Below are 144,179 nucleotides of genomic sequence, written 5' to 3' on the forward strand. Positions count from 1 at the left end.
TTCTATTAATTTGACGACATTGGAAGTAAGAGAAATTGGTCTTGTTGTCTAAGTCCAGCTGATTTTTTCTTTAATAGTGGAATAACTTTAGCTATTCTCCACTCTCTTGGAACCCATGCATTCTTGATGGTATGGTATGGTAAAGCTTTAATAAAGTCCTGCAGATCGTGAGTCTTCACGAAGCGGGCCGCTCCCACGTGGGAACCGGAAGGCCGAGCCTCTCGGCCGCATCGTGGGCCTGCTGGACAGCCCAGAGTTGGTCAGAAATTTATTATGTTTAGGAGGTCCTGAGGCGCATAATCAAATAAAACTTTTAGCATTCCTGTTGTAATTCCATCTGGACCGGGGGCTGACGCCGGTAACGAACTAATAATGCCTTCAATCTCTGTCGCTGTTATTGATTCAAAGTCGTCTCCAAAGGGAGGTTTCTTTAGGCCTAACGGCAATTTATGTTTGAAACGTCGCGCAAGACCTTAAGCAATTGTGTCAAGTGATTGCGATACTTATTTTGTTGACAGAACGACAGAATCGACATTCACGGGCGCCGGTATAACTTTACGAGATCGAAGAAATTTAAACAGGGCCTTTTTATTGCAAGATTTCCAAAGGTATGTGTAGTGCTTGGAATAATAATCCTCCTTAGCTTTTGAGACTGTTCGTTTAAATGTAGTAGCTTTATATGTATAATCAGCGAAATTAACAGGACTTTGGTTGTATAAAAGCTCTTTCCACGCAGCTTTTCTGCGTCTAAAATCTCGCTCGCAGTCGGAATTCCACCAGGGACAATATGATCCACCCTTAGTAGATTGCACAACAAACTGAGCTTTTTTTGATGATTGTTCTAGAATTGAACATAGGCTCATTGCTTTAATATCCCTCTCCTTGCCCTCCTGTGCGTGTAAAGCTGATTTTAACGCATTTTTAAAGTTTTCGTAATTAAAAAAAGTGCGCACATTACTATCTAAACTAGTTAACGGGGTAAGCAGTTCAAAAATTATAGGGAGGTGGTCACTGTTAGTTCCGGAGTCTACAGTCTTCCAGGAGGTGACAGACATGCTCGAGGTAGCAAACGTGATCTAGGACAGATCGCGACTGACCCCGTACGAAAGTATGTGCTCTCGGGTTTAAGCAAGAGAAGTGATTCGATAGGACCCGATCCCACAAGCTTTTGCCACAAGTGTCCGTTCGGAAACCCCACGATACACGATGAGAATTAAAATCTCCCACCAGTATGATGTTCTTCTGACTGCGAGCAATAGAGGTATCCAGATAGCGGGCATCTTGAACTCCAGCGGGGAAGTACGTGTTAATTATAAAAAAAAGATGTGCAACCAGGAAGTATTATATTCAGGGCTAAGATTTCACAGTCTGGGGACATTATCTGGTATGCTATAGTAGCTCTATGACAGATTTTTGATGAGACAAACAAAACTAAACCACCGCCTCGGGATAGGCGATCCAATCGAAAACATCGGAAATTTTTGAGATGGCAAGTCTGACCAGCAACAAGCCAAGTTTCCTTTAAAATAATAATATCTGGAGAATATTTAGAAGTAAGATATAATAAATATGTTGCAGCGAAAAGTATGGAACGACAGTTCCACTGAATTACTGTTAAAGTTCCTATGGTGAATAAATCCGAGCAGCAGAGACTGCTTGGTATAAAACGCTCTCTTCTAAGAAGTCCTCCTTAGTCGGAATCTCTCTAACGTACTTTTTTGCCTTGGAGTTGGTGGGAGAGCTAGGTTTTTTCTGTGTCGGTGACGTTGTTCGTTTAAGAGATCGGGGGTCCATATGTACATCTTGATTTTCCAACCCATCTGTGTCGGAGAGACAGATTTGGTCGACTTTTTTAGAAGTTGATGGCTTTGTCGAATCGTTATTTGTTAATGTCTGCGCGGTCGATATTTCAATTGGTGGAGTTCGCGGTATACCCGACACCGGATCCTCAATATTGGCTTTATTAGTTAGTTGAAGCCACGGAGCTAGTTGTGAAGACAGCGCCTAAACAAGGGAGTCGGTGAGATTTGTCATAATGCGCTCCATTGCTTTCTCCAGCGCCTTTTCTACAGAAGCTGCCACAGCCTCAGAGATTGAGTTTTCCATACACAGCGTTTGACGGGCCGTTATACCAGCATACCCCTCCCTGAGTCCTTCTCTGAATTTCTTCAATGGCCTCACGACGAGAGCATCGACGTCTATCAATTATTTCAAGGATTTGTACTTCTTTTGACCTTGCAGGGCAATTAGGCTCATCTGCGGGGGGGCACTGCAAAGGCAGCAGGACTCATTTCGGGAAGAGCAGTCATTTGAATGATGGCCTTCTCTACAAATTCGGCATCGTGTGTTAGACCTGCAGCCTTTTTTGGAGTACCCGAACCGCCAGCACTTTAGACACTGAAGGACACGAGGTGATAGAGGCTCAACTCGGTATATAAGTGGCCATACCTTGATTTCCGATGGGCGGTTGATTCCAGGAAAAGTAGCAATAAATGTTTCTGTGAGTATGTGCTTATTATCAACGACACGGCTGCAACGATACACAGAAATAACGCCTACCGCTGAAAACATTTCCAATATTTCTGCCGGACATAGACTTATGTTGACACCGCGGACTAGGCCTTTGGTACATGCAATGTGATGAGGAATGGAACTGCTCACCGGATGTGTCGCGAAAACATCGCACTTCAGTAAATCTTGAACACAAGCCTGGTCTGACGAGCAGCAAAGAATGCCCCCTCGGCCAGACTGTCGAACCTCGGTGATTTGTTGAAAATTGGCCGAGGCCATCCGGAGTTAGGTTTGAATTGCTTTGGGATTCTTCATGCGAATCGCTCCGCCATCACTCGGAACCAAAGCCACAGGTACGCTGCTCGTCCCACTGCGTAAGAAAAGCTCCACCGGCAAATCAGAGTTAGGAACAGAAGCCGACCAGGAGGAAGCCTCCTGGTCGGCTTCTGAAAAGGTCAAAACAATTACGTAAACAAAAGGTCAAAAGAATTACGTAAAAGAAACAGATTAAAAGAAAACCGCCAGCTACTTGACCAGAACCAGTGTTCGGGAGCTCAGGCACCAGGCCACGTCAGCGACCAGGTCAGCGTGTAGGCTGTTGGGTTGCTGTTTCCAAAGCATTTCTCTTTTACTTTTTCGATTAACTCCGTGTCTGTTCCTTTGTATTGGTGAACTAGTCGGTATATGGCTTTGCTGCTTTCGGATTTTGTTTTGATTGCGTCTATGAGGACTTTGAGTATGCACCATGTCTTTGCCTTGCCCAGGGTGCCGTTTAGGGAGTCACTGAATTGTTGCCAATTCTGTTCAGCTAGCTGCATCGCGTATTCCTCTGCCTTCATCGTGATTTCTGCGATTTTAGCTTGAGCTTTCTGTTGTATTTTTGCTTACTCCACCTTTTCGTGAGCCCTCTTCTCGCTTCCCACAGTTTCCCAATAACCGCTTCCCAATAACCGCTGCCTCGGTTATTGCTCGACCTTTCTTGTCTGTGGTTTTGTATCCCCAGCTGGTTTCTCGCGCGATAAGTCCCCTAGGATGACTAGTGCGTTCCCTTTGGCTAGTTTGTTCGCCATTCTAAAGAGCGTGTCAAATTTTACTTTTCGTTGGCCTGGGGGGCTGTATACTTTAACTACGAATGTACTTCCTCCCCTTCTTTTCTTTTTTGGGATTATCTCTACTATGGTGTGTTGTATCTCGGTGTCGCCTATCCTATCATGTGCTATGGCTATTAGTGCCTTGTTTACTAGGATTGCTGTCCTATTCCCTTCCCCTGGATTTTCATAACACGTATATCCCTGCAAGACGGGGGTTTTACCCGTCTCCTGTAGGGCGATCGCGTCAGGTGGAGTTAATTGCTTAATAACGTATTGCTGTAGTAACCCCTGTTTTCTCTTGTATCCTCTGAAGTTCCACTGCCATATTTCTAATTTTTCTTATTTCTTTCCTTGTGTTGTTCTGTCCATGGGTAATTCTCGGAGTCGTCTCTTGCGCTGTAGTTTTCTAGCGGACGTCTTTGATTGAATTTGTCTTTGATTGCTTCCGTAATTTTCTGTTTGCGCATGGTGCGGATCTCGTCACCTTGCAGTAGTACTTACTGCCGTACTTGCATCATTTTCTGCATTTCTGCCACAACTTGAGTCAGGTTGATTTCTGTTGGTTGGTTATTAGGCGGGGGAGATGGCGGCGTCTGCGGCCTGGAAAGGCTACCTGACCTCATTTCCTGTATCTCCTGCATTAGTCTGTTAATTTTCGCGTCCTGTTACTCTAACTTGAGCTTGAGGGCTTTGTTTTCTTAGTTTTTCATGTTCGCTATCCTTAGTGTCTACACCCGAGTGCGGAGACAAAGATTTGGGAGGGCCTGCTTCCCAGCTTACCATCGTGCCGCCGTTGAGTGTCTTCTTCTGTTGGTTCCCTCCTCCCTTGATGGCCGGGGGAGGCAGGGGTGGGTAGGACCGGCATTGGCTCCTTGATCGGCTCTGTGAACAGTCTCGGGATCGGCTCCTTGATCTGCTCCGTGATCGGCTCCGTGATCCGCCCTGTGATCGGCTCCGTGATCGGCTCCGTTCTCCCTCCGAGCTGAACCATCTCGGCTGGCGTCCGCGCTCCTTTCCTCTGCTGTTGTGTTGTTGCCGCACGTGCTGCTTGCCCCATACCTCGCTGCCTTTCTTCAGTCTGTCTTTGCAGTCTCTGGTTCCTGTAGCGTGATCGCCTCCGCAGACCAGGCACTTGGTTTGGCATTGGTGGTTCTCCGGTGGGCTCTGTGCTTCGCAGTGCCTGTATGCCTTGATATTTGGCGTGGGGCAGACATCCGAGCGGTAGCCTTGTTGGCAGCAGATGTAGCACACTTGCCTCGTTGGTCGATACGGGTAGCAATTGAATTCCCCTCCGGCAAAAAGCGCGTTCTTGGGGATGGTGGGGCCGTCGAAGGTGATTGCCATTTCTGACTCAAGGAGTTACCGTACTTACGGCGAGAATGTGGGAGTTCATCATTTTTTTTTACCTAGGTAGGCAAGAGCTTGGTGGCGCAACCCACCGCCCCGTTCCAAAGGGGATGCTGATAACAACCATCCATTTATCCGTCCGTCCATCCATCCATCCATCCATCCATCCATCCATCCATCCATCCATCCATCCATCCATCCATCCATCCATCCATCCATCCATCCATCCATTCATCCGTCCATCCATCCATCCATCCATCCATCCATCCATCCATCCATCCATCCATCCATCCATGCAATGCACATTCGACGCAGTGGGGCGAAAACGAGTTTCTCCCGCCGCCTTTCCTCTCTTACTCGCGCCTGTCTACACGATGTGAACCACCGCCCGACGTGGTGTGCGCGACAGCAGCAGCCCACAGCAGCATCAGAAGCAGCAGCAACAGTGGGAAAGTCGAAAGAAGAGGCAAAGAAAGCTTCCCTTTAAAAGCTCAACCTTTACTTTTTGTGCAGATCTAATGGCACTCAAAATATAACAGTTACGTTTATAAATATCAAAGCGTTTTGAAACACAGTCAGCAACAAAAGTACTAAGTGGAGTCTTCCCAGAGCGTCTATGAGTGACCTCAGTGAGCGCCCGCTGTCACGCGTTCTGTGGACGCAAAGCACCATTCCTCGCGAAGCGCGGCAGACGCCAGGCGCGTAGACGCCAACTTGCGCGCGTCCGCAAGCGCATTCGTGTAGTTTGGGCTATAGATCTACAGCACGAAGTCACTTCGCTCTTGCTGCTGCCACGCCATGCCGCGCTTGCTCACGTCAGCGGTTTTACAGAGTGTGTCCGTGGTCATTGAGTGCGATGTGTTCATGTTGGCCTGTGCGCGCTGACACCATGCTTAATTCAGTACGCAAATTTCTACAACTTTGCACGGCCGATAGAACTACTATCCTTACTTCGTATAACTGTCTACTAATTTGTTCTCGCAATCGATGTTTCGCCTTTCTGGAGAAATTGCGACTTTTGATGTACACCAGTACAGAGTCTTTCTAGCTTCTACTGGGCACCATGATGAATGTTTTGACTTCTTGGTGCCAGTCTGACAATTGAGCGCCTCTTGTGGAAGTGGCAGTCAGCAGGCAATAACTCCGCCGCTAGTTTCCAACACCAGATACCGAAGGCTTGCAGGAGTGCATTCTGCCTTGAAATGTCTTGCGCGCCAAGGACACAATGCTATTGCCATGAACTTTCGAGCACAGCACCGGCGTCGACAATCTATGTGCAATTTTTTTGCTCCCTGATTTTCGATAAATTTGGCCATGGAGGCATCCTCAGAGTAACAAAGGAATTCAGTCAATAAATGTTTCCCGCTTGCTCACCAATACCCCATAGAGTTATGTTGCCACTGTTAGTGAACAGCTGTTGCTGATAGCAGTGCAGACGAGGAAGACGAAGTCTCGGTAAGCGTTCTGTTCACATCACTGCACTTTCAACGGCGGCCCAAGAATGACTTCAGGCACGCCGTGAGTCAATCCTTTGCTAATGTTGCTATGCTCGCTTCTACCTTTCAATCCTTACTTTTAGACGCAGTGAGAACGCACTCGTACTTTTCTGTTAAAAAGTTCAATCTTGGTTCCCTATCGCTTAGCGTCGAGAACGTGTTAAACGCACTCGAGTGGAACCGTCCTTAATGATGGCAAGTACGAGAACATCATTCAAGCTAACTGAAAATATATTCTTAGTTTGAGTGGATCCCCGGAATTCCTGTGTATTAGGCAAAACGCAAGGATAGCGGTAGTAAACACAAGTCTAGGCTTGGTAAAACATGCTCGGTATTTATTTCCTTAAGTAGCAAGGGAACATGTCGTGTGTTCCCTTGTTAAAGTCCTCGCCATGCCGATGAGGACGCCGCAACTTGGAACGTTCCAGACGCTGCGAACCACAAGGAACCGCATTCACAGTCTTACCCTATAATTGTTCGTAAGAGAAAATTTCAGCCAATTTTGATGTTTGACATATCACTGGAGAAGCCGGCAGAACAACGAAATAGAGCACTTACAAACAAAAGCTGCTGTAAATTCGGCCCCAGAATTTCTAGGCTATACGTGCGTTTGGACTTCACAATCTCTTGCTGCCGCATAACATAAAGAGCTCTTCTACAAGGGCGCTAGTGGTTTGCTAACAATACACGTTGAACTGCATTGAACACGTTGAACTGAAATACATTGAAAGAAACAAATGTGTTGCTCCTTTTGAGGGTGCTTGGCCTGTCCACTGGGAAGTGGGTAGCCTAAGCTCTCTCTATCTCCGCCGCCTTCACGTTGAAGAACGGCTCCCGAAGTTCGCTGAATTTAAAAGCTGGCTGTAATATCCTGTTTCCGTATCCAGTTTCGGTTTCGAATGGGTACGACCGCTGGTGCCACTCCGCGCCTAACGTTGTAAGTGTGCCCTGATGCATTTCCTCTCCTCTCTCCGGAATAAACCGATTCTTTGTGTGGTCCTCGACTCGAGCAGTCCGGCTCATCTTTTGCGGCGCTTCACGCCAGGCTGTAGGTCCTGCGTCCGGCCGCCCCGTCGAAGTTGTTGTTTGCACGTCGCTATTCATATTTTTTGCCCTTAAAAGGCTGCGGTGAATTGGCTTGGGTAGTGGCGGGAGTGAGAAGGTAAGGGAAACAATGTGGGACTTAATTATCTACATCATGGGGTCTGATGCTTTCGCTGGTACGCTCAAGATGAAGAAGCCTGGTCCCAGTGGCTGGAGCCTCAGGATCATCCAAGAATTCGCACAGTGACCGCCAGAGCTCGTTGGCGGTCGCAGCACTGCAGTGTCTCGCTAGCGCCCAGGTCTGTAGGGAGGTTGGTCGCCATTACGTTGGGAGCGAAGCAAGGGCCCTTTGCCTGGGGCCAGAATACAGCGGGCAGTCCCAAATTAAGTGTTCGAGGTCCGCCCCGGTGTTGCAGGGGCTGCAGGTACCCGCACGCGAACATTCCAGGCCACGAGGGTCCTCCTTTCTGCGAAAACGCTGCACGAGGAAGGGAGTAAGGAGGGTGCCAGTCTGTACCTGCCGGAGCAGAACCTGCTGCCGACGAGTAGCAGCCTGGGAGGGAAGGGGAGGAATATCCATGGGATTGGACGTATTGAAGAGGTAGCTGCTCCGGTGCCGCTTGGCTTCGGCTATTGCTTCCATGGGATCGTACCACTGATTGTATTTCCGTGTCTTCAGGTACGTTGTTCAGTAATTGTTCGGGCGGTTTCGACTGCGCGGATAGTAGCGTGGCGCGCGCTAGTCGATGGGCACGTTCATTTCCTGGTATACCCCTGTGCCTCGGGATCCAGTGTAACTGAAAATCATGACCTTGGTCACGCAGGCGACGCACGTGGAGGCGGAGTTGTTGGACCACAGCAGTGGTTGTATGAGTGTCCTGGCAAGCTGTAAAGGCATTTTGAGAGTCCGTAAACACTCTGTAGTGATGCTTAGCCTCTCTTGGAAATTTGTTGGCAGTGTGTTCAGCATGCTTGGCAAAATCTAGGATGGCATACAGTTCTGCCGTAGAGCTTTGAACGACATGTCTTGTGAGGGGGAGTTTACTGCCCCGTACGGTTGCTTCCATATTTGTCCACGCCGTAGCTCCTCCTCTGGTCCTCCGATAGAAGCATCCACATAGACTATATGGCACCTGCCAGAGTTGTCGCTGCCCCCCTCACGTAGTTGGTGCGTATATTTCTTATGGCGTTTGGCGTGGGCCTTTCTTCTTGCCAATTGATCTTTTCCCATGTTCTTCGGCAGTGGCTTGGGATCCGCAATTGGTACGTGCTCCGAAGGGGGAGATATCCGTGGAAGCGCCGGAAGGTTAGAGATGTCGTGCCCAATTTTAACCAATGTGGCCCTTCCTGCGTTTGTGGACTTGAGGCGTGTCACATGAGTATGCTCGTGCGTTGAAATAAGATCAGCGATGTCACCCAGCTCTTGAGTGCAGGGACTGGCGTGTACTTTGGCAATCCTGTCATTACTCTCCTTGCCTCGTTGTTGAGGCGTTCCAGAGTATGTAGCTGTGTTCGAGTGATGGAGCGAAAAGGGGCGCCTACAGGATGCGACAATGCAGGAAAGCCTGCACAAAATGTCTCATTTCTTTTTCTTTAACGCCCCTTGTACGCTTGGAAATCCTGCGGAGGATTTGAGTGACCTGCTTGGTGACCTTTACTGTTTTATTGTACCACGTTATGGATATACACTGCTCGTCTGAAAACATTCCGAGTATGCGGATGACCCTCTTCCTTAGAATGGGTATCTGTCCAATCGAGAGGTGGACGCCGGCTTTCTCCTCGTCCTTCGGCTTTGACCTTTTCCCACCATGGATAACGACAAACTCGGTTTTCTCCGGTGCTAGCGTAAGCCCTATCTCCCTCGTGAAGCTCTCGATGGTATTCAACGCCGTCTGCAAGGCTGTCTCTTGTTCTCCTAGGGAACCTCGCGTAGTCCACAGCGTCACATATTTTGCGTAGATAGCGTGCTCAGTGCTTGTGATTGTCTCTGGTTTTGCAGGAAGAGCAGCTAAGACGATGTTAAATAATGTTGGAGAGCAGCAGAACTGATAGTTGGGCGAATCGGTACTAATTCATAGTAAAATATTTAGCGCGCACAATTGACAAGGACACAGTTTCCTTGTCCTCTTGTAAAAAGCGCTCGTGTGTCCCCCTTCACTGTGTCCTTGTCAATTGTGCGCGCTAAATATTTTACTATGAATGTTGGAGAGATTACGGCTCCCTGTGGGACTCAAACCCCGTTATGATGATAGGAGCTGAGGTCGCTGCCTACTTGAACTTGAAACGTTCTGTCTTGCAGGAACGCAGCAATAAAGTTGTGTTGCCTTTGATGCCCACTTCTTGTATCGCCTGCATGATAGAGGCGTGGAGAAGGCTATCGAAAGCTTTCCTGATGTCGACCCCAACAACTATGTGAGGACACGAGTACGAGACATCGAGCACGTCCTCTTTTAGGCGGAGCATAATATCCTGAGTAGAAAGACGAGGCCGGAAACCGTACCGAGTGTGAGGCAGAAGACAATTTACCTCCAACCACCATATTAACCTTGCGTTCACCGTGCTTTCCAAAAGTTTGCACAGACATTACGTGAGCGAAACTGGTCTTAAGTTTCCTAGGCGGTTCGGTGGTTTGTTCGGTTTCGGAATAGGCTTGACAATAGAGTGGCACCATTCTCGTGGGAGAGTTCCTTCTTTCAATATACGGTTAAACTCCGGCAGAAGAGTAATTTTGCATCCTTCGGTAAAATTTTGGATGTGCGCTGCCGTGATTCCATCAACCTCTGGTGCGCCACGGGTGTTCATTCTGCGTATGGAGTCTTCAAGCTCGCTGGCCGTGAAGGGCTGGTTTAGATCATCGTGTCCGTCTTGATCACCGTCCCTCGCATAGGTTCTATTTATGGTACTATTTGACAGGGGAAAAATATATCTGCCGCTTTCTCTGCGAGTTCGGCATTGGTGATGCCTTCTTTTAAGGCAACACGGGCTGCGGCGTCTGAGGTTTTACGGTGCCCATGATGAGATCTCAATATAGCCCACGCCCTGCTTGAACTAGTCGATCCGTTGAGTTGCTCGCACACCTGCATCCAATGCTCGGAAGCTAGCTCTACCGTATACTTCTCGATTTCCTCTTGTAAAAAGCGTAGTTTAGTTCGTAGTGTCCGGGGGCAACCCTTCGCTGGATAAGAAGACAGAAGTCTGAGCCGGCGGTTCCATAGATGCAGGAGGTGCCTATCCGGGTCAGGTTGGTCCGGAGAAACCCGCAGCGTCTTAGTTGCTGTGCGCTTGGCACGCGTCATAGCTTGCGTTAAGGAGTCAAGATTGTTAACTGGGCCGTTTTCTTCTAGCAGCATCCGATATTTGTCCCTGTGCGTAATCGTACAACCCCGTTTGTAAGATGACGGGTGGCACGAGTAACCATTTGTTCTCACTGTGATGGCAATTGGAAGATGGTCACTGCCAAGAGGGTCCTCTAGAAGTTTTCATTGGCGGGTTCTGGGTCTCGAGGACCATGTTAGGTCTGGCGTCGTGTCTGCTTGCCTTGTGTCCTGTCCGAGCCTCGTATGGGATTGCGGCAGATTAAGGAGCGATAGTCCATAATGGTCAAACTCTTCCATGATACGACGACCGCGTGGGCTGCACTTATTATATTTCCAGGCTACGTGTTGAGCATTGAAGTCTCCACAGATTGGAATTGTATCCTTGGGATAGATCTTCCGAAAATGTTGTATGTAGCTAAAGTCTACCGAGGCGCGCTTAGTCTTCCTTCGTGCGTTTTCTGGACGTATGTACAAGGAAAAAACAATGATTATTCTTTCGGGCGTGAGTTGAATCCGGCATCCAGTAACGTTAGCAATAGATACTTTTAGCCTGTCCGCTATTCCGGTAAACGGGAGCGGTTTGGGCGAATTGCCGGATTTACGGGGGCGTAGCCAGATCGCTGCAGCCGCCTGGTAGCGTAGAGTTCAACCAGACAAACACAGAGCTAAAACTGCAGTAACCCACTATATCCTGCTTCGCTAGTGGTGCAAATTTTTGGCAGCGGCGTAATTGTGAACACGATTACGTCACTGTCGAATATTTACACCAGCAGGTAAGCAGAATATAGTAATTAGCTCTGTGTTTGTGTGGTAGAGCTTTGCACCACCAGCTGGCGCCACCAGTCTGGCCGCTAACGTTTACGCCCCCGCTAAACCGGCAAACCGCCCGTACTTGCCGGAATACCGGACACGCTAAAAGTCTCTAATATTCGAACACCAAGGTTCAGTGTCGAGCTTTGTGTGGGTGAGTTTTCGATCCACATACACAGCTGTGCACACAGGTGTGTCGGTGTTTTCGGGGAAGCCATAGCCCTCGTAGTATGGTAAGCGTGGCATGAAGCAGTTCACCTCTTGCAATGCCAGAACGGCGGGTCTGACTCTGTTATGAGACAGGCCCCAGCGTAAAATCATGTCTGCTTTTTTCTTCTCGAGGGAGCGGCAGTTCCACTGAATCACGGTCGGGATGGCTCCCCGCACATCCCGACCGTGACCGCGAACATTAACTTGAGTGATTAGCTGAGCCATGTTGTGTGTGAGCCATCTGCGTCGGAGCTGTCTGTACAGGCAGCAAAGGCGCCGTATTAACTGATGCAGCCGTGGTAAGACCTCCGAAGGAGAGCGTTCCATTGAGCATTAGGAGAGGCCGACGGAGCGACGGTGACGGTGCGAACGCATGTTTCGATAGCTCTTTCTATCATCGTTTGTACCCTTGACATGATGTTGTGTTCCATTTGTGCCAGACGTGCAGAGAAGATGGCTTCGTAGTCAGGCTGAATTTCTGGTTTTGGCTGCGTTTCTAGCAGCTTATTCTGGCTCTGCTCTGGTGCCCCGACAGTGAGGGCTCGAGAGGTAGTTTCGTGGACTTGTCCGTGAACACGTGCACCTTCATATGCTGAGAGTGACGCGGGGACAGACTGACCTGTAATTTTGTCGTGACTCGCTTTCGCGTGTTCTAACGCTTCGCTGTTAGCCATCTTGACCGACATTAGCAAAGGTATGTTTGCTGTGGTCGAAAAGTGGTTTATTTACCGGCGGTATCGCAGGAGTTGATGTTGATGGAGCGCGGGGAGGCCCAGTGTATAAGTCGTGTCTCATGGTCACTGTCTTTTCAGGGCGCTCATGAGCTTGCGGTTGTGACCCCATGGAGTTCTGGCATTGCTTCTGAGGGCGTTTTGACTTCACGCGCAGCTGTTTGTTGATCTTTATGCGCTGGGTGCAGTCTCGAGCAGTTGCAAGGTGTTTACCCCCGCAATTGCGGCATTTCGGCCCCTGGTTGGGACAGACCTCGTAACTGCGATGCTGCTTTCCGCCACATGTGGCACAACGCGGGCTGTTAAAATTCGGACAATGCTGTTTTCCGTGTCCTCATTTGTGGCACGTCTCACAATCGTAGACCTGCGACTTAAACGGGTAGACTCCTATTGTGAAAAACATGAGCCCGATTTTGTATGGAAGGCTAGTCCCTTTAAAAGTGACTACAGCTGTGCGTTTCTCCCCAATGGGGCGAGCGCTGATAATGTCGCACTTCCGACAGTTCAGGTTCATCATAAGCTCATAAGGTTCATCATAAGGTTCATCATAAGCAGTCATTCCTCCTGCGTTCCGGATAATGCCCCTGATTTGATCCTTTTGTATGGCCTCGTATGCTTGAAATGCAGTTGGCTTGTCATTTATTGGAAGCTGTATTAAAGTCAGAAGGGCATTTCGCGTGTCGCGATCGTCGGTGTCAACCGCTATTTTATTACTCCTGTCCAAATATCTGATCTCAACGATCGGGTCAGGTTCCCTTTCATGCGTTGAGGGAGCGTTGTGAATGTGATTCTAGATTGCCTCATCAAGAACAATGAAATTTTCATCCATGATTCTGCATTGCTCTTGAGGTTTTAGGATCACAGTGTCAGCGTATGAACGGCGTTGAGCGCGCGCGTTCGCTTGTTTCTTCCCTGGATCGCGGCGTTTATATGTGTCGGTCTTCCATGCTCCTTGTTCGCTGTCATCTTCGTGAGTAGACGCCGAGTCCGAGTCATACGCGTTAAACTCTGGCGTCCCGTTGCTGTTGTAGCGAGAGACGCCATGACGAAACGCAGCCTTGGGTTTAGCGTCTGCAGCTGCAGCTATCGCGGACAGTGTTCCGCGTGCGCGTTTCTGCCCATGCTTGGCGGTGGGTACAATGAGTAGGCTTGAGACGAGTAAATCATCGCACTTGCCTTTTCTTCCCCTTGGCGGCTCAGGCTCATCAAGTGGAGCGAATGGATTCACGTCTGGACGTAGCGGCGTCGTGCTCGAAGCGGTGGTGTCTACCATGGCGTCGGTCGAGGTGCTCGTTACGGTTGGCGCATCCTCTGGCGTGAGGGTGTCTTCAAACTGCTGTAACTCCAAGTCCTCGGGTAATGGAACGTTCAAAGCTGCCCCTGGGTCATCCATGGCCACGGTCGATGCGGCTTTTGGGCCCTAAGGACCAAAGTAACAGAAGGAAGACAGTGACTGTCGGAGACGGAAAGGCACACGTCCGTTCAGCTCGGCCACCTGGTGGCGAGTCCGCCCCGTCGAAGCTACTACAAACTGGCGACGAGGATGAACCTATTTTGTACTACTACGAGTGCCCTATCCTGCCCGGACGCCGCTAGCGCTGTACCACTTTGCTGTACCTGTGCCACGTCCGGTTGCCACAACGCGTTCCGTCGCCGTTCACCTAGTACAAAAGGGCGACGAGGATCAACGCTCCCATGCCGTTTTGCTGCCGCGCACGCCGGTTCTTGCCTGCACACTGCTCGCATTCCCCTTGTGCCAGCTGTACAGCGCGTTCCGTGGCCATTCACATGGGCGTCTCGCGCTGGAGCTTGAGGTATAGTAGCGGCGCCTGGTGGCGGCGCGGGAAACGACATCTGGGTCGTACCAGCTTGGGTCGTATTGAGCCCTAGCTGTGGCGAAGCACGTTTCTAGGCCGAGTTTTGCGTCGATCGCACTTTTTTCTGCCCTGTTGCGAGTGCGTAAAGGCTCGTCACTTCTCACAGACCACGTCGACCACGCTGCGAGCTGGTCGCAGCCTATAGTTTAACGAAAACGGACTCTCCGTGTGCCGTCGGACTTAATGCTGGAAGCAGAAGGAATCGGCGACGCCGATCCGGAGGGACCTAGCTCAGCATCGAAAAACCGTTACCGTCGATACTGCTGCGTCGTGGGCTGCCATGAACAAGAAGGCCTGAATCCCAACATCCGATTCTATCGTTTCCCTTCAAGGCCTCACGAAGCGGAGCGTCGGGCGCGCTGTATAACTGCAGTTCGTCGCGCTGGGTAAGCGAAACTTCGCGCCATGCTGACTGCTTCACTTGTCTTGAAGCTTGCTTGATTATAGATCTGCGTTCTGAAATTCGGTCTTTTGCGCCTACAGTCCCGACGGCAGACCGACATAGCAGCAGGCATGGCTGGTGATTCACGATTCGAAACCCGGCCACAGCGACAATTAATAATTCGACCGGTGCGAAGTGTTGAAGTGCCCAGGTGTGTGCAAACGACCACAAATGGCCGGGCTGATTCGGTGACAATTCACTACCCCACTACGAGCAGCACAGGTTAGAGAGTTAAACGTGCTCATACTTGACCTCAAGCCAGCATGTTGAGGCAGCGCAGCAAGATAGTATTGATTACAGCAGATCGATTTTCGAGCGTTGTCATTAAAGGCTACATCAAGCGAGCAGCGCACGAGCTCGCGCTGCAGCGCGATTCGCACGTACGTGCGAGCTCATATGCATTGCATCAGTTATTACCAGCCACTAAAAGGGACAGATGGCCGCTACTACAACGCAGTCATAACTACTTGTTTAGCGGCATGCAGTCAACAAAGATTGCAGGAGACCCGCCGTTTCGCGGCATGTCGAAAGACCGCTGCCGTCGCGGCGCGTACGATCGTGCGCTCGAGCAGTTCGTACATCGCGGCATGCTGAAAGACCGCTGCCGTCGCGGCGCGTACCGTCGTGTGCTCGAGCAGTTCCGTACACATGATGTCTGCTTATCGCTGCTGTGGATTCATTTATAGCAAGCATTTCCTCGCGTTTGTGCGCCTGAATCTAGCAGCGTGCAAACCTTACCTGAAGTTCCACTTCGTACGCGACTCGCTTCACTTGCGATTGACACCGCGCTGAAACTTCGCCGCTTAATTCTTGAACGGCATACACGTATTCGGCACTGCATAATTTCTTGCCTTTACGCAGCGTGCCACTCCTGAAAAAATCTTCGGCGCCCGATATTCGCTGCAGGCCGTGATACAACACAACCGAAAGTGGCGGGTCCATATTGTAAACGTGCTTTCCGAAGCAGACGACCGAGCTTGGTACGACCCATTTTAGGACAGAGGGCGCTTTTTAGCACCTTTTTCGCAGCGCCCCCTGGGCAATGCAAGAGCCCCATACTACAAACTGGCGACGAGGTAAACCGTTTCTCCTGCTAGCTCCTTGCGACTTGCCTACGTCCCATTTCTGCGCCTCTACTGTTTCCGGCATGCAAGACGCCTCTTCCACCTCAACTTCCCCTCCTTTGTTCTTGGTGCCCTGCAAGGCGTTCGCACCCCCATGCCGCCTTTCCTTGCCCTACCCGGTACTCCTGCGGTACTGTTGCTCACGTGTACACGTTCGTTTTGCACGTTTCTCGAGGCGACCGGTGGCGAGGCACTACAAGACGACAGGAAGAAAGCCATTTTACTAACTGAGGCTTTGAGGGACAGCGTCTCTACTACGACCTCGCGTCGCAAACGGACCTGACAACTACAACGTTCAAAGACACTCTTCGCATCTTCGACCTGCATTATGAAGAATGCACCAATCCCCTAGTCCACCGTAATGTCTTCAAGGACAGAAATCAGCTACCCGGGGAAACCTTTCAGGACTTTGTCGCCGCCTTAAATGGCTAGCGCCTGCTTGTGCGTCCAGCGCTTGGCACGACGAGTCCCTTCGCGACGAAATCATAGACGAAATCTTGCAAGACGTCTCATCAGCAAGAATACGAGAAAGATTTCTCTACGAAGGATCATCCCTCAAGCACAAGAAAGCCGAGGAAATCGGACGAAGCGTGGAGCAAGTTGACAGGGAACTTCAAGTTTTCAACAGCTCGTCTGTCCAGCGCCTCTCGACGCAACGCCAAGATGGCGTCCCCCTCGACCCGGCGGGTTCAAGATGGCGCTCAACGGCATGGCGGAGAGTCGCGACCTGTATTCAGTATCCTGATCCCAGGCAAAAGATTGTCCTTGCTTTAGAACTTTTCTAAGATGCTCTACCAATTCAGCGTACCGGGGCATCAGTTTAGCGCAGTATCACATGAGACCAAGAAATGAATGCAGCGACTCCTTGTCAGTTGGCTGCGTTTGTTTTCCAGCGGCTACACGACAATCCACGACAGCCACAGAGCTGTCTCGACTCAGGCTCAGAGCGAATGAGCCACACATCAGTGTTGTCCAAGGGGGCACACGGATGTTTGCATTGCTTGCTGTACTTAGTGAACTCTTGTCATGTATGATATGTATGTGCAAGTATGCATTTCATCATTTTCCTCCCAAGAAGTGCACTCTTCAGAACTGCAGTGCAATTGTGTTCATGAACTTGTGTTCATTTTCGGTCTTTATGTTGTATGCTTGTTTCTTTAAAAATTGGGAAGCCAAAGATGCCTGCTTAAAAAAAGTCTGTGATAGGTACACGTACCTGAATTTTCTATTGTATAAATATGTCATCACCAAGCACTTGTGTTAAGGTGAGCACATGTGGTCTCTAGTCCCAACTCACTTAAAAGTTAATAACCCATAGCATGTAGTGTGGCGCATTTCCATTGCATTTATTTATCCATTTGGACAACGCCAACAAAAATGTATATATGTTACATGGTCAGAAATCACACCTTAGTCATTGTATAAGTGCTTACACTTCTGTATTCGTCTGTAAGCCGTGACTCTTGCTTCTTAGGCGAGGAGAGAGTGGCGCATTTTTCTTTCATGGGAGAGGTGATATAACATCCTGTTCGGTATCCAGTTTCGGCTTCGAATGGTTATGACCGCTGGCGCCACTCCACGCCTAAAGCTGTAAGTGTGCCCTGATGCATTTCCTCTCCCCTCTCCGGAATAAACTGTCTGGCCCTCGACTCGCGCAGTCCGGCTCTTCTGTCGCGGCGCTTCGCGCCAGGCCGTCGGGCCTCATGCCGCAGGTCCCGCGTGCGCCCAACACCCTCTCAATATTCTTCAAGGCCTCTCCACCGGTCGCATGACGTCACGCCAAGTGACTGTGCCGGTGCTGCGCTTCGCTATTTCAAAGCGTTGCACCCGTTTGCACTGCAGTTAGGGTACTGCCGCACTTAGCTGCCAAGAAGTTCCAAACTGTCTGATACAGTAATTTGTTCATTTTCTTTCGTAGTTACCACAAAAAAATGAAATGGTGTAGTTTGTGCATACCTAATACTGTTTTTTATCTGCTTTATAATTTGTTTCTGTATTACAGGACATCTTATATACTGAAAAATATTCCCACTTTGAGCTCGTAATCCAGCTTCTTCACTTATTTAAACATTTTCACATGCTCTGCGACGATACTATGTTGCGCATTATGGAAGTTTGTAAAAAGTCTTCTGCTTCGCTGTGAACATTTTTACATTCAGGCATAATGGCGTGCACTCACAGTAACGTTGAGCTGTCAGAGTTCAACCAGATGTGTTATTGGGGGCAAAATGCTATTACGGCACGCCATATATGTCGCCTTTGCGTGCACAAGTGAAGCATTGTGAAGCTAGTCCAAGCAGTGTAATAAGAAACCATGAGACGCCAGCAGTGAAGCGTCCACAAAAGCATTTTTATTGAGTTAGAAGGAACTTGCATCCACTTTTATTGCGTTCACTTTTTCTTCAGCGTTGCTGCTTTGCGGGCTGCCGCCTTCTGCTGCGCATTGTCTTGTATAGTGTCATTTCTTACTTTGCAGAAGTTGCTTAAAACTACATTGGTTTTAAACTACTAAACGCAAGAGAGTTTGCGCAGTGTGAACATTCTCGCATGTCTCAATGTCTGGTTCTTCCAGGAGAGAAATCGTCTGCGAACTCACAACACCACGCTGATTACCACACGAGAGGAAATCTTTCGCGTTGGCTCCGAAAGACAATTTCTCTGCAACTAATTTAGTCATCCGTACCGTAAGCACTGTGCGTGGCTGCGGAAGTTTCAGCCCTCCTCTTGATAGGTTAACTATAATGGCTGTGTTTCCCGCTTCAATCTCATGGTTATCAATAACCAGTGTGCTGAAGCAAATGGAACATGGAAGCTTCTTTAAAGCAGCATGAGCAGCGTATCCTGCAATGTAAACAATGACATCCATATCGGAGTAGGCGCGTGCAATATCGTCGTCACTGACAGCCACAGAAAAGTTGCATCCCACAAGTTCTTCACTGACCCCTTCACACTGTTCCGTCACGTGGAAATGTCAAAAGTTTTTGAAGACGGAGCTTTTTCTCACATTAGTAGATTTGACGCACCGAAATGTGGTTCTGTGTTCCTGCTAGTTGGCGGTAACGGCCAAACCGGTTTTCTAGCGCGTCCGTCTAAAACTTTCCCAGCAAGACGTACTTAAAGTGAAGTTCCTCCAAACAGTACCGCGAGAGTTCAACCAGGCAATATCACGTTAGTCGCAAAGCACTGTGCGTCTCTTTCGTCAGCGAGCCACTGCTGGCGCCAATTCGTGTCCAAGCGTCCAGCCAGTCGACAACTGCACTCAGGAAAGCTAACTGTGTGTCGTCAACAGACCTTACAGGATATTACATGCTGTCCCTAAGCCTCTGGCCTTTGCAAGTGTTTTTAACAATGATTATTCGCCACCATGTGAGGATAATGTCAATGAAAAGAGCGGTCGACTCAGCTTGAGCAATCTTGAACGCGGAACCATGTGTTCTAAGTGCACTTGACACGAACTCATTCATGACATCCAGGACGAGTTTCACATTTTGCCGCTCCAAAGAGGTTGGATTCACGGCTTTTGCGTTCAATCTGTAGCTAGCCTTCACAAGCGATGATTTCTCTGCAGAATAAAGCTGCCACACAGCTGCAAAAGCAGCAGCTTTCATACGAGGAGGCCCTTCAGGCATGGATGGTTCCACTCAAGTCCATTTCAGGGAAATAGAGACATGTTCCGTGGTTTGTCTGGTTGATCTAACTGTTCCGGGCGCACTTCAACAGATGCACAGGATCTACAACGTGGAAAAGAGGACGAGCGTTGTCTGGTGGATGGGGATAGACAATGCTCACTTGAGGGCTTGCAGCAAATAAGGACATCATCTTACGGTTCAGAGCATTGCTTGTTACTACAGCGATAACTTTACGGCCCATTTTCTCAACATTTAGGACTACGTTCTTGGCATGCTCGTGCAAAATTTCTGCGCTCATTTTGCTCACAGGCAGTATATGATTGACGTCCTTATTTGCAGAAAGGAGCGACTGTACAACGAACGCATGATCTGTTGTGGCGGGTTTTGTGGAATGAACCGATGATCCTGCTATTGTGCCCCCTTTGTAGTCGAAGTATGGTTTTATGTGGATCTCACAAATCATCAGGGTGACGGTGTTTTCATGGTCTTGCATTGACTTCACTCGTTCTCGGATGTAGGGAAGGCAGTGCGTTTGGTTTTGGTCTACAAGAGGGTCAGCTTTGTAATTTGAGCAAACACGCCGGAGTGTGGAAGCATGGGGCAAGCTCTTGATGCAGCTCTTGTGAAGTGATAGGCATGAGGAGAAATTGAATTCATAATACTTGCGAATACCAATAGTTCTGGACCATACACACGCTGCTTCGCAAGAAATTTTATCTGCTCACCCAAATATTTCAACAAAGAAGTGTGTTCTTTCGGCGTATCACTGTCCTCAATGACGTCTGCAAGAAGTGAACAAAGTGCAATACTTTAGTTTCCTTCGACTCTTTTGTCACTCCAGGTACATCATGGAAGTTTTTCTCGATCTCCTCTAGCAACAAGGACAGACTGGAGGTGTTACATACTTGAATTGACACAGTGCTACCCCAAGGAAGCGACTGAAGCTTCACTCCGTTAAGAAAAACGGAAAGTGATAGACCTGGGAGAACAATCTAGGCGCATTTCACTTTAGGTGAAGGATCGTTCTCAATGAGAGGAAACCTAATGCACTGTTCATCGACAGAAACAGTCCAAAATGTGTTGCAAATTCCAGACAGCTTAGCTTTCAGTTCCACGTATGATGAAACCTTGTTTCTTTTCTGTTCGAGTTCATTAGATTCAAGGGATATTCTCATAGCCTGCTGCAACGCAGCGTTCTCCCTTCTTGCTTTTTGGTGTCTGGCGAATCACTGCGTGCTGGCGTTGAAGCAAAGTATTTTGGACAGTTTGGGAACAGTGAAGGCACAACGTCCTTCGTCAACTGCAGTCTATCACGCTTCACCTCTGTTGTTCTTCCTATCTGTTAATCTTGATGAGACAACATCATGATGAAGTCATCTGCATGGAAGTGCAGTTCACATACCTGCGTGAGTAAATGAAATGAGGCAAGGCCACTCGTCAGAACTGTCTATTGCCTAAAACGCTAAGTAAAAAGCATCTTAAGAGTGTGGGCATTTTCCACATTTGCCACGCAAACAGACAAAAATGTAGCACGCAGAAGAGGCGCAATTTATACTAAGGACGATAATCAAGGTATACGAGCTAACATGTGAGAATGAAGTTCGTTCGAGCGTCCGTAAAGATGTTATTCGTATGCAGATGTACGCACAGTCTAGTGCTCATCCGCGGAAATAAATGCCTGCTGTCCAATCCGTACTTTATTTAAAATGCTCTCACTGCCTACGAAGGGTACTTTCCATTCTTGGAGTCACAGCCCATAACAATAGCAACAGCTCATGACTAAAGAAATTCCCTGAAGGAAAGTTTCAGTGCCTTACCCTCGAATGCGCTGTAGGTGTGAAATCCTTCCCTGGAATGGCTCGCAACCATGCTTTCTTTAGTGCTTGACGGAAAGCAGTAAACACGCACTTTTGGGCCACTGTCATAGTTTCCACGGCACCCGGAACACAGCACCGGCCCATATTTCACGAAGTTACACTCGCCGCAACAAGGCAGGCATTCAGCGATGAACTGGCCGGTTAACTTCCCATTCCTTCGATAGTACACGTATGCACGCCACAAAAGGAATACCCACACTGAAAAGATAGTGTACACGTTGCAGAGGTTGTCCAAGTAAACACAAGCAAACACAGTAAAACGCTGGTCTACAAAGACAGGAACTTGCATTGCATTAGGACCGTTGCACGGCGAAGAGGTAGCAGACGCCGCTGACGCTGCTAGCGAGGCAACTGAACCAGACGCCGGATGAGACGCCGGCTGCGCTCAAGTTCACGTGCGCGCGCTCCACGCGCGTTCGTCGCGAACGCGGGAACAAGGACTTTGGGAACAGGGAATTTGGCGTCGGCATTGGCGTTTGTGCTGTCTCTTGCGGGAATGGTCGTGCCGGTCGAGCAGCCGGACACATGGTGTGACGTAGCGTGTGTGGAAAGGAGGGTCAGGAGAGGCCTGAAGAATATTGAGAGGGTGTTGGTCCGGCCCGCCCGTCGAAGCTACAACACTGGCCTCCACCGTGACGTCACGGAAATGAGCAAACGTAATTGGCTGCTGAATTTGTACAGATTCTGTTTCTGCAGGAGTGTGTTGAACTGGGCTAGTTGGTGCACTTTTGACTCCTCGTCCCATATTTTTTAACTGTTCTTTCGCTCTCAAATTCTGTTGTATATATATTTGGAATTTGTCACAGCGTTCTTTAGTTGCAACGGGCAATGATTTTGGAAGCGACTGAATGTTGCATAATTCTATCATCGTATGTGTTGTATACTTCGGAAATTTTTTTCGAGCGTGAAAATAAACGATAAAAAATGTGCTTCATGATTGCATTCGTTAATTGGGTGCAATACATTCTCTAGACACAGCGCTCAACCGGCGCGCTGCCAAGCAAAACTGCTGAAGCTCTGCCATTTCAGATAGTTTTGTTTTGTGACAGGCCGTATTTTGTGTCAATTTGGCGACATTTCTTGCATGCTAATGTCTTTAACAACTAAAACCAAGAGGAACCTGTCACTTCCTTAAATCCGTAGCGCACTACTGAGGCGCTACGGAAGAGCACGTTGAGATTCAAACGGCTACTCATGTTAGCTAAATCTCTTGTAGTTTCATAGGTTGTAGTACCTTGGTTTCTTTTCGTTGTAGTCAAAGCCTGATCAAGATTGTGCACATAAATAGTGAATATCTACAATATACGCTGAGCCTACTTTATTGTTCTCGTAAAAACTTAGATTCGGTTGACTAATTCAATATTTATGCTACTTGAAAGATTAACATAGTAAAATGCAATGAAAACAGCAAGGCCACAGCTAACTCGAATCTCGCGCCCTAGGCACATAATTGTGCATGTAAGTGATGATGGTAGGTTTAATCGCTCAAGAAGCGAAGCAGTAAGATCACTAGGAGGACTTGTCACTTGGCATATCGCAAGGAACAATTCATAAAAGTGAAGCTCTCCAGCATCATAGAAATAACGTTCACTGACGAATGCGTTTTACCTAGTAAACTAAAAATTATTTTAAGAAGATGGGGCTTCAGCGCGGCCCCAACTCCAACGTCGCCTATTGAAATACATGTAAAACGCAGAAATGCTTTTCTGAGATAACTCGACGGCAGATTTTATTGAAATTTGGTGTATTTAAGAAAAAAATAATTATAGTGACTCTTGAAAGTGAAATCGTGAATTATTCTCTTGATTCTTTTGCAGAAATAGCCGAAAATTGGCACTTTCAAAAAAGGATAGAAGCACGAAGTTTAAGAATCAGTAACTATGCTCAGTAATACATATTGCAGTTTTTTTAATTACATCCGTCAGAACATCCAAAGCGGACAAATCTGATACATTAAGTTATATCTTACGCGAAATCGTTACCTCTACAAATATGTTGCCATAATGCTACTCACATGCTATTGGTATATTTGAGAGCCATGTATAATACATCAAATTTGTCCGCTTTAGGTGTACTATTACATGCATGTACAGAATTACGATATAATTTTTGATTGCTGAGTTGCGGAGTTGTAAACATGATTGTTTCGTTTTATGAAAGTTAGAGATCTTGAAGAATCTTTATAAAAATATTGACAGCCTAAATAAAAAATGTGCTTCCAATAGCTCCTAGACTTACCTTTTTTCTTTTGAATAAAAACGATTTTTCCTGTCCCAAGTGTTTGGATGGGAGTCCCACAAGCTAACGCTGCCTTTTAACTGCTGTCGTTTAGTATGGGTAAATACCTACACCAAACGCAAAGCTAAATACTGAACACGTAACCCCGGCCGCGGCTTTCCTGTCGCTTCCCAAGGCGATGCAACGTCCCATATCGTGTCAAAATGCAAATTCCCATAAGAAAAGAATGAGGAAAGCTGGCGCACTCTCACATTTATAATTGCTGCTAGGCGACTCAAAGCACACGCCAAGTGCCTCAAAGCGGCAGCTTTCACAAGGGAATGAGTGGTGTAAGGTTGTCGTTCGGCCGTTCTACGCATGCATCTGTGGTCTAAAGCCTCGGTTGGCCACCCTGAAAGACGAGTTGAAATTTAAGTATCCCCCGCGACATTTAATTAGGCGACAGCTTGTGCTATGTTCGTTCTGTCTTAATTTGTGACATATAGACCTCATTTACTTCACTCAAAATAACAGACAAAACCTTGCACCGCGCCTCTTGCCCCAAGAGCCGCCGTGTGGCGTCCGCAGAGTCCGGCGCGTTACAATACGGGTGGAGTTCGGAAACGCCGCTGCTCTTGATTTAGTTGCACTTTAAAAGACATCAGATGACCGAGAAGAACCTTGGTTTGAGCTAGTTGGTGGGGCTAGCTAGCGCCCGTCCTGTCGCTGGGTCCTTTGTCCTCGTTTAGAGTGCGCATTGAATTTCTTCGAAAGTAGAAGCAGATGATCGAAAGGAATCCCGATTCCCGCACAACCGCATCGCTCATAACCGACTGTACTCTTTGAAGACCTTAAACCCCACATAATATGCGAACACACTTGAGTAAAAGGCTGCATCCCAGTTAGCCCCTTTACGATTGTGGCATTCTGCACATGAATCTTTATAGCAAAATCTGATCAGCTCGCAGCATTTCGTGTTCAAAAATGAAGAATCACGCAAATAATTTAGTGGCGATTTAGCGGTAAATGCGATAGCAATGCGGGAGCATTACGTTCTACCTCTTCGAGGTCTCAGGTCCATGGCTTGAACCACGTTCACCATATGGCTAAGCGTGGTTCAGGAGCTCACTCGACATACGTGCTGCCTCTTCGGGGAGCGAATTGTCACTGAAAATGATTTCGAGGAGACCATCGTCGGTTGCAAAGTACAGGGTGTACCAAGCATCATGAACCACTATTTAAAAATAGGAAAATGTCATGCAGCTGGACAGAACCAAGGTAATTTTGTTTGCCGTCGCTTGGAGATACTCAGATTATTTTTTTCATTACGCCTAATTGAACAATTAGCCTTAATTAATTAACCAATTTATCAAATATTATAAGTGTATGAGAAGTGTCGAGAAAATTATAGAGCAACATGGAAACTCCCGATACAGCTTTCGTTTGCTCAATGCTTGCTACATAGAAGTGTTTTTCCCAGCTTGAAAGAAGCCGGCGAGCACACGAAAAATTGCCGCGCGACTGGCCACTCGAGGCTCAGCGTTCATCGTAAACAAATCCAGCGCAATCGATACATTCACGAGTGATTACGTAGAAAATAAATAACGGAACAAAAAGCACGACAACCCCTGGCTTCTGATTCATTTGCAGTCAATGAGGAAAAAAATATGAAGAGCGAATAACAAATAATCCTGATTTACTACCTGATCCTGCGGCGTAGAACTGTGTCCTTTAAGACAATTTTCAGCCCTGCCTTTCAGTACGCGCACCGCACAGCTGTAATCGTAGCACTTAGACAGTGCGTAAAGCTCTCGTAAAGATGGCTACACGTCATTTAGATGTCTTCTGAAACTTTGGCCAAACTTTCGTATCGTTCACGTAATCAGTGTCAGTGACAAAAGCCGAAAAGCAGCTTGCTGCACCGCACAACCTCGTGTGCTGTCGTTGTAAACAGAGGGAACGGAGACCGGCGGACGCAAGCAATGGGCTCGCCGCCACGTAATTCAAGGCGGCGTCCACGGGTGTATGGTGAAAATGGTCTACAAAGCCGGCGCACCAAATTGTAAACGGTTACGCCTTTTCACATCGCTGAGACTATTTGCGTCACCCAGTCACACAGCCATGGCAGTGCAAAAAACTTGCGAGCCCTCTTCCTTTTTGTATACGCACGGCTGTGCACCCAACCAAAGCAGCAGTAATATCGCGCCTTGGTTGACAGGGATTCGTCCGACCCGGAGCGCTTGATCCCTCCGCGGATCATGTGGTTGCACCAGAACCTGCCCTGGAGCCAGTTCATCTTCGCCGAGACGGTGGTGGTGGCCGCCATCACGGTGCTCGTGGTCGTGGGCACGCTGGTGGCACAGGCCGTGCTAGGCTTCTACGCGCCTCCCTGCAGCACGTCGGCCTGCGACCAGGCCATGAACTTGGCACGCAGCTCCAAGCACATGGAAGCGCCCCCCTGCGACGGCTTCTACGCACACCTGTGCGGCGGTACCTCGAGCGACTACTTCCGGCGTCACCCGCTCGTGCACGCCGTGTCCGCCGCGCTGCTCGATAGAGGCGCCGCAGTCGGCAGCGACTCCAAGAACAGGGACGCGTTGGACAAAGCGGCAGTCTTTTATGTCAGCTGCCACAAGCACTTCCTGACTTCCGCGGAACAGTCTGGCCTGCACCAGGATGTCACCAACATACTAATAATCATCAAGGTACTCAAAAGCGAAAAAATGCTTAACCCTTTCTGGCGCAATGATTCTTCGCGAATAGCAATGCCCTGCTAGGGACATCTGACGCCCTGACAAAATCCCGAGTAAAGACTAAAGCGAGAAATCACAATTACAAGAACTCGGAATGTATACCTTGTGTACACTTAGTGCCACTCAGGCTATTGGCTGTAGCTGAAATTTTGGAGAGCACGTTTATAGCACGTTTAGGCACAGTGCTATAAGGGCTGTCTGCCGCATACCTCTCGAGCATACCGGCTAAACTCGGCGAAGTGTAAAGAGCCTTCAGATAATTTGGGACCATAATTCACACATTGAGAACCTCGATTGTATGGTTTGGAGATATAACACATTGAGGAGAATTACACCGTCACGGCTAGATTGAATACATAAATACTCTTTCTGCACCCTTAATTTATTCAAAAAATTGCAAATTCGATGCACTCGTTATCAGAACAGACTTAGTGCAGCCTTTGATTGTTTTCGGGGTGTTAAAATGGTGTTATGTGTGAAATATACATGTTACGAATCTTAAGGGTGCTCCGTGCGGTTCAACTTTTCAAGAAAGTACCCGTACGCGCTTCTTCGCGAGTGGCTTGTGCAAGTCATTGACAACTGCAGTAGGCTGCGGTTGTGATCCTGGTACTTCTGTAGTATGGAGAACTTTGGTGATAAAGCAGAGAGACGGGCATTTTTCTTTGATTTCCTAACAGGCCTTTCGCTTTTCAGCGCTGGCTTTCTTTAAAATTTTCCAGTTTGTTGTTGCATAGATCAGCTGCCAAGTGGCAGCGAATCGTAGCACATCAGCCAGTGATACTGCTTCAGACACCTTATAAAGTAAAACTATTCGAATGTTTTTATTCCGATCTCCTGACGTCAAACTTACGTAACCGCAGACGCAAGCGTCGCACTGTGATCCGCCGCGTCACTTAAGCCGCCCAATAAAACGCTCTCCTATTTTATAGGAGGTCACTTTTGTCTGCTTTCAAAGCTATTAGGGTTGCCTACATTGACAGATTTTCCTTATCTAATTGGCTGACAATACCTGAGGAGCACACAGAAGTGGAGAGGGTTTCGTTGGTGCCGAGCTAGGGCAGGGAAAGCAGACAAACGGATGAGGAGGCTAGTTTCGGCGTCTGGGATTGGCCCACTCACCCTTGCTTAGCTTGCGGTCGCTCGATCGAAAATCGCGGCGGCGTTCAGCGGAAGGTTAAATATGCCGCTAAAACAAATCCTCAGGGAAGAAAAGTTGGCAGAGCGTTGTCTTATACATACTGAAAGGGCTCGGCAACGTTATACTGGAACCAAAACATTGTGAATGTACGTAAATAAATCCTTTCTGCCAGACAGCTGCAAGTAGCCAGTGCCAGAGCTATCATTGGAAAGAGGTCTAGTTCTTTTCAAACGGGCCAGTATCCAGGTGTTCCGAAAAAAAAAATACCTAGACGTCACTTTTAGGTGTGAGTTTTCGCGGTTTTGCGAGGTCGCGCGGCATAAAAGCGAAGTGGACGGAGCCATAAAGCTTTTGACCATTAGCAGAGGGTAATATAGGGAAAGGTGTGGATTTATAAATAATTATTTATCGTTTATTCGGTGTAATTACGCATAATCAGTGCGAAAACGTAATATCATATAGGGGGGTCTCGCGGTTTTCGTGAGGTCACGTGACATACAGACGAAGTGTAGGTAGCCCGACAAATGTTTGCCCAGTCGTGGAGGGCTGATTGCAGAAACAGAAGAGAAAAAGTTCGGAACGGCTTTACGTTATAGCACCCCAGTCTTATGTTGTTTCCGGTTTAGCGCCAGAGAATAGCGGCGCAGTATTATGCGCAGCAGGTCTTGCACTGTTTTATGCAGTATCGATTAAGATAAACATTCGCAGGTGTGCACCGAGCAATCTCCGGCCGATAATATCACGTCATTTAATATGGAGGTTATGAGCCATGGCTGTAAAATGGGGAGACATCGCTTTGGTTCTCTCTCTGATGCTGCCCTCCTGATCTTACTGCTAGCTGCGCCGAAATTATTTCATCTTAGTGCTGGTTTATATATAAGTTTGAGAACGCGGCGTCCGCTCACATATGAGCTAGCGTGAAAATAGGCTTACTCTGTCTTAACATAAATTAAAACAAAAGGGTATAGACATATACGTGGCATCTTCACAAATCAGGCGTGGTTCAGTCTACTCATCCCACGCGTCCTTGTAAACGTCCGGCAGGGGGCCACGGTTAGTGTTGCACGCCGATTCGACACGATGGATGAACCACGATTGACGGAGTTTTCTTTTCCTCCCACTTTCGCTCTCGGGTCAGCATCGTCGCATTGTCAAGGCTGTGGGGATGCGCGACTCTCACGCGTCCCCTGATATGTTGTTTTCCCGCATAGCTCCTGTCTCGTGTAATCCGGCTGCGCCGCGTGGCCTGATGCCCGCGGCAGTCGTCTGGTTGAAGTGCAGTACGAGAAAGGGCGCGAGTGTTGCGCTGCTAACGCTACCTGACGGTGGGGTTACTTGGGCGCAGAAAGGAGAACGCGCTTCCTCTTCGACTCGAGTCGGCAAGCAGCGGGGACGTTCCGCGCGTGTGCCGATTCATGCTTCTGCGAGACCGTCTCGCGAGGGCTCGTTCGAACGCGCCACCGTTCACGCGACCATACGCGCGGACGACCAGGCGTTGGGATCCAGAATGGGGCGAACATATTCGCTTGCTATCCGGTCGCGGTGAGTCGGACTAATAGATTTGTCGCGCGCCCATCGGCATGTTTTGTGCATAGAAAGTTGGCTAGCAGGCATTAAAGGTGCAATAAATGCCTTTGTTATCGTTTGCACTACTGTGTTGTCGTTCCTTTGTCCCAAGAGCACGAGTGAGAACCCCACATCTGGCTGCCCAACGTGGACTTCTTGGGGCAACGGAAGATAGCTCTAACAGTTTTCCTTCGTTCGAGACCTTTGTTTGAACCGAAGCGTAGGGCTAGCGTGGATTTTGATCGCTAGCGTCGGCGGCGTGCTTTCTTGAGTGAGGCGACGGTGGCTGTAGTGTTTGAACTTTTCAACATGCTAAGCCTTTTCGCAAGTGCTTTTTTAATGACATTCGCCGGTACGAGAGCCACGTGGTGTACATCCTGGGAGAGCGAGGCTTAGCGCCCGCGGAGCATTGGCAAGCCTGGAGCGAGTGAGTACGGAAGCCTCGTGGGTGGTCCGAATTTCTTATGTAAATAGCTTCTTCTATCCCTTTGACTCTGATGAAGTCGCGGCTCTGGGAGCCGGGTGGCCGTGGGCCACGGGTGCCGCTACGGGCTGACTGGTACTGCGGCCTGGCACTGGGCGCTCCGACCCCGTCTGGGATGGTGGGCGCCGTCAACTCGGATGCTGTGTGCACCGAGAGGGGTAGGACCATCTAACAGAGCGGACGTCTCCTCGCGGCTGCTTGTTGTAAGCCCATTTTGGGTGTTGTTTTTGGATGGCGGTTGTTGTCAGGGTAGCGACGCTTTAAGCCTAAAGCTTTACGAAGCTGCCTGTCGCACGTGGAGGGACACAACCTGGTGGACAGTGGCATTGAGGTGTTGCACTTTGCTTACCTCATTCTAGTTAGTCTCGCACGAATTGAAATTACTCGTTCGACTCAAGGAAGCAAGCTTCGTTCACGTGAACTTAGCATCTGAGTAGCTGCCCGATCTTTTGCTAGCCGAGTTGAACATCATACCACGTGGGCGATGCGCATGCAGAGTTCCCATCCCTTGCACTACTTTAGTGTTTGCCGAGTGCGCTGAGAGCACGCAGCGTGAGCGGAGTCACCCCTGCTTTGCTGTCATCTGCACATCGCCTGCGCTTCTGCCCCGGACTACGATCGAGCCACCCCGGCCAATGGTGATGCTGTGGCCAGTTCGGCGCAGCGACTTCGTCGGCCACCTGTATCCAGCTCGCAGCCCTCGGCGGCGGAGAAAAGAGCCGGCAGTCACCAACAGCTACGGCGGCTCTCGCCAGCAGGGCGCGTCGGCGCGGGTGACGCTTGCTCGTACCGACTACTGCGTCGCCATTTCCGGTGTCCTGGCCTGGAATCGTGCGGTCGAGTCCGCAGAGTTGCTTCTGTGACCAGTGGACGCCAGCGGTGTATCCCAAGGACAATGTCGGCTCGCATGTTATGGACAGCGTGTGGACATTTCCTCGGCGCGGCCACTGTTGCATGTACAACCTTGTTCGCGAAGCACGCGTTGATGTTAGACCGTGTGACATGTTTCGCCGGAATATGTAGTGATTTAAGGTTGGGGGATGTGGGAATGCGCGACTCTCACGCGACCCCTGATATGTTATTTTCCCGCATAGCTCCCTTCTCCTGTAATCCGGCTTCGCCGCGTGGCCTGATGCCCGCGGCAGTCGTCTGGTTGAAGCGCAGTACGAGAGATGACGCGAGTGTTGCGCTGCTAACGCCACCTAACGGCGGGGTTACTTGGGCGCAGAAAGGAGAAGGCGCTTCCTCTTTGACTCGAGATCGGCAAGCAGCGCGGACGTTCCGCGCGTGCGCCGATCCATGCTTCTGCGAGACCGTCTCGCGAGGGCTCGTTCGAACGCGCCACCGTTCGCGTGACCATACGCGCGAACGACCAGGCGTTGGGATCCAGAATGGGGCGAACATATTCGTTCGCTGTCCGGTCGCGGTGAGTCGGACTAATAGATGTGTCGGGCGCCCATCGGCATGTTTTGTGGATAGCAGTTGGCTAGCAGGCAATCAGAAGGGCAATAAATGCCCTTCTGATTGTTTGCACTACTGTGTTGTCGTTCGTTTGTCCCAAGAGCATAGGAGAGAATCCCACAAGGTCGAAGCTATGCCGCGTCGTCCAGCAGTGTTTCTCAAGTTCGGTCTAAGAACGCGTTGCATGGGTGGCCTTGGCAACGTCTCCTTGGTGTTCTTTCAATCTCGTTAACCTTCTGCCCGTTTCGCCATTGTAAGTCGCGTCACAATCCCAGCATCGGACATTGTAGATGACCCCGCTCTGACCTTCCGCAGGGGTGTGGTCTTTCGGTTTCGTGAAAGCATTGCCCAAGGTATAATGGGGTTTGAAAACGGTTGGTATGCCCAGCGGACGCAAAGCTCTCCCAACGGTATCTGACATAACCTGAACATAGGGAATAGCTACAATAGATGCTGCCCTCACTCGTGACTCACTTTCCCTTCTTCTTCGCATTGGCTTCTGGGTATGGTTAACAAACGTCCTAGGATAACTGCGCCGTTTTAATGCATCAAATACCTTTTTTTTATTTCTTGTAATCGTAACCGCTTGCTGGAGCACACCGTATAACGCGATAAAAAGTTCTTACAACGGAGCGTTTGTGTTCAGTTCGGGTGATACGAGTCAAAAGATAAAATATTTTCACTGTCACACCGCTTACTGTACAGTTTCGTTTTCGCACTTCCATTACCGGCCCGGCGTAGAAGCACATCCAGCAAAAGCAAGACATTATCTCTCTCTGTTTTGTACGTGAACTGAATGGCATGGTGTACGCTGTCAGCGCCGCGTGGAAAGCAACCAGGTTTTCCTTTTTAAATAATACAAAAGTGTATTCCACGTACCTACAATACATTTTCACCCGAAAGGGTTTTGAGTTCAACAACTGTGTTTCGACGGGCTCCATAGCTAGGTTTGCCATGGTAGCCGAAACAGGACTTCCCATAGGGCACCCTTCAATTTGATGATAAATCGCGTTAGCGAAGCTGAAGTAGGTTTGGCTCAAGCAAAACCGCAACAAAATAACGATCTCCTCCACCCACAAGGACGCACAACTTTCTAAATTTCAGTCTTCTCTCAAACGCGCCTCTACCGCATCAGTGGCCAGGCCAACAGCGACGTTTCTACACATGGAAATAGCATCAAAGACACCATCACATTGTCATCATCAAGCTGCTGTGTAGAGACGTCAATTGCAATATCGTGAGTTTCTAACTGACCTGGAGTTGCCCTCAGTGTAGGACTTCAGCATTGCAACTAAGGACTTCGACAGGCTGTAAGTTGGTGACCCAACAAAAGATACGATAGGCCGGAGAGGGCGACCCTCTTTATGCACCTTGGGCATCCCACAGGTCGTTGGAGTAGCCCCGTGCGAAAACAGTCAGCGGTACAACGTTTGATCCAGGCGTCTTTTTTTCGTAGTCCCCGTAATTGTTGAACCAGTTGTCCCCTCACTTGCGTCAGTGTATACTGAAGATGCCATCTGCGTAGGTGGTGAAACGTCTAAGCCTTTTGTTTTAACTTGTTATATTAAGTCGGAGTGAACCTATTTTCAATCCTGCATTCATCTGGCTTTTGGAACCGTTTTACATTTGTTCGAGTTCTCTACAGAAGTATTCTTAGCACGGTGAGAGTGCACATCAACCGGTCTACTAATATTGGGCCGCTAGAATGCCACCTGCGGTTCAACTGCGAGGGCCTGAACAACAACATGGTGCCAAGAAGTCTCTACTGCAAGACCCTCGTGGATAACCCCCTACGGCCGCAAGCTCGTGCGGGATATTAGCCACAACTGCTTGAAGAGCCCTAGTCGAGGGTAACAAGCAACAAATACAGCAAGGAAGACTTCGCGTGTATGAGGCGAAAGCCTGTCTCCACGCAACGCTGGGTTCCAATGACTTCCACGATATCATCCGGGTGCGCAGACAAGCTGAAGATTTGGAAAGGGACAAGTGCACCGAAGTTCGTCGCCAGAAGCTTACCCGGTTGGTACGTCGCCGTCGCCCAGAACGTGGCATTTCAAAAGCGGTGCATGACCTTTCCTCGAAATATCTATCGGACAACCACATGAGCCTATCGTCAAAGGGCACGAACTTCGGAATTGCCCCACGGAAAGTCCCGAAACCTGATATCATCGTGGAGGTTGAGGAGAAGTTGCGGCACATCCACGCTCGAGCTGGGGTAAACTTGTCTCGTAACCAAATTTTAAGTGTCCTGACGAATTCCAAAAGCACTCGGACGAACGTCACCAATGAGGAACGTGTGGGGCTGAAGGGTCTCAAATCAAATAATTCTATCGTCATCCTATCTGCTCACAAGGGCAAAGGCACGATGTTGCTAGTCAGAAAGTATTATGAGGAGAATATGTACAACACATTGAACGATCCATTGCAATTTGTGCAGCTGAACCGTGACCCGACAGCTAGTTGACCAATTATGGGAACTGCGAAACAAAGGACGCCTGGATCAAACTTTGTGCCGCCGGCTGTTTTCTTCGGACGGTGCTACTCTAACGATATATGGGCTGCCCACGGTACATAAAAGAGCTGCCCTATCCGTCCGATCCTGTCTTTCTTTACGTCACCAGCTTACAACCTGTCTAAGTTCTTGGTTGGAATGCTGAAGCCCTTAACTGAGGGCAACTCCAGGTCAGTTAAAAACTCTCACGATTTTGCAACTGACGTCTGTACACAGCAACTTGATGATGACGATGTGATGGTGTCTTTTGATGCTATTTCCTTGTTTACAAACGTCCCTGTTGGCCTGGCCATTGACATAGAGGCGCGTTTGAGAAAAGATTGCAATTCAGAAAGTTGTACGTCCTTGTCGGTAGGGAGATCATAATTTTCTTGGGGTTTTTCTTCAACCAAACTTACTTCAGCTTCGCTAACGCGATTTATCCTCAAATTGAAGGGTGTCCTATGGCAAGTCCTGTTTCGGTTACCGTGGCAAACCTAGCGATGGAGCACGTCGAAACGTGCTATAAGGGCTGAACTCACTACCCTTTCGGGTGAAAATGTATTGTAGGTACGTGGATGACTTTTGTAAATTTAAAAAGGGCAAACCTGGTCGCTCTCCACGCCGCGCTGAACAGTTCACGTACGAACCAGAGAGATACTGTCTTGCCTTCTCTGGATGTGCTTGCCCGCCAGGGCGGTAATGGCAGTGTGGAGACGACAGTGTACCGTAAGCATTGTGACACTGAACATTTGTACCCTTTGACTGGCGTTACCCGACCGAACACAAATGCTACGTTGTGCGAACTTCGTTATCACGTTGTGAAGCAGTGTGCTTCTTGTAGTAATTACGCTTTCAAGAAGTAGAAAATGTATTTGATGCATGAAAACGGCGCAGTTATCCCACGACGTTTGTTAACCATACCCAGAAGCGAATGTGGAGGAGAAGGGAAAGTGAATCACGAGTGAGGGCAGTCGCTATTGTATCTATTCCCTAAGTTCAGGTTTTGTCAGATACTGTTGGGAGAGCTGTGCGTCCGCTGGGCATACAAACCGTTTTCAAACCCCATTATACCTTGGGCAATGCTTTCACGAAATCGAAAGACCACACCCCTGCGGAAGATCAGAGCGGGGTCAACTACAAAGTGCGATGCTGGGATTGTGACGCTACTTTCATTGGCGAAACGGGCTGGAAAAGGTTAATGAGATTGAAAGAACACAAAGGAGACGTTGCCATGCAACGCGTACTGAGACCGAACTTGTCGAACATTGCTGGACGACTGGGCATAGCTGCGACATTGACGATGCTGGCCCGAGATCGAAAGTGGGTGGAAACGAAAACTCCTGGAATCTTGGTTGATCCGTCGCGCCGAATCGGCGTGTAACACTAACCGTGGCCCCCTGCTGGACGTTTACAAGGACGTGTGGGACGAGTAGACTGGACCACGCCTGATTTGTGAAGACGCCAGCTGCATAGGTGGCGAAACGTCTATACCCTTTTGTATTAATTTGTTATGCTAAGTCGAAGTAAACCTATTTTGAATCATGAATTCACCCGGCTTTTGGAACATTTTTGTATATGAGCTAAAGGCCCAAGCGCGCTTTTCAGACGCTGAAGTATTCTATAAAGTGACATCGGCGGAGTGATTGAGAGTGATATATTGTTTCTGGTAGTATTCCTTTCGCTACATTATTTTGTCAATCGGGGGCACGCCAAACTCCGTACCCAGGCTTACTCGCACAGCTAGCTTGCCCTAAGATGACCGCATTCCAGCTAGTGGAAATAGTAAACTCGGGACACGTGTTTTCAAAGTTTGATGGTGCGAAGGAGGGAAGAGAGCGGGAATGCGGTCAGCAGCCCACATATTTAGATCTTAATTACAATTTTAACCGGAGGTCCACCATTCCGGTTGCGTCAAAGTAGCCGTGTGGAAAGCCTGCTTAAGAAACTCGCCATGGGTGCTATGCAGGATGCGCCGAGTTTTGTGAAACTCGGGATCTTCACGAGCTGTGGAAACACCCCAAGATGAAAGCACAAATGGTACCGAGACACAGTTTATCTTTCGAGAAGCCTCCAGTTTCATTGGTTCATCTAGATTCACTCTGGGTGGCTATAATTCATTGGGCGTTGCCTTCTGCGCGGTCGACAAACCGGGGCCCACGTGATCATACCGTCGGTACATGGTCGTGCCTTCTTTCACTTGTTTGTCGTTCCACCGAGTGCATTACATGCACAAGCAAGTTATAAAACAAATGCATTTAGTGCAATATTATTAGTTACTTTAACGTGGTTTACAAGCATTTTAAAGCTGACAAGATGTACACTGAATGTGTATTAGACTAATTTGTAATTTAGTACGCTTCGCATTGTACCACGAGGGAACGCTGTGTTGGCGTCATCACATCCATTCACCGGGCGAGCATGGCAGCTAAACATCGAAGAGGCCCAATGTAAACAAACTTGTACAACGAGCTTGCAGTGCGCGTCGTAGTGATCAGGCTCGACGATGACCACTATTTCTTGGATAGTTCTGTTCCTCCGTGAGCAATCTTTCCGTGCACCCCGTAAGACTGCCAATAGCTTCGGCGATCTTACAGATCGCAACGCGCACCTACTGTTCACGGCGCAATGCTGAAGAAACAACTTGTCCGGTAACGCTTCTGCGAGTGCGCTGGGTTCCTCCACTCTGCGTGACTGCGAGCGTCACGAATGTTACATAGTGTGTGCAAAAGGAAGCCTATATAGCTACGATGCGCCAAGGAGGTGTTGCCGACGATGGATCTCGCTACCAACACAGTGAAGGAGACAACAAAATGCAGATAAGTATATTTGTGCTGTTTCATATTTAGCATAAAAATAGTGCACGGATTAAGTCACCTTCGTAGTAACGAACTGAATGTCCAGCAGTTTAAAAAAGGCATTGAGAACCAATGAGTGTTTGTGCTCTTACATGCACGTGGGCCCGCAAAAATATGGAAAAGATGAAGGCAACTTTCACTAACTTGGTGAGATAACGAAAATTCATGAATGACATTAAGCCCGCAGAATCTAAGGAAGAGTATCTTTATCGAGGTGAAATATCAATAGCACGTACCAAGTTGATATAAAGCAGGAAACATACAAAAATTTCATGGGTTGAACAGCACATAGAAGGCATTACCGAATCGTGATCTCCGCGTTGCCGATATCCTTGAAAAAAGTTTAGAATCATTGCGTTCTACCGTTATGCAATATGGGACATAAACCTGGAGGTTAATAAAGAAACTTTAGAAGTCGAGGACTGTGCAGAAAGCGAAGTAACAAAAATTGTTGGAGATAGCATTAAGGCAGGAAGATAATGGCGTAGTAAACCGTGGCAACTGATATGCTAGTTGAGATTAAGAATAATAAATGGGAGTCGGTGGGCAGGCCATGCACGTCTTCAATCACTTGTTTCCAATTCATAACAGGTGATTACATAAGCGTGACAGAATGGATGTCAAGGAGAGAGAAGAGCAGCCGAGAATGGTAGAAAATTGCGTAATGGGACAAAAATATGATGTTTGTAGGCATAAGATGCAATCAGCTCGCATAAGACGGGATTGTAGGGAGCGGCATTGGTTTTGCATTGAACAAAATAGGTTTGTCGTGCTGACAGTAGAGACTCGAGAAGGTGCGAGGACACCTCAGCTGCTGGCACACTAATCAACATGACAATTGGCTCTGAAAAAGACAACCGCAGTTATGAAAAATAAAGCAAAGTTGTCCCAACACATTGTTTTATTATGCATACTACACTAAAGGCTTCCACAGTCAAGGGCACTTAGTACGAATAGTGCAACAAGCATTTTTCTTTGTAAATAATGTTTTATATGCGGTTGATTCATTCCAATAATCCACTTTTTTTTTGCAGCAAAACATTTTGCTGCTGGAGGCACTCAACCGCCTGGTGGCAGTAGGCGAGCGCTAGGCACGTGCTCTTGAGTGCGGCAAGGTCCAGAGGGATGCTCTGCAACAGTAGTATCGGTGCCCTCACTGCTTTCCAGTCGAGCCCGCAGAAGACACCTTACAAAAGAGCTTTCAGTTTATTATTTTGTTTATTATTCAAGAACATGAATAAAATTATTGCAGTAAACATTGTGCTGTGCATATTAGGACACTTGTAACACGCACTTGGTGTCTCTTCAAAATAGGCAAAAACGTAAGACAACCTGTGCCACTCTTGGACCATGTAAATGAAAAATACACTAATGCAGCTTACACGTCATTGTGCTGTTTGTTCTTTCTATGGGCAAGAATACAGTGCGTGTTGACTAGCCACGAGATGAACGGTGTGTGTAATTCACAATGAAAAGACAGGAAACAGCAGGAGCTGAATAATGCTATCACCTACAGACTGTGCATATGACTGCAACACTCCCCGATTCAAACATGCCATTACATGCATGTTTGATACCACATATTCTTTAACAATGTCATATATTTGCATGTACCTACTAATTTTCCCACAGCTTAAGCCCTTGCATAGCTCCCTTCTGATGTATCCATTTCATAGGCCAAATAATTGTACACTTTGTCTTTTTGTTTTGTATGAAAAGCGGCATCCTGTACAGTTGGATACAACTTCAGAAGACAGAGAGGCCCCGCCCAGATGACCAAAGCGCAGCAGCCGATTGCTTCCACGTTTAGAGGAATAGTCCCTCTCCAACGAGCGGGTACTAGTGCGTCGGGCGGCACGACGTCAGTTTAGAGTGCGGGCCCATTGGTGCAGGCTTGTGTTCACCTGCCTTTAAAGTGCAGATTCCGCGGCCTCCTAAAGTTGTATCCAACTATACAATCACGTAATGCCTTGAACTAGTTGCATAGACTTTAGCAACTTGATAGCACACAGTGATCAGGAACAGAAATCTATAAAGGCATCCAAGCAAAGCTGGCTGGCCACACTTCCATTATGAGGGGCTGTAAAAAGGTCTCGCCAAATATTCCCATGACGTCCTTGAAAAAGAGGTGGTGTTTGGCACTTCTTTAGGATCAAAAACAGATTACAGTGAACGTTGTCTACCACGTCAGAACAAACTGAGCTTGGTTATCTGCACAGCATGTAATGGAAGCTTGTGTTTCACATAGGAAACAAACTGCTCTGTCCAGTACAATTTCGAGGCCGGTATGGCACCTATTGTGTCAACAGTGTCAATATACAAATTACACTTTTCACAGGCCATTGATTTCACCATTATTTTTGTATGACAGTTCTTTCAATCAGTGCTTGTATTACATAGCAGGTGGATTTGAACTTTGTTTGCAAACCTTCATACTTCCATAATTGTGTGGCAAGGCACTGGCATGTTGTTAAATGCTCATACTTCCTCGGTCCTGCACCAAAGAAGCCCAATGCTCTATTTGAAGTTGGATCGCACAACAATTCGACGGCACACAAAGAAGAGTAACACACACAGCAGAGCATTCCGCTGTGTGTATTTCTCTTCTTTGTGTCCCGTCGAATTGTTGTGCAATTCAACTTCAAGCTTCTATACCAATACACGCAGTCATCAACCTCACCAATGCTCTAGTTATTAGGCCACAATGGCACATATCTTTGGAATGTCCCAACACAAATTAGCTCTCCAAAAAATCACAAATGGTAAATTTTGCAGCACAGGTGTATGCACGTGCCATATTCTTACCACTAAACTCACAGGAATCAAAGGGGCAAGCAATAACCAGCCTTACTGCTGCCGTTACCATCATCATCATGACACCAATGGAAAGACAGTGCCACGTTTCAGTAAAGGGAGTGCCGGAGGGAAAGGTGTGACAGCGAGGGCTTACAATAAAAATAGCGGTTACAAGACATGTTCAATGCCAAAATATGCTTCATGTCGCTCATCCTACTTTGGCATTGTGGCAAGCTTTTACTCGTTTGAGCATATCAAGTTTTGTGTCAGCATTGCTCTAAAGCTGTAAAAAAGTCTATTTGCTCTGCAATCGTTATTTTTATCATTGTGGGTTAAAGACCCACTTGTCATTGGCATCTGCACCACATTTCTCCCGATATATAATTTTGCCTTGGTGGTTCATGACATCTTCACGCACACCGAGTTCTGCAGAGCATTGGATCTGCATTGTTCTACTGCTTAACAATTAAAGTCCTATTATGAGACGAAAATATATGCTTTATCCATCTGGAATAATGCTGCCCCCCCTCCCCCCCCAAAAAAAGGTACACTGAACCTCTGGCACATGTATCAACAGTGAACAGAGCAAACAATCTGAGGTATTTTCTTCATGCAAGCAAGCACACTAAGATTCTCAATGCATTTTCATTTCGCCACAAATGCATAGGCACCACCGGCTTGGCGCAACATCCACATCTCGCCCTGCAACAAATTGTGCAATGCCTCGTTTCATAGTGCGGCCGATATATGACGCATGACCAAAATTCAGCATTATGCATACTAAGTAAATTCACCAATGAAGAACCCAAAGTTCTTTATGAGATTAGCATTCATAGGTTACTTCACACAATTTGTGATATCCATTTATCTACTTAAACTTGATCTCTTTCCCAAAAAAGTGAGCCATTTGGAAGGCACCCTGACAGACAAGTAGAACAATCGGCAAAAAGTCAGCAACCAGCGAAAATGTCAGTATCATAGGCAGCCGCATGTGAGATGTCGGTAACAAAAAATTTAAGTCGGCTACACAGGAGTGACAAATTTGGCAATATGGCGTGTCTAGGCATTGCTTCAATGTTACTCACAGTAACGCTGACATTGAAGGCGCCTTAATTCCTACGTACTTTCCGTCGACGTACACACCCGACTACGTTCGTAATGTTCCCGCGAAGTAGGAATCAGTGCAAAGTAGTAGAAGTAACGCTGACCTTGAAGGCGCCTTAATTCCTACGTACTTTCCGTCGACACACCCGACTACGTTTGTAATGTTCCCGCGAAGTAGGAAGCATTATTTTATATATGCCCGCTCAGCCGCAGTCTTCGGGAAAGCTAGCCACCGCTTACGCGCTGCCGCATCCATAAGTGCGTCAGATAGATCTCTGACACAGCGGCTAACAGTAGTCTGATGACGTCCAATGTAACACTCGGCGCCGACGCTTCCCAGAAAACTCCCAGTCCCGTAGAAACGGAGGGCGCAGAGGACTTGCTCTACGACGGTGAGCGAATGAAACCCGCCACGCTGTCTCCGCAGACGAGAGTCTTCGCCTAGCTCGTCACACAGCCAGCGCACTGATGTCTTCGACAGGTGAAAATGACGCTTAAACTCCACGTCGGTCATGTAGGTGAACGGGTCCAGACGGTCATACTGCCGCTTGCTGCACCTGGATGCAATGACACAGGCTGCTGCTGCCGCCGCCATGTTCTCGAGTTGAACTAGGAAGAAGTTTCGCGACGTACTAGTTTAGCACGAGTTCGCCTGTCAATCAAAACCAGAGGTCACGCCCCGCGCTAGGCATGTAACTCTTGTGCGCGCACCCGCCACAGTTGGGCCACTCCCAACTTATCTTTCGGCAACAGCGACGCGGTGTCAAGCTGAGAGGCATCAACAATCTTGACCGCCGGCATAAAACACGCACAATACACTGTTATCGGTGATGTACTGAGCGAGCACCACTATCAAAAACAAAGCGTTGACTGTCGCTGGCTTATGCATACATCATCTCGGGCTGAGATGGCCCCACAACACGGTTTCATTGTCTGCATTGTGGCGACATAGCGCACAGTAAATAATTATCGGCACGTGACTGTAGCTGCTTGCAAGGCATAGATGCGCCGAGGGGGACGACGATGATGAGTGCGTATCGCAGCACTCGTTTGAGATGGCCGCTCTGTCATTGGTGATGTATCGGAGCCACAACGTCGTAAACACGATCAGCGTCCTAGAATCGCTCGCTCTTCTAGACCCAGTGCAATGGCATTTCTTCATCACAAGCACTGCGCACTCAACAGTTCCAACACCTTTCTCCGTTCGAAGTCTCATTTCATAACTGCACACAAGAGCCCTCACCTGCCAAAATGCGATTGCTGCAGTGTCGTTACGATATCCATCTGCGATCGCTGCTGGCTCCAGCAGAGGTAATCCGCAAGCACATTGGACTGCACAACACACTCAAATACTGCGTACATGCGTTAAGAGGCACCTTCACTTCGCAAGCGATGACAAGCGATGAATTGTGTCGCTGGGAAGCACGCACTTCTTCGCAATGTATCGCACAGGCTTCGCGCACAAAGATAAGCTCGTACATTTTCACTGCACTGTGTCACTACGGACCTTAAAATAAGGTACCGCCACTTTGCAGCGACAGCCGTTGCTACCGTGTCAATGGCTAATGTGTAATTTTTAGTGGGTTAAGCGGGGGCCCTAATAGCCTGGTGAAACGCCTGCGATGAACAGCCGTACCGCGTCGCTGCGTTTCTATTCCCCTAATAGAGAAAGAGTGATCATGATCCTCCATGGGTAATGAGCATGAAGTGGTCATGAGTGATTTTATTGAGAATGGGCGTCTTGAGCTGGAGTTACAATATACAATACAATATGCCTTTATTTCCGTAAACGTACAACTTATGGGGGATTTAAGGAAAAAGTTGCTCGCAGCAACTTGACGGGCCTTAAACCCGGTTTGAGGGCAGCAGCAGAAGGCACATGCACTGATTTAGAATCGACAAAAACAATACATAAGCAAAAAAACAATGACAAGTTGGCTTAGACAGTATGCGGGCAAACAGAAATGCCATAAAAAAAAAAAAAACATTACAAACCATAAAAAAGTACGCAATCCACAGTGTACACTAGAACAACAAAAGCCGTGATAGAATCATTAACAAAGTAATCAGTGCAGGAAAGAAGACATGATTGAGCCGTCCACAGAGGCTAATATCAAACTGAGATGCGTGACGACAGTCTACTTCAGAAAACAGTCACAAACAACAAATTAATTCGTCTTCAAATATCACTGAAATGCTCATATAAATGCGATAAAGGACAAGAAGTGACATCTATGTTATTACATTTAAGCGTGTTTAATAGGCGTCCACGCATTTGGTAGGCGTCCAGGCGTCCAGTTAGATATAGTAGCGGCGCCTGGTGGCGGCGCGCGAAACGTTATCTGGGTAGTACCGGATAGGGTAGTATTGAGCTATGGCTGTGGCGAAGCACGTTTCTAGCCTGAGTTTTGCGTCGATTCGCACTTTTTTTCTGCCCTGTTTCGAGTGTGAAAAGGCTCGTCACTTCTCACAGACCGCGCCGGCCACGCTGCGAGCTAGCCGCAGCCTATAGTTAACGAAAACGGACTCTCCGTGAGACGTAATGGGGTTCTTGCATTGCCCAGGGGGCGCTGCGAAAATGGGGCTAAAAAGCGCCCTCTGTCCTTAACTGGGTCGTACCAAGCTCGGTCGTCTGCTTCGGAAAGCACGTTTACAATATGGACCCGCCACTTTCGGTTGTGTTGTACCACGGCTTGCAGCGAATATCGGGCGCCGAAGATATTTTCAGGAGTGGCACGCTGCGTAAAGGCAATAAATTATGCAACGCCGAATACGTGCACGCCGTTCAAGAAATAAGCGGCGAAGTTTTAAAAGCGCGGTGTCAATCGCAAGTGAAGCGAGTCGCGTACGAAGTTGAACTTCAGGTAAGGTTTGCACGCTGATAGATTCAGGCACACACACGCGAGGAAATGCTTGCTATGAATGAATTCACAGCAGCGATAAGCAGACATCATGTGTACGAAACTGCTCGAGCGCACAACGGTACGCGCCACAACGGCAGCTGTGTTTCGACATGCCGCGAAACGGCGGGCCTCCTGCAATCTTTGTTGAATGCATGCCGCTAGACAAGTAGTTACGCCTGCACTGTAGTAGCGGCCATCTGTCCCTTTAGCAACTGATAAATAACTGATTCAATGCATATGAGCTCGCAGTAACGTAACTGCGAATCACGCTGCAGCAGGAGCTCGTGCGCTGCTCGCTTGATGTAGCTTTTAATGAAGCGCTCGAACATCGATGTGCTGCAATCAATACTACCTTGCTGCGCTGCCTCAACGTGCTGGCTTGGGGTCAAGGATGAGCTCATTTAGCTCTCTAACCTGTGCTGCTCGTAGTGGGGTAGTGAACTGTCACAGAATCAACCCGGCCATTTGTGCTCATTTGCACACACCTGGTCACTTCACCACAAATGTTGGGATTCAGGCCTTCTTGTTCATGGCAGCCCACGACCCAGAAGTAACGACGGTGACGCCTTTTCGAGGTTGAGCTAGGTCTCTCCGGATCGGCGTCGCCTATTCCTTCTGCTTCCCGCATGGGCGTCTTGCGCTGGACTTTGAGGCATAGTAGCGGCTGCTGGTGGCGGCGCGCGAAACGTTATCTGGGTAGTACCGGCTTGGGTAGTATTGAGCCCTGGCTGTGGCGAAGCACGCTTAGAGCGAGAGCTTTCCGTCAATTCGCGCTTTTTCCAGCCCTGTTGCGAGTGCGAAAAAGCTCGTCACTTCTCACAGACCACGCCGACCATGCTGCAAGCTAGCCGCAGCCAATAGTTTAACGAAAACGGACTCTCCGTGAGACGTAATGCGTGAAGCAGAAGGAATAGGCGACGCCGATCCGGAGAGACCTAGCTCAGCCTCGAAAAAGCGTCACCGTCATTACTTCTGCGTCGTGGGCTGCCATGAACAAGAAGGCCTGAATTCCAACATCAGATTCTACCGTTTTCCGTCAAGGCCTCAGGAAGCGGAGCGTCGGGCGCGCTGAATAGCTGCAGTTCGTCGCGCTGGGCAAGCGACACTTCGCGCCATGCTGACTGCTTCGCCTGTCTTGAAGCTTGCTTGATTATCTGCGTTCTAAAATTCGGTCTTTTGGAACTACAGTCCCGACGGCAGACCGACATAGCAGCAGGCATGGCTGGCGATTCACGATTTGAGACCCGGCCACAGCGACAATTAACAATTCGACAGTTGCGAAGTGGTGAAGGGACCAGGGGCCCTATAACGTAAAACTATTCCAATATTCCAATAGGAGGCACTGCGGAATCAGAGTGTAGACGAGCCGTACGTAAAAATACTGAAAGGTATCTATAGCGGCTCCACAGCCACTGTAGTCCTCCATAAAGAAAGCAACAAAATCCCTATAAAGAAAGGCGTCAGGCAGGGAGATACGATCTCTCCAATGCTATTCACAGCATGTTTACAGGAGGTATTCAGAGACCTGGATTGGGAAGAATTGGGGATAAGAGTAAATGGAGAACACCTTAGTAACTTGCGCTTCGCTGATGATATTGGCTTGCTTAGTAACTCAGGGGACCAACTGCAATGCATGCTCACTGACCTGGAGAGGCAGAGCAGAAGGGTGGGACTAAAAATTAATCTGCAAAAAACTAAAGTAATGTTTAACAGTCTCGGAAGGGAACAGCAGTTTACGATAGGTAGCGAGGCACTGGAAGTGGTAAGGGAATACATCTACTTAGGACAGGTAGTGACTGCTGATCCGGATCATGAGAGTGAAATAATCAGAAGAATAAAAATGAGCTGGGGTGCGTTTGGCAGGCATTCTGAGATCATGAACAGCAGGTTGCCATTATCCCTCAAAAGAAAAGTTTATAACAGCTATGTCTTACCAGTAGTCACGTACGGGGCACAAACCTGGAGGCTTACGAAAAGGGTTCTACTTAAATTGAGGACGACGCAACGAGCTATGGAAAGAAGAATGATAGGTGTAACATTAAGGGATAAGAAAAGAGCAGATAGGGTGAGGGAACAAACGCGCGTTAATGACGTCTTAGTTGAAATCAAGAAAAAGAAATGGGCATGGGCAGGACATGTAATGAGGAGGGAAGATAACCGATGGTCATTAAGGATTACGGACTGGATTCCGAGGGAAGGGAAGCGTAGCAGGGGGCGACAGAAAGTTAGGTGGGGAGATGAGATTAGGAAGTTTGGAGGGTCAACATGGCCATAATTAGTACATGACCGGGGCAGTTGGAGAAGTATGGGAGAGGCCTTTGCCCTGCAGTGGGCGTAACCAGGCTGAAGATGATGATGATGATGATGATGTTTCCAATATGTTTCTATTCCAATTTCCTGACGTCAAATTTGCGTAACCGCCGACGCAAGCACCGGGCGGTCACCCGCAGGGTTGTCTGAACAGACCAGTCAAACGCTCTCCTCGTTCATGGGAGGTCACTTTTGTTTGCTTGAAAAGCGAATAACATTGCCTACACTGAGCGGCTTGTCGTATCTAATTGGCTGACAAAAGGCGAGGAGAACGCTCAAGTGGAGAGGGATTCACTGGGGCAGAGCCAGTGCACTGAAAATCGATAACCGGATGAAGAGGGTGGTGACGGCGTCTGCAATTGGTCGGCTTTCCCTTACTTAGCTTGTGGTGGCTGGTCGAAAATCGCGGCGGCATGCAATGGAAGCTTAAAAATGACGCTAAAACTGACCCTCAGCAAAGAAGAGTTGGCAGACTGAGGTAGTAAACGTGCCGAAAGTGCTTGAAAACGTTATACGGTCACGCAAGAAGTTTTATTATACGCAGATACACCCATGCTCTCCGGCAGGTGCGAGTAGCCAGCGTCTCAGCGATCGGCGGCAGCCATATTTTATTCCTTTCGGAACGGGGCAGCCTGCGGCTATTCCGACAAAAATTCAGTTTTGTTCGGCATATTAATGCATCTTTATCGCGTACACGTCACTTTGACGTGGTGAGTTTGTGCGGTTTTGTGACGTCGCGTGACAGGCAGGTGAAGTGGGCGCAGCCCGAAAACTTGTTACCAATAGCCGAGGGCTAATGGCGAAAAAGGGTTGAATCAGAAATAACCGTTTTTCGTTTTTATGTCAAATCTTGCATTATCAGTGTGTACACATCATATCAGATGGGGTGGTATTGCGGTTTTCCTGACGTCGCGTGACAGACAGGTGAAGGGGAGGGTGGTCGAAAAAAGTTTTTGACCAATCGCGGAGGGCTGCTGGCAGAATTGGAATAGAAAAGTTTGGAATAGCTTTACGTTATAGCGCCCCAGGTGTGTGCAAATGACCACAAATGGTCGGGCTTATTTGGTGAGAATTCACTACCCTACTACGAGAAGCACTGGTTAGAGAGTTAAATGGGCTCATCCTTGACCTCAAGCCAGCACGTTCAGGTAGCGCAGCAAGGTAGTATTGATTGCAGCACATCGATGTTCGAGCGCTGTCATTAAAAGCTACATCAAGCGAGCAGCGCACGAGCTAGCGCTGCAGCGCGATTCGCACGTACTTTACTGCGAGCTCATATGCATTGAATCAGTTATTTATCAGTTGCTAAAGGGGAAGATAGCCGCTACTACAGTGCAGGTGTAACTACTTGTCTAGCGGCATTCAGTCAACAAAGGTTGCAGGAGGCCCGCCGTTTCGCGGCATGCTGAAAGACCGCTGCTGTCGCGGCGCGTACCGTCGTGCGCTCGAGCAGTTTCGTACACATGATGTCTGCTTATCGCTGCTGTGAATTCATTTATAGCAACCATTTTCTCGTGTTCGTGCGCCTGAATCTAGTAGCGTGCAAACATTGCCTGAAGTTCAACGTCGTACGCGACTCGCTTCACCTGCGATTGACAGAGCGCTAAAACTTCGCCGCTTATTTCTTGAACGGCGTGCACGTATTCGGCCTTGCATAATTTATTGCCTTTACGCATCGTGCCACCCCTGAAATAGTCTTCGGCGCCCGATATTCGATGCAAACCGTGGTACAACAAAACCTACAGTGGCGGGTCCATATTGTAAACGTGCTTTCCGAAGCAGACGACCGAGCTTGGTACTACCCAGTTAAGGACAGAGGGCGCTTTTTAGCCCCATTTTCCTGTTCGTTTGGATTTTGTGGCGGATGGACGTGCTTTTCGGGGCTGCGTGGCGACGACGAAATCATAAGTTTTTGTGCATGCTTTGAGCTTGCTTCTGTTTTTTATTTGCTGGTTTTTTGCATTTAAACAGTAATTGGGGGGTTTTCCTTTTCTTTCCCTTTTTTTGTTTCTCGTATTTCGGGTGCGCGGGTGTGCTTCGTGTAAATTTGTTTTGCAGGATGATTAGAGCGTCCTTTCGTGCCACGTGTTCCAACACGTGCAGCCGGGTGGGACGTTGAGTGTTTGTAGTCTTTAACTAGTAGCCTGGAAGTGGCAAGACAAATAGCTATTAGCGGTTTTACTGTGCGTGTTTGGTAGAAAAGTGAGAGCGTGGCCGCGTGGTTGAGCGCGTGCGAGACCGTGTCATACCTTCGGTCTCCGCGACATTGTTTATTTTTGAAACAGTGGTGACAGTTGATTTGCGGCATTTTGAGGATTTGGATCCTGTGCGTATCGTTTTTTTCTAAAAGGCACGTGCTCTGCATTGATATAGTATTATAGTATTTGCAAAAAGCCGTGCAATACATGGCGAGAAAGCCGGTAAAGCAGGCAGTACGGGGGGGGGGGGGGGTCCCTCAAGGCAGATGAGGAAGCAGGTGAGAATGGAGAGCGCGTCGAAACAACCGGCACACAATGTGATGTCGATACTAGGCTGCAGAAAATGGAGGCTTTCCAGGAAGAGCTTCTCAAACAGGTGCAAGAGCTCAAAAATAAGCTATACAGTGAGCGTGAGGCACGGAAGGTAGTTGAAAAAAGGCTTGAAGCAGCCGAGGAAAAGCTGAACAGGGCCTCCATTGTGAACGACAATGTGCGTGACAATGGAACGCAGACCCCCGACGCGACACGCGAGGCAGGGTCAGAGAAATACGTCGAACGCAGGCAGGGTGATGAAGGGTTAGCTGGAAAGAGCAGCACCTACCTTGAGGCCGCTACGCGGAAAAAGCAGGAGCCCAGGGGACAATACCCCTTGTCAAGTCCGAATCACGCGGAAAATGACAAAGGGAAGCAGGGAGAGGTAGGAGAAAGTGAAATGGTCATTATCGCTGGCGATTCAAACCTGGCTGGGTGCTCAAAAGCAATTGTGGAGAGGGCGAAAGGCGACAGAAGAGTGGCGGTAGGAACATTTCCAGGGCGCACACTTGGTTCTATCGTGGAGCGAGCAAAAGAAAAGCTCGCGGAAAATGCCCACGTGTGCAACCTCGTCATAGTAGCAGGTGGGCTAAATGACGTCCTAAACAGGAAAGGGCCAGGACTAGCCCAGCGCTTGGCGAAGGGGGTGGACGACTTGCGTGAGCTATCCCCTCAGGTGCAGATCGTGGTGTGCACGGTACCGGAGGTGCCTGTGCGTGACAGTCACGTACAAAGAGCCGTAGTGGCTGCTAATGAGGCAATCTGGAAAATGAGCCGAGAGAAAGGCTTCGAGGTTGTCGAAGTAAACAGGGAAGTGAGAAGTTGTGCTGGTTTTAAACGAGACGGGATCCACTTCAATTACAGGTTAGCACGAGAAGTGGGCTGGCGACTTGGTGGTCGCGCAATTGCTTTTTTAGGGGGCCCGCAGGCGCTCAGGAGGTCAGAGTAGATAGTAATGAAGAAGGTCCCCTAGGGGAACATCAGAAGAGCATCGCCGTCGATAATAGAAAAAGGGGGAATACAAGAAAAAGAGCTCGCCATGCAATAGGCTACATAAACATGCAGGGCGGCAGAAGAAAGGAAAAGTGGGCAGAGATTGAGGAGCAGTTACACAGAGAACAAATAGTGTTGTATGCGGTTACAGAAACGCACCTTAGAGACTCAGAAGAGCCGCCAGTTATTGAGAATTATGTTTGGGAAGGGTGCAACAGAACTAAGTCGGAAAGAAAGGGAGGGGGAGTCGGAACGCTCATCCATCAGGGAGCCAAATGGAAAAGAGTAAATTCACAATGTCAAGAGCATCTTTGGTAATCAGGTACAATGAGTGGGAAAGAAACTTAGCTGGGTGTTACGTATTTGTGGACCGGAAAAAATTGCACAGAGAAGAATAAAGAGTTAGTGGAATGCATAAGCGCTGATATTAAGGGTTTCGGGAGTGGTGCTGAAATTGTCCTATTAGGTGACATGAATGCCCACATACAGGATTTAGATGGCTATACCGACAATAACGGGAAGTCAATGCTGGACCTTTGTGAGCAACATAACCTCGTGATCGTGAATACAGGGCCTAAGTGTGAAGGACAGGTCACGTGGGCAGTGGAAAACCGGCAATCAACCATTGATTACTGTCTGATGACAGAAGGACTTCATGATAAGTTGAGAGAAATGGTCATCGATGAGGAAGGGTTTAACAGCATAGGGAGTGACCATAAACGCATCATATTCAAAATGGGATACGTAGTTGGGAAAGAGAGCAAGGAGAGCAAAATGGCCAGTCCAAATTTGAACGCTGAACAAATAGCAGATACAATCACTAGAGTTGAGGGAGAACTTGGCAAATGGCCAAGTAAAGAGTGGGAATATGGTGAGCCTCTAAGTGTAATAACGACAGAAATACGGAAAGAGAAACAACATGTTCGTTGGAAGGGAAAAAAGAAACCAAAAAGCTGGTGGAACAAGGAGATACGAGAAGCGATCGCCGAACGACAGAAAGCATCTCGAGAGCACAGGCAGGCAAAGAAGGCGCAGTTGTCACAGGATGAAGTAACTAGTAAATGGGAAATATACCGGGAGAAAAAGTCTATGGTTTAAATACTGGTGCAAGCAAAATTAAAAGGTGAAAGTGAACGTTGGTTGCCAGAAATACGTGAGAAAAAGAAGGCCGCACCTAGAATATTTTGGAACCACATACAATTATTAGGCAGGAAGTCAACAACAATACAACAACATATCCTAGACGAAGATGAAAGCAGACTGGAAGGAGAAGCGGCGATAAATTACATCCGAAAAATAACAGCCGAATCTTTCCAAGGCAATGACGAGGTTGTATTTGAGGAAAAAAAGAGCATGAGAGAGACCCAGAAAAAGGAGCTGGTTCTGAGAAATTTAAACTGGAAGAAAGCGGAAGAGAAAATTCCTAAGCGCACAGCCACAAGGCTAGACGAGGTTCCCGTTAAGCTGATAAATGAACTAGGACCAAAAAGTAAGCAAGCTCTGGTGAAAGCAGTGGAAAAAACTTTAAAACATAGACGAATACCAGACAGTTGGCGACAAAGTAGAATGAATTTAATTTATAAAGGTAAGGGGGAGAAAGACAGAATTCACTCGTATAGGCCGTTGACCATTACATCGGTAATATACATGCTAGAAATGCAGGCAATCAAATTAAACCTCCAAGCATGGACAGAGAATAATGGCATTTTGGGAGAGCTTCAGAATGGCTTCAGAATAGGTAGGCGTTTGGACGATAACTTGTTTGTTCTTACTCAGTGTATTGAAATATCAAAAGCAGAAAGCAGACCGGTGTATGTGGCCTTTTTAGACATTACAGGAGCCTACGACAACGTAGACCGCAACATTTTGTGGGATATTCTGGAAAGGGAAGGCTTAGGTAACGATTGTATACAGCTTTTGAGAGAGATTTACCTAGAAAATACCGTTTGCGTTGAATGGGAAGGGATGAGGAGCGCGGAGAAAGTTCATATCAACAAGGGACTGAGGCAAGGGTGCCCTTTATCCCCGCTGCTGTTTATGATGTACATGGTGAAGATGGAGAGGGCGCTGGAAGGAAGTAATATCGGGTTTAATCTCCCATACAAACAGGCAGGTACAGTAATAGAGCAGCGACTCCCAGGTTTATTTTATGCGGACGACATTGTGTTGCTCGCTAACAAGCAAAGCGATTTGCAACGTCTGGCTAATATCTGTGGACAGGAAGGCAACAATTTAGGTTTGAAATTTAGTGTTAGAAAATCAGGTGTTATGGTATTCAATGGAAACAGTGAACAGACAGTGGAGATACTGGGCCCAGAAATACCTCGGGTAACAGAATATAAATACCTTGGTATATGGATAAACGAAGACAAAGGATATATGGAAACGCAGGAAAAAACCATAACAGTCAAGGGGAAGAGAAATGCAGCCATAATGAAGCACACAGCGCTATGGGGATACAACAGGTACGAGGTCCTCCGAGGTATGTGGAAAGGGGTAATGGTTCCAGGACTTACTTTTGGAAATGCGGTTGTTTGCTTTAAATCAGGGGTACAATCAGGACTCGACGGGAACCAAAGGTCAGTGGGTCGCCTCGCATTGGGAGCTCACGGGAAGACTACAAATGAAGCTGTGCAGGGGGATATGGGCTGGACTAGTTTTGAAGTGAGGGAAGCTCGCAGTAAAACTGAGTATGAAGAACGGCTGAGGAATATGGAAGAAAGTGAATGGGCTGGGAGAGTGTTCAGGTATCTGTACAGGCAAAACATTGATTCACAGTGGAGGAAAAGAACTAGGAAGCTTACCAGCAAGTATGCGGCCTGTGGGGTGGGCAACACAGCAACAAGGAAGGTAAAGCGGAAAGTCAGAGAGGCTGAATTAATCTCATGGGTGGCGGCAATGGAAAAGAAACCTGCCATGAGTAACTATTTAAGAGGAAAAAACGAAATCAGGAAAGAAACCATTTATGTTAACTCAAAGGGAAGCTCATTACTTTTCGAAGCGAGATCGGGATGCCTTAGAACACGCACCTATAAAGCGAGATATAAGAAGGAGGAAGAAGCATGTGCTTGCTGCGGCAAAGCTAGGGAAACGACGGAGCATATTTTATTAGAATGTGAAGACGTCTACCCAGCGGTCGATTTAGGCACCACTGGCCTCCTTGAAGCCCTTGGGTTCAGCGGGAGCAGTGGTAAAGCAAACAGGTCCGCAATAGACATTAGTAAGAGGCGATTGGAGGATTGGTGGAAGAAAAGTAGGGAAACGACAAAAGACGGAGACGTACAAAAGCACAATTCGCAATAGGGGATCAGAAAGTTTGGACGCGGTAGTTCATAGTGTTTTTTTTTTCTTTTTTCATTGGTTAACCTAGGTAGGATATTAGGCAGCATAGTAGCAAGAGCTTGGTGGCGCAACCCACCGCCCCGTTCCAAAGGGGACGCTCATAACATCCATCCATCCATCCATTCGCAGCGCCCCCTGGGCAATGCCAGAGCCCCATGGCACTGCAGCCCCCTTAGGCGACTTCTCATCGTATGAACTCCCTCGTGCGTGCGACGCTTTTCAATGTATCCGCTTCTAAGCTTTCGCCTCACTGTCGGCACTGGCGGCAAGAAGTGCAAATTTTAACAATTTGCTCGATCTCCATTTGTCATCAGAAATTTCTAGCATTCAAAACGGAAAACAGATACTCAAAGAAATAAAAATGTTCTTTATTTTATTTGTTGTATTTTAACGTATTCGTTTGAATGAAAGTGTAGGTGCAATAATGCGCCGCATGTACCCTGTTTTCATTCGATGGAGGATAGAAAGATAGTGCCCGAAAGAGGAGGCACGCCCTTGACGCGCCCAGGAAAGGCGTGGCAAGCGGCTCACGGCAAGTGTGCAGACAGACAGCGGGACAGTCACGGTATTGCTAAGCTGCGATAATCCGTTGATAACAATACGCGGCGCTGGCGCGTTTCGTTGTGCAGCCTTCTGCGCTTGAAACGTGGAAGCAGCGTGCCGCGAGCGCAGGGTGCGCTCATGTTGTCATACACGGCTTTTTGTCTACATATTTTTTTTGCCTGTAGCTTTCGCGCGTTCCGCGCTATCTCCGTTCACTGACTTCCGTCGAGCAAACTCGATAAAACTCGGGTGAACGAGAAACTCGGCACATCCTGCATAGCACCCCATTTCCCCTATTGTATAGATGCAATATTGTTTTGGGACGTTTAACTAAAGTTTCATTTGAATCTGCATGCCGTTCGATATTCGAATGTGCGCGATGTAGGGATGTGCGCCTTGTTATGTTTTTACTAATCGGTACACACAGTTTATGGAAGACAGGATTATTGTACCACATTGCTGAGCCCGTTCTTACTTCGTCAGTACAGTTCCAATGATTGATTGTTCGCCTAAAAGACATCTATGATGAAAGGGAATTTCAACCAGACCGGTACCTTCGATTTATTACTTGTTTTTCATTGTCTTCCTTTTAGGAGCATATATATGCTCGTTTTCTTACTAGTCAGTTACTAGTCATACGATTGGCACTTGTCTCGTTATTTATAATGTGACATGCATTGCCATTTTCCTGTGTAACTACTGCATGCGATGTTAACTCGCGGCAGTAACTGCCGTCTACGAAAAAAAAAAAAAAACTGGCTGAGATGTAAAACTTCGTACTGACACTCTGTAGGTGCGCAGTTTCAGTACAGGTTGTATCGTGCAGACTACGCATGCGTCGCACGTATCAGCCTGAACTGACTGACACCACGAAGATTACGGCAACACGTGCCTGTGAATGCCGACGACTATATATACCCTGGGTGTTCCCTGAATAGACGTTCTTGTCATTCTTGGATTCTGTCCAAACGATAAACAGGTGATGTATACTGCGCGGCTCTATCTGTGTTCTTAATTTAGTCTCGCAAAGGACCTCGGCGTTCCTTCAACGGACACCACTGCCACTGGCAAACATGCAGTCTACTAGAAGAAAAAGGATAGCAGATATTGCAGTAAAAAGGGAAACTTATTGTACGATTCCGGCAATATAGCTATTGTAGAAAAGGGTCTAATTTTCAATAAAAATCTTTCATATGTGTGCATTCCTTCAAACATCCTTTCTCTGGGTGTTAGGGGTGTGAGGAGTTGTAGACATTAAAAAGCGCCCTTAAGAGGAAGATTTAGCTCGGGTGCTCCTATCTAAATTCATGTAAAAGGAGAATTCGTTTTCTCTCGGCAACCACTACACCAAACATGACGAGACTTGTTGTATTTAAAAGAAGAACTTAAAATATAGTGACTGCTGGTTTCAAATTTTTTATTTAGCTCGTAAATTTTGTACTGTAAATTGGAAAAAGTCGCAAATCTTTCTAAAACGAAGCTATCAAGTTTACAGCTCCGTAACTCGGGAATGAGGAATGATATCGAAATTTTGTGAATTGCATCTCATAGTATATCTAAAGCGGACAAAATTCGCATGTTACACATGAATGTCAAAAATTTGGTAATGTGTAAATTCAGATTTTGCAGAACCCTTGTAAACAATGTAAAAAATTCACGTGATATATAAATTGACATATCGAATTTGTCCGCTTTGGATGATCTAATAGATGCCGTTTACAGAACCGCGATATCTGCCCTTGCTGGAGAGCTGTTAATTTGTAAATTTCATGATTCTATTTTTTCGAACTTCACAATTAAAAAGAAAATTCTAACAAAATTCAGGCCCTAAATCGAATTTGCGCTTCCAGCAGTCACTAGAATTTACCTTTCTCTTTCAAATGCAACACATTTCATTAAATTCAGTCCAGGGGCTATCTCAGAAAAGCGTTCTTGCATTTTACATGTATTTGAATTGGCCGCGTCAGAGTTGGGCCCGAGATAAAGCTTCGATCCTCTTGAATGCGGTGATTTATTTGTGTTCAAGGAATCGCTACAGTATAAAGAGATCACGATAAAACGCTTCGATATACTACCAAAAACAATGACATTTGCTTGTGTTTTTTATCGTTCTGGTACACAGAAGTACCCATTTGTAACGCTACCTTCAGACAAGGAAGGATATTAGCGACTCTAGCTCAGCGAGAAAACGCCACGAGTACTTACACCATCAGCGCTCATCAAGAACGGCCTCTTAGCTGTTCTTTAAGTAGAGTTTCTTGAAAAAAGAAACAACTAGAGGGAAGTATGACGCTTATGTGTGCTGGGCATCTGAACTCCTTTTTTTCTAGAAATAGCTCAAAACATTAAGCAATATATTGTGTTATGAATGCGACCGTTTGGATTGTGTGTTCATGTGCGTAGAGACTTTTCGTTTTCGTACGTTTAGCAATTTATGAGTGCTTCGAAATTTTAGAAAATCAAGTGGAATAGATGACCCTTCGCGGATGCCTGAAGCCGCAAACAGGAACAATAGGCAAATTGGTGCGCCACCGATCAGTTCCGTGGTGGCTGAACGATTGGAGCGCCAGAATTCCGTCTAGTGACTTTTGCAGGAAACCTATGCCAGACATATACAGAAACATATGCCGCGACAACGACCTCCAAGCTATGCTGGTTACCTGTTGTGAACAACAAGTATAAGAAAATTAGCGCTGTTAGCTCGATTTCTTTCTTTTTTTTCTTTTTTATGTGCTGTTTGCATTACCCTGGCATATCTCAGCATTGCCAACTCGCAAAATATGTAAGGCTAAATCTTGAAACAATCGTCTTTCATTGCTTTTTGTAAAAAAATTATTGGAGACGTTTCCCCACGGATTGCAAAATATTTGCAGGCCCTCGAGCAATATGAAGGGAATCGTCAGAATTGCTTTCAGAAAGTTGCAATGGTTAGACACACACATGCTTCTCGTGAAAGAGTTCGATTAGACTAAATGTTAGGCGGGGAAGCCGCTCATTACACATACCTTCAAAGAGTAATTGTCAGAACATTTCTAATCTTCTAGCAATTGCCAATTTGCTCTACATAGTTCTAACTTATACATCACGCTCAGAGGGACACTAACGGACACTGGCCACCGGACCAGCTGTTCCTGCAGATCTACCCTCCAGAACTGTATCATTGTCTTCTGTGTGACGGTATATGAATTGAACAAAGTGTGATACAGCCTCTTATATTCTTCTTAACTCTTACTTCGTTCCACAAAAATTGCCACCAAAGGTCATGCTGCTGGTCCTCAATTTGAATCGAGCGCGCAAAAACGGACGAGTTGAAGCAATTCCCGCTTAAATTGTCTCTCCAGCACTCTCTGTGAATCAGCCAGTGCTGACGTCACATGAGAGGTACCATTGTCCAAAATTGGTGCCGCTACTCTGATTTTCCATTCTAATTATATTCTTGCTTTTATAAGCTCCGTTCTCACCACGAACTACGAACTTGATATTAAAGAAGCCTTATTTTAGAATCTTGCTCGACCTAATATTTTCGCTTAGTGTTCCCTAAAGATTCCCTACGTACCACCTTCAAATTAATGCAACTACTTGTTAATTTCCACCCGAATAACTTCCGCCTATTTTTCAGCTGTCTTTTGAGAGCGGATGTGCTTCGACAGCTGTTATCTTAATTACAGCTTCACTGTGAAACTTCTCGTGGGAGCACATGTACTAAAATACTGCTCCCGGCCTTTACCATTCTCTCTTCCTCAGACACGCTGGGAAGACATCGCGCAGCATTCGGTCAGCAGCACGTCAACGCTGAAGTTCATGCTCCGCTTAGTCCTCAAGTACCGTATTGAGCTGGCCATAAAGGTACGTCTCTACGAAGGCAACATGCACCTCAGGTCTGGCGACTCGCTGCGCAACTATCTCGGCCTGCCTGCGCGACAGCTGGAAGCGATGCTCAGCACAGCGGCAAACGCCAGCGGTGCCACATTGACATCGGCGCAGCTGACGCAGTTGCTGATCGTCGACGAGTCTCTCACGAACAACCTGAGCGGTGAAGAAGACGTGAGCATGTGGCCGCCGGACCAGCTGTTCTTGCAGATCTACCCGAGGACTCGCGAAGCGTGGATCGAAGCCCTGGCCGATGCTCCGCACGTGCTGCAGTCCCTCGAGCCTACCAAGCTGGTGTACGTGAAGGGCATGTCCTTCCTGCACACCTTCACCCACCTCGTCCTCGAGACGTCCAGCCGCATCACGCGCTCTGTGTGGCTTCTGGTGCACGCGCTCCTCCCTGCCCTCGAGGCGGAGGTCGTGCGGCGAACAGTGCCCTCGGAGCAGCTGGCGGACGCCGTCGTGTCCTTCTGCTACCGCCAGAGCCGCGAGTCCCAGTACGGCGTCGCCATGGAGTCCTTCCAGTGGACTCTGGCGATTGGCTCGCAGAGTGCAGTATCGGCGGTGAGCACCACGCAGGATTTGGTGCGTTCGCAGGCTGCGCTATCGGCGGCGAGGTTGTTCCGCGGTGGCCTGCTGCACGAGGTCATGGAGGTAAGCGCTGGAAATTCTCCGGAACAGGCAATATGTTCCGTTATTAGGTTAGGATTTGCTAGTGTGATCTTCCTCCTAAGTCTAGGTCATTATGAAGACAAAAAGAAAGTGAGGGTTTGTTTATTCGTCTCCTCAACGTAGCGATACATTCCGCTTAGTCCTGTTCATGGAAATGTGGAAACAAGCAGGTAAACTAAGGATACGTGCGTCAAATATGCGTGGGTGAAAGAAAGCGGTTAATGCTGGATAAAGCCGATTCTTTAGCGCTCGTTCGGAGCGCCTGTCTCTCCTAAGAAGCGTAATAAAACGTATTGGGCACCTATAGCCATGCGCGTAGGCAAGTAATCGTCTGCCTTTTTTCTTTTTCTCTCGTGTATGAACGCATAAATACACGTAATTGCTTCGTTTTGTCTATAACAACTTATACGGAAAAGCGTATAATGAAATATTGGCGTTGTGATATGTCCCGCGCTGATCGTTTGGTGGATAGCGTGAAACTCCATCGTTCACGGTGGCTTTGGACTATTTTCCATATACCTGATGTCGCGTGGACGTCTTGGGGGCTCGGTTTATCGGAGGCGAGGAAAATACGTTTTGACAGCGTGAGAACGGAGCGTCGACTGGCTTTATTCAAAAGTAAAAGCAGCTTTGCCGAGTGGCAGTGGTGGTGCCCCAGTAGGGCAGCTGCTTCGGTTCGAGCAGATAGAAATGTCCCCCACGGTGGGGGGCAACGAAGTGGCAGACGTTCGCTACAAGGGCTGCCCCGCTAGAATTCTAGAGGCTTAGGTGTCAATGGCGGAATGAGAAACTAAATACAGGCTGCCGACGGGCGATACGAGAAGAAGTAGGTCGAAGCTGGTCGAGCCAGCAATGTAGCGTCTGTAAGGGCTGCGTGGCTGCTGGCGGAGTGCCTTGCTGGCCTGGAATATGGATTGATGACCCATAGAGCATCTCGGCTGCGCTGACTGCGAGGTCAGCCTTGGTTGCTGTTCGCAGCGCCAGTAGTGGGTATCCTTTCCACCCAATGCTGTCTGTCGAGCGTGGCGGTCAATGACGCCTTCATTTGTCGGTAGAGACGCTTGACCATGTCGTTGCTCTGTGGGTGCTATGTCGTGGTGCTAGGAAGCCGCGTGCCGAACAGTCTCGCCGGGGCAGAAAAAAGCGAGCATTGCAATTGCCGGCCACGGTCAGCAAAGGGCAGCCGTACCGCGACACCCAGGTAGCAACAAATGGTTCCGCCACTGTTTCAGTAGAGCAGTCTTGTAGAGGCGTCGCCACCATGAGTACCGGTCGACGCACCTGATGAGGTACCTGAAACCTTGGCAGGGTGGAAGAGCCCCACCAAGTCTAAATACAAGTGATCGAAACGGCTCTCTGGTGGTCGAAACTGCTACACCGCTGAATGCGAGTGCCGGGTCACTTTCACGGCTTGACAGGCTTGGCAGCTTCTTGCCCAGCTTCGAGCATCTTTGTTGATCCCTGGCCAGGTGAAGCGGTCTGTGATAAGCCGCTGTGTCGCTCTGATGCGGGGATGGTTTAGTCCGTGTAGTGAATCGAATATTGGCCACCGATATTGATGGGGCACGAACGGGCGAGGAGCTGCCTGCTATGTGCCGCACGTGATTACTGTTATGTAGGGAAGCGGCGCGGCACATCCGCAAGTCGGAGCGACGAGCCCATTTCACGTGATTGGCGCAGCTCTGGGTCGTTTTGCTGGGAGGAGAATAGAGCTTGAAATTCCAGATCCAGCAGGCATAGCATCGATCCGCGACAGTGCGTCAGCTGCCCGATTTGCGGTCCCAGAGATATGACGGATGCCCCTAGAAAATTGAGAGATAAAGTAAAGTTGCCGAAGCTCACGTTCAGAGTACGAGGAACTGTTGTTCTTGAAAACGAAGGTCAACGGCTTGTGGTCGGTCAGAATGTCAAAGCTACAGCGTTCAAGAAAAAAAAAACGGAATTGTTTGACAGCGCAAAAGATGATCAACATTTCTCTCCTGAAGGTACTGTAGCGAGCTTCTGTAGGTTTGAGGTGCTTTGAGAAGAAGCCCAGCGTCCTCCAGTCTGTGCCATCGTGCTGCTGCAGTACTGCACCCACTGCCGTGGTCGACGCGTCTACCATAAGGCGAGTTGGCGCGTCGGGCAATGGATGAATCAGCAACACTGCGGTCGCCAAGCGCGTTTTGGCTTCGTGGAAGTGGGGTTGATGTTCGAGGACCAGTGGAAGGTAGGCGTTTTTATTGCGATAGCAATTGAACTATATGGACACTCCAGGCGCATTTCTGCTGTCGGCGTCGCCGTCGCCTTGAGGTTCTGTACAAAGTCCAAGGGCAATAAAACCACACCGCCGCGCGGCGTATGGTGTATGTGCGAGTGAAAGCATGTGAGGCTGAACCGGCGAACGCGGTTCAATCTCACGTGTGCGAGCGAAGAACGCGGGCAGGAAGCGTGCCCACTCCTGTGGCGCGTGAGGCACGGGGATCAGGCGAAGGAGGGGAACGTTCTTCTCCGGCGGCTGCTAGGGTGCCTCGATGTCCTCCTCGCCCGCCACTTCGTACAAAGTGGAAGCATTCGCGGCGTCTACAGCGTTGGGCACGCTAATGGCGGACACCGTAGTTGACTCCTTCGGTTGACGTCGTAGGGACGCGTTGCCGGCACTCATGTGTCTTGAAAGCGATCTGCCACGTGGTGAAAGCGCACCCGCGCGGGCCTTATGTTCAAAGCGATCTGCGATGTTTGCAGAGTGCGCCTAGTACCGGTAGCTCCATACGCACTGTGGTTTCGACGTTTCGTTCGCGTTGAAGCGAGAGATGCATGAAGGCCAGTTCGCTTGCTGCTGCCGGGATTCCTCACTCCAGCATTTTGACAGCGAGTTTCCAGGCTCATCGAGTGAGATGTGTTCATGTTCTTTGGAGTCGTGACGCAAGTCGGCGAGCGGCTGAAGAACTTGCACACACGACGGTTTGAAGCGCCTGTGAAAATTTGAGCTCCAGAAACTCCCGCAACTTCCCGAAGGAGGATGGAGAGGAGAAGTCCTGGATTGCCCGCAGCCGTGATTCCAGTGGCTTGATGCCCTGGGGTGAAATGCGATGGCCGCGAAAATCCAGGGCTTCAACTCTGAAAATGCATTTGTGAGTCTTTAGGACAAGGCTGTGTTCATCTAGTCGCTCAAACAGAAGGCGAAGGTGCTCTTTGTGCTTTTCGTTTGTGCGACTTGCGACAAGAATGTCGTCAAGCTAGACGAACATGAGCAGGAGTCCGCCCGTAAACTCGTCCATGATCCTTTAAAATGTTTGCGCCGAATTCTTCAAACCACAAGGCACACGGACAAACTCAAATAGGCCAACTGGAGTAGTGATTACTGTCTTCAGAGGGTCGCTGGGTTCTACAGGAATTTGATGGTACGCGTTCATCGAATCGATCTCGCTGTGTATTTTGGTTTCTGCGAGATGGGCGCCGAAGTCATGTATGTGGGGACGAGGATATTGATCCGTAGTGGTGACGGAATTGTAAGCTCGGTAATCGCCACAAAGCAGCCAGTCACCCCTGTCCTGCTTTGGAAACAGATGCAGAAGTGAAGACCGATTGCTGGAGGAAGGACGAATAAGGCCGAGCTGGAGCATGTGTTCAAACTCACGGTGGGCGACTTCCAACCTCTGTCCAGCGAGCCTTCGTGGCCGGGCGGCGACAGGTGGGTCAGCGGTGGCGGTATATTGGGCCATCTTTATGTTTCACAGGAAGCGCATCGTTTCGGGGCTTCGTGAACTGCGGGTACTCGGCAAGTATCTTGCATACGTTGAGACCGGCCGAAACGTGTGGATGCCAGATGAGGTGAGGCTGGACTGCAGGCCTAGTACATCGAGAGATGTGACGTTATCCTTTAGGCGCATTTCGCGGACACTCACATCTATGATGAAATGGCTGAGGAAGTCCGCTCTCAGTATGGCAAAGCTGACGTCGGCGATCACAGACACCCATCTGTGCAAGCGTAGGAGTCCGATGTCTTGCGTTATTGACCGGACCCCGTACGACACGATGGCAGTGTTGTTCACTGCGTCGAGCGTGGGTGTGGACTTGCCACGTTGGTGATCTGTGGCTGTGGCGGGAACGATAGACAGCTCGGCTCCGGGGTCGACGAGGAGGCGGGTGCCGTTGTTGCGGTAGACTACCAAGAATAGGCGACTTGCTCGAGGGCCGATGCCGCATGCCGCTGTTAGCAACTGGCATGTGCGTTTTCCGTCCACGAACAAGGCTGAGTGCAGTGACGTGCTTGTTGGCGAAAGCGACGATGGTACCAGCACAACTGCCGCGGCGAGTCTTTAGGTGCGTTGCGAGACTGTGAAGCCTAATGGCTGCGCCGCAGTTGGCGGTCAGAGTTGCCGCCAGTCGTCGTGAGCTTCTCCAGTACACTTGTAAGGTGGTAGACTGTTTCCTCCAGGCAGGAGAGTCGGTCTCCTGGCTCTGACGCTCTCGCAGCCGCGATAGGTAGCTGTGCCGAAGACGAGCAGTCGCATATGTGTTAGCGAGCGCAGCTGGCCGATGGAGACTTATAATGTCCGACCCCTCCAGTACCATGCGCGTCGGATGTGGGATGCGTTGCAAGAACAGCTCGCTCAAAATTGGAAGCTAGCTCTCGTTCGCGGAGGGCTCACCCACTAACTGACGCAACCGGTGCAGCAGTTGTGACGGTCGTTGGTCGCCGAGTTCTTTGGAGAGGAGCTGTTCGAGCCTACCCTGTTGCGATGGCTCGAGGCGCTGCTGGACCGTGCGTTTCAGGTCGTCGTATTGGGTAGCAGAAGGCGTACCCGCTAGCAAGTCGTCCATGACACAGGCGATGTAGGAGGCTGGCACGGCGACGATATGCAGGTACTTTGCTGTCTGTGAAGTGATGCACTGGAGTTGAAAATAGGCCTCTACTTGCATAAACCAAACCCTGGGATTCTTGGGTCAAAGGCTGGGAAGCTGAAGCTTTGCGGCGATGACAGGAGTCATAATCGTGGCGTCGTCTCTGTCAGCAGGAGTAGGAGCAGCGTTGTCCATGGCTGATGTTTGAAAAAAAAAGGAAAGCGTAAATGTCCTGTGTCACCAATTTTTGGTAGCTCGGTTTAGCGGAGGCAAGGAATACATGTTTTGACGGCCTTTATTCAAAAGTATAAGCAGGTTTGCCGAGTGGCAGTGGTGCGTCCCAGTCGGGTAGCCGCTTCGAATCGAGTAGGGCGCAATTACCCCCATGGCGAGGCAAACTGGGTTTTCGGAGCAAGGGGCAATGACCCCCACAGCGGGGACAGTGACGTGGTTGGTCGTCGCTACAGGCGTTATAGAGCGCGATGGTGATTAACTGGTGGGAAGAAAGGGAATATTGCGGCTGAGTGTGAAACTCTCTCTCAAGTCGGATACGCAGGGACGAATTCAAGAAACTCCTCGCTTGTAAGAGCTGTTCGCCGTTTGTCAGTCGCCTTTTCTAATACCTTAAGAACTGGATCGGCACTACTCTCCCGAGCATTTTGTAACAATTCAAAGTTATAACAAATTCTTCAAACCACTAGCTGATAATTTCTAACATTTTGTCTCGTGGGATCTTTTTGCACATTACAATTACTTTTAGCTGACATCTTATAAGAAGCATACTTTTGCCTTTTGGGCACTTACTTATATTACGGTCTATTTCGCAATTCCTTTCTGTTGTGTTGGGTGGCCCTGGCGGCATCAAAATAAACAGACAAATACGTAAATAATGGAAGAGATAAGTAATGTCGACAGCGCGACATGCTGACAATTGCGCCTACGAGCACTTATAGCACAAGAACCTTTTTATATTTATTTATTTATTTATTTATTATTTATATATATATATATATATATATAGTGCCGCCAGCATTGCGGAAAGATAAAGACGACCGACATATCCCAACTGCGTAGCCGCCACACCGCGAGCGTCAAGCAAAGCACCGCAGGGCAACGCTCGGCCGGTGCTGACAGGCCGGCGGCTCGTGCGCGAGTATTGAACGATTGGCACGCGACAGGAGGCGACAAAGAGGAGAACGACGTTCGAAGGAGCGAAGCTCGAGGGACGTTTCTTGTTGTTGTTGAGTGTTCGGTCGGTTTTCGTTGACGGGCACAGGTTTGCCCAGCATAAATCAATTTTTGTAGAAACGGCTGTTGTAACTGTTGGTCACTATATATATATATATATATATATATATATATATATTTATGTGTATTACAAGGCATCATGTAAAGTGACCTTGAACTCGTGGTCATCAGTTATGCTGCCGATTGTGGAGGGAAGGTGGTTCCACGCGACATTTGTTCTAGGAACAAAAGAGTCATTACACAATTTTGTGCGACAAGACGGTAGGCCCACCTTGAAGTGATGATTGGTCCTTAAAGATATGTAATGAAGTGGATGAAACGGAACGTCCTTCAAATCGTTGTTACAATAATAAATTTTCTGAAAAAGGTTAAGGCGAGATGACTTTCGACGCAAGGAAAGGCCAAGCAAATTTAGGGTTTTTTTAATAGATGTGACAATGGAATGACGTGGATAATTCGATAAGAGGAAACGTGCTGCGCGGTTCTGAATGGCTTCAAGAGTTTGAATGAGTGTAGTCTCAGTAGGATCCCATATGGCACATGCGTACTCTAATTTAGAAAGTACCGAAGTTTCGTAAAGTGTTAACTTCAGGGACGATGGAGCATTAAAAAAGTTTTGATGCAGATGCCCAAGCATGTGATTCGCGTTGTTAGTTACATATTCGACACGCGTAAAAGAGTAGAAGAAATGTGAACATCCAGGTATTTATAACTGTCAACCGATGGTAATGAAGCATAATGGAGGGAGTGAGTACGCGGTCAATGATTAGTGCTGTGGCTAGAAACTTGCATACTTTTACATTTAGTTGTATTAAGTGTCATGAGCCATTTACTGCACCATTCAAATACCCTATCTAGATCATGTTGCAGGTTGAGACAATTGGCATGGTTAGTAATTTTCTGCTAAACTACAGTCATCTGAAAGCAGTGGGACAGTTGAGGAAAAAAGGCAAGAAGGAAGATCATTAATATAAATCAAGAAAAGCAGAGGGCCCAGAACGGACCCTTGCAGGACACTAGGTGTTACGGCAGAATTAGGTGAACAAAAGTCATTAGCCGTCACATACTGACTACGGTTAGAGAGAAATTCCTTAATCCATGTAAGTACATTGGGGTCTATGTTAAGTTGATTAAGCTTGAACATAAATAGATCGTGTGAGACGGAGTCAAATACTTTAGCACAATCTAAATAAATGCAATGAGTATCAAAGTCATGATTCGCGTTAACAATTAAGTCGTTGGTAAAACATAGCAACTGCGTTTCGCACGAAACTACTTTACGGAAACCATGCTCATAAATAATGAAGAGGAAATTGGGCTCAAGGAATTCAGTGAGGTGTGAGTATTTTATATTGCCACATGTAGTACCTAGCACGTAGAGGAAGAAGAAGTTCTCGCGCATTGCGGAAGAGAAGAGGTCCCTTCGCGATTGTTTTTCAGTTGGCCTGCAATTAAAGTGTCCTGCCCTTTTTTTATCTGGTCCTGCTGCTTGCGAATCGTGACACTGGTAGAGGAGGCTCGGGGTGAATGTTTGGGACGCCTGTCAACAGCCTCACATCAAGCCCAGGAAGTTTTCCGCGTGTCGAAACGCCCGTTCACCGCGCCAGCCGTCGCCTACTAGGCCTAAGCCCAGAATTTGGATGCCTACCAGGAAGTCTGCCTGTTAACACGAGTGCCCAAGCCATGGCAGACCCAGGCCGTACACAGGTAACTCCTTTGACTCCTCGATCTTCCGTCAGCTTCCACGACAATGCCTACGAGGATGTAGAAAACTGGCTCGAGGAATATACGTGCGCGTAGCCAAGTATAATGAGTGGCATGCTGGACAGAAGCTATCCCATGTGTATTTCTCTCTGGAGGACGGAGCTCGCACGTGGTTCGTAAATCGCGAGGGAATCTGGCCAAATTGGGATGAGTTCCGCCGCCAGTTCCTCCATACGTTCGGGAGCACCGAAAGGCGAGACCACGCGCAGCGTCTTCTCGATTCACGGATTCAAAAGCAGAGTGAAACTGTTGCTATGTTCGCTGAGGAAGTGGCTCGTCTTTGTCGTCGTGCAGACCCCGATATGTCCGAGGCAAAATAACTCAGCCACCTCATGCGCGGCGTAAAGGAGCAGCTGTTTGCCGGTCTTGTGCGGAACCCGCCGACGAGCGTGGATGAATTTATTAATAGACGGCCATAGAGCGCGCGTTACACCTACGCATCCGCCAGTACGATCACCTGACCAGCACTGGACCGGCAAGCGCCGCAGCAGTGATGGTCACAGACGAGGGTTCTTTGTGGCGGCTGATACGCGAAATTGTTCAAGAAGAAATTAAGAAGCTCACTGCCATGCCAAATTAATGCACTGCTGCGTCGATGGCTGAAGTTGTGCGCCAAGAAATAAAGCAAGCGTTTGCAGCTCCCGAGCCAAATTCCCAGACGTGGCAGCCCAGCTACGCAGATGTTGACCATCGACCGCCACCTCCGATGCCGACGCCGCAGTATCACCAGCAGTCAGCACCGGCATCACATTGGTACCATAGGGAACAACCGACGCGACCACCGCTTCGCAGAACCGACATATGGCGCACAGCTGACTACAGGCCCATGTACTTCCACTGTGGGGAAGCAGGCCACGTCTGCCGTCATTGCCCTTATCGCGTCGAAGGGTACCAAGCGTTTACATCCACTGCTTCTCGTCCTGCTTTTGACGGCAGCCGAGCGAACATCGACGTGAATTCCACGAGCTCGCAATGCGATTGTTCCGGTTACCGGTCGCGCTCCCCTTCTCCGGGACATCGTTTTCCAGCTGCAAGACGCAGTTCCACCGACGTGGCCCGCAGGTGATCTCCCAGCCCACGCAGGGGAAACTGAAGGCCGCGACGTCAGGGGGGAAGGCTGATACACGTCGAAGTGCCGAAAATCCCCCATTGCCGTCGAACGAGAAGCCGATACAGCCGGATGATTTGACGACAGACGAGATTGTTTTCGCCGATGTTACTGTATCCATTGACGGCCGGGACGTGACGGCGCTAGTAGACACTGGCGCGGACTTTTCGATCGTAACTGAAAAACTGGCGGACAGACTTCGCAAAGGGAAAATGGAATGGTCAGGGCCGCACATTAGAGGTGATGGAGGCCAGCTGCTGACACCGACTGGCAAGTGTACTGCAGGGGTGAACATAGGAGATTCGTCATTCGTCACAAATTTTGTTATTCTCCCCGACCGCTGCAAATTTATATTCTTAGGTATGGACTTCTTACGCTAGTACGGCATCGTCATCAACATACCAGAAGGTATACTAACCTTTTCTGGGGACGAAAGTGCAGAACCACAACGCATCATAGACGACGTGACCGTACCACCGTTATCTTGCCGTCTTGTTTCCGTCAGGTGCGACACAGAGTACGATGGGGAAGGTATCGCCGAGCAGATAATTACGCTTTTGCTCACTCAAGGTATTGCCACGTCCAGAAGTCTCGTCAAAGTAATGCATGGGGAAACAGAACTACTGCTGACAAACTTCAGCAAGCAACGACGACACATTGCAAAAGGCGCAGCAGTTGCTTACCTGACGAGATTGCGGAATTCGGCGAATGCTTTGCATTGCGACAAGGAGAGCAAGACGCCTCGGCACCGTTACCTGTTCTTGACGTGAGTGCGAGCTTATCACCAGCGGAAAGGCCTTGTGGACCTGCTATACCAGTTTCGGGATTGCTACTCGTCGACATCCAGAGTTGGTCTGACGCCACTGACGAAACACTGGGTTATCACGGAGGAGACAGCGAGACCAATCCGACAAAACCCGTACTGTGTAGCACCAAAAGAACGCGAAGCGATCCGAGAGCAAGTGAAGAAAATGCTCGACGACGACGTTATCCAACCATCAAAAAGCCCGTGGGCATCGCCGGTAGTGACGGTCAAAAAGAAAGACGGCAGCCTACCTATTTGTGTCGACTACCGTAAGCTGAACCGGGTGACAAAGAAAGACGTATACACATTACCGCGTATCAACGATTCTCTCGACAGGCTGAGGCACGCACGCTACTTCTCGTCGATGGACCTCGAAAGTGGCTATTGGGGAATCGAGGTTGACGAGAGAGACAGAGAAAAGACTGCTTTCGTAACGCCTGATGGGCTTTACAAATTTAAGGTCCTGCCTTTCGGCTTATGCTCAACTCCAGCACCTTTTCAGTGACTCATGGATATGGTTCTCTCAGGCCTGAAGTGGTATACATACCTAGTATACTTCGATGACGTCACAGTTTTGTCGTAAATGTTCGAGGAACACCTGAGACGGCTGCTGGCGGTTCTACAAACGGCCCGGCTTAACACTGAAAGCAGAAAAGTGTCATCTTGGTTTCGAGGAACTCCAGTTAGGTCATGTTGTGAGTCATCAAGGCGTCCGCTCTGACCTCGACAAGTTCAGGGCTGTCGCAATGTTTCCAACGCCAACGAATAGGACAGCAGTGAGGTGTTTCCTAGGTCTCTGCTCGTATTACCGAAGATTTATTGCCAATTTTTCACATATAGCTTCACCGTTAACGCGCCTTACACGAGAAGACGTTGCCCTCGTATGGGGCGAAGAAGAACAAGCAGCGTTTAATAATCTGCGACAGCGCCTGCAAACACCTCATGTACTGGCTCACTTTGACGAGGACGCTCCTACCATGATTCATACGCACGCTAGTCTAGGCCTAGGAGCTGTGCTCGTGCAGTGGCAAGACTCAGCCGAGAGAGACATTGCACATGCAAGCAGGACGCTGTCACGTGCCTAGTCTAATTGCTCAACAACAGAAAAGGAATGCCTTGCTGTGGTATGGGCAGTTATGAAGCTTCGCCCGTATCTCTATAGCCGTTCCTTCAGTGTTGTCAGCGATCATCACTCACTTTGCTGGCTGACGAAATTGAAGGATCTGTCCGGTCGACTAGCGCGTTGGAGCGTAAGGCTTCGAGAATTCGATATGACAGTGGTGTACATGTCCGGACGGAAGCACTCCGACGCCGACTGCCTTTCAAGGTAACCGATTGAGCAGGAAGTCAGAGCAGATGACGAAGACATGAATTTTATAGGTGTTCTAGACACGGTCACGATTGCTCGTCAGCAGCGGGACGACAGCGAACTGATTCCGCTTATTGAATTTTTAGAAGGCCGGATTACAAGCGCGCCCAAAACATTTGCAAGAAGCTTGCCATCATTCTGCTTCCGTAATGATGTCCTTTACAAGAAGAACTTCTCCGCAAGCGGAAGCAGCCGCCTGCTTTTCGTCCCAACGTGCCTCCGTCATGAGGTCTTGCAAGCCTGCCACGATGAACCGACATCTGGCCACTTCGGCTACACGCGAACACTGGCCCGAGTCAAAGAGAAATATTACTAGCCAAGGATTGCCACTTTTGTGAAACATTACGTGCGAACTTGCCTCGATTGTCAGCGATGCAAACCACCATATATGAAACCAGCTGGGCTACTACAATCAGTCCCAGTGCCCACGACCCCATTTGCCCAAATCGGGATGGACCTTCTCGGACCATTCCCGACTTCCAATACTGGCAATAAGTGAGTAATAGTTGCCACCGATTACCTGACACGCTATGCACAAACCAAGGCCCTTCCAAGTGGCACCGCAGTCGTAGCAGCGAGATTATTTATAGGAAACGTGGTTCTGAGGCGAGGTGCACCAGCGGTGATAATAACGGACATGTAGCCTAGAAGTGTAGCTCTTACGGCTACACTTCTAAAGACAGTGCTTAGCCTCAGCGGCACGGCCCACCGAAAGACCACAGCCTATCACCCGCAAACGAACGGCCTAACAGAACGCTTGAACAAGATTATCGCCGACGTGCTGAGTATGTACGTAAACGTGGAGCAGAAAAATTGGGATGACATTCTGACGTACATCACGTTCGCGTACAACACTGCTCAACAGGAAACAACGCGAAAAACGCCATTTAGCCTTCTTGATGGCCGTGAAGTGACGACGATGCTCGATGCGATGTTGCCACATGACTGCGGTGATACAGGCACGGGCGCTGAAGCTTTCGCTCAACGTGCTTAAGAAGCGAGACAACTCACCCGCGTCAGGATGGCCCGACGCTCGACGCTAGAATGTACGGCGCCGCTACATCACATATCAGCCAGGCGACAAAGTGTGGGTTTGGATTCCCATTTGCTGGCGAGGGCTTTCAGAAAATCTACTTAGTCGGTACTTTGGTCCGTGCAAGGTTTTGCGGCGCCTCAGCGACCTTAACTATGAGGTTATCCCTGACAGTCCTGCTTCCTCCAGGGAAGCAGGAAGGGTGCCTGTTCGTGGAGCGGAAAAAAGAAAAGCGTGCCTAGGCAGAGCCAGGAGGCAGCCCTTCTATTTGTCCATGGACGATGGTCCACGGTCGAGCTGAGCCTGGTGGATGGAGCCGACTGGCTGGTCAGTTGAGAGGAACCGGGCCTGTCGCACAACGCGGGCCCCGCTGACCGTTGCTGAGCGCTGCTCCTGCGCCCCTGCTCGACCGACGCTTACCGAAGACCGCGGCTACGACCCGTGCACCAACTGTTCCTATGTGCTGGTCCACCACCCGGCCTTACTAATGTCTCCCAGAGAACGCAGCCGGGAGCCGTTCATCGACCGTGCTGGTCGCGACTACCAAGCGTCGCGTTGAGGCCAGCGTTGACAAGGGACCCTGCAGTTCATCCACGGCAGCATCCTCAGCAACGACCCCGACATCTGGGCCGACGCAATTTTTCTCGGTGAACCCGCGTTTGTACGATAATTCTGATTCTGACTTATCGTGTCGTTAATTTGCGAAGTAGTGAAGCGTGCAGAGCAACTCTATAGCTGTGATCAGGCCCTGCTTGTTGATTCTTGCCAGCTATAACGACGTTTTATTCTGAGTGCTCCTGCATGTGCTGTAAATATAGCTTATTCAATCTTATGAGAGTGCGGTGAGAAAAGGTTGCATTTCGTCTGCGAACGGCTCTGTCTAATATTCGCACCAAAGTTGCCCCTGCGTGCACGATATGCTCCCAATAACCTGTCATTACAGTTGGCTCCGCCATTAAAAGCCATCTGCAATGAGACGTACGCTTCTTCCCTTCCTTCCCGTAACATCATTCGTGGAGCTGCGGGGTAATGCAAGACGCAGCTCAGCAGCGGACGTAACCTGGCCGCCATGTCATCTCAAAGAGAGTCTTCAACCACGGCCCCGTCGTCGCCACCGACGGTCATCCTTGCCCAGCCTCGCGAACATGGCATGTTTTCCGGGATTGACAACTGACGTCGATGACTGGTTGCAGAATTACGAACGGCTCAGCGCACAAAATAAGTGGGATAACATGCTTATGCTGGCCAATATAATATTACAATTCTCAAATTAGCGGCTTTACCCAACACCTGAACCGCACGTTGTCACATGCTAGGGATGTATGTTTCCTCCGATCATCGCGACTGGGACAGTGCTCTACCATTTGTAACGTTCACTTACAATACCTCGAGCCACGCCACAGCTGGCTACTCACCCTTCAATCTCTTCCTCGGCTGTGATCCGACTTTGCCTTTCGAGACTTCCTTTCGACCACACTCCACTCGCCGATAGAGTACACTCAGGATGTCCTAGCCACAGCGACCCAAGCACGCCAGATTGCCCGCATTCGCCTTTCTGCTGCACGGACACGCCAGAAGTGCCGTTACGACCAGCGCCATCCCGACGTGGAATACGAACCAGCTGCTCTTGTGCTAGTTTGGTCTCTGACAGAGTACACTCGGGATGTCATAGCCACAGCGACCCAAGCACGCCAGATTGCCCGCATTCGTCTTTCTGCTTCACAGACACGCCAGAAGTGCCGTTACGACCAGCGCCATCATGACGTGGAATACGAACCAGCTGCTCTTGTGCTAGCTTGGTCTCTGACAGAGTACACTCAGGATGTCCTAGCCACAGCGACCCAAGCACGCCAGATTGCCCGCATTCGCCTTTCTGCTGCACGGACACGCCAGAAGTGCCGTTACGACCAGCGCCATCCCGACGTGGAATACGAACCAGCTGCTCTTGTGCTAGTTTGGTCTCTGACAGAGTACACTCGGGATGTCATAGCCACAGCGACCCAAGCACGCCAGATTGCCCGCATTCGTCTTTCTGCTTCACAGACACGCCAGAAGTGCCGTTACGACCAGCGCCATCACGACGTGGAATACGAACCAGCTGCTCTTGTGCTAGTTTGGTCTCTGACAGAGTACACTCGGGATGTCATAGCCACAGCGACCCAAGCACGCCAGATTTCCCGCATTCGTCTTTCTGCTTCACAGACACGCCAGAAGTGCCGTTACGACCAGCGCCATCCCGACGTGGAATACGAACCAGCTGCTCTTGTGCTAGTTTGGTCTCTGACAGAGTACACTCGGGATGTCATAGCCACAGCGACCCAAGCACGCCAGATTGCCCGCATTCGTCTTTCTGCTTCACAGACACGCCAGAAGTGCCGTTACGACCAGCGCCATCACAGCGTGGAATACGAACCAGGTGCTCTTGTGCTAGTTTGGTCTCCAACTTGGCGTGTTGGTCTTTCGGAAAAACTCCTCTCGCGATACTACAGCCCTTACCGCATCCTCCGCCAGGTGAACTTGTTACATATGAAGTGTCTCCACTGGATGCCACCGTGCCTTCACCTCTCTGTGAATCCACGTCAGCCGTCTCAAACCGTACCTTCCTGGGACCAACGAGCCGCACCAACAAGGTGCTTTTTCCGACGGGGGTTATGTCACAATCTTTCATGTGAAAGAAGAAGATGAAGTGGAGACGACAAAGAAGAGTTTAGGTTTTTTTTTCGCTGCTCTACGCATGTTGGCTCAGCCATTAAAAGCCATCTGTATATAGACGCACGCTTCTTCCCTTCCTACCCGTAAGAATATGAATATAGGCTCTGAACGGGAGAGTAGCCACGAGAAAATCGTGGTGCCATGTGCGTCCTCTCGAGGGCTGGCCGAGGTCAACATAGTTGAGCTTCCTTTGAGGATTCGCGTATTCAGCATACCTTGGATCTGAGGTTCCGCGCACTTCTTGTCATTCTCATGATCACCAGCAGAGTACGAAGAGATAGATTGCATTGTACTCTTGTTTTACGGTGAAGCTCCATATGGCTACTCCGGCAAATTTTCTTAGTCCGTGGGTGTACACCATCGCGTTTACAAAGAAAAAATTGTCTCCGGAGCTAGTGTACAAGAGACTCTAGTGTTGTAGGTTCATTAATTAGCATAAGTGTCAAAATATAAGATGGCCCACTGTTCATCCTAGTGCGCTCGTCGCAAGTGCGAAGTACAGTGATTGGTGACCCATTGTTCTCGGCGCGGCGCTCGTTCGCCGCCGCTAGGGGGCGCGCTGCTGTAGCAACCATGTCCGTGTGAAGACCTTACTAAAGGTACACGTATGTCCAATATGTGTCCTATAGAGTGACGTCAGTATCGCCTACCGACCTTATCGGCAATGTTCTTGAGCGAATCTATGGATCGGAGGCGTATCGGCACACGGAAGAGCATCAACGTGACCTTCTAAAACCACAACGGGAACGACTGCGAGAATGGGTGAACCGGCAGCGGTAAGACGCTAAGGCCGATCGTGTGTCCGTCGATGTGTGCCGGCCGATGAAGACCCGCAGCGTGCCCGTCAAGAACGTCCAGCTTCACTGGTCGGTCTTCTTCACAGAGTGGAAACGCCGATGAATTTTTTTAAATTTGACAATACGTCTGACGATGGTAGTGTTCTTTGAGTGAGCAAAGATAGCCTGAGCCTAAAGCCATATCTTATTCTTCCTGAAGTTCTTATACTAGGTCTCACTGAACAATAACCGACGCGGTGTGGTGTCTAAAACACAGGTATGCATTAAGGAAGAACAATGCGGCCACAAATCCTAGTCGTACCGTGCATATTTCTAGCGCTTTTTGGTGGGCTGACCCTGGAGATAATGGAGCCAAAAATTGCGGGACGATATGTGCCCGGGGAGCTGTTCTCCTAATGTTCCATATGTATGTATGTATGTATGTATGTATGTATGTATGTATGTATGTATGTATGTATGTATGTATGTATGTATGTATGTATGTATGTATGTATGTATGTATTCATTAAATATATTATATATTTGAATACATCTTCATAAGAGGTTTTCATTCACCCATATTGCATCTTCCAATGAAGTTAACTTCCCTACAGTGCATAACCAAACGAAGAAAAGCAGGAACAGACGACAAACTGTTCCAAAGTGAGCGTGAATCTTGTCGTCTGTCCTCCAGCCTTAGCGACGCACCGATACTCTTTGCGTTTTCAACGTGTCCTGGCTCTCCGAGAACAATGCCAATCCGAAAGCACAATATACCGGCATTCCCATGCATACTGTTGAAGCTCATGGGAGCGGACAAGATGAGGAAGAAGAAGACGGCGGGCTCCAAAGGCGTGCGCGCTACAAAAAGCAAAAAAGAAAAAGAATGTTGATCCCGTTCGCATCGAACGCAGCTGTCTGGTCTCGTTTCTGCGACATGGTGCCGTGACCAGGATTGCGGCTACTCCTCTTCCGACTGGCCACGGACTACCAGAACGACGGACTGGCCACAGAAGACCGACGAAGAGGAGGCCCGAAGGCGAACCAGCGGCCGCGAGGCGGGACATAGACAGCAAGGAGCGGCACGGACACAGTGGGCGACCAAGACTCAGATGACGGCTCGCCGCTAGAATCTGTAAGCGACCAGCAGTTTACTCAGTCATTCAAGATGAACAGAGAAGTGATTTTGAAAAAGCGAAATACGCTGAGAACACAAATAACCAACTTAGTGAGCGATGCTGAAAAGAAAGTGGACGAAAATCAGGATCCTACAGCGATGTCGCTGATAGCCAGCCAGATCAAAGGTATTGCAGACTCGCTAAAGAAAGCAGGTGAGCAGATGGAGCAATTCATAACACCCGAAACAGCTGACTCTGAGTTGGCGAAAACCAACTGAGTACGAGTTAAAGATAACAAGTGCTCTGCACAGCATCAACGCGTACCTTTCTCGACAAGAAATACGGGAAACAGTGAGGGAGCAACCAAACTTTAATGACGAAGCTAGACAATCGCAGCAAGCAACAATAGTGAAGCTACCAAAGCTAGAAATACTGAAGTTTGAGAGCGCTAAAATGAAATGGCAGAGATTTTGGCGCCAATTTGAAACAGCTGTACATGAAAGAAGCGACTTGAACGAAAATAAGAAATTTACGTACCTTCTGTCCTCATTAAGCGGAGAAGCGGCAGCTGACGTGGAGGGACTGCAGTTTTCGGACAGTAACTATGGGAATGCCATTGATCTACTCAAGCAGAAGTACGGAAAAAATGACGGGCTGGTAGAAATGCACATGAAAGAATTAACTAACTTGAATACAGTAGCAAGCTGCAACGACCATGACGGTTTAAGAAAGCTGTCACAAAAGGTGCAAGTGCACATACGTGGATTGGAATCCTTAGGATTGAAAAGCGAGTCCTATGCATCGATGTTGCTTCCGATCCTGAAAAGAGCTTTGCCAGCGGATCTGTACATTGGATTCCAGTTAAAACAAAGAGAAATGATCAGTAGATCTTCAGCGCAAGATCAGAACGTGGCTTTACGTCAAGAAGATATTCTTAGGCGCTTGATGAAATACATAGATCAGGAAGAGTGCAGAGAGGAATCGTCAACAGAAAGTAGAGAAAGCTACAGCAACAGAACGGAGAGTAAGCAGCAGATAAGAACTGTTAATTTTCAAAGTACAGCTGGAAAGTTTTGCATATTTTGCGAGAACACTACTCATTATACTGATGATTGCGGGAAAAGGATGCCGTATGAAGACAAGAAAATGAAGCTCAAAGAGGCAAACAGATGTTTCCGCTGTACCAGGCCTCGCCATACTGCTAAAATATGTAGAGCAAACATTAGGTGCAAGATATGTCAAAAATTGCATGCGACGTCTATGTGCCGAAGCAAACAAATGACAGCACAGTGTACAGCATCTACTCCTCATGAAATTGAAAATCAGGAAGAGAAAACACCTACTTGCTAGTTTATGAACCTCTCATCAAGTGTTTTTCTGCAGACTGCAGTTGCATTAGCAGAAGGTAGAAGACAGTCATGTTACTGTCGTGTTCTGCTGGATACTGGCAACCAAAGATAATTCATACTGAAAAGCCCATCATTCATGCAGTTGAAGGTACAGAAGAAGCTGAAGTATCCAACGTCACATTGATCATCAATCCGGCACCATCAAACATTACTCAAGTAATCCAGCAACCTTAAATAGAACAGCCGAAAAGCGAAGTCTTGAATCTCCTTGCGAATGCGCTCGGTATCGATGCTGACGACTCCCATCAGGATGACGTCACGGAACAGGAGGCATCGTTGACGAACTCTCTGTGATTTGGCGAAGTGGACACGATGTACGAGGACACGTCCAGCACGCCCGCACCATCTAAGTACACCGAATCACCAGGGCCCCAAACAGTAGTTGAAATAGTCGAGGACTGTTTCCAAGTCATGGATGACGTAATTAAAACTGAAGTGTGCTTGACACAGCCTAGATACACCGAGGTACAAGGAGCTGAAACTGTAGCGAGAATGGTCCACGACTGCTTTCAAGTAATGAACGATGTAACTCAAAGCGAGCCATGCAGGTCCCTTACGATAACTGTAATGCGTGAGAGATTGGCGTCATCCGGGCTCTCTACAGCCGATGCAAACTCGAGATTGTTTGCAAATTCTGACCGTCACAGATGGTACGCGATAATAAGAAGTCTCGAAGAGCCAGGAGGCCATTGGGATCTCTAAAGTCCACATCCGCTGGTTCTGTGCGTTCAGGGAAGTGTCGAATGCCAAATTTCGATTCCTCAGAAGCATGGGTAAAGAGGGGATCGCAACTGTCCGAAGACTCTGACTCACGGCGCCTTCCTTCATTTCCAGGCCTCAACGCAAGAGTTGAAGCAGATGTCAACAGGCCTGATGTTGTCGGCTTAGTCAACAGGCCGGACGTCGTTCGTCTGCGTTCTACCTGTCTCTTACTAGAGCAAGTAACAGGACTTGTTCAAGACACTGTGAACAAAGATTTCGCCAGTGCGAAAGCTAACATTCTAAGCGCAGGCAACCCGCTCAGGACAACTTGCTGCGTATGTAGTGGAAGATGACGACGCAAAGAAAAAGAAAAGGCGTAAAAAAAAGAAACGCTCCCCCCAAAAAAACACGAAAAAAGAAAAAGAAGTATAAGAAGAAAAGGTCATTGAAGTATATTCTGGTGTCAAAGCAAAGCCACATTCCTGTCTCTTCAAAACGAAAGGAAGACTCGTTCGGAGACCTGCACAACATCTTCACACACTTGAAGGTTGCTTCCACTGATGAGAAGAAAACTTTTCGCGTCCGGAAGCTGTTGAAACTCATGGAAGCGGACAAGATGAGAAAGAAGAAGACGGCGGGCTCCAAAGGCGCGCGCGCTGCAAAAAGCAAAAAAGAAAAAGAAGAATGTTGATCCCGTTCCCATCGAACGCAGCTGTCTCGTCTCATTTCTGCGACACATACCACAGTACAGCAGCGGCATATTTACCTCTAGGTAATATAGTGACAAACTATGCTGCAGCCTATTTGAGAGCACGGCACAGCGTCGGAACAGTGAGGGCACATGCTGTGGTATCCTTATCTTCGGTTTGTTATGAAGGAGAGTGATTCACCCCCCTCCACGCCTACGCTCGAAGCCAGCGCGCACCAAGGCGGATGTGCGATGGCAGCGCCGCGCCTCAACCGGGCGGGGCGGCCTGGGAACTTTCACCACCCCTGTACTCGAGCCAAGTAATGAGATGAGAATTTATATTTAATTTGCCTAGCTTGAAGGGTAGTAGTTTGTGACGGAGTTGATCAAACGCTTTCAAGCAACCGAGAAAAATGCAGTCAGCCATTGAAGAACGGTATAAAATTTGGTGAATTTCGTGAGTGAAGGAAAAGAGTTTCACAAGAAGGCGATTTACGAAAACCTTGCTGTGCCAGTGAAAAGAACGAGATGGAGTAAAAAAAGTTAAACGCGATGACAGTATATGTTCGAACATATTACAGGGGATGCTAGTTAGCGAAATGAGGCGGTAGTTGATAGGTAAACGCTCGTTGCAGGACTTGGGGAGTGGAATGGCCTTCCCGCTCTTCCAGTCTGTAGAAAGACAGTTACTGTCGAGTGAATGCCGGACATTTTTTTGGAAGAATGAGGGTTAAGTACAGAGCAGCACTTTTTAAAAACTTTGCATTAATGAGGTCCGTACCAGGGCTAGCTAATATCTTAACAACGTCGATTATTTTAGTTAGGCCAAGTGATTAATAGTTACTCGGTCCTCAGCACACAGGTGATGGGAACATTGGAAGGGGGGATTAGTAGTGGTAACAAAATTATTTCAAAATGTGTTGATAAGAATGGACGGACAGTCGTCGCCCGGTATAAGGTACAAGGCTGATAGTGTCCTAAGCAGAAGGATTGATTACTTACCAAAAATTTTGGGGTCATTGATCAGCATCGAGGTCAGCGTTACGTTTAGGAAGCTATTTTTCGCTAGCTTTAAAGGGACACTAAAGGTTACTATGAAGTCAAGTTAAAGTGATAAAGCAATGCTCTAGAACGTCTAAGGCGTCAATATAATCGCAAACACAGCTTTAGTAACCGAGAAATTGAGGTAAATGTATGACACGATTTGAGACCCCCCAGCGACATTCCGGTACTAGCCCGATGACGAAGGCAATCCTCATCATAATTTATGTCACTAGTACTCAACTACTATTAAAAAGATAAATTCATTAGGTTATAAGACGCAATAAAATGCTACTTGTGTACTTCTGTTCGATTCTAAGAAAAAATAACATTTTGACGTTACCCTTGGTATGGGTGGTCGAAAGGTTTCGTTTTCGCTCGACTCTGCGCGCTCGACTCTGCGCCGCGCGCGCTTTGGAGTTTCAGTTGTTTCGTTATCGCGTCGTGCTGCGCTGGTTCTGCTGGCTCGTGAAACTTGCATTTGGAACAAGCAGCGAGAATGCCACGTCCTTGTGATATCGTAGGATGGGCGAACGGTCCGCGGAACTTGGCCAAGGGCGGTTGCAGCGGCGAATCCAACGTTGCTTATCACTGTGTGCCAACGAGTGAACCTCTCCATTCGAAGTGGTTAAGTCCCGTACCTCTGCCACAGCGCGTTGGCAAAGAGCCGAAAAATCGCATAGTGTGCTCGCTGCACTTTCGTCCAGAGGATTACGAGTTCAACGCCGACTTACTGAAGTCGTGTGGAGTGCCTTTCAAAGCAACGCTTTCCTGTAGCGCTGTTCCGTCGGTCTTGCTGCTTTCTCCGAAGCGCAAGAACAACTGCCCGTCGAAGACGGGGCAGTGGGTGCGGCATTTGGCTTTTCACGAAGGAAAAGCTAGAAATATGCGAATATGTACAGCCATGACATACAGTTGCCGTTTTAGTAGTACGCAACGACTCTGGCAGTTACTAGGGTGGTTGCTTGAGCTAGTTGGTAATTCATGATCAAAAATAACGTACAGCGCTGACTTCCAACAATATTTAATTGCGTTGCCACATCGTGTGTATACATACAAGAAAGGGCATGCGCAGAAAATGAAAGGCAGTCACATGTGGTGTTCTAACAGCAAGTCACTGAACTAAGAGCATGGTCACCAGAAAAATAAAAATAAAATAAAAAACATTACGATTTCTATCTGTTCAGATACGTGACTTCACCAGGGGTCAGCGCGATAAAGGGGGCACTAACGCAAATACTACCAAGTTTTCTGGTGAAATCAGCTTCCACAATTTCCCTGGTGAGCTGTGAGCTGTGTATCGCTAAAACTTCAGTATCTTCAAAGAGGGGCACGCAGTCGCAGTCCCGGCAATGGATGCCCAAGTGGCCTTGTACAGTGCTGTGGACGTTGTTACAGTGCTCTCTTAGTCGATCGTTTAAGCACCTGCCTGTCTGTCCAACATATTTACTGCCGCAAGACAGGGGAATTCGGTAGACTACATTTGTTGCGCACGTCACAAAACGTTTTCTGTGCCCGACAGAGCAACAACTCTGATGCGATTTAGGCGCGTTTACACGCTTACAGAGCCTTGCCAATTTTTCCGGGGCTGAGGACACGACTGTTATTCCTGCACGCTGCCCAATTTTCTTTAGCCTATGGGAGACATCATGCACATATGGTAGCACTGCAAACCTGCGTCTTCCAGCCAGCTGGTTCCCTGATTGAGCGGGCTCATCACGTTTTGTGCGCCTCAGAAGCTGTTCACGTCCTCTGAAGCAGGTCACGTCCATCAGTGCTTAAATTGCTGAAGTCGAGCCCAGCATCGCGAGCCAATGTGTCGTTTTCAGGGTCGTCCATTGCAACAGGCGTCAAAGTTGGCGTCATAAAATAAACCAGCTTATCGTCGCGCGCTTTCCCTTCCGCTAGCCACCATAGTTCGGCTTTCGCGATGCTGTCGGCTCTGCCTTGGCTCTGTTTCTGGCCGCGCGTTTGCGTTTTGCGCAGAAAAGTCGTAGCGCCGTCTGCGCGCGCCGTTTCACTCACCGACGGCTCAACGTCACTATGAGACCATGACGTCACCGCTCCTCGATCGCAGGGCGAGCGATTTGAACTGCGCTAGACGTACGCGTATGCTTCAGAACGCATTTTCTCTTAAAATAAGGCTCTTCTTCGCATGAAACAAGCGTTTCGAGGTTTCTGGGATGGTATTTCAACAGTCCACGCCGACTTAATATTAACCTTTAGTGTCCCTTTAAAGCATCTACCTATGCCTGACTGGCACTGTTGTACACGTTTCAGTGAAATTCTGATGTGGAATACTTGGCGGTGCCAAATGCACGTTTCCTTCTATTAACTAGTCGTTTTAAATTGGCGTTGTACCAGGGTTTTTTTGTATTATAAAATACATTGCACAGGGCCACATATTTGTTACTTCATGCAGATTATTTTTAAATAATTGCCAGTTGTCACCAGCGGAGTGTCCGTCGAAGTTGTCAGGGATCATATAAAGAAATCGGGATAACTCGCGGTTAAAGTTGTCGAAATGAGCTTTATTGTAGTTTGGTATTGTTTTTGTGAGTGCACGAGGCTTTTGAAATAAAACATTCATAATGAATTCTGATGACAAATGATCACTTAGGCGTGGCATTTACAAAATATCAGGCACCAGCTTGGGCCATCATGTCAGTAATAAATCTAAAGTGTCAGCGCGCTATTCGGAAGTTGCGCTCACTTGGTAGACCAATTGTGTTAGGTAGAACAATGAACAAAGCTTAAAAAAATTACTGGTTGCAGCCGAGGGTGAACTACAAGCGGGAGGCACAGATGACCACCATATATAGGTAAAACTCAAATCACCAATCAGAAAAACGGCAGCATTCGGAAAGTTGGTACTAATAAGGCTAAGGACATCATGTAGTTCATTAATAAACTCTAAGAGAATAAGAAGGCGGGCGGTTGCACGCACCAAAATTGAGCCTATAATGGCTCAGTTCGACGCGTTCCCAAACATTCAAGCTGGGAATCAGCATCAATAAGGCGAGATGTTAAAGCCTTCTTTAAAGGCCTAGAGTACACCGCCCTCAATGCGTGTGGCTCGATCACAACGAGGAATTGTGAAGCGCGAAGCATCATTAAAGCTTTCGTGTTCATGGATAATAGGGCGTAAGCAATTTTCGGTCAGGACAATAACGTCTGCTTCTCAACAGTCGATTAAAGAGTCGTAAATATCCCGTTTGTTCAGTACACTGCGCGCATTACAGAGAAATAAATTCGCGTGTGTGAATGATAGAGAGGCACCACGTCCCCCGCGCAGTCCCTTTCAGATGCATTCAGCGATTGTGTACGTTCGCGTGTGTGGCTAGATTTGTAAGTGCGCGTACGCGTACGCAAGGGTTCTCGTCTTCTCGTCTTCTCGTCTCGAAATCCAACGCTGAGTCAAACATGAAGCATTAGCCGTTCATTAGGAGCTTCTTGTACTTTAGCTGCAATGAGCATGGCTGTGGTTGTACTTTGGCGAAATCAAGAAGCGTTTTCCTTATTTGCCACGTCGCATTGCGAAAATCATCAGACATGCAAATGTTCAGTGGTTTCTGTTTGAATCACGATGAGGATACCATTTCCTTTGTTTTAAAATCTTTGAATTTCATGATGACTGGGCGACACTTCAAATCCGTGAACACATCCAAGCGATGAGTGCGTTATACGGCACTGGAAGGCAAATCATCTTCAATGACGGAAGAAATCGCTGCAACTGTGTATTGCTCGGTTTGTTGCTGAGATTCGCGGCTATCAGGAATGTCATGGAAAATGAATTTGTTGCTCCTTGAGTGACCATTATAATCGTTCAGGCGAGACTTAAGTCTATCTTGTCGCAATTTCAGGTGATCAGTAGTACCACAAACATTGGTCAAGTCACTCCTAAATAAGGTTTTGCCTGGTGTTCGTGCAAATGGAGACGTTAGAAAATGTTTGATAATTAGAATTGAATTGCTTCCTGGCTAGACTAATAACATTGACATTAAACTTCAGGTTTGTCTGACCTCGGGCAAGCTTTGTGTTCAACTCTTTAATGTATTTTACCAACTGGAACAGTTGCGCCGTTTGCTCGGCTGTACCTGCGTTATCGATTGACACAGGGGCATTAGATCGAGGGTGAGGGTTTGTCTCGACGTCACCTGATTGAAGCACCAAGAGCGCGGCATCAACCCATCCCGACATAGTCGAAAGAACACTCGGGCATGGGAGCAGCAATAGAAAACGATAGTAAGATCGCTTAGCGTAAAGAGTAGACTGGTTACGCACCTGCGCAGCATAGAATTTGGAACTTTAGCATAGAACTTTAGGCATGATGGCACAATGACAGATTCCATGCCCAACTAATAGGACGGACGAAGCGCCGGAAGTTTAAAGGCCGTATGTCTAAGAGTCTATGACGATCGGATGCCACTTGCAGTTACGAACGACTCTAGCGTAAGAACAATTCTGCAAATACAGACCATGGCCAAAAAAACACAAAAACTTTCTCAATTGACGGCGTTGTACCGGATGCTCTCGTCATCGCGCGCGCTCGCAATCGGCGCCGGCACAAACGTATTTGAAGTGGTGGCCAACGGAGTTGTGTTTCTGCAGGAGATCGAGGACATCCACGTGGGGCTCTTTCTCGATCCTACTTCTGCGGATGAGGCCAGGCAACTCGAGAAGCTGTACAGGGACCTCCCGATGCCAAGTCGTTCCGGCTACTACGTGAACCGTCTGCTGCCCATTGGAATGGCGCCGGGCTCGTCGCATCTGTTGGAATGGCACTCGCGCTGCCTCGAAGACGACTTGCTGGGCGCAGCCAAGGACGCGTACACTAGTCGTCGCCTGTGCGTGTCGCCTGCGCTGGTGTCACAGCCGCTGTTCTACACCGGCACCGAGAGCTTCGTAAATTTCCCGACACTGGGATTCCTGTTGGCCGAGCCGTACGCAGACGTCCTGTTCCGGGCGTTGCGAAAGGCGCCCTCTGGCACAGAGACGGCGCGCCGGTTTGCGGCAACCATGGCTTGCCTCCGGCGCCAGCTGGAGTCCCTGAGCAACACGAGCATGTCGGGCGACGCCAAGTCAGCAGCGCTGTTCCGCCATGCCGGGGCGCTGCAGTTGGCGCACGACGCGGTCGAAAACTCGGGCGGGTTCTCCGGCGGCGACGTGGAGCGACGCGCGTTTTTCGAGCGCCACTGCTGGCTCTGGTGCTCCGAGCTGCTGAGTGGCGCGCGGTCGCCGTCCACCTACCAGCTGGACGCCAAGGGCGTGTGCAACATTGCCGTGCGAAATGTGCTCGCCTTCTACCGCGCCTTCCGCTGTTACCCGGAGGACTACATGGGTAGCGTCGAGGTGTGCGCCGTCTTCGGAGTCCCGCCGTACAAGGAGTGACCTGCGCGGTGAAGAACTTTCTTTCGCTCACGAGTTCACGTGCTCAGACACGTGAACAGTGAGAACTCGATGACCATGTGCGCTTACACGAAGTGCTCGGTTCACATACCAAGCCAGTTTCGCTTAGAGTACGAAACAAGGAGCCCTAAGACACTGTCTCGTTGTTTGACAGTGGATATATTAAAATGATATATGCCCACGTTTAAACATAGTGAGAAAATTTATCCGCTCTTCAGCCTATAAGCAAGGTTGTTTCTTATTTAGAACTACTAGCTGCAGGAGTAGTGAAATCGAGGGCTGCGCATTAGTTGTCAGCCGAAAGCAACGAGACCTCGTCAGTTACGCACGTTATTGAGTGTTGCCTACTCAGTCATATGTGAACGAGGCGTGCAGTGCCGGTGAACGTAGGGTGCTTGTCTTTGAGCCCCTTTCAGCCATTCTCTTCTATGATGGCCAATGAGGGCGTGGAACACCCACTTCGACCGGCGGTGCATTCCCAACATCAACTGCATGTAGGGTTAGCGGTCTCCACGATTTAATTTATGTTGCACGCGAAAGAAAACGCACGGTATTGAAACACATGTAGGCAGATGTAGGCACGGCATAACAGACTTGTGCAAGTTACAGAAAAAAGAAGTAACCGATTACAATTGCTAATACTTCGTCCAAAAATGCTATTGATTAGGGTTATGAAGTACTGCTCCACTAATGCAATTCAGGAATTACTCAATAGTAATCGACCACTTCTGTGCTACTTTCCTACGAACGTTAACCTTACATACGTAGATACAGTAAACAGAACGAGCTGGCATGATACTTTCAGTGCGTCCATCTGCAGCCTTTCATGCAGTTTATGAGAGCTAGCAACTAGACTACGAAAATTCCTCGGTCATCGTTCCTTGTTTTTCTTGTGGAGACATAAGCAGAATGAAACAGACAACGGGAAACGTGCAGGTTAGCGAGTTCTCTCAATGTGCGCGCTGGGCGGTATGACGTGTCGTAACGTGCATAGACCTTCGCCACACGATTTCTGCTACTCAGCATCACTGTCCTCTATGAAGCGCAGCCCTTGATTGTTGCTGGGACTTGGAAAAGACGGTTCCAGGTGGGCTAACGAAAAGCTGAGAAACTCACTCGTGTGTGATCTCCTGGCATTAATGCCCTAAGTGGCCTTTCCTACTGAGACATGCCAGCACCGTTTCAATTCATCGGCCAGCATCTGATGGAGGGTTAAGGTGAGCAAACGACTCATGAGCGCCGGGCTTACCTGGCTGCACGTACACATTTGCGAGGCGAGGATGCTGCGCGGCAGGATCTCGGGCGTTACGCTGTATTTTTCGCCAAGTTCAGGTTCTCAAAGTTGCGTCGCTTGTTACAGCTCGTGTCATCAATAAAGTAACTGGTTTCATGCGATTGGTTACTGAAAAGAATGATTGAATTAAAATGATCATTACCTAGCAAACAAAGAAATCGTTACATTACAAGATTACCAAGAAATGTTATTGATTACAAGTAAGTGATTACATGTAATTCCTTACGTAAAAATTGCTGCGGAAAAATGTTACCTTTGGACCTATTGCTCGAACTACTGCTGTCATCCTGCATAGTTTAAATTACAGCGTAGACGTGCATCTTGCGTATGGTGCTCGCTACTGCGACGACGGGAGTGACAACTCTCAAGGTGGAGTGAAAGGCTGCGGTAAAGACACCTTATGCGGAAGTTGGGACAAGAAAGACAGCTTACGCATCACCGAGTCAATGACAGCGCTGAGCAGCTTCACTGCGATTTACCCCTTCAGTGACTTTGCCACAACATTCAGGAGTGCGTACGTAAATCCAAAGAGGTTTTTAACCTCACTGTGTAAATCGAACGTTCATTGTTTTGTCTGCACTGCTGTTGTTGGCTGGCGACGATTGATTAAACACGAGGAAGAAGAAACACACAAGCGTACTCTTGCGTTACAAGCACGAACAAGTGTTCGCCGCGTCAGGCGTGTGCAAGCGCCTGTGCCGCTAACAAGCGCACTTCACCGTTGTCGTCTTTTGGGACAACACGTCAGTCCTACCTCCCTAAGACAGTCTCCATAGATAGCTGCTTAACCTCTGGTGGCCGCAGTAGTCGGGTGGTTGCAGCTTTGGACGTCGAGATCGGTGGTTGAGAGGAGATCGTGCCTTGCGTATGACGTAAGCCTGGAACCAGCGGAACTCGACGGCGTATGGTGTGTCAGAGAAGTCGTCTGCTATGCTTCAGTCTGTCGACAGTTGTGTTGCTGGCCTGGTCTGGCCTGCTAATGTGGTTCAAGTGACGGCGAACATGTCTGTGGGCGCATTTGGCAAGTAATCTATAGCTTGGCTTTGCAAAAAACCGCCGGATAATCACTATCTATCCTATTGAGAAGTGACGGGATGGCTGTAGTGTTTCATGACGTTCCTTGACTTGAGAAGATCAAAAGGACACAAAAGTTCTCGCCAAAACATGAGCCTCGCAGGTGTCATTCCTGTAGCTGTGTGAACGGTGCTGCCGATACAGGAATCTCGCAAGTCGGCACTCTACAGCCCAAGTGGTGTCCGTCGGGAGTGCTCTTTTCAGTTCTGCCATAAAGCGCTCTGCCTAGCCCTTTGTTGCAGTATGGTCTCGCCGCCTAAGCATAGTGATAAACTTTCTCGGCTCTTCAGCCTCTAAGCAAGGTTGTTTCTGATTTCGAACGAATAGCTGTAAGGGTAGTGAAATCAAGGGCTGTCTTTTAGGTGTCAGCCGAAGGCGATGTGCGCCGAGCTGCGTCGATACGTACAAATTATGCATTGCAGTTCAGTTACATTAGTCTGGGTGACCCGACATGTAGCAGCTGCATCTAGCAGTTTCATGCTGGATGTAGCTGGATCTGGTTAATTCAAGCAGATTAGGTGACTATTTTTCACGAGCGCGTTTCAAGGGGATGCCAATAAACCATCATTATCATCATCAGCAGCAACGCAACGTACCACTGGGATGTGACGTGCTCCACGTAGTCTGAATACCCGTGTGTACTCTTTGGTCCGCGTTATGACGCCTCCTAGCAAAGTGCGAACCGCTGCTGAAGAAGCGTAGAGCTACGCGCACGGCTGCAACCAGGCAACATCGGGCTCGGCAGACTGCTGTGCAGAGAGCACGACGAGTCGCAGCACAAGCCATAGCTCGCCGTCGACGCCAGGCGGACAGTTCATATCGTTCTCGTAAAAATGATGCGAAGATACTTCACTCACCGCGAAAACGCTGTAGTGCGTGGTGCCTATGGAACCGCTCTTCCAGATTACGCTGTGACTGTGCGGCGTGTGTCGCGCAGGCCTTTGACTTTTTTTACGGAGTGGGCCGCTCGCTTGCTCGTATTCTCTTCCCAGCGGCGCCCCGCACGCAGAGGACCAGCGTTTTTGCGAAACCAACATGGCCACCACCCGCACGAACACCGGCATATCGTCGGTGCATTGTTCTCAACGGCGCCGGCCGCTGTCGCAAGACCGAAAATCCGTCGATTTGTTCCTTGTGGTTGGTCCTTTATAATGACTGTCAACGGTAATGTGTTTACCACTCATAGAGTATAGCGACCCAACGTATCACACCGTGAAATTGAGTTATACATGAGGCGCGTACTCCAACGAGACTACTTTTTCCTGCTTCCTTAAGAATACTCGGCGCCACCTGGCACCGACGCCGTGAAGCCCGGGCATTGCCTTCGAAATGCACAGTGCGCCTGTGTGTGCGAACTCTTAGAAATGCATCGCGCGACAACCGTGTTCCTCACTCGCGCTTCTTCTGAACACGCAGCGTCATCCAGTAGCGCTGCTCTCGGCGGCGGCTTTTAGAGTGGGGTGAAATGCAAAAACACCCGTTTGTCGCGTATTAGCTGCACGTTAAAGAACCCCAGGTGGTAGATATTATCCGGAAGTTCTCCACTACGGTGTACCTCCTAAGTATGCCGCGGTTCTCGCACGTAAAACCACACAATGTAATTTGTGGTGCGTAAGCATTCTTTCGCAAGCTCCCCAGCCTTGTCACACAGAAAGATTAATGCGTCGTGCCTGCACAAAAATGCGTAGTATACTAAATTAAGATATTTATTCGTTAGAATATTGTAAATATTGATAACCGGTACCTTTATAAGAGACAAATAACAATTGTAAACAATACACACAATAAAAATTGCGCATAGACAGAAATCTTCATGGAAAATGTGTGGGAAAGCTTATAGTTGAGGCGGACCAACAGAAAATTTGAAGTGGGAAAACTCTAAATTTGGGGGTGCGTAAACTTGATATTGATACATGCATATCGAGTGTTTCTTGTGGTCGATGCACGAGGGCACCCAGACAAAGACGACGAACGCTGTTTGGCACTCGAGCTGTCGCCTGAACTGACAGGCCTGCATTATATTTTGTAATTGTACTTTGTAAATAGTCTCCAGTCTTAATCCTTCGTTCCCGTAACATTTTGGTGGAGGTGCGGTGTAGTGCTGCATTACCTTCGTCGTGTAGAAATCCAGCATTGAAGCTCCCAACGAACCAGAACTTTCTTGATATTCACGTTGACGGTGTCCTTTTGACGGCGTTAATAGATACTGGAGCCTAGGTTTCCATAATGAGTTGTAACCTCCGTCGTCGACTGAGGAAGGTTCTCACACCTACTAATCGAGCCGAATGAGTGGCCGATGGTAGCACTGTTGAAGTCATTGGAATATGTACGTCCAGTATCAGTACCGCCGACCGCCACATTCCTGTTCTTTTTACAGTGCTGACCAATTGTCCCCATGACCTAATCCTCGGACTCTACTTTCTTGCGGCGCATTCAGCTTTGATTGGCTGTTCTGCCAGTACTCTTAGCCTCGAATTTCCTCTACTCGCGCATATTCGTGCCGAACTGCCGAACAACTTTAGTACCACCGCCTTCGTCCACCTGCCGCCCAAAAGCCTTGACTTTCATCGATTCGGTATCACCTTTTCCTGTGCCCGATGGTGATTACATCGCCACACGTGTTCCTGATGTCCTTTTGATTCGCAGTATCACTGTGCCCCACTCCGTCGTCACCGTCGCCGATAACCGGACAAGCCTCCCTGTCGTAAATTTCGGCCTGACGGTGAAGGTGAAGTGAACAAGATGCTTTCCAAAGGCATTATTAAACCTTCGTCGAGCCCTTTGGCGTCGCCCGTGGTGCTTGTTAAAAAGAAAGATGGCACATGGCGTTTCTGCTTAGATTATCGCAATTTAAACCGCATTACCAAGAAAGACGTCTACCCTTGCCTCGCATTGACGACGCCCTCGGTTGTCTCCACGGTGCCAAATGCTTTTCATGAATAGACCTGCGGTCTGTTTATTGGCAGATTTCTGTGGATGAAAAAGTCCAAGAGAAGACCGCGTTCGTCACTCCTGATGGTCTATATCAATTCAAAATTGTGCCATTGGGTCTATGCAACGCCCCAGCAACGTTCGAACGCATGATGGACTCTTTGCTTCAAGGGTTCATATGGTCAACATGCCTCTGCTACCAAGACGGCGTTCTCGTATTTTCCCCTATTTTTGAAACACACTTTGAGCACTTATCAGCGGTTGTTCAAGTCTTCCGCGAGGCGGGGCTGCAACTAAATTCCTCGAAGTGTCACTTCGGTCGTTGGCAGATTACGGTGTTGGGCCACCTCGTCAAGGCTTCCGGTATACAGCCAGACTCGGAGAAAATTCGTGCTGTCACGTCTTTTCCTGTACTTCAATCTGTCAAAGACGTCCGAGGTTTTCTAGGATTCGGCTCCTACTTCCAACGCTTCGTTAAAGCCTTCGCAGCGATTGCCCGACCTCTTACTAATCTTCTGAAGGAGGACGTGCCGTTTATGTGGGGCCCCCCTCAAACTGCTGCTACATTCTCACCACGCCACCTATACTAGCCCACTTGGGTCCGCCCTCTCCAACAGAGGTGCGTACCGATGCAAGGGGTCACGGTAGCGGAGCCGCTTAGCCCACCGCCAACAGGGTAAAGATCGCGTTATCGCGTATGCTAGCCGCCTCCTCAGAGCAGCGGAGCGCAACTATTCGATTACCGATTGTAAATGGCTGGCTCTCATCTGGGCGTTTCCAAATTCCGCCCGTACTTGCATAGCATGCACTTCTCTGTAATCACGGACCACCACGCGCTCTACTGGCTTTCTTCACTCAAGGATCCTACCGGGCAGCTGGGTCGCTGGGCTCTGCATCTGCAAGAATATTTCTATGCAGTATTGTACATGTCGGGCCGATTACATCAAGACGCAGACTGTTTATCACGCTATCCAGTAGGCGAACCACCCGCTGACCCTAAGCCGGATACCGATGCTTGCGTTTTCTCCGTTTCTCAGTTGCTGCACGTGGCCGACGACAACGCCGTGATGCCACTTTGCGCGCCATCATTGATGGCTTGAAATCTTCGCCTTCTGATTCCTCCCTTCACCTGTTTGTTCTCCGGGATGGTGTACTATACCGCCACAATGTACGCCCCAACGGTCCTGCCCTACTCCTCGTCATTCCTAGGCACCTCAAATCAGCTGTTCTCCACCAACTTCATGATTTACCAACGGCAGGTCACCATGGCGTCTCCCGCACCTACGACCGGATTCGCCAACGCTTCTTATGGCCCGGCGTTGCCCGCTTCATCCGGAAATACGTTGCGGCGTGTGAAAAATGCCAGCGCCGAAAGACATCATCGACGCTACCTTCCGCGTGCCTTGCACCTCTCGACATTCCTTCAGAGCCGTTCTTTCGCGTTGGCTTGAACCCACTTGGCCCTTTTCGTCTATCCACGTCTGGCAACAAGTTGGTGGCTGTGGCGACAGATTACGCCACGCGCTACGCCATCACTAGAGCGCTTCCAACAAGCTGCGTCGCAGATGTCGCCGATTTTCTTGTACGCGACGTGATTCTGGAGCATGGTGCTCCACACCAACTGCTCACACACCGTGGTCGGACATTTCTTTCTCAAGTTATCGCCGACATGCTGCAGTCCTGCTCCACCAATTCAAGCTGACTACAATCCACAGACAAATGGTCTCACTGAGCGTCTGAGTCGCACTCTAACAGATATGCTTGCAAAGTACATCTCGTTCGACTATACTGATTGGGACCTTGCCCCACCCTATGTCACTTTTGCTTATAATTCTTCACGTCACGACACTGCCGGTTATTCCCCATTCTTTTTGCTGTTCGGACGGGAACCCACATTGCCACTGGACGCATCCCACCAATCCGCTGCAGCAGAGACCAGCGAGTATACACTTGACGCCATCACCACGGCAGCCCAAGCACGCGAAATTGCCCGCGCTCGCCTCCTGATCTCCCAGGAAAAGCAATGGTGCTTGTACCATCGCCAACACAGAGGCGTCCACTTTTCGCCTGGATCTCTGGTACTCCTATGTTCCCCGTCTCGTCACATTGGCCTGTCCGAAAAACTCATATTTCGGTACACAGGCCCATATCGAGTGCTGCGTGCCGTGACTCCAGTTACCTACGAAATCACCCCAATTAATACCAGTGCCTTATCTGTCCCAAACTCCACTGACGTTGTGCATGCCGCACGCCTACAGCCATATTACTCACCGTTTATCACCGATATTTAGACGCCCCGTGACCGTGCTTCTTCCGCCGGGGCTAATGATACATGCATATTGCGTGTTTCTTGTGGCCGATGCACGCGGGCGCCTCGACAAAGACGACTAACCCTCTCTTGCTCTGGAGCTGTTGCCTGAACTGGCCAGCGTTGCATTATCTTTTGCAAATATACTTTGTAAATAGTCTCCAGTCTTAATCCTTCGTTCACGTAACAATATTATCAGGTGGGTCAGCCGAAATTTTGGTGCAGGCTTGAAATTTCGGTGCATCTTGAAATTTGGGGTGGGCCAACTATAATTTGCGGTTGGACCTACTTGGAATTTGTGCGCGGGCCAACTCAAATTTTGTGGTGGGGCAACTGAAAGTTTGGTGGTGAGACGACTTATCACAATTATCATTATTGTCATTATGGGCCATTATCACAATTGATAAACACCGATTCTATTGAACGCACGTGTCTTTAATTCTAGGGGTATTGCCATGCCGGCAAGCCTTGTTACTGTTTTCTTTTTCTTTTTTTTAACACATGAATTTTGTTTGATACTTTCCTGATCTTCCTTGTTCTATTATTTTCAGTATTTTGCAATGGTCGCTCGTTCAACTTCTGGTATATGTTTTTTTTTTCCTCTCTAGATAGTGGTTGCAAGTGCTTATATTGTCACCCAGCTATTACAACTAAAACAGTTTACCACCGACAGATTGGCCAAACACGTCTGCTTTTTGCGATGGCTGGTCCTCGGAGAGCGCGCGCACAACCACGAACTTCGTCGTTCTCGCCTTAAGGGTCCCGTGTCATCACGTGCAAACTTATTTTGCGTCATTGCTCCCCTCTCAAAAGCGACCAGCCCGGTCGCTTCAAGGGCAGCGGGCGCGCCATGGGCAAGAGTGCTAACATGAAAAGACAAGAAAAAACACACAGGAATGTACGCAATGCTGAAGTGGTTTGTGAGGTTTGCTTATCCGTCGCGTGCGTAGTATGGCTTCATCCGTACTACGTGGACGACTTCAGCCCGGGAACGGCGTCGGTTCGAACCAGGATCAGAGCTTTGAGGCACAACCTCGTAGTTCACATCACTGAGGCGGCGTACAACTTCATAGGTGCCGAAATAGCGGCGCAACAATTTCTCTGAGAGCCCACGGTGTCGGATAAGTGTCCACACCCACACGCGGTCGCCTGGTATGTACTGGACATTCCGTCGGATCCAGTTGTGACGGTAGGCGTCGGTATTCTGCTGGGTGCGGATGCGATTCCGAGCAAGCTGGCGAGCTTCCTCGGCTTTCTCGACAAAATCTTCAGTGGAGAGAGAAAGATTTCTTTACAGAAAGCCAGAGAGGTCGGCCTGTGGTGTCATTCCTTGTGGCTCCGTGGTCTACCGGGAGCATGGCGTCTAAGGGGGTTGTAACGCGACATCCGTAAACAAGCTCGAATGGTGTAAACTCAGTGGTCTCCTGCACAGCGGTATTGTAAGCAAACGTGACGTATGAAAAAATTTCATCCCATGTTTTGTGTTCCACATCAATGTACATGGGGAGCATGTCGGCTAATGTTCTGTTTAGGCGCTCTGTTAAGCCGTTAGTTTGGGGATGATAGACTGTGGTCTTTCGGTGGTCGGTGGGCGTCAGTGTGACGACTTGTTGCAATAACTCCGCTGTAAACGCTGCACCGCGGTCAGTAATGAGTACAGCGGGTGCACCGTGACGAAGCACGATATTGTGTGGACAAAGAAGCTGGCGACTTCAGCAGCAGTTCCCCGTGGCACAGCTGTCGTCTCCGCATAGCGAGTTAAATAGTCAGTTGCCATGATTATCCACTTATTTTGCAAGGATGACGTAGGGAACGGCCCAAGGTCCATTCCCACTTGCTGGAACGGCGCCGGAGGCTGATCCAAAGGTTGAAGGAGGCCGACAGGCTTGACGGGTGGAACGTTACGCCTCTGACAGTCACGGCACGTTCGCACATAGCGCTGAACCGACGAAAATAGGTGTGGCCAATAGTATTTTTGCCGTATGCGCGCTAATGTCCTCGCGAAGCCTAAGTGGCCGGCACAGGGATCGTCGTGACACGCCTGTAAATCTTTCTTGCGCAGTGCCGTCGGGACGACGAGAAGGAACGCTTCCTGGCTGTTCTCGAAATTTTTCTTGTACAGAACATCGTTTCGCAGGCAGTACGACGTCAGTCCTTGTGAAAGTGGGCGTGGGACAACAACCTTAGCTCCCTCGAGATATCGGATGACTGGAAGCAGCTCAGAGTCTGCACGTTGATAGTCAGCCATGCGTACCACGTCGACAACACCAAGAAACGGCAAATCTAGCTCCGAGTTGGAGGATGTCAAGGGAGTAGGAGAACGTGACAAGCAGTCAGCGTCGCTATGCTTATGGCCGGATCTGTAGACAACAGTTATGTCGTATTCCTGGAGGCGGAGGCTCCAGCGAGCGAGGCGACCTGACGGGTCTCGTAGATTGGCAAGCTAGCAGAGCGAGTGGTGATCACTGATCGCTCGAAATGGCCGGCCGTATAAGTAGGGTCGGAACTTGCTGATGGCCCTTACGACTGCTAAGCATCCTTTTTCGGTCGTTGAATAATTAGCTTCTGCTTTTGTCAGACTACGACTCGCATACGCAGTTACACGTTCTGCGCCATCTTGCCATTGAACCAGAATGACCCCGGGTCCTACGTTGCTGGCGTCGGTGTGTATATCAGTTGCCGCGGTGTCATCAAAATGCGCCAGTACTGGAGCGTATTGAAGGCGTTTACGCAATTCGATGAAGGCCTGCTCCTGGTCTTCCGTCCACGCAAAGGGCACATTTTGTCGCGTCAGTCTCGTGAGCGGTTCAGCAATCCTTGAGAAGCCTTCAACGAAACGACGGTAGTAAGCGCAGATGCCGAGGAACCGCAGAACAGCCTTTTTGTCTTTAGGACGAGGAAACCTGGCAGCGGCAGCGAGTTTTTCTGTGCCTGGCCGTACTCCTTGGGAGCTGCCCACGTGGCCTAGAAACTTGAGTTCCTGGAAGCCAAAGTAACATTTTTCAGGCTTGATGGTGAGGTTGGCCTTGCGTATTGCGGTAAGGACACTTCGTAGCCGGGTGAAATGTTCATAGAACGTGCTCGAAAACACAACAACGTCGTCTAGGTACACTAGACACGTCTGCCACTTTAGTCCAACGAGCACAGTGTCCATCATTCGTTGAAACGTAACAGGAGCGGAACAGAGACCGAAAGGCAGCACTTTAAATTCGTACAGCCCATCGGGAGTCTCGAAGGCGGTTTTTTCACGGTTACGCTCTTCCACTTCGATTTGCCAGCGGCCTGACTTTACGTCTAACGAAGTAAAGAACTGAGCATGACGCAGACGGTCAAAGCGTCATCGATCCGTGGCAGGGGATAAACGTCGCGTTTGGTGACTCGGTTAAGCCGTGTGCAGTCAACGCAGAAGCGGAGTGTGTTGTCTTTCTTTTTTACTAGTACGACAGGCGATGCCCACGGACATGTCGACAGCTGGATGACGTCATCATTTAGCATTTCTTGAACTTGACGCTTAATCGCCTTCCGCTCCATAGGTGACACGCGATGCGGATGCTGACGAACAGGCCGCGCCGACTCCTCTGTAACGATCCGGTGTTGCGTAACGGAAGTGCGCTGGACTTTGGATACCGTGGAAAAACAGTCGGAGAATTCTGTCAGTAGGCCCAGCAGCTGATCCTTCTGTACATCTGCTAAGTCAGCATTAATGTGGACGCGGGTATTCAGGCTGGCGTGAGTTGTTGCATCCGGTGAAGTCACTTGTAATGTGCGGATGTCTGAGAAGTCAGCAATGTCGTTCAGGAATGTCACAGCTGTACCTTGAGGGACGTGCTGATACTCATGGCTGAAGTTTGTCAACAAAACTTGCGAGCACTTATGCTGTATTCGAACAAGGCCCTGGGCGATGCAGATGTGTCTTTCGAGCAGCAGCGCGATATTTGCCTCGGAAATACCCTCATAGCCGTCGAATGCGTCACAGGTGACGAGGGTCACTACGCTGCTCCTTGGCGGCACCGTGATGTTTTCGTCAACAATCCTCAAGGCGTTGACATACGTGCCGTCAGTGCTGCTCCCTGCTAAGGCCTGCGCCGTCGAAAACCTTACCCGCGACTTTTGTAAGTTAATCACAGCCCCATTAGCCTGCAGAAAGTCCATTCCCAGAATTAGGTCCCTCGAACAGCTTGGGAGGATGACGAAATCTCCGAGGTGCGTAAACCCACGAATGCTCACTCGCGATGTGCATCCTCCTACCGGGGTTAGCAGATGGCCTCCTGTAGTGCGAATCTGCGACCCAGTCCACTCGGTAGAAACTTTCTTCAGCTTGCAGGCAAAGTCCATGCTCGTAACTGAGGTGTCCGCTCCAGTGTCGATTAACGCCGTTATTTCTTCGTCGTCTATGGTGACGGGAATGCTCGACGTTACTTCCTCTCGTAAGATTTTTGACTCCGTCTGTACGTCTGCGTCGTTCTGTTTTCGTCGTTGTCGTCGTAGTGGAGGATCTTGTGTACGGTCGTCGTCTGCGGCGTCACCTCCGGAGGTCGCTGAACTCAGTTTTCCCGACCCACCGGGCTAGGCGAGCGGCGTCTCAGAGCGCCGCGAGTGAAGGCTTGGCTTAGTGATGGTGACCTGTAACGAGCAGGTTGCGACGATTGCGACGATTCGCGACGAAACTCTATATTTCCGGTGGCCGCTCACCAGGTCGTGGACGAGGTGCATTCGGCGAGAATCCACGGAGCCCTACATGACGATAAGGAGACATTCTGTAGGTGTGTCCGGCTTCGCCACAATGAAAGCAAAGGGGCTTGTAGTCTGTGGTGCGCCAGACGTCACTCTTCCTAGTCCTTGCTTCGGCGACGTGCGGTGGGCTGCGAGGCGGCCTGAAGCTTACGTCCATTTGTTGAGTGGGGTGTACCATGCTGCACGCACTTGAGGGTGGCGGACGGCGTACTCCTTCAGCGTAACTGATTTCGGCATGCGGTCCCTGCTGTGGTGCCTCGTACTGTCCAGGAATATGGACGGTCTGTCGGACCTCGGCGCGCACCATTTGCGCGATGGAAAGTTGTCCCACAGGGGCAGTGGTCGTCTGCATCTTCTGAAGTTCCTCCTTGAAGATACCCCTGATGAGTTCTCGCAAGGCGCCAACGTCGTTACCGAGGGTAACGGCAGAGAGCTCCCTTGAAATCATGGCGTCGCGGCTGTTTTGCCTGGCCCGCTGTTGAAGGGCCTTTTCCATAGTAGTGGCTTCGTCACGGAACTCTGCAAGTGTCGTCGGCGGATTTCGAATGAGGCCAGCAAAGATTTCCTCTTTGACGCCGGGCATGAGATGGCGCACCTTCTTTATTTCAGTCATAGAAGTGTCTGCACGTCTGAAAAGCCGATTCATGTCTTCTACGTACGCCGTCACTCGCTCATTCGGGCCTTGAATTCTTGCCTCCAACGCTAACTCCGCCCTCGCCTTCCTGTCCGCCCTGGCGAAGGCATTGAGGAACTGTCTACGAAATTCTTCCCATGACGTAGGTGTCGCCTCGTGGTTCTCAAACCATGTTTTCGCGGAATCCTCAAGAGTGAAGTACACGTAGCTTAGCTTACGCTCGTGGCTCCAGTCGTTGAGGTTGGCAACCCGGTCAAAATGGTCAAGGCAGTCGTCGGCGTCCTCTGGAGCACTTCCGTGGAACAGATTCGGCGTCCGGATGTGATTGACGACAGCGTGCGATGCTGCAGGAGTGGCAGGAGGTGGTTGTTGCGTCATTCTAGTTCGCTCGGGTAGCAGACCGTGCTGTGGCTGGAGTCCCTGGAGACGTCGGCTGGTGCGTAAGTGCACAGGGGTAAGCTCGGCTGAACTACTCGCCGGGTTTAGGTCTGGGGTATGCTCCGGAGATCTTAACATCGACCGTACCCCGCGTCTCCACCGGAAATGTCACCCAGCTTTTGCAACTAAAACAGTTTACTGTAGTATAGTGTCGCCCCCTGCCAGATCTCTGTGTTATCATACATTTATGTTTCAAGTAATTTAGCTAGATGGCGCACCCTCCTTCTGTCATGTGACGAGCTGGGACCAATCAGGAGGTGTCATCTGGCATGTGAAGTTCTTTTTAGTAATAAACAGCCGCAAGCCGGCTCAGTCTCTTTCCGGTTTTCATCAGGAGCAGTTAGCTCCGTGTCATCCTTCTCTGCGTCCGCGCTCGCCGCGCGTTCGCTGGTCGGGGCCCCCGTTTGCCTGCCGCTGCCGACACAACATCTTTTGGCGACGAGGATGGGATTCCCGCTGCGGTTCCGACCGAAGCCCCGGGAAGCCAACGAGCTTCGTAAGTGAAGCGACCCTTCCTGTGTCTGCACGGCAAGCAAACGCCGCCGACGCACTTGGCGTCGCAAGGCTTCCGAGCCTAGGCCTTCTCGCCCCCCTTTGTTCTTCCTTGCCCCTGCGAGCTCCGGCTTGTTTTCTGCACTGTCTCCTGCACGCTACCGGGCATGGCGTCTTTTACGGCGAACTTTCCCGTTTTTCTGGAATTGCCCGGGCCACCGTTAATTCCATGGTATCGATGGAAAAAATTTTTTCAGGCCCACCTCGAAGCGGCCGGCGGTGGCGACTGGACGGACGCGCGACGAGCGTCCGCGCTCGTCAGCGCTCTCGAGCGTGAGGGGCAACGGAAGTACTTTGCAGACGAGGAGCAGGAAGCAGCAAGGCAGTTAACCGGCACAGCGTCAGCGTCAAGCGAGGCAGCAAGGCAGTCGACCGGCGCAGCGTCAACGTCAAGTGAAGCGGTCCCGCCAGCGTCAGAGTTCCAGAAACTCTTGCAGCGGCTTGACCGGCTGTTCGCCGCGTGAACAAATGTTCTGGCGGAGAGGTACGAATTCACCAGTCGAAGGCAGTTCGAGGGAGAAGGATTCCTGGAATTCGTGACCGCACTGAAAGAGAAGGCGGTACAGTGCAACTTCGGCACAACCTACAACGAGCGCGTCCGAGACCAAATCATACATGGGGTAGCGAACGTCAGCGTTCGCGAAACGTTATTAGCGCATGGCGAAACCTTGTCCGTGGACAAGGCAGAAGAAATTGGACGCGCCCTAGAAGCCTTGCATCGAGCGAACCGCGCGTTCGACTCCGAAAAAAATCAAAGAATCGAGGCAGCTCAACTTGGCGCTCCGTCGACGAGCCACGATAGCCGACTTCTTCCGGGGAGCCGCCAAGATGGCCGACGTAGTCCGGGAGGCCATGAAGATGGCCGACTTTTTTCGAGGAGCCGCCAAGATGGCCGACGTCTTCCGGGAGGCCGCCCAGATGTTCGACATTTTCCGCGAGGCTCCTCCGGGACCCGCAATGAAGCACAGGATGCGAAGAAGGACCCTAATTTCGACCGTAGTTCATGCGACCGGTGTGGCAGCACGAAACATATTGCAACGTACGGGAATTGTCCTGCAAGGAACCGGTGATGCAACGCCTCCCACACGTTGGGCCATTTTGCATCAGTATGCCGAAAAACCCGTACTGTTCAGCACGTCTCTTCCGCAGAGACGCTGTCTTCAACTTCCCCAGGACAGCCGTCCGCGTCTGTCTTGACGGTGAGCACTTTGGAAGCTAAAAGGGATTTACAAGTCCCGGTCGTGGTTAACGACGTCGCCATGCGGCTGTTCATGGACACAGGAGCGTCTGTCTCATTGATGACGGCCGAAGATTTTAGAAAGCACTTTGGTCGACAGCAGAGACTGTCAAAAACAGCAGTGGGCTTGAGGAATTTCTCCAATCAACGCATCGACATTCAAGGCCTTTTCCAAACCACTGTCCAGTTTCTTCAAAGGTCGTGCTCAGTCACGTTCCACGTAACGTCTACAGGAACATCACTGCTGGGTCTTGACGCCATCCAGCGCTTGGGGATACAAATCGACGGTACGTCGCTGACATGCTGCCTGGCTTCGCTTTCTCCAGTACAGAGCCCCACAGGTGTGCCTCCGGGTTTTGATCACCTCTTCAGTGGCGAGTTGGGACTCGTCGAAAACTTCGTGCACCGAATACATCGGCGGCAAGGTATGAAACCAGTATCTTCAAAGTTGCGCAGACTACCCCTGGCTCTCCGTGACCAGGTTACAAATGAACTGCGACGTCGCGAGGACCGCGACGTCATCGAGCGCGTCGAGGCTTCTGAGTGGGTGTCTCCACTCGTTGTGGTGCGCAATAAGGATGGAGCCATCCGGCTCTGTGTAGACATACGGGAACCAAATAAGGCAATTGTCATTGATGGGTATCCTTTGCCGCACGTAGAAGAGTTATTACAAATGTTACATGGTGCCACATATTTTTCTAAGCTGGATCTAGCATCTGCTTATCATCAGCTGTTACTGGATGAAGATAGTAGAGATCTCACTACATTCGTAACCCATGAAGGCTTATTCAGGTTCAAGAGTGTCTGCTTTGGCTTGGCATGCGCGCCAGCAGTGTTTCAGAAAATGATGTCACAAATCTTGCATAGTTGTAAGAATGTTGTCTGTTACCTTGATGACATTGTGGTATGGGGTCGGACAAAACCTGAACATGATGCTAACTTAAGAGAAGTCTTACTTTGCATTTCAAACAGTGGTATGAAACTGAATGAAAAATGTGTCTTCTCTGTGAGAGAACTGACTTTTCTGGGCCATAAAATTTCAGCCGAAAGCATTTCGCCTACAGAGAGCAAGGTAAAGGCAATCCTGAATGCGCCTGCTCCTACAGATATTAAGTCATTGCAATCCTTCTTAGGATTAGCTGGTTACTATGCCAAGTTCATTGATCATTATGCAGAACCTGTAGAACCGCTTCGCCTCATGCTCAGGCAGGGCAAAATTTTGCTTGGTCTGATGATGCACAACGTAGCTTCAATCAGTTGAAAGCTCGTCTTACATGTTCCCCTGTCATTAAGATTTCCAACCCTGAATTGCCTGTAGTAGTCACGACTGATGCATCTGATGTTGGTGTTGGTGCTGTGTTACAAAAACCATATGGTTCTAAGCCAGAAACTGTAGCTTTTGCATCTAGAGCTTTGTCCGTAGCTGAACGAAAGTATTCTGTAGGAGAGCGTGAAGCGCTAGCATGTCTGTTTGCATGTGAAAAATGGCATGTTTACCTCTGGGGTAGACGGTTCACTCTTCGAACTGGCCATCAAGCAGTAGTTGCATTAGTGTCCGCTGGCGACTCAGGTCGTCGACCTCTTCGCATTTCGAGATGGTCAGCCAGGCTCCTGTATTACAACTTTCAGATTGAATATTGCAAAGGATCAGAAAATTTAGTAGCTGATGCCTTGTCTAGACTTCCAGTAAAGGATTCGCAGAAGGTTGTTCAAGAGGAAGAAATAGTATCCTTAGTTACATCGGTCGTTGACAAGGAAACTGTGCAACTTGCTACGAGCACAGATGAAACTCTTCAGAAGGTCAGTAAATGCCTAGCAGAGGGTTGGCCTTCTAAGAAAAACATAAACAATGCTTTAATAGCTTACTTTCATGTAAATGAAGAATTGTCCTTTGTAGATGGATTACTCATGCGTGGTGATCGTGTGGTAATACCCAGTGTTCTAATACCGACATTTCTACAGCTGGCACATGAAAATCATCAGGGCATAGTACGTACTAAGCAGCTTCTTCGTGAACGCTATTGGTGGCCCCAGATGGATAGCACTGTTGAACAGTATGTAAAGCATTGTCATGTATGTAAGCTGGCAGACAAATCTGCAAAGCCTCATGTAGCTCCATTGCAGCCAGTCGAATGGCCGAACGGGCCTTGGCAGAAATTGGGAATGGACATCATTGGCCCATTAAACACGTCCTACCCTAGGTATCTAGTCACCCTAGTTGATTACTATTCAAAGTGGCCAGGAGTACTTGGTACTAATTCCATCTCCACAGATGATGTCATTAAGCTTCTTGACTGGGCTTTCAGCCGTGAAGGGTTGCCAGACTCTATAGTTACAGACAATGGTCCCCAGTTTGTCTCAAAACAATTCCAAGATTACCTAAAGGAAAAGGGAATCGCTCATTTTTTCTCCTCCAACTATTATCCTCAGGGAAATGGTCAAATAGAAATGTTCAACAGAGTCATTAAGGAACATCTGCAGGTAGCAAGGCTTGAAGGTCGAGATGCTTCGAAAAGCATTTCAGAATTCTTGGGTTCCTATAGGATTACGCCACATGCTACAACGGGTCTCTCCCCAGCTTTCCTACTTCATGGTCGTCAACCTCGTTCAAAGATAGATATTAGCAACTTTAGGTTGCATAAGCACACAGCGGTTCAGAACAGTCAAGTTCGCGAGAGAGTCTCGCAGAAACAGGGGCAAACTAAACAGTATGTAGACAAACGTAGAGGTGCTCAGGCAACTCGCATCAAGGTGGGAGACACCGTCAAAGTAAAACTTGCCAAGAAAGGATTTTTCAAGTACAGTAAACCTCGTAGAGTGAAGGCCCAGGTAGGACCATCCACTTTTGTACTCCGTGATGGGAAGACGTGGAATGCGTCTAAGTTAACCACAGTAGTAGATAATTCAAAACATAATACATTGTCCACAACTGATAAAGATTTTTTGTGCTCATATTCGAACCTGGATAGTCATTCCGATGACTCGTCTGTCGGGACATCGTCCTTTCATAGGCATCAGTTAAGTAGTGCGTCTGACTGTATCACTTCCGAGTCTACACAGTCAGCAATCGTTTCGGATTCTGTGGGGGAATCGGTAGCATCCCAGGACTTGTTGGGATGTCGAGAGGAGTTTCCTGGGCAACCCTCTCCAGCTTTGAGCGACAACCACATTCAATTGTCCAACCAGGGGGAGGGAAATAGTAGTGGGACGACTGGGTCTTCAAAGTCGACCAATACGCGTCGCAACCCCCAAAGTTCTTCTGAGGTACGCACGCGTCCTCATCGTGAAAGAAAACCGCCTCCGTGGCTCGATGATTATGTCTCTTGAATCTAGAGCGTATTGCCGTCTTTGAAATGCCACGGCTAGGGGCCTCGCTGTGACATTTAGGAGACAGTTCAGTTTTCGTTCACACAGGTATAAAATGTGTTCCTTGTTGCGGTGCAGCGAGTCTTGTGCCGTGTTCTTTGTCGGATTTTGTTTTGACTGACTGCCTGTGTTTTGGTGCGCAAGACTGGTGCGCGTGTATGTGAACTTGGGCGGGGACGGACTGAAATTGTTGTGGACTTAAGTGCGTGCCTTGTGTGCATCTGGTGCGCGTGTGTGTGAACGTGGGGGGGAACGAACTGAATTTGTCCTTGGACTTAAGTGCGCGTCTTGTGTGCGCGTTTCACTGTATGCTTACTTTGTTTCCAGGGGGGGGGATGATGTAGTATAGTGTCGCCCCCTGCCAGATCTCTGTGTTATCATGCATTTATGTTTCTAGTAGTTTAGCTAGATGGGGGGGGGGCGCACCCTCCTTATGTCATGTGACGAGCTGGGACCAATCAGGAGGTGTCATCTGGCATGTGAAGTCCTTTTTAGTAATAAACAGCCGCAAGCCGGCTCAGTCTTCGTCCGGTTTTCATCAGGAGCAGTTAGCTCCGTGTCATCCTTCTCTGCGTCGGCGCTCGCCGCGCGTTCGCTGGTCGGGGGCCCCCGATTGCCTGCCGCTGCCGACACAACATCTACCACCGACAGATTGGCAAAATAACGTCCGCCTTTTGCGATGGCTGGTCCTCGGAGAGCGCGCGCGCAACCACGAACTTCGTCGTTCTCGCCTTAAGGGTCCCGTGTCATCATGTGCAAACTTATTTTGCGTCAATATATGCGAGTGATACTGTTCTAATATTTGTCGAGTTGTCTTCCTTCAGTGTACCTTCTCATAATCTTATTAGTCGTCGCTTTCATTTTAGTTTTCTTCTGATATTTACATATGTTGCATTACTTTGGTATTTCCTTTTCATGTGTGCGTGTGTATGTATATATATACGTACATACGTAAATATTTATGTATTCTGCCCCTCCTGCTTGGGCCCTCATTTGGGCCTGCAGTATTGTATAAATAAAAAAAAAATTATGGGATATGCCAACTGAAACTTCTGGGCATGCTGACGCATGCATAGACAACACCAGTGAAGTTTCTGCATTCTGTTTTATTTGCTAGCATAGCGAAGAAGTGCGCGCTTTACCACAGAGACAAGAAGCTAGGGGCGCCGGGGCCTGCGAACACTGATAATTTCTCGCTTGCTAATTCACTGCGTACCGGACATAATAGGTTCATGCACAGTGACTAATCTGACGATAAGTTCGTCGAAGACATTGAATTGCATTCAAGTTCATTCATGAATTCAAGTGCATTCAAGAATCCAATTGCATCCATGAGGAAACTTGAAAAGCGTTGGCGTGAAAGACGTTCGTTGAAAAGTGGCACTTAGCTACACAGCGGGGTACAGCAGCCGAAGCTGCTCATTTTTTCATCGAGAACGTCGTCCTTAGGCATGGCTCCCCAAAAGCAGCCATCACAAACAGGCGAACTGCCTTTACGGCCGAACTCCTTGACTCTGTTCTCACATTAAATGGTACAAGTCACCGGAAAACAACCGCATATCATCCCCTACACGAACGGACAACCGAGCGTCTTAATAAGACCCTCGCAGACATGCCATGTATGTATGGCGACGTGGAACATTAGAATGGGGATCAGATCTTTTTTACGCAGTCTTCACCTACAATACCGCTTGACCAGAAAATACTGGGATGACACCGTTCAGTTTGGTCCATGATCAGGAAGCCACAACGACGCTGGATGCCATGCGGCCGCACGAGTTTGACGACCGGCCTACCGACGTTGACGATTTTACTCGGCGCACCAAAGAAACCAGACAGCTTGCCTGCGTACGTATCTGCATTCATCAAGACCAAGGTGCCATACGATACGATCTTCTACACAGGTCCCTTTTCTACAGTCCGGGTGATAATGTATAGGTTTGGATACCCATACGCCTTCGTGGACCTTCAGAGAAACTGCCAGGACGGTATTTTGGGCCGTACAGAGTGATCTGGTGCCGAGACATACTCAAACTGAAGCACTGGTCAATATGTTCATCTACCTATTATCACATGGCGAGTTGTACGTACCAAATGACCCAACTTGTCCATTGAGGGACATGGTCCGTTGCAGATATCAAGTCGCTCAAATTATCTATCCTTATACATACCCGGCACACCTGGCGAGCTGCGCATGCCCTGTCACCAACGCTCTCTGTTCCTACTTGTCTATTCAATAGCAGAGATTCACCAGTGACACACACCTAGTGTTCCATGTTGGCATGGAAGATTCCAGACACTAATATCACGCCAAAAAGAGCATGGAATTCCCAAAGAATCGTAAGTGAATACTATATATTTGGCACATATGCATCTTCAGACAGGTACAACTTAGTCGAGTGATAAGACTCGCATGAACGAATTCCATTGAATCATTCAGAGGCCGGGCGAGAAAGTAACGGGTGATTTACACAAGAAGCCCGTTGCTAACGTCACGATCTATAAACATGGCCCTAGTTGTACTATGGGAGTGGCGGCGCTCTCTGAAGTTGGTTCCGTCCGCTATGGGCGGCACTCTCTGAAGTTGGCTCCGTTCGGGTTTGGCGGCGCTCTCTGAAGTTGGTCCCGTCCGCTATGGGCGGCACTCTCCGAGGTTGGCTACGTCCGGGTTGGGCACGGTGCACTAAACTTGATTGCGCACCTCGCAAAATTGCGTTTATTTTTTTGCCACGACAAGGTGTTTCCAGCGAGTGGAAAACAGTAGTAGTGACCCAATTTTATTTATTATGCCAGTTTCTCTCAGATCCCTTCTCATTCCAATGGTGCTACCGTGTTTGGTTGTAGGAATTGCCCGCACTGCCACGACCATGTAAGCTGGTAAGCTCAAGCGGTCAAATCTTTTGTTGTTCAATGACTCGGCGCCTGTGAGAGCTCAATTGTAGGCTCTGTATAGGCAATCTTTGTAAACGGTGGCCAGCTGCGTGCTCTACAAGCGATGCACCGAGGGCGGCCTACTCAGAGGAAATTTCCATTACTAGGTGACAATGAATATTTAAGTCACCGTCAAAAGTGCTGAGATCGTGTAGGAAACATAGTCCGAGATTCGCGGTTTTCTTGCACCGCACGAAATAAACAATCCAGTTCCTGCGGCATGCTTTGGGAACAGCTGTCAATAAAGTTTCTCTCCAAGTGTTTCTGTAGCACCACAGGAAGAAAAGGAGAAAGTGAGGGCTTCCTGCCTTAGAAGAATTGTCCAATGTTTAGGGTATCTTTGGCGCCGCAGGAAACACATGATGCACTATGTTCTAGGTACAATGGCTAGAACAGTAGGATTTTAATAAAAATCCTACTTAGGTGTTTCTGGGTCACCGCAGGAGGCCGAGTATGCGCTTGATGATTCATGCTGTAGGAAAGACTGTCTAATCTGAAATAATTAGGAGTTTTTGATGCCACGGGAAGCACTGAACGATGCTGGCTACCTACGCAGCTACTGCCCTACATTGGTGGCACCGCAGGAAGCAAAGCACTGGCAATCAAATGCCCTGTTTGTGTGCTACCATTGAACGAAAGTCTTTCACGCCAACGCTTTAGCAGGATACCTTATGAATGCTTTTGGATTCTTCAATGCACTTGAATTCGTTAATGAATTTGGATGCAATTGAATGTCCGGAGTATAAATGGCTGAGTATAAAGTCTATTTCATTTCGAATGGCGAGACTAGAAATGAAATAGACTTTATACTCAGCGCTAACCCTGGCATCATACAAAATGTGGACGTTCTCGGCAAGGTGCTCTGTAGGGACCATAGGATGGTAAGAACTCGAATTAGCCTAGACTTGAAGAATGAACGGAATAAACTGGTACATAAGAAGCCGATCAATGAGTGAGCGGTAAGAGGGAAAATAGAGGAATTCCGAATCAAGTTACAGATCAGGTATTCGGCTTTAACTCAGGAAGAGGAACTTAGTGTTGAAGCAACGAACGACAAATTTATGGGCATCATTAAGGAGTGTGCAATAGAAGTCGGTGGTAACTCCGTTAGATAGGATACCAGTAAGCTATCGCGGGAGACGAAAGATCTGATCAAGAAACGCCAATGTATGAAAACCTCTAACCCTACAGCTACAATAGAACTGGCAGAACTTTACAAGTTAATCAACAAGCGCAAGACAGCTGACATAAGTAAGTATAATATGGATAGGATTGAACATGCTTTCAGGAACGGAGGAAGCCTAAAAGCAGTGAAGAAGAAGCTAGGAATAGCCAAGAATCAGATGTATGCGTTAAGAGACAAAGCCGACAATATCATTACTAATATGGATGAGATAGTTCAAGTAGCTGAGGAGTTCTATAGAGATTTATACAGTACCATTGGCACCCACGACAATAATGGAAGAGACAACAGTCTAGACAAGAACGCCTTGGGAGCTATGCAAAGGGGGAAGGCAGCTGGGGAGGATCAGGTAACAGCAGATTTGTTGAAGGATGGCGGGCAGATTGTTCTAGCAAAACTGGCCACCCTGTATACGCAACGCCTCATGACCTCGAGCGTACCGGAATCTTGGAAGAAGGCTAGCATAGTGTTAATCCATAAGAAAGGGGACGCCAAAAACTTGAAAAATTATAGACCGATCAACTTAGTCCGTTGCCTACAAATTATTTACTAAGGTAATCGCGAATAGAATCAGGAACACCTTAGACTTCTGTCAACCAAAAGGACCAGGCAGAATTCCGTAAAGGCTACTCAACAATAGATCATATTCACACTATCAATCAGGTGATAGAGAAATGTGTGGAATATAACCAACCCTTATATATAGCTTTCATTGATTACGACAAAGCGTTTGATTTAGTCGAAACCTCAGCAGTCATGGAGGCATTACGGAATCAGGGTGTAGACGGGCCGTATGTAAAAATAATAAAAGATATCTATAGTGACTCCACAGCCACCGTAGTCCTCCATAAAGAAAGCAACAAAATCCCAATAAAGAAAGGCGTCAGGCAGGGAGATATGAACTCTCCAATGCTATTCACAGCGTGTTTACAGGAGGTATTCAGAGATCTGGATTGGGAAGAATTGGGGATAAGAGTTAATGGAGAATACCTTACCAACTTGCGATTCGCTGATGATATTGCCTTGCTTAGTGATTGAGGAGACCAATTGCAATGCATGCTCACTGACCTGGACAGGCAAAGGAGAAGGGTGGGTCTAAAATTAATCTGCAGAAAACTAAAGTAATGCTTAACAGTCTCGGAAGAGAACAGCAGTTTACGATAGATAGCGCGGCACTGGAAGAAGTAAGGGAATAAATCTACCTAGGGCAGGTAGTGACTGCAGATCTGGATCATGGGACTGAAACAATCAGAAGAATAAGAATGGACTGGGGTGCTTTTGGCAGGCATTCTCAGATCATGAACAGCAGGTTGCCATTGTCCCTCAAGAGAAAAGTGTACAACAGCTGTGTCTTACGAGTACTCACCTACGGGGTAGAAACCTGGAGGCTTACGAAAAGGATTCTACTTAAATTGAGGACGACGCAACCAGCTATGGAAAGAAGAATGTTGGGTGTAACGTTAAGGGATAAGAAAAGAGGAGATATGGTGAGGGAACAAACACGAGTTAATGACATCTTAGTTAAAATCAAGAAAATGAAATGGGCACGGGCAGGACATGTAATGAGGAGGGAAGATAACCGATGGTCATTAAGGGTTACGGACTGGATTCCAAGGGAAGGGAAGCTTAGCAGGGGGCAGCAGAAAGTTTGCAGGGACAACATGGCCACAATTATTACATGACCGGGGTAGTTGTAGAAATATGGGAGAGGGCTTTGCCTTGCAGTGGGCGTAACCAGGCTGATGATGATGATGATGATGAATGTCTTGAATGAAAGTCTCGTCAAATTGAGTCCCTGAGTATGTACTTAACATGTGATGTATGCACTGATTAAGGGAGGGAGGTATTCTCAGGGTTCGCAGGCACCGGCAACCCACGCTTCTTGTCCCATAGCCCACGTGTGTCATGTTGGCAGCACTACAAAATAAAAATCAACGCAAAAACTCAGTGGTGTTTTCTATGCATGCGTAAGCATTCCCCTGAATTTCACTTGGCATACCCTCAAACTTAAGTGGTCCACCCACCAAATTTCAAGTTTGCCCCCCCGAAAGTTTAAGTCGGTCCGGCCACAAATATTACGTTACCCCACCCCCAATTTAAGTTGCTCGAACTCAAGTTTCAAGTTTTCCCACCCCGAAATTTCTTTTGGCACACCTCGAAATACTGAGGTGCCACACCCCGAAGTTTCAAGATGTTTCGAAAATTTCTCTTGACCCTGCCCTACTATAAGCTTCCCCACGCAAACTCAAAGGATCCATATGTATCTCTATGCGTATCTCTTTTAATCGTTTCTTTTGGTTTAAGTTATTCCTTGTCACTTATAAAGCTACCAATCATCCAAATTTTCTCTAGTGCAACGACTAAATTCGAAATGTTGTATATTAACCTTTTTTACTACTGCTCTACTGGCACGACTCGACTGGGGGCTCGCCAAGGAATGCTTACGCATTAACAATAAACTTTTGGGGTTATGTTTTTTTTTTAACTCCTGGTTAATTTCTACCACCTGAGGTTTGTTAACGTGCACCGAATGCACGACACAGGGTTGTTTTTGAATTTCGCTCCCCTCGAAATGACGCCGCCTTGGGCAGCGTTACTGGATGGCACCATCCAGGTACAAGCGCGAGATAGGAGCGCAGTTGCCGCCCGATGAGTTTCTAAACGTTCGCAGAGACAGGCGCACTGTGCATTTCCAAGGCAATGCGTGGGCTTGACGGCGGCGGTGGCAGGTGGCGCCAAGGGTTCATAGGGAAGCGCGAAAGACGAGTCTCGTTGGAGTACACGCCTCATACAGAACTCGTTTTCACGGTGGCAATACCTTGGCTGCCTATCTTGTATCAATATTAGACGCGTTATCGTTGACAGTCATCATAAGATGGGTTCTGCCGAATTTTAAGCCCGTTCCGATGCTGCAACGGTCTTTGGGGGTAGGAATGACCGCGCCTTGTACTAACATCTATCAGCACGACCACGTCAACTCGAACGTTCAATCAACCAAAGTTCTCGTTCACTGACACGGCAGCTATGATATTTGAAATGTATACTTTGTATGGGTAATCTCTGTAAGCGGCAGCTAGCTACGTACTCTAGAAGGGATGCACAGAAGGCTGCCTTCTAGAAGAGGGAAAAACAAACACAATGCATCTTATGGCTCCGCCAAAAGCACTGACTTAGCGTAGGAGGGATAGTCCAAGTTTAGTCGGGTATATGTTTTTCTGTGACAATGCGGAGAGCACACGATGCACTTCGGGCTGGCGGCCTAGGAAGGCGGTGCAATATGAATGTCCTTACTGATTCCGTGGCATAGGAGAACAAGTAGGAGGAGGCACTGGCTGATTGATGCTATAGCAGCAAGCGTCCAAGGTTACGTGGCTACTGCCATTGCGTAGCGCTTATTTACGGATCATGTTACAGGCCAGACGTTCCCAGTGGATTTTCTTTCTCAGCGCAGAACAACAACGCGCCACACAATAAGTTCGGACTTGATTTTTACAGCGAAGTTGTATACCTCTACCCCTCAGTGCATTTGTCGTATCCGTGGGCAAAAAGTCAGCCAATCACGGCGTTGGTCGTGCGCCGCTGCGTTCCTTGCAGCAACACAAGATGGCGCAGATCTTAGCGCATCAGTTCGGGAATATTGCTATGAGAGAAAAGTGAGAGCGTGGCCGCGTGGTGGAACACGTGCGAAAACGTGTCACAGCTGAAGTCTGTGCCGCATAGATTGCTTTTAAAACATTGTCGAGAATTACTTTGCGACATTTTAAGGATTTCGATCCTGTGAGTATCGGTTTCTGCTAGAAAGCACGCGCTCTGCGTTATTGTAGTATAATAGTGCTATAGTATTTGCATTACAAAAAGCCATTCAATATGTGGCATGAAAACCGGGAGAGCGTGCAGTGTGCGGGGGTACCTCAAGGAAAACGAGGCGACGGATGAGAATGGAGAGGGTATCGAGTCAATCGCCACACACTGGGATGTCGGTACTAGGCTGAAGAATATGTAGGCTTTCCAGCAAGAGCTTGTCAAACAGGTTGAAGAGCTCACAAATGAGCTAAATAGGGAGCGTGACGCACAGAACGTACTAGATTTCAAGCAGGCCAGGAAAAGCTGAACAGGGCCGCCATTGCGAACGAGAATGGTCGTGACAATGGGACCCAGTCCCCGGACGTAGCATGGGCAATGCGTGCCACGCGGGGAGGAGGTAGCTGGAAAGAGCGGCACCTACCTTGTGGCCGCCACACACAAAAAGCAGGAGTGCAGGGTTCAGTGCCCCTTGTCGAGTCCGAAGCACGCGGAAAAGGACAAAGGGAAGCAGGGAGAGCAAGGATACTGTAAAATGGTGATTATCGCCGGCTACTCGAACCTGGCTAGAGGCCCACATGGAATTGTGGAGAGGGTGAAAGGCGATAATAGAGTGGGGTAGGGACAGTTCCAGGGTGGACACTGGGCTCTGTCGTGGAGTGAGCAAAATCAAAGCTCGCGGAAATGCCCACGTGCATAACCTTGTCATAGTAGCAGGTGGGCTAAATGATGTCTTAAACGGGAAAGGCGCCGGACTAGCCTAGCGGTTGGCGAAGGGGGTGGACGATTTGCGCGAACTATACCCGCAAGTGCAGATTGGGGTGTGTCTTCTCAGCTTCTTTGAAGCCTCTTCGTGATTTTGTGACTCTTGATCATTTGTTCCACATTCGTGATGTGCCACATTCACACCTGTGCCTCATTCGTGTTACATGTGTGATGCCGTGGCGTTGCCTCGGTACAAAAAACTCAGAATATGTTCAGGTAGGTAGTCATGGGCTCCCTGGACAGCAGGGAGTTGTGTGAGAAGCTAGAAACTCTTGATGGCAGCGCTCCACTCCTCGCTGACTTGAATAGGTCCCTACAACGAGGGGCACGAGCGAAAGAAAAAAAATAGAAATGCGGTTTTTCTGTGTGGCACTAGCTCCTTGAGTTTTCTTGAGGGGACCGATGGGTCTCAACATGCGACTTAAAAGGTGTGAGCATAATGCGCATAGCGGATTGGCTGCGCGCTTTACTAACCACCGCAGCTAAAAAAGGACTGCGTCAAGAAAAAGGCAACTGGCCAAGCGGTAATCCACAACGCGCCGTTTCTAATTCAGTCGTCGCCGTAGGCCCTCCAATTTCTAGAGGACTGTGGGTGAGGCTTAACTTGCCGCTGTCATATTGTGGCGCAGTAGGGAGTGGCCGAGCGCGGCGGCGGGGAGAACCACGAAAGTGTCTTGCGGTACACAGATCACAAGGCGATGGCCTCGCGGTGACCGATCACCACCGTGGTGCGCGCTGGCGCAGGTGCAGTATAAATGCACCACAGTATACGAAACATTCTTCGATGGTCACCAAAATTCACTCGCAAGCATGCATATAGGCACACATGAATAACTACGATTAGCGAAACTGGTGCCGGCACCAACGCCGACGACAGGGGCGCCTTGCGGGCTTTGGCTTCAGTTTCACTTTACGTCGATGGGAAAACGAACAAAAGCGAGGATATACAGCGGCCAAAGCCGTCGAAGCTTTGCATGGTCCCGTTTCCGAAATCAGTAGTCGGAGGCGTTCATGCAACGCGACAGGAACTTGTGGCCGACCAGACGAACAAATCGTCGTTTAGGTATAAACCCCATCCAAGCGAGCTTGTGCGCGACAGCGACAAGCGGTGCGAAGGAGATGGCTGTCGCGGTCGTTCGTCTCCTATAAATCGTACCCCATGCGAGCGACGATATTGGGCGACGTCTCCTCGGTGTTGCTGGTATGAGGGCAGCAAATACGCCTGGAATTTAGCGTGACACGTGCTTTAATAATTTAGGCTGCGTTTTACTCTAAAGGGCAGAATGAAATAATTATGAATGATGCAGTAGGTTCCTGTCCTTGCGCGCATAAAAACTAAATCGTTTCCTGCTTCACTGCGACAGTCAGTAGTATCTGAGTGTTTTACATTCAGTTCTGGCTTCACGTTACTGGCTAGTCGCTCATAGCCCTTCCGAGCGACGAGCGACGAGTTCTATATTTGGAGGACCGAGCGACAAGACCGAGCAATCTCTTTAAGCGACGGTCCCTTTCGTCGCTTGAAGTCCTAGCTCGTCGCTGTGGCGCACGAAATCGTGCTCATGGGGTTTGACAATTTCACTTCCACTGTGGAAATGTCTGATTTTGCAGAAATAAAAGAAAATAAAAATAAATGAGAAGAACTTGGACAATATATCGGTCATTACTCGCTTACTTCTCAAAGGTGTGTAAAATATAATAAAACAACGCACAAAATAAGAAATACAAATCCGTTTACGCTAGAGGGATCCTGCTATCTTCTAACTCCATTTTGAAAAGGATGTAAAATTGAGGCTTTTCCTCCTTTCATTTCCATTTGACGAGGAAGCGAAATTGATGACTCCGAACATTTGTACACCACGTTAAGGGAGCACAGTTTTCAGGAATGTAGTCGCAAAGGAGGTTGCCGCACTTAAAATGCCCTTTTCAACGTATTTACGTTCACATTGGTATATACCGATGGTTCGCGACACACCATGTGCCACAACGGCAGCGTTTATCATCGCATCAGTTGGATTTGCTCGGCGATTTCAATTAGAGCACAAATCGGCATGTGCGGCTGCGGAACTTTCGGCAATACGGGAGGCTGTCCGTGTTCTGAGAAGGCAGACACCTCATAAATGGGCGGTATTCTGCGATGCCAAATCAGCGCTACGGGCGCCAAAATGCTTTTTAAAGACAGGTCCATATTACCTGCTCGAGCTGGAAATAGCGGAATTTCATAACAGTGCCGAGATGAGTGGCCACTTGATCACTTTCAATGGGTGCCTTGTCATTGTGGTGCGATTGACAATGAACTCGCTGACAGTGAGGCATGATCGGGCCTCTCTTTCTCTGATTAAGTACGGATTGCCTGCTCGCGACCTGATGCCAACCGTTTGATCAAGGCACTCATGTAGGACCTTACAAAGGTACACAGAGCCCACGATGACAACATCCAGAGACGCCTATATGTGATCGTCCTAGACGGTAAATTCAGTTTGACCCCGAAGGTTACGCGTAGCAAAGCGTCATTGCTACACAGGATTCGGCCGGGAAATGCTTTCACCCGTCACTACGCGTACCTCATCGGCGAGTCGAACAGCTCTCATTGTGAACACTGCCAGACGCCTGAAACGCTGGAACACATACTGTGCGAATGCCCAGCATATGTGCTGGAGCGAAGGACGTTGGAAAGTTTCTTAGCCAGCGTTGGCAGGCAACCACTGTCGGAGGAAGCTATCCTCGGCCCATTGCCAGACACTGCAACTTCAATGCGTGCAACTAAAGTGTTGTGGAAGTTTCTGCAGGACAACAAGCTCGACGAGCTGCTCTAGAAAGGCAACTGTCTCATATACATAAGCAGTCAGCATTTCTCTTATCATCATCACCCACCCCAGTGCTTTCACTCCCCTTCCCTCTTCCCCAGTGCAGGGCAGCAGACTACAGCGCACTAGCTCAGGTCGACCCTCTCTGTCTTTCCTGTAAAAAGTTCTATTCTATATATTGTTACGTGTGTAAAGAAAGAGACGAAAGAGGCTATTTACAGGCTATTTACACTGGAGGCAGGCCGCCAGACCGACACTCGCTCGCGCCAAGGGCACCAACAAACTTCATCGTCGTTCTCGCGGCGGCTCGTCGCTTGAGCATCGCTCGATGATATCGTAATACCACCACCCCCGGCGGCAAAAGCGCCGTCACGGTGCTGTTAACTATCCAAGGCGTGTGGAGAGTTGTAGGGCTTGAGCTGGGAGACGTGGACAATGTCACGGGTTGTCACAGCGCAGGATGTAGCGGGCGTGGCTAGAACGATTTCGTAGGTGACATCGGTCACTTTGCGGAGCACGTGATGTGGGCTTGTGTAACAGGAAAGCAGTTTTTCACAAAGGCCAACTTTACGCGATGGTGACCAAAGGAACACGAGGGTGCCGGTACAAAATGGACATCATGGTTACGGAGGTCGTAGCGTTGCTTCTGTTTGTCTTGAGACACTTGTAGACGAGCGCGCGCAAGTTGGTGAACATGGTCAGCATGGGCGATTGCATTAGAGGCATAATTGCTAGTTGAAGGTGGGGTGGACGGAAGGACATTGTCCAGTGGTAGCGTCGGTTCGCGGCCATACAAGAGGTAAAACGGGGAAAAGCCAGCAGTTTCGAAAGGGGAAGAGTTGTACGCAAAGGTAATGTGAGGTGGAGCCAGGTCCCAGTCACGGTGGTCGTCTGAAACGTATTTGGATAGCATGTCTGTAAGGGTGCGGTTCAAACGCTTAGTGAGGCCGTTCATTTGGGGGTGGTAGGAAGTGGTAAATTTATGCTGTATGGAGCAGGCACGCATGATGTCGTCGATGACTTTGGCCAAAAACGTACGGCCACGGTCTGTTAGCAATAGAGGAGGAGGACCATTTACACTGGAGCCAGGCAGCCAGGCCAACACTCGCTCACGCCAAGGGCACTGACCAACTTCGTCGTTCTCGCGGCGGGTCGTCCCTTGAGGATCGCTCGATGATATCGTAATAATATTCGCATTGCAGGTTTGCCGTATAGACGCCAGAAACTCGTCCTTTAAATGGCCTCCGAGTTCGCCAACATGGTGAAGCGTGCCGTCTCGAAGATTATAGTTTGTTTGCCTCCCTCTTCTTCCGCCACTTCCGCCGTCGGCGCTGCAGTGTGTTATGCCCAATCTGGCGGCGCCGAGCGAGCCTTAACTGGCGGCGCATTGTTCTCAATGGCACCGGCCGCTGTCACATGACCGCAAATCTGTAGATTTGTTCCTTGTACTTGGTCCTTTATAATGACTGTCAACGTAATGCGTTTACCATTGATAGAATATAGCGACCCAACGTTTCACACCGTGAAATTGAGTTATGTATGAGGCGCGTACTCCAACGAGACTACTTTTTCCTGTTTCCCAAAGAATATTCGGCGCCACCTGACGCCGACGCCGTGAAGCCCGGGCACTGCCTTTAAAATGCACAGTTCGCCTGTGTGTGCGAACTCTTAGAAGCGCGTCGCGCGGCAACCGGGCTCCTCACTCGCGCTTCTTCCTGAACACGCAGCGTCATCCAGTAGCGCTGCCGTCGGCGGCGGCTTTTCGAGGGGGGTGAAATGCAAGAACACCCGTGTGTCCCGTATTAGTTGCACGTTGAAGAACCCCAGGTGGTAGGTATTATCCCGAAGTTTTCCACTACGGTGTACCTCCTTAATATGTCGCGGTACTCCCACGTAAAACCACAATGTAATTTGTGGTGCGTAAGCATTCTTTCGCAAGCTCCCCAGCCCTGTCACATGAAAATATTAATGCCTCGTATCTGCACAAGAATACGTAGTATACGCAATTAAGATATATATTCGTTAAAATATTGTAAATATTGATAATTGGTAGCTTTATGAGCGGCAAGGAACAATTTTAACCAATATACACAATTAAAAGAGTGTGCGCATAGACATATATAAATCTCCATGGAATATGCGTGGGAAAGCTTATAGTGGGGTCGGACCAACTGAAGATTTAGAGTGGGAAAACTTGAAATTTGGGGGTGCGTAAACTTCATATTGATACATGCATATTGCGTGTTTCTTGTGGCGGATGTGCACGGGCGCCCCGACAAAGACGGCGAACGCACTCTGGCTCTGGCTGAACTGGTGTGCCAGTACAACCAGCCCGGATTCCGAATCTACAAGATCCAGAATTTATCTTGCGAACGCCCTTTGGACAAACCCGGTGCTGCGTCGCAAGGCACAGCGCCCTAACGCTCCCTTGACAAGTGAAGATGCTGCGCCGCTAGGCAAAGGCGTCCTGTGGAGGAGCATCGGCAAACGACCTGTCCGAACGTGCAACAAATGGCTAAACAGCCCGGCGCCGTATTTCCTTTCCCCTGGTGGTCACCGCGCGTGGCAAACTTGAAGCGGGTGGCCAGCGCGGTCGCTGGTTGGACCTCTCGGACGACCGTCGAGTGCTGGCTTTATATTCGGCCGTTTGAGTGACAATCCTTTCTGTTGGCTTTATAAGCCCCAACGTTGCCGCCTGGAGAACCGAATCCACCGAACCACCGTGAGCCGAGTGCCGCTCACGAGTGGAGTGAGATGTTTTACGCGTTGGAGTCTCGCTGGACGTCGCCGTGCGCGAACAGTCGCGTTTGGTGTTAGCTCTCGGCCCCCGTGCCGATCCGATGTTGTCCTGTATAATGACCTGTATAGAGTGTATAAAGTCTCTTTTGGGGGTTATTCTCACCGACGCCTGACTCGGAGTCTTCGCTACCGACTAGAAAGCTGGCAACGCTCTGTCACGAAACGGGTGACCAGCGCTACGGGACCACCTCAATGTCGCAACACTGGCCAGCGCTGCATTACCTTTTGTAAATACACTTTGTAAGTAGTCTCCAGTCTTAATCCTTCGTTCGCGTAACATTCTGGTGGAGGTGCGGAGTAGTGCTGCATTATCTTCGTCGTGTAGAAATCCTGAATTGACGCGCCCAACGAACCAGAACTTACTTGATGTTCACGTCGACAGTGCCCCTTTGACGGCGTTAATAGATACTGCAGCCCAGGTGTCCATAATTAGTGGTAACACCCGTCGTCAACTGAGGAATATTCCCACGCCTCCTACTAATCGAGCCGTATGCGTGGCCGATGGTAGTAGCACTGTTGACGTCACTGGAATGTGTACTTCCAGTATCATTATCGCCGACGACCACGCTCCTCTTCTTTTTACAGTGCCAATTGTCCCCGTGACCTGATCCTCCGACTCGACTTTCTTACGGCACATTCAGCTTTGATCGCCTGTTCTGCCGGTACCCTTTGCCTCGAACTTCCTCTACTTGCGCATATTCGTGCCGAACTGCCGAACAACTTTAGTACGACTGCCTTCGTCCGCCTGCCGCCTCAAGCTTTGACTTTCATAGATTTGGTATAATGTTTTCCTGTGCTCGATGGTGATTACATCGCCACACCTGTTACTGATGTCCTTTTGATGCGCAATATCACTGTGCCCCACTCCGTCGTCACCGTCGCCGATAACCGGACATGCCTCTCCGTCGTCAATTTGGGCCTGACAAAGTAAGTTCTCTCCAAAGGCATATCGGTTGCAAGGCGCCGTTCGTTCGGAGATCACCACGTCACGACATTTTCCGTAGACGTCTGCTCCGATTCTTCACCATGTCCAGAGAATGCTATTTGCCATGACGTATCATTTCGGCCCATAATTGCTGCGGACCTATTGCCTGAACAAGCAGCAGCGTTTTGTCGCCTTTTGGTTTCCTGCCACGACACCGACCTCAGCCATCGCCCTCAGCCATCGCCAATTCTGCCAGACTTCAATTGTCAAGCATCACATAAATATTGGTGATGCCAGTCCTATTCATCGCCGGCCATATCGAGTGTCTGCTTCAGAACGTAAGCTTATTCAAGATGAAGGGAACAAGATACTTGACAAAGGCATTGTTGAACTTTCGTCGAGCCCTTGGGCGTGGCCCGTGGTGATTATTAAAAAGAAAGCACATGACGCTTCCGCGCAGATTATCGTAGTCTAAACGGCATTACTAAGAAAGACGTCTACCCCTTGCCTCGCATCGACGACGCCCTCGATTGTCTCCACGGTTCCAACTGCTTTCCATGAACAGACCACCCGTCTGGTTAATGGGAAATTTCTGTGGATGAAAAATACCAAGAGAAGACCGCGTGCCAGGACACGTCGCGTCAAGCTCACGCAATTTGCTCGAATTAAGTGTGATTTTTGTGAGACCAGTGCCATCGCACCGCGGCATCACGTTTATGAGGGTATATGCTTCACTTCAAGACCATTTTCGACCATGTGAGCGTATTTGGTGCACTACCACGAGGACGTTTATGCCCGAGGCTAGCGCTACGTCGGCTAACCCTATCGCCGTACCCGCCGACGAGTTCGCCGCTTGGACGGACGCCGGGGCTCCCGCCGGCACAGAGACATCTACACAAGTTTTGCCAGCGGCACTACAATGAATTACGAAGTGATCGGCCGAGAAATCGACCCCTCGGAGGTGTCCGCCAGGTAGGGGTGGTGCGACATCGCCCCACGAAGAACCACCAAGCCTAGGCCTAACCTCAACGTGGCTGCGAACGTGGCAGCCTCCGGCGCCAGAGAGAAAGCACCCAAGCCCTTGTCAGCCCGTAAAGAAATCATCAAGGCAAGTAGAATGCCTTTACTTCCGCAAAACGAGACCAAAGTAGTAATTTGCATCCGCGGCGGAATAAACATCGCCAAAACCGGACACGTTGCAATTGTGCAGGCCATTCAAGGAGCAGTCGGACTCGAACCGACGCAGTGGGACGGGGACACGATTTGCCCCAACCTCAAACAGAACATCATGGTCGTGAGTTCCCCGCTACCTGAGAACGTCAAAGGATATTTGAAAATTCAGAGCGTCACCATCGCCGGGTATATGTACGAGGCCTTCTCCTACCAGACTGCACCGGACGACACGTGCAGGGGGAGTCATTCGCAACATTCCGCCCCACCACACGCAAGAAACAATAACCAAGTCGGTGGTCAACCAGAGAAACTCCCTCGCACTGGCGGCGAAGTGTATTAAGGTAACCGGGACGATGATCGTGGTCTTCGAAGGATACAAAATTCCCAACCACGTGATGTACGGATGTGGATGAGTAGAGTGCTCGCTCTACAGGAAGCAGATCGCCATATGTCAGGCTTGCGGCAAACTAGGGCACCGAGCAGACGTGTGCCCCACACCGGAGAAGCAGACTTGCAGGGACTGCGGCATTCCAGACCCCGGAGCAGATCACGCTTGTGACCAGGGACCGCTTGTGATCCTGCGCGCTGTTCGGCGAGAAACGCCTCACGGCCAGCAAGGAATGCAAGAACAGATACCAGGTCCCGTATGTGGTACGCAAGCGAAGAATCGAGAACAAGCAAGCAGCCATTGCGTCCAAGAAACTTCGAGAAAAAGCGATGAGTCTCTTAATGCAGAGCGGCGCAGCAGCCAGACGGACAGCGTGAGCCCAGAGGACGCTCCAGGTCCAGAGGGAGTTGGGGATCCCGATCGGCCAGCAGAGGTCGCAGGAGCCGCTCCCGCACACCCGGGAGCCGGGGCCACTCCACCTCTGGGGTGCGTTTCGCACTCGCGGCCGGAGCCAACAGCTGGGCCCAGCGAGTCAAGGCGACAACGGGATACCAGGCTTCCGCCACGGCAGGGACGCTGCCCACTAACTGCGGGCCACTGAGGGACCGATCTCAGGTGAGCTTGCAAGCGCGGCCAGAGACTAATGTACACAAAGACATTTTAGAGAGAATCAAAGCACTCGAGCACGGGAACGCTAAACTCAGGCGCACAATGACAGAACTGGCCAACGAAAATAGATTGCTTAAAATGCAAATTAGCACACCAAATGCACGGTTACAGGACACGCACATGGACATTCACCCAGTCCGAATCCCTCCAGCGTACCGGGATCAGAAACGGCTAGTCAAACGCCACCCGCGGGCACACGAGCCACCAAGAAACGCAAGGCCAAGACCACGGAATGCGACACGCCTGCCAAGGACATAGACGGTATATTGGACAAGATGCTTAGTACCCTAGGTCAACTCCAATTCGATGTCGAGTCACTAAAGAAGGGGCACGACATACTAGTAGAGGCGGTCGACGGCCTAACGAACAGGGTAGAAGTGATGGAGAAGGGCTTCGGCGCCAGCATAGAGGGTCTCGAGAGAACCGTCTTTACTCACTCCACGGCACCGCTCAACTCCCCCGCCTCCCTCATGGTCATAAGGAACGCTGCAACAAGCGATATCGTCACACCCAAAATGGCGGTAAAGTCCACAACCAAAGTAGAAAGCAAATATGGAGAAGGCAAATAAACGAGAACCAGCCGAAAGGCACCATGCGCAAACGGGCAATCAAGGCAAGCTTATAATCTCGCAGTGGAATTGTCGCGGGTTCTGCAACAAGAAATTGGCCCTCCAACAACACATCAGACACACTACAGACAAGCCGAACATCATACTGATCCAAGAGACCAACACCGACACAACCACACTTCCGGGATATGAAACAATTGCCGTTCCACCCACAAAAGCCTGCAGCGGCGTAGCGACGTTGATCAGAAATAGGCTCGCGTGGGCCAAAATTGACAGAAGTAATCCGGACAGCAAAGGCCAGCACCTGTTCATTGAAGTCTTTCCCAAAGGCAAAAAGGCCAAGAGCATACTAGCACTCTACACGTACAGAAGCCCGAACCACAGAACGCAAAGTTTCAGAAGACTGTTGAAGAAGGCCAGGGACAAATCCGGGGATAACCCGCTGATTATTGCCGGAGATTTCAATTCCTCAAACGTAGAATGGGGCTACAGCGTCACCAGCGCAAAAGGCAGAAAACTTGTCACAGATGCGGAAGAGATGGGCCTCGACCTGATCACGTCCGCGCTCTACCCTACCAGCATGGGCAACTCGGTCTCGAGGGACACCACCCCAGACTTCACGTTCGTCCTCAACACCGAGGGGGCCACCTGGCATAATACCGGCGACGACCTCGGCTCCGACCATTACATTGTGGAAACGTCAACAGCAATCGCCTTGAAACCACTACGAAAATGGAGATACACGGATTGGGATGCGTTTAGACAGGTAAGAAAGAAACGTACCGACAAGCCCGCTACACTAGAGCAATGGAAGCAAGAACTCAAGGAGGACGCCCGCAACGCGACCAAAGGAAATAGAAACAGATGTCCAGACTATCGGGATGGACGCTAAGCTCGCTTACATGCTGGAAGCGAAAAGATCCATATTTCAGAGATGGCATACTCAGAGACTCGATAGAAGACTTAGGAAAAAGATCGCACTACTGAACAGGGACATTGAGCCCCACTGTGTGGTACTCTCCAACCAACAATGAGGCGAAGTATGCGCAAGGGCCGATGGCAGCGTGACATCGGGAAAAACCTGGAGCCTGCTCAAACACCTTCTTATCAAAGGTCAAACCAAGAGCTCCCAGACCAAGGCGGCTGACATGACAGTGAAACGTGAACTAAAAAACTCCAACGAGCAGGAATATATGGCAACGCTTGCCGAGAGATGCATGCCACTCTCGAGTAGCCACGAAAACGAGGCCGAGGCACCCGGTTCTCCGTACACGGGTGCGGACAACCCCGATCTCGACGAACGCTTCATCCTGGAAGAAATCAGGACCGTCCTTCAAAACCTGAATGGCACATCGGCCCCAGGTCCGGACGGTATTAGTAACAAGGCCCTTCGTAACATGGACGAAGACTCCGTACTTCAATCATGTCTGGGCTTCCGGTAGGATCCCGCCGGAATGGAAGAACGCCACCACGGTTCTCATCCCAAAGCCCTACAAGCCCTCGGGCGTCGAGAAGCTCAGACCCATATCACTCACGTCGTGCGTGGGTAAGGCTGCGGAACACGCCGTTCAGAACAGAGTCTCCAGATTCCTCGAAAACAAGGGACTGTTACCACACACCCTCATCGGATTTAGACCCGGCCTGTCAACTCAAGACACCATGATTTTAATCAAGCACCGAATTATTGCTGACCCCATTAGGAACGCCAAGGCCATTCCCGGGTTGGACCTCGAAAAAGCGTTCGATAACCTCTCTCACCAATACATTGTGGACACCGTTTCCGACCTCAACCTCGGAGCTAGATTCCACGCGTACGTCAAGTCATTCTTGGATATCAGGACGGCTACGTTCCGATTTGCGTACGGTCGATTGCGCTACTCACTGCCACCATGTAACACGGGGGCTAAGGGCACCTCAAGCTGCTTCATTGCAGCTTTTATCTTAGCCCCCGTCATTGTATTTTAGCAATGGAAACAAATAAAGAAAGAAAGAAAAGAAAGATTTGCCGACCTGTCCACGGAGACACTCTCGCTGGGGAGCAGGGGCACCCCCCAAGGCTCGGTCATCTCCCCTATGCTTTTCAACCTTACCATGGCGGGACTTGCTGAGAAACCCGGAGAGAACCACGGGCTCGAGCACACCATATACGCAGATGACATCACCATGTGGGTCTCCAAAGGAACCTCAGGCAGGGTGCAGGACATCTTGCAAGAAGCAGTGATTATCGTCGAATTTCTAATTCCCACAGGACTCAGATGCTCGCCTCCCATGTCGGAGCTGCTCGAACGCAGACCCACGCAGAAGGGCCGCAGGCCATACTCGTCAGACTTCAATTATAATAAAGAAATTACCGTACGAACCAATTCGGGAGACGCCGTACCGCGCGTCAACAAAAAGAGAGTCCTGGGTATGATCGTAGAGTCTAAAGACGTCAATGCCTCTACGGTTCAGAAGCTCATCACCAAGACCAACAACGCTATTTGGCTCATCAGAAGAATTTCGAGTAGACACAGGGGCCTCAAGGAACATAATCTCATCAAACTCATACACGCGTTCGTCAGCTGTCACTTCGCATACGTTGCGGCAATACTCAATCGGTCAGGATCCGAGAAAGACATACTTAATGCCCAAATCAGAAAGGTCACTGTAAGGTCGCTCTGATTGTTCGTGTTCTTAAGCGTCACGAATCGGCCACGTGCTGTGTGTATAGAGAGGGGGTTCACTCCCCCCCCCCCCCCATGTCAGCGGGGCAACCGTTTCTGTATTATGTGGGGTCACGGACCGCGCGGTGTTGGGTGACGCGTCGCGGCAGGCGCTAGGAGGGCGAGTGCCGATTCCGGGAGATCGGTATTGTGCGCAGGGTGTTGGCAGTCCGCCGACGGTCACACAAGTCCACACAGACCGGCCTTGAAAGGGACCGCTGTACACGGTATCGTGGGCCTGGCGCCCGAGTGCCTGACTAATTGGAGGCGCCGCCGAGGTTAAGAAGGGCTTAGCAAACTTGACCCCGTGCCGCATATACGGAGCAGGAATCTATTCTTCTACGCGTCCGGAACGCAATCGCCAGCCTTGTTGTTGGGTGCGACTGCCTGTGTGGTGTCGAAAGCCAGCTTACAGTGCACGCTGTAGGGATGCGGTGCACACGTGAAGAGTGCATTCGGACGGCGGCGTCTTGTAAACGCGCACTCGGAGAACTTTGTCTTGTAGACAATAAGTGTGAAGGACAAGGAGGGCCATCCGTCTCCCACACGGCCAAACTTTGAGTACAGCGGCACTACGTGGTGTCGATGCCCCTGCTTCCGAGACATTTGCGGCCTAGACGCCGTTGGGATTTGAGGCGGTCTAGCGATAACTTGTTCGGGCCTGGCGTGTTTTGCTGAGCCCGTCACTAACTACGTAGAAACGAGAGGGCAACGGAGTTTTGCGGAAGAAGGAAAAGAGCTTTGTTTTTCAATATGTTTATTTTTAAGAGTAAGCCCATCCCTGAGGGTTGTGGCTTAACAAACGGTTGACTCTGATTGGCAACTGAACCTGTGGGACGGGCCAACGGCCCTACCGCCTTTTTTTCTTTGTATATTTGGGCTATAAAAATCGGGACGACATGCTGTCCCTCAGACTTGGCTGAAATCAGGATTGCTGATAGATCAGTGAGCCTCCGTACTATGTACGTTAAAACGAGTCTGGGCTCTAACAGTCATTGAGACAGTCGAAGAGTGAGACTTTGTTTCTCAATTGTTCAAGTTTGTAATGTATTTGTTTTACCTGCCACGTATATAGAAAAGTTTACCTATAAATATTTCTTGTACATCTGATCTCATCGCTTCCTGCCTGCGTTTGATCAACAACTGCCGATCATCGTCCGAGAAGCTTCAAGTTCCAACGGTGAAGCGAGGACAGAGAACGAACGAAATTTTACTGTCACCAAGCAAGCCCTTGGCACTCCCACCAGCATCAGCAACGAGAAGCTAGGGCACCTGGGCATGCACAACACCCTGGAAGAAATTGCCGAAGCCCAGCTGCGCGCCCACATTGCTAGGCTTTCGACGACGCCTCCGGGGCGCACGATCCTAGGGAAGCTAGGCTTTGCTCAAGGACACATAGAAAAAGACTTTGCGGACCTCCCACGGGACATCCGTGCCAAGATCACGGTCCGACCTTTACCCAGAAACGTACACCCCGAAAACAACATGGGTAGACGACAAGCGAGAGGACAATTCCTCCTTAACCAAGCCTTGGCGAACCGCGAACCCTCAGCTTTTGTGGACGCGGCTGCATACGTGGGAAACAAAGCTTTTACAGTGGCGGTTGTGGACGGCAGCGGATCCACATGACATGCAGCCACGGTAATTGCAAGGAAGCCTGAACAGGCCGAAGAGGTTGCGATCGCTTTTGCGCTCACCGACGACAATCTTTCCCATATCTACAGCGACTCCATAGCCGCTATCAGAGCTTTCCGAAAGGGCACGGTCTGCGCACAGGCTCTCAGAATTGTTACAAAGGAAGAGATTAAGAAAAATGTCATATACTGGTTCCCGGCACACTTAAGACCAAAGATCGGCGACGTCCCCAACCTTAACGAGGCGGCGCATGGGGCTGCGCGCGCGCTTACAGACCGCGCGGCTTCACCCGACCACTCGGAGAACAAGGAGGCCCCCGCTACATACAATGATATCACTAAACACCACTTCCTACAACGTAGAGAGTATAGCACGCCACACCGCACGCTCTCTCGAGCTCAAGCGGTCTCACTCAGAATGCTACAAACAGACACATACCCCACGCAAAACAGACTACACCATTACATGCCTGAGCTCTACGACAAACCTTATTGCACCACTTGCAATACATCCCTAACGTCTATCATTTACTCTGGCCGTGCTCACAAGCTCACATAAACTGCGAACAGGATAAGCGCAAGTTTGAAGAAGCAATCCGGAGCGAAGAACTCGCATCCCAACTCTGGGCCGTCCAGCAGGTCCACGACTCCGCCAGGAAACTCAACCTCCCGGATCCGTCGTGGGAGACGCCGACTCCATGAGAGCCCGAAGCCCTCGTGGCCTGCAGGACCTCGAATAAAGTTTATTTCCTTCCTTCCTTCTTGTTGCCTACTCTTGCCTTCGCGCGTGACAATATCGAGTGCCGCGGGCCGTGACTCTAGTTACCTACGAAATCGCCCCAGTGAGTACCAGTGCCTCATCTCTCCCAAATTCCACTGGCTTTGTGCATGTCGGACGCCCAGTAGCGTAGCTAGGTCGTCTGGCACCCGGGGCCCATAGGTCTTCTGTCACCCCCCCCTCCCCGAGTGTAGTGGAGGAAATCGAAGATATCGACAATTTCCGGGTGTCTTCAGGCGTATATGACACCTCCGCCCACCCACTGGCCCCTTGCACCCGAACCCAAGGCCCCCCGCCGCGCCTCCCCCATTGCTACGCCACTGCGCACGCCTGAAGCCATATTACTCTCCGGTTATCACTTATATTTAGACGCCCCGTGACGGTGCTTCTGCAGCCGGAGGTCATGATAGATGCATATTGCGTGTTTCTTGTGGCCGATGCGCGCGGGCGCCCCGACAAAGACGACGAACGTTCTCTGGCTCTAGAGCTGTCGGCTGAACGGGCCAGCGCGGCATTATCTTTTGTAAATATACTCACCAGTCTTAATCCTTCGTTCACGTAAGATTTGGTGGTGGTGCGGGGTAGTGCTGTATTATCTTCGTCGTGTAGAAATCCTGCATTGACGCTCCCAACGAACCAGAACTTAGTTGATGTTCACGTCGACGGTGTCCCTTTGACGGCGGTAATAGATCCAGAGCCCAGGTTTCCATAACGAGTTGTAACCTTCGTCGTCGACTGAGGAGGGATCTCACGCCTCCTACTAATCGAGCCGTACGCGTCGCCGATGGTAGCACTGTTGAAGTCACTGGAATGTGTACTTCCAGTATGAGTATCATCGACCGCAACGTTACTGTTCTATTTACAGTGCTCATCAATTGTCCCCATCACCTAATCCTAGGACTCGACTTTCTTACGGCGCATTCAGTTTTGATCGACTGTTCTGCCGGTACCCTTTGCCTGGAACTTCCCTTACTCGCGCATATTCGTGCCGAACTGCCAAACAACTTTAGTACGACCGCTTTCGTCCGCTTGCCGCCCAAAAGCATTGACTTTCATCGATTTGGTATCATCTTTCCCTGTGCCCGATGGTGATTACATCGCCACACCTGTTCCTGATGTCATTTTGGTGCGCAATATCACTAAGCCCCCCTCCGTCGTCACCATCGCCGATAACCGGACATGCCTCCCCGTCGCTAATTTCGGCCTGTCAAAGGAAGTTCTACCCAAAGACATATCGGTTGCGACGCTCCGTGCTATCGGACATGACTACGTCACGACGCTTTCCGTAGACGTCTACGACTTTTCACCATGTCCACAGGATGCTATTTGCCCTGATGGAACAGTTCGGCCCATGAATGCTGCGGACCTCTTGCCTGAAAAAGCAGCTGCTTTATGTCGCCTTTTGGTTTCCCACCATGACATCTTCTACCTCAGCCATCGCCAATTGGGCGAGACTTCAATTGTCAAGCATCACATAAATACTGGTGATTCCAGTCCTATTAGTCGCCGGCAATATCGAGTTTCTGTTTCACAGCGTAAGGGTATTCAAGATGAAGTGAACAAGGTACTTGCCAAAGGCATTGTCGCATCTTCGTCGAGCCCCTGGGCGTTGCCCGTGGTGCTTGTTAAAAAGAAAGATGGCACATGGCGTTTCTGCTTAGATTATCGTGATCGGAACCGCATTACCAAGAAAGACGTCTACCGCTTGCCTCGCACTGACGACGCCCTCGATTGTCTCCACGGTGCCAAATGCTTTTCACGAATAGACCTCCAGTCTGGTTATTGCAGATTTCTGTGGATGAAAAAGGACAAGAGAAGACCGCGTTCGTCCCTCCTCATGGTCTATATCAATTCAAAGTTATGCCATTCGGTCTATGCAACGCCCCAGCAACGTTCGATCGCATGATGGACTCTTTGCTTCAAGGGTTAAAATGGTCAACATGCCTCTGCTACCTAGACGACCGTTCTTGTATTTTCCCCTACAGTTGAGACACACCTTGAGCGCTTATCAGCGGTTGCTCAAGTCTTCCGCGAGTCTGGGCTCCAATTAAATTTCTCGAAATGTCACTTCGGTCGTCGGCAGATTACAGTGCTGGGCACCTCGTCGACGCTTCCGGTTTTTAACCAGACCCGGAGAAAATTCATGTTGTCACGTCTTTTCCTGTACCTCAATCTGTTAAAGACGTCCGAAGTTTTGTAGGATTTGGCTCCTATTTCGGACGCTTCGCTAAAGACTTGGAATCGATTGCCCGATCTCTTACTGATCTTCTGAGAAGGACGTGCCATTTATGTGGGGCCCCGCTCAAACTGCCGTGTTTGCCCAGCTCACCTCCATTCTCACCACGCAACCTATAGTAGACCACTTGGACCCGTCCTCTTCTACAGACGTGCGTACCGATGCCAGTGGTGACGGTATCGGAGCCGCTTAGCCCAGCGCCAACAGGGTAAAGATCGCGTAATCGCGTACGCTAGCCGCCTCCTCAGAGAAGCGGAGCGCAACTTACGATTACAGATCATGAATGCCTGGCTTTCTTCTGGGCGATTTCCGAATTCCGCCCGTACTGGCATAGCATGCACTTGTCTGTAATCATGGTCCACCACGCGCTCTGCCAGCTTTCCTCACTCAAGGATCCTACCGGCCAGCTGGGTCGCTGGGCTGCGGAGCTGTAATAATATTCCTATGCAGTAGTGTACAAGTCGAGCCGATTACATCAAGATGCAGACTGTTTATCACGCTATCGAGTGAACGAACCACCCGCCACCCTGAGCCCGATGCCGACGCTTGCGTTTTCTCCGTGTCTCAATTGCTACACGTTGCTGAACAGCAACGCCTTGATGACACTTTGCGCGCCATCATTGATGGCTTGAAATCTTCGCCTTCTCTTCACCTGTTTGTTCTCCGGGATGATGTATTATACCTCCACAATGTACGCCCCGACTGTCCTGCCCTACACCTCGTCATTCCTAGGCACCTCCGATCAGCTGTTCTCCAAGAACTTCATGATTTACCAACGGCAGGTCACCTTGACGTCTCCCGCACCTACGACCGGATTCGCCAACGCTTCTTATGGGCCGGACTTGCCCGCTTCATCCGGAAATATGTTGCGGGGTGCGAAAAATGCCAGCGCCGAAAGACACCATTGACGCTACCTGCCGGGAGCCTTGAACTTCTCGACATTCCTTCGGAGCCGTTCTTTCGCGTTGGCTTGAACTTACTTGACCCTTTTCCTCTATCTACATCTGGCAACAAGTGGGTGGCTGTGGCGACAGATTGCGCCACGCGCTGCGCCATAACTAGAGCGCTTCCAAGAAGCTGCGCCGCAGATGTCGCCGATTTTCTTGTACGTGACGTGATTCTGGAGCATGGTGCTCCACACCAACTGCTCACACACCGTGGCCGGACATTTCTTTCTCAAGTCACCGCCGACATGCTGCAGTCCTGCTCCACCAAGCACAAGCTGACTACGTCTTACGATCCACAGACCAATTATCTCACTGAACGTCTGAGTCGCAGCCTAACAGATATGTTTGCAAAGTACGTCTCGTCCGACCATACTGATTGGGACCGTGCCCTATCCTATGTAACTTTTGCTTATAATTCTTCTCGTCACGACACTGCTGGTTATTCCCCATTTTTTCTGCTATTGGGCCGGGAACCCACATTGCCACTGGATGCATACCACCCATCCGCAGCAGCAGAGACCAGCGAGTATACACTTGACGCCGTCACCACGGCAGCCCAAACACGCGAAATTGCCCGCGCTCGCCTCCTGACGTCCCATGAGAAGCATCGGTGCTTGTACGATCGCCAACACAGAGACGTCCACTTTTCTCCTGGATCTGTAGTACTCCTATGGTCCCCGACTCGACACGTGGGCCTGTCAAAAAAAGCTGATGTCTGAGTACACAGGGCCATATCGAGTGCTGCGGGCCGTGACTCAAGTTACCTACGATATCGCCCCAGTGAGTAGCAGTGCCTCATCTGTACCAAATTCCACTGACGTTGTGCATGCCGCACGCCTCAAGCCATATTACTCTCCGGTTATCACCAATATTTAGACGCTCCGTGACGGTGCTTCTTCCGCCGGGGGTAATGATACATGCATATTGCGTATTTCCTGTGGCCGATGCACACAGGCGCCCCGACAAAGGGACAGTGAACGTTTAATATTAGAACGACAGAAAGCTGAGCTAGTTGGTAAGGATTCATTATGCAAAAAAAAGTTAGGCGTACAGACAGGACACAATTGTAGAGAAGTGGACAACACGTGTTGTCCACTTCTCTACAATTGTGTCCTGTCTGCACGCCTCACTTCTTTTTTGCACAATGACCGACAAAGACGTCGAACGCTCTCTTGCTCTTGAACTGTCGTCTTAACTGGCCAGCGCTTCATTATCTTTTGTAAATATACGTTGTAAATAGTCTCCAGTCTTAATCCTTCGTTGGCGTAACAATATTTTGAGGTGGGCCAACCGGAATTTCTGTGCAATACAACTTGAAGTTCGCACGGGGGCCATATTGAAATTTGGGGTGGGCGAACTGTAGTTTGCGGGTGGACCTACTTGGAATTTGTGTGTGGGCCAACTCAAGATTTCGTGGCCAGACAAATTAATTTATAGGGCATGCCAACTGAAACTTCCGGGTATGCTGACGCCTGCGCAGACAACAGCAGTGAAGTTTCTGCATTCTGCTTTATTTACTAGCGTAGCGAAGACATGCGCGGGTAGCCTCGGAAACAAAAAGCATGGGGCGCCGAGAACGCTGAGAATTCTTGCCTCGCTAATTCAGTGCGTACCGGACATAATAGGTTCATACTGAGTGACTAAATTTGACGAAAATTCACCGAAGACATTTAATTGCTTTCAAGTTCATTCATGAATTCAAGTGCATTAAAGAATCCAATTGCATCCATGAGGAAATTTGAAAAGCGTTGGCGCGAAAGACGTTCGTTGAAAAGTGGTACTTAGCTACACAGCGGGGCAGAGCAGCCGAAGCAGCTCTCTTTTTCATCGAAAACTTCGTCCTTAGGCGCGACGACCAAAAAGTAGTCATCACAAACAGGGGAACTGCCTTTACAGCCGAACTCCAAGATTCTGTTCTCAGACTAATTGGTACAAGTCACAGGAAAACAAACAATCCCTTATCATCTGCACACGAACGGATAACCGAGAATCTTAATAAGACGTTCGCAGACATGCCGTGTATGTATGATGACGTGGAACATAAGAGAGGATCAGATTTTTTCTTACGTAGCCTTCACCCACAATACCGCTTGACAAGAAACTACTGGAGTGACACCGTTCAGCTTGGTCCATGGTCGCGAAGCCGCAGTGACGCTAGATGCCACGCAGCTGCACGAGTTTGACGACAGGCCTACAGACGTTGACGATTTTACTCAGCGCACCGAAGAAGCCAGACAGATTGCCCGCGTACGTATCTTCATTCATCAAGAGCAAGATGCCATACGATACGATCTTCTACACAGATCCGTTTTCTATAGTCTGGGTGATAATGTATCGGTTTTTATACCCATACACCGTCGTGGACTTTCCGAGAAGCTTCCAAGACGGTACTTTGGGCCGTAGAGAGTTATCTAGTACAAAGACATACTCAAACTGAAGCACTGGTCAATATGTTCACCTACCTATTATCAGATGGCGAGTTCTACGTACCAAATGATCCAACTTGTCTCTTGAGGGACATGGTCGTTTACAGATATCAAGCGGCTCAAATTGTCTAATCTTATACATACCCAGGCACAGCTGATGAGCTGCATATGCGCTATCACCAAAGTTCTTTATTCCTACTTGTCTATTCAATAGCAGAGATTCACCAGTGACACATACCTAGTATCCCATATTGGCATGGAAGATAACAGACACAATATCACACCAAGAAGAGCATGGAATTCCCATAGAAGCGTAGTCGAATAATATATATTTGGCACATATGCATCGTCAAACATGTACAACTTAGTCGAGTGATGAGACTCGCATGAAGAAATTCCATTGAATCATCCAGAGGCTGGGCGAGAAAGTAACGGGTGATTTAGACAAGAAACCCGTTGTTAAAATCAAGCTTTATGAACATGGCCCTAGTTGTACTATGGGAGTGGCGGCGCTCTCTGAAGTTGGTTCCGTCCGCTATGGGCGGCACTCTCTGAAAGTTGGCTCCGTTCGGGTTTGGCGGCGCTCTCTGAAGTTGGTTCCGTCCGCTATGGGCGGCACTCTCCGAGGTTGGCTCCGTCCGGGTTGGGCGCGGTGCACTAAACTTGATTGTGCACCTCGCAAAATTGCGTTTATTTTTTTGCCACACGACAAGGTGTTTCCAGCAAGTCGAAAACAGTAGTAGCGACCCAATTTTATTTATTACGCCAGTTTCTTTCAGATCCTTTCTCATTCCAATGGTGCTACGTTGCCCGCACTGCCACGACCGTAAGCTGTTACGCTCAAGCAAACAAATCTTTTGTTATTGAATAACTCAGCGCCTATGGGAGCTCAATTGTAGGCTCTGTATAGGTATTTCCTGTAAACGGCAGCCAGCTGCCTGCTCTAGAAGCGAAGCATCGTGGGCGGCCTATTCAAAGAGGACATTTCCATTAATAGGTGGCGATGAATATTTATTGCACCGTCAAAAGCGCTGAGTTAGTGCAGGAAGCATAGTCCCAGATTCGCGGTTTTCTTGCACCGCTCAAAGTAAACAATCCCATTCCTGCGGCATGATTTGGGAACAGCTGTCAATTAAGTTTCGCTCCGAGTGTTTCCGTAGCACCACAAGAAGGAAAGGAGGAAGTAAGGGCTTCCTGTCATACAAGAGTGGTCCAATATTTAGGCGTATCTTTGAGGCCGCAAGAAAGACATGATGCTCTATGTTCTAGGTACAATAGCTTGGACAGTAGGATTTTAATAAAAATTGTACTTAGGTGTTTCGGTGTCACCGCTGGAAGCCAAGTATGCGCTTGATGATTCATGCTGTAGGAAAGAGTGCCCAATCTGAAATGATTAGGTGTTTTTTGATGCAACGGGAAGCACCGAATGATGCTGGTTGCATACGCAGCTACTGCCCTACATTTATTGGCTAAGTGTTTATGTGGCACCGTAGGAAACTAAAGACTGGCAAACATATGCCATGGTTGTGTGGCACTTTTTAATTTACTTTTTTATTTGTCCATACTGTGAGCCCTTTTCGGGCTGTTACAGGGTGGGAAATACAATCTTGTAACAAAATAGTGGCATGCTGAAATAATTAATCAGTGGTTATATGCGAGGCATATAAGTACAAGGCATACATACACTTACGATTAGTAAAACATTTCCAAATTTGTTTCAAAGAAAATCACAGAAATAATTAATGAGTAATTGTATAAGTACAAGGCATATATACATTTACGATTAGTAATGCAACATTTCCAAATTCCTTTCAAAGGAAACCACAGAGTCAACATTTTCAAAAACCTCAGAATTAGGTTTGTTCCAGTCAACAATTGTTTTAACCAAAAAAGGATGCTTAAAGGCATCAACTCTGGAGGAATAAGGCATGAAAGTATAGCTGTGATTCATCCTTGGTGATATTCTGCCAGGAGGTGGCAAGTACGGGCTGGGATCCACGTCTAGGCTTTGGGTTTGTAATTGGAACATGAATTTTAATCTAGCAACCCTCCGGCACTCAGCAAATTTCGGAAGGTTAGCTCTATCAAGTAACTCTGTAACTGATTGTGTTCGATTGTAGGAGGAAAAGATAAACCTGGCAGCAAGACGCTGTACTTTTTCTAGTTTATTAATGAGGTATTGCTGGTATGGGTCTCAGACTATACTGGCGTACTCTAGACTAGGGCCAACAATTGTCCGGTTTGCACTTAGTTTTACATCAGAACTGGCGAACTTCAGTTTCCTTTTTAACAAGCCGAGCTTTCGCTGTGCGGATCCACAAGTGATCGCCAAATGACGGTTTCATTTTAGATCATGTGTTATAGTCATTCCAAGATAGTTCATTTTTTTTGTACGTTTTATTATATCATCGCCAACAGCATAGGAAAAAAGCGCGGGTAGCTTCTTATTTGATACAGTCATGCAAGCCGACTTCTTAAAGTTAATTTGCATATCCCCATATGGTACACCAGTCATTAATAATCTGCAATGACTCATTGAATAAAATTTGGTCACTGGCGCTTTTTACCCGGCAGAACACCAAACAGTCATCTGCAAATAGTCGTACTTCAATCAGTGGGTTAATGTTCACGGCTATGTCATTATTGCATATCAGAAACAGTACCGGCCCCAAGACCGACCCCTGTGGAACGCCGGACGTAACTGGCAATGTTGATGACCGCTCATTAGAAATTTCTACGAACTGTTGTCGATTCTTTAAATAAGCCTGAACCCATCGTACGATTTTCTGACTAAGACCAGCGTCATAATGCTTGCGCACAAGTTTTGAATGGCAAACCCTGTCAAATTGCCTTGGAAAAATTCAAGGCTATGACATCTATGCCTTCTTTATTGTTTGTGGCTGAAGCAAATTATTGAACTGTCTCGAACAGCTGGGTCACGGTGGAGAGGCGCCTACGAAATCCATGTTGTTTAGCACAAAACATTTTTTCGTTTCCATGGAATCTGTTATATACTTGCAGAGGATCTGTTCTAGCAATTTACAAACAGTGCATGTAATAGAACTAGGACGGTAATTTTTCACGCTGAATCTGTCTCCTTCTTTGAAGATCGGCACTACCCTGCCCATTAGCCAATCATCAGGTAAAGTACCGGTGTCTAATGATGCCCAAAAATTTTGTTCTGGGAATTCTGCAACCCAGTCACTATAGTGTCACGTGGTGGTGGCGTTGAAGAACAAAGTAGCAATACTGTGAACGACAAAACTAAATTTTATTGGGCGAACCTGTGCCCACAAAGCAGGCTACACTTATAGCACAACGATAGCGGCGAACACAGTCGGCGATCGTCGAAAATCTGATCATTGGGTCAAGCGCGTCGGCTTTTATACAGCAGTCATCGAATGTTCCAGACTAAACGTTGGGACCCGTGTGCCTTCCACAAAGTTCTACACCATTCGCGTCACGCGATGAAATCAGATAACACAAGGTTCGGTGACAACTGACAGCGGATAGAAGCATCGATAACTTTCCAGAAACTTCGGATACATGCAGGCGCGTCCCGCGCTGTGCGATAAGATTTGTTAGGCGGCGAAACATGGTCGCCCGATAAATATAAGTACACGTGTCAATACCTCCCTCTTAAAAAGCATCAACCCGATGCTGCAAACAAACGAAAGTAATAAAGAAAAGCACTCGGAGCAAAGAAAACAACAAAATAAGGAAGTTCGTCAGCGTCCGTAAAAGGGTTTAAGGCGCACCACGTGGACCACTTCAGATCGTGCGCGGCGCCGCTGTGAATGCGAAATTCCGTCTGGCACGACCTCATAGTCCAGTGCGCCAATACGTCGAATGACCTTGTAGGGTCCGAAATAGCGTCGCAATAGTTTCTCAATCAGTCCTCGTCGGGGTATCGGGGTCCATACCCAAACACGGTCGCCGGGCTGGTACTCGAAGAAGCGTCGTCGCAGGTTGTAGTGTCGGCTGTCGGTACGCTGCTGGTTCTTGATCCGTAGGTGCACGAGCTGTCGAGCTTCTTCTTTCAGAAATTCATTAGGTATGTCATCTGGCCCTGATGACTTCTTACAATTAAGTTTCAATAGGAGCTCTAATACTCCTTCCTTGGAAATTTGAATTTCGTCTCCGCAGGTGTCCCATGATTCCCGTATCGGGGGTCGATTTGACCAGGCGAGAACACTCAGCAGAAGAAGTGATTCAATTCGTTTGCCATGAGGTCTGGCTTGCTGCAAATGCTATCGTCCACGTGAACTGCAGTTATTGCTGGTTCTGAACCGGTCAGGTATCTCCAGAATCTGTCCGGACTATTGAGCATGTAATTGGTCAAAGTAGTTGAAAAGAAAGTTGCCCTGGCTGTCTTTAATTCAGTTCGAACCTGCGCGCTAAGAACAGATATCGTGTCAGGGTTTCTTGGCGTTGCCTGCCGGGCGCGCCGTAGTCGGCGTTTCAAGTGAATAATAGTTCTAGTGATCCACGGGTTTGCCTTTCCTACGCGTTTTCGTCTGACAGTTACAAAGTGCGATATAGAATATGAAACTGTTGACTTAAAATATGCCCAAAGACGCTGCACATCATTTTCCTGCGGTATCGTGTCAAGAGCTAGCTCTAGATGATCGAGGATTGATGTGTCATCTGCCCTTTGAAAATTTAGCACATGCGTGTTACAATGTTTGGCAAAACCCTTATCGTCTACCCTAAGAATGGCTGCTATGGTTTTGTGGTCCGATATTCCATTTTCTACACTGATTTGGCAATTAAAGCTGTCATCCGATAAAAATACCAGGTTAAGTATCGAGTGGCATTGGCCCTGCATTCGCGCTGGTTCATTTACCACTTGAATTAGATTATGTTTTGCCATTATTTCCAGCATACAGTCCGCGTGTAGTCTATCAACAGTACCTGATATGCGTGCGTTCCAATCAACACCAGGCAGGTTAAAATCGCCCATTAGTATTAACCTACTACGTTTGTTATTTATGCTTACAATGTAATCATCAAGCTTCTGAAGAAACTCTGAGGAACTGCCAGCGGCACAATAAATAACACCAATTATTAAAACGAATCTATACATCAAAATTTGCATCATATGCTCTCGTGATCCTCAATGACGGGAAGTGGTTCGTACCTAATTGAGTTCTTGATTAAGAAGGCAACGCCACCGCCCCTTGTTGTCCTGTCATTACGTATGACATGAAAGGAATTAGGGAAAAGTTCATTTTTAATGTCGCGTTGTAACCACGTCTCTGTGATGCGAACCACCTGAGGGTCATGTATTAAAGTCAGGCATTCGAATGGTTCGTGCTTGTTAACAATGCTTCGTGCATTTATATTTAGTAGCCTTATTTCTTGGAGCTTCTGTGGTCACGAACACTCATGCGGCCCAGAGTGGCGGTTAGTGCGTGCTTCAGCTCGTCTATTTGCCGTCAAGTCCCATGTATACGTGACGTCGCCGATAAATAGTTTATCATGCACGAGTTTTATCCTTGCGCCAGACTGCCGATCAGACTGCGCTGAACGTCAAAGTAGCCTTCGTTTCTGCACAGTTTCTTTTGGGCAGTCATCAGATAGTGTTATCTTCGTATCCTTAAGTTTCTTGCAGTTCTTAAAAATGGCCATTTTCGCATTGTTGTTATATAGCTTGAGGATAATGGGGGGGTCTATCTCGGTTTGCCTGCTTTTGGTCGAGCCTATGAATCCTTTCCACTGAGGACACTGTCACACAAAGGCGGTCACCAAACACCCCCTTAATTACTTTGTCTGCTATGTCTTTGTGCATCTCGTTTGGGCTCTCCGGCACACGAAAAACTATAATATTGTTACGTGTTACGTGTTACGCCCCGGTGTCAATCAACGCGCACACAGGAACATTGTCGACGAGAACGTCCAAAAGATTCTTGTTCGTGGGTAAGGTGAAGCGACGATTTCGTGCGAATGTCGTCATTGCAGCTTCACCTCCAGAAGCTGCACTGTCTAGTTTTCCGATCGGGGGTGCGGCGAATAGGTCGGAGAAGGAGCACGGGGTGACGGGGGCGAGCGAGATTGGCGGCGGGAGGGAGAAGGTGAGCGGGAGTAGCGAGGTCGTGTCGAAGGTGTCGCAGGGTCAGATGATGAGGCGGGCATAGCAGGAGGGAAGGAAAAGGACGCGCTAGAGGGGCGAGGGTGGTAATCAGGAATGAATGTCGGAGAAGTCCAGCGGCTGCGGCAGTGGCCAGCGACATGTCCAATGCGTCGGTAGTTAAAACAGATCGGCTTGTCGTCCACGGTTCGCCATTCGGAGGGCTTGCGCTGTCCGTAAAAGGAGTAAGAGCGCGGTGGGGATGGGTGTGGGAAAAGAGGTTCCGAGCGTACAGAACGAATGGATTGCAGACCGACGTTGGACAACTCTTGACGGACGACGGCCTGGATCAAGGAGATTGGCGCCGGAGAATGATCAGGTAACTTGATTGACTCGGTGACTCGGTGACTTGATTGGGTCCCCACAACGAGGGGCACGAGAGAGACAGAACTAAACTTTTATTTTCTGAAACGGTAATCCGAGTCAGAACCCGGTTCACCCTAGGTGGGAGGATTCCTTATTCCAAGAACCCTCTGGCTTGGGCTGCCTCCTTGGCCCAGACGACGAGACTGCGTTGGTTGTCCAGGTCATCAGAGGAAAGCTTGGCCTCCCACGTTTCAATTGTCATATGGATCTGCGATGAGTTGGGGCGCTCTTGTGCTTCTATGGGGCGGCCTTCTTTGGAATCGTCTTGTGGAGCTTGTGAGGTAGGGTGTGCGGATGTGTCATGCAGTGGGCAATCCTGGACCATGGTGTCTGGGACGTCGCAATGGGGCCATGTGTACGAGTACTGCGTAGGATATGGTATGTGTATGATTATTCCGTTTACGTAGGTGTTTGTCTGTAGGCGGTGCAATATGACTTCTTCCTCTTTACTCAGATTCTTGTGTGGTGACGCGTACGTTCTTCTGCTGAGTCGGTGGTGTTGCAGAAGCTCCAAGTACTTTAGGGCGATGCCATCAACGTTGGTGGCCGGCCTAGTGTGGGATGGCAGGAAAGCCCGGCTGGTATGCTCGCGGGCAGCGGCGTGTGACGCCTCATTTTCTGTCAGGCCCGGATGGCCTGGAACACAATTGAGGCGGGTGTCGGTGAGCGGGGCTCGTGCGATGTGATTTCTAAGTATTTTGAGTGCTGTTTTTGATATGCGTCCCTTTTGATAGTTGCGAGCTGCTGCTTGGGAGTCTGTTAGGATTACTGCTACTTCAGGGCAAGTTGTTATTGCCAGAGCGATCGCCGTTTCCTCTGCAATCTCGGGGGCTCTTGCTCGGATGGTGACAGCTGCAAGTTCTTTGCCTTGGTGATCCCTGATGCTTAGAGCAAAGGCGTTTCGTTTAATATACCGGGCAGCATCGGTGTACCTCGTATCAGGGTCTCTCCTGTATATCTGGCTGCGTGCGCGAATTCTGCTTTGCCGACACTCCTTATGGAAAGTTGGATGCATATTGTACGGTATACTTGCAGCGCTGATACAGTCCCAGACTGCAGGGGGGATTCTTTCTTTCTGGCCTGTGTCTGCAATGTAGCTTTCACTGTAGCAAAAAACTGCACGTCCGGTGGGTGTGAGCTTGAGCCGCTCTAGTTGGCTGATCTTATGAGCCTCGACAAGCTCTTCCCACGTATTGTGGACGCCGAGCTTGAGGAGTTTCTCCGTTGATGCCATGGGTGAAAGGGCCAAAGCTACTTTGATTGCCTTTCGTATGACAACATTGAGTTTCTTGATTTCAGCCGGCTTGAGCGTCAAGTACGGAGTTCCGTAGGTGATACGGCTAGTTATGGGAGCATGAATTATGCTTACTGTGTCGTGCTCCTTGAGTCCGCTTCTTTGGTTTGTGATCCTCTTGACGAGGTGGGTTACTTGTGACAGTGTGCGTTGGAGACGCGGGAGAGTGGCCGCCCCTGATCCGTCCTAGTGGATGTGAAGTCCAAGTACGCGAAGAGAATCGACTGTAGGGAACTTGGTTCCGTTGAGCGAGACGCTAGGATCGTGTTCGATATAGTTGGGTGGGCTTCCTTGCGTTCATGCTCTCAGGACGAGAAGCTCCGACTTTTCGGGTGCGCATTGGAGACCGGAGTCTCGGAGGTATCTTTCGATAGTATCGACGGCTTCTTGTAGATGGCGTTCTTGTTGTCCAGTAGCAGGTGCTTTGGTCCAGAGCGTGATGTCGTCGGCGTAAAGGGCATGGCATAGGCTTGGGATGGCGTTCAGTTGTTTCGGTAGCTTGGTCATTGAGATATTGAAAAGGAGGGGTGAAATAACTGATCCCTGTGGTGTCCCTTTGTTGGGTAGCCTAAATGTATCAGTGCGAAGGTTGCAGACGCCTCCTGTTGCTGTTCGGTGTGTCAAAAAGCTGTGATGCAGTTACAGATCCGGGTTCCGCAGCCTGTATCTTCAAGGTTGCGTTTCTAAATATAGAAAGAGCCCATGACAACATGGACAGGTATTTCTAATGGGATACTTTTAAGCACGAAGGCATAGAGGGCGATTTCGTGGAGCTGCTAAGGGATATGCATAGACACAACCGAGTACAATATGTATGGGCAGGTGGAAAAGATTATGAAGTGTTGGGAATCCACCAGGGATTAGAGCAAGGATGTCCTCTGTCTCCACTGTTCACATTTGTTGTGAAGGACATTGAAAGGCGACTGGGAAAGAGCCAATAGGGGTTTGATTTATCCTATACAGGTAACGACAGATGGTGCAACAGAAGATACTAGGAGTGGTGTATGCGGACCACATAGTGCTTTTAGCGGACAATCAAACCGTTTTACAGACCCTTGGGTATATCTGCTGCAACTGAGTGACAAATTTGGGCCTCAATTTAGCCCAGAGAAATCGGGAATTATGATCTTTAATGAAGACACGAGTAATTCCGTGGTGTCAACATTCCGTATGAAAGAGTCTCTTTGAAGAGCAATGCCTACGACAGTTGACACAGCTTCGTTGAAGAGGGGCACGTATGTGCACATTGGCACATACTTAGAGGCACAAGTTGATCTGATGGTTAGTTTCGAACCCTCTTACCTCAGCACAGAATTATGATGCAGTAGCCATTCGACCAATCACTGCCCGGTAACTCGGGTACGCGGGAAACCGGTTAGATACAAACATCCATACGTACTGTAGACAGACAGACAGACAGACAGACAGACAGACAGACAGACAGACAGACAGACAGACAGACAGATAGACAGATAGATAGATAGATAGATAGATAGATAGATAGATAGATAGATAGATAGATAGATAGATAGATAGATAGATAGATAGATAAAATCTCAGGAAAGCGAAAGTACGAAACAAAGATAACAAGATTTCTTAAGACAAATACTTTTAAAAACAATATCGGCAACAAGTGGAATATAGTTCGCGCTGCGAACGTCGTTGGCCAGCGAAGCTGTGGTATCACCTGATTCCATACTCTAATGTTACGTAGTCTTAAACGGGTTTGGGCTGAGCCTAAGCATGACGCCATTGTCGTTAATGGCATTGCTATTCCCGTCGCCACTCATCGTGTTTATGGTGCTTATCGGTATTCATAACTATGCGTGGCCTTAATTTCCATAATGCTATCAGAACACAAATGAAATCAGTTGCTAGACTGGTTTTTCTTTTGCATATAAAAGTGTAGTTACGTCACTCATTTCTTCTTGTGCTATAATGGCCGCTTGTCGGCAAGTGCAGCTTATGCAACCGTTCATTTTACCACGAAACGCTTACGGCGAACGCTAAGCGCCAAGGTGAGTATTCTGGTTCTTTCTTTCCCTCGCACCGCCAGTGCAGCGCGCGCCATCTGGAGGAGCTGCAAGGAACTAAGCGGCGGGCGGGTCTCGCTCGCATTGGTTGAGTTTTTGCACCCAGACACGACAAATGCAGTGGGGGGGGGGGGGGGGGGGTAGAGGTATGCAGTTTTGTTGTAGAAAGTCAGGTCCAAACCTATTGTTTTAACGCGTTTTGTTCTGCGTGGAGGAAGCACGTCCAATGGGCACGATTCTTCCCTTCGGCGTCACTCTAGAAACTACGTAGCTGCCCACTACATATGGCTGTAGCCACGTAATCTTGGGCGCTTGCTCCTACAGCGTCAATCACGCAGTACTTCGTGTTACTTGTTCTGCTGTGCCACGAAAATATTCAGGCAAATAATATTGGACTGCGTCTCCCAAAGCCGGCAGCCCAAAATGCATAGTGTGCTCTCTGCATTGCCACAGAAAACATGTAGCCGACTAATCTTGACTCACCCTCCTACACTGCCAGTGCTTTTGGCGGCGACACAAACTGCAGTTTCTGATTTTGCCTCTTCTAGTAAGAAGCCGGGTATCAAATATCGTTGCTTTGATATAAGTGCATCGTTGGAGAGCGCCGACTGTATGTATCGCAGCAACTGGCCTGGCTTGCTGACGCTTGTTGACTTGGAAAAGGGTGGGGCGTGGCACTGCAGTGGAGCCTTCCACTATGTGAGCCTCTAAGGCAAGAGCTAAGGCAGCGTGAAAGGTGGACGGGTGAGGCGGACGAAGCGTTGAACGTTGAGGTCAGTAGTGGCGTCGAGGAAGGCTTTGGTAGCAATGAAGTTAGCGATGGAGTTCGGACAACCAGTCAGGGCCTTCCACGATAGGCACTCGAGATGAGCAACAAGCTCTTGCAAGGCGTTGCGACCTTGTCGCACGAGCTGTAATTGTGTAAGACATAAATGCTGGAGATGGTCATCAGCATAACGGCACTCGAGTGCAGTGACGAGACATGCGTAGTCGGAACGGTTGGATGCCGCCAGGAACTCTAGAAATTCGGCGGCAGTAGAACGAAGCTGAGCCACGGAGGTTTGAGCTTTTTGGTGAGGTGACCAAGAGTGGAGAGCAGCGACAGGCTCAAGCTGCATACAAAAAGCAGGCCATGATGTGGAACCGTCAAACATAGGTGGATTCGGAAAGGATCTCGGACATTGCTGCGCGACGGAATCGATAAGGCAGATTGTGGTGCCAGGACAGGTGGAGCTTGAGCAGTGAAAGTAAGCGACAGGAGGCCGGAAATACGTGTAGTGAGGTCGGCGATACGACTTTCTAGGGAACTAGGGAACACAACCCTAGGGAACTAGGGAATCTAGGGAACATTGCTTTCTGATTTATGACGTCGCAAAAACAAATGTTTCCGAGAAATCCACCAGGCAGCACTGCAAAATCTGGAACGAGGGGTTGAAGCAGCTGTGCTCGGAGTTGGGAGCTCGAGTTGGGTTTTTACGGCCAGTATGGAAGACACGTGAAGCTGACCGCAATGAGCACCGGCACAGAATAGAGAAAGCGTTGGAAATAGATTAGAGCTTGCGGCGTACGATTTGCGCTTTTCTTAAGGTTGCACCTACAAGGCCAGAGTGAATCGAGATAATTGGAGGTAACAAAACTCTGCCATTCCAATTATGACAGCTCTTTGGTAAGCACTCCACCAAATGACAAGGCAGCGACAATTACCCAAGCGAAATCGGCGCTCCCCTAGTCCCCCTTCAAATCTCAACTTGGAAAAAGATGTGAACGTTGGCTTCGCCATCTACATCGAAAAGGCGTCGAATACCATGGCCAAGTCGAATGCGGGGAATGCAGCGGTCGTGGACTCCGTCAACATAAACGTTGACGCGAGGCAATGGGAAGAGCTTTACAGAGTTTTCGATGAAGAAGGCATTTCGCTACATGGTCTAGCAGAGGCACAATTACGTAACCAGGGGAGGTATTCTGTAGGAGCACCCCTAGTGTGCATGTTCATTTCGTCTGCTGTTGAAGTTCTGATTCGTTGGGGTGGGCTCCACGTCCGCAGCAGCGAGGTGCCGCAGCCAATCAGCACTTCAGCAGCAAACAAAATGTACATGTCGACTAGGTGAACTCTTACAAAATACCTACCCTGGAGCGAGCTCCGATTCATCCAAAGTGGAGTTTCACAGCCTGCAAGCGAGAAGGTACGGCTCGAAAGGGCGGCGGGGTCGGCTTCCTGAGGTGTAACGACGATCAGCGGAGTGAACTTGGCTGTGAGTGCATGAACCACATCTCGATGAGTGGAACATCCACAAGCTGCCAGTGACTGTGCACTCTTAGAAAAAAATTGGCAGTGGCTTAGCTCGGCTATGCCAGGATATACGTAGCGAAAGCTAAGGCATAGCATGCTAAGTCTTGGTTACTCTTGTTTGCAAGTCCAAGTTAGTCTGGTTGTCTAGCTATGTTGCGGTGTTTAGCCAGTCATTCGGCGCGCTGCTCGTCTGTTTCCTGGGCGGTTCGTTTCTTCTTCATCTGGTTCCGATGTCGATTCCAGGCCTCCTCCTGCTTATCAGAAATGTCGCCGTCCATGCTGCCGCCTCAACTGTGGTTGCGGCACACGAGAGCTCTCCTTTTCAATCCTCCGACATGTTATCAGGCATGCGACGCAGTTGGCGAAGCCAGCGGACGCGAACGCAGCGACGAGGAACGCGGTGTGACGTCATGTGCGTCCTCGGAGCTCGGCCTCGGCGAAATCGCAAGTTCGCGGCCAGTAAAGCTTTCGCTTGAAAGGGAGTCATAAGTGAGTCGCAGCAACTCGATTATCTTTTTCTTTGCTAAGACCCACTTTTGCGTGAGTAGAGCAAAAAAATAATGACCAACCCTTCCGCATGAGTCAATTGACTGCCAATCGCTTGCGAAGAGTCGTCCTAAAATATGGTGACTCCCTTCCTCTTTTTTCTTTTTCGATTCGAGATGAGTCTTGGTGATAGAAAGATTATAATGCAAGAGAAGAAATACCAGGGGATTTCTTCTAGCTTAGACGTATATGGTTTAGTTCGTGGTTGTAATGCAGTGTCTCATTCTTTTGTCGTTGTCCTGTTCTTCAATTCGAACTCTGAATGATTTTCCTTGGCCACGTCCTTGCACAGCGCAAGGATGGCTTCGAACAGTACGTCGTAGGGTATGCCAGCCCCACCGTTACAAAAGCAGAGATGAACTACTCGGTTACTGAGAAAGAATGCCTGGACATTATTGGGGCTATCGGAAAATATCGTCCTTAGGTGTATGGTCGTCCATCTGACATCCTGATCGACGATAGTTCCCTACGCTTGATATGTTCACTAAACAATCCAACTGGTCGGCTCGCTAGTTGGGCATTGCGCCTACAAGAATACGACATCCGCGTTGTTTATCGCTTACGACGAAAGCATTCGGACGGACACACCCTATCCCGGTCACCCCTGCCTTGTGGCTCTGTGCACTAGTCCATTTCCACCTGCAGTGCCTTCACACTGAACATTTCCGACATGCCATTATAGCAGCGCAAGAT

The 144,179-nt window shown here is 49.0% G+C and overlaps 1 protein-coding gene across 1 annotated transcript; it reads left to right on the forward strand.

Moving 5' to 3' along the window:
* The first annotated feature begins 6,392 nt into the window (after positions 1 to 6,392).
* LOC129384866 (uncharacterized) lies at positions 6,393 to 84,967 on the forward strand. The gene is made up of 4 exons (XM_055070450.2): positions 6,393 to 6,467; positions 25,942 to 26,428; positions 56,723 to 57,502; positions 82,732 to 84,967. The coding sequence occupies exons 1-4, from the start codon at positions 6,451 to 6,453 to the stop codon at positions 83,509 to 83,511; spliced, it is 2,064 nt and encodes a 687-aa protein (XP_054926425.2). The 5' UTR covers positions 6,393 to 6,450; the 3' UTR covers positions 83,512 to 84,967.
* Positions 84,968 to 144,179: the final 59,212 nt, after the last annotated feature.

The sequence above is a fragment of the Dermacentor andersoni genome, chromosome 4, assembly GCF_023375885.2.
Source record: "Dermacentor andersoni chromosome 4, qqDerAnde1_hic_scaffold, whole genome shotgun sequence".
Classification (NCBI taxonomy): Eukaryota; Metazoa; Arthropoda; class Arachnida; order Ixodida; family Ixodidae; genus Dermacentor; species Dermacentor andersoni.

Excerpts from the sequence above, each read along its gene's own strand:
- LOC129384866 (XM_055070450.2), top strand. Across the intron at positions 26,429-56,722 it reads ACATACTAATAATCATCAAG|ACACGCTGGGAAGACATCGC; the intron begins GTACTCAAAAGC and ends TCTCTTCCTCAG. Across the intron at positions 57,503-82,731 it reads TGCTGCACGAGGTCATGGAG|GAGATCGAGGACATCCACGT; the intron begins GTAAGCGCTGGA and ends GTGTTTCTGCAG.